We start from the raw sequence: 109046 nt of genomic DNA on the forward strand, positions 1-109046 counted from the left end.
AGCTCATTCAATGGCTCCTGTACAAGGCACCAAAATCAAGTGCAAACCAGATCTTGTCCTGTGTGATGATATAAAGCTGAAGTGGGGCAATATCAGGGCATGTGCTGAGTTGACAGTCAGCCAGTACAAGCCCAGAAAGTGGCTTGCAAGAGCTGCAAACACTCAAGCATATCTTTTGCTGAGCAACCAGCCCTGGAGATGCTTTGCACTCATCCTATCCTTCACCAACAGCTACAATGACCTTTGGGTCTTGTTGTACGACCATTCTGGTGGCATTGTGTCTCCTTGCTACAACATCAGCCACTATCCAAACACATTTTCCCAAATCATTGCTACTGTCATCTTTGGTAGTCTGGAATGTATTGGGTATGATGCTACCATTACTTTCTGGAAAAATATTCTGCTTCCTCTGCCCCCAGGTGCACACATCCCTGGCTGCCATCCATTTAAAAACCATCCTGCTCAAGCCGATACAATTGACATGGTGACCACACTGCCTCTTGATGTGTTACCTGAGGATCCCCAGGAAGGACCTTCTAGTGGTGCTGTTAAGGTCATACTCAAGGGATAACTGGATCTGAAGGGCTTTGGCCTCAGCTTGTGCGCTGTGCCCCTTACCCGAGTATTGCCCCTTATTTCAGGAAGGCAAGACTAACACATCTGGAAGGTTGGACGGAGTATCATAGTGGATCTGGATGACTTCCAGATGCGGGATAGGTATTGTAGGGCTAATCCAGATGAGTCCAGACTAGAAACTAATGGTAATAGACTGTCGGAGACAGAGGCAGATACAGATAGACTATAGGAATCAATCCTAAGTCTCAGAGGGTGATGAGAGTAGAGATACTCAAGTCTGGAGGATGGGAATGAGTAGAACTAAGATGATATTCGAACTGAGGTGCTACAGAGAGTTACAGGAGGTTATATACTATAGGTATCTAACAGAATGATCAATCAGCAGAGTCTGAGGCTATGTATGAAGCATATTGGTAGTCTATTGGTAAGTAGAAACAGATCACAAATCATGAAACAGAAATGAAACATAGGTAACGGATCAGGGAGCAGGATGGATATACAGATAACCGAAATACCGGAGTTAGGGGGTTACTGAAAAGGAGACAAGCACTGGTTGTGGATTCAGATGAGTTGTGGACCAGACTGGACGAGTGGACAGATTGAATGATGAGATGTTGGAGGGGGATAAGATGTTGATAGGATCAGTGATAAAATGTGGATCTGAGATGAGATAAGGGTCAGATCTGAGATCCAGATATGTGGATATGACAGGCATCCTCTAAAACTCGAGAAAGGAAGATCCCGACTCTCCCTCCCCTCCCTCCCCTTTGTCCCTCCCCTCCCTCCCCTTTGTCCCTCCCCTCCCTCCCCTTTGTCCCCCCCCTCCCCCCTTCCACTTCCACCCCTTGAAGCCATTAGTGCTCCCTTGTTGAACCTTGCATTCTGAGCTCCTGTGGGGGGAGATGATTCCAGTTTTAGTGCTACACCTCATCCTTCCCAGTACCCCAGTACCCCTCAATCACCTGCAGACCCCTGTGGCAAGATCCATGTCAAGGACAAGATATGCAACATCCAGAAGATTTTTTTTACGACCAAAGGCCTTGTTGGTTGTGGGACCATTTGTTATCTTGTCAGCTTGGATGAGGAAGAGTATATTATCAAAGACCACTGGGTGCAGGGTGACAGCAAGAAGGTCATGAACAAGATTGATATGTTGGAGGCAATGTGTGGCATTCCTGGTGTTCCCACATTGGTGGATTACTGGATTGTCAAAAGGTCCGATGGAAAGGCTGACAAAATGAAACAATATTGACATCCAGGTGTCGCAGATGCTGCAAGCATTATCAATACAGTGGCTCAAAAAACTGTCCACATGTTTTGACATTTTTCACTATCTATGATATTGTGTAAGAATGAACAAATGGCTCAAGGACATGCTTATACCACATTGTAGTATGGCTTCAGGGCTTTCATTTGAGCCCTACACCGTGGGAATCGGTGGAGATATGGTGGAGATACAAGGCTCACAAAATGGTGACTCATGCGGACAGTTTTTTGAGCACATATTAAAACTATATAAATCATCATTTATGACACCATAACAATCATGCCACCATTAAATAAATTATCAAGTGGTGTCATTATGTCATTTTAAAACCATATCTAACTATACAAACCAAAAATTTCCATATGTCATGGTTATATTCACCATGAAAGCCACCCCCCCTGCTCAAAGGGATAATATCCTCTCTCTTTCCTATTCTGGCCTCTCTGCTTGTCAAATTTCCTCTAGAACTGGAGTATGCAAGTCCACTGTGGCCAAGTTCATCAAAGAAAGTCACACAGACAAGGAAAACTTCTATGAAGGGCATCCATCCAAGCTCACCTCTACTGATAGGAGGGCTATTATTCAACATATCACTACAGGAAAGGCTGATAATGCTGTCCAGGTCACCTATTACATCAATTCCACCATCACATTCCCTGTCTCTTCACACACTGTGAGAAACATTCTCAAGACAGCTCATCTCAGGTCAGTAACAAGGAAGAAAAGGCTCTCCTCTCTATCACACATATGCAGAGAGGACTAGCACCCTTCTTTTTTCACATATATACCTTGCCATCTGACCCAATCCTATTTATTGTGGTCTTATATGATCATATAACATGCTTCCAGTCCATGTAATCCAATTCTGATGGGCTAAGGCAAAGGTTAGTCATCTCTGCATATGTGTGATAGAGAGGAGAGCCTTTTCTTCCTTGTTACTGGCCTGAGATGAGCTGTCTTGAGAATGTTTCTCACAGTGTGTGAAGAGACAGGGAATGTGATGGTGGAATTGATGTAATAGGTGACCTGGACAGCATTATCAGCCTTTCCTGTAGTGATATGTTGAATAATAGCCCTCCTATCAGTAGAGGTGAGCTTGGATGGATGCCCTTCACAGAAGTTTTCCTTGTCTGTGTGACTTTCTTTGATGAACTTGGCCACAGTGGACTTGCATACTCCAGTTCTAGAGGAAATTTGACAAGCAGAGAGGCCAGAATAGGAAAGAGAGAGGATATTATCCCTTTGAGCAGGGGGGGTGGCTTTCATGGTGAATATAACCATGACATATGGAAATTTTTGGTTTGTATAGTTAGATATGGTTTTAAAATGACATAATGACACCACTTGATAATTTATTTAATGGTGGCATGATTGTTATGGTGTCATAAATGATGATTTATATAGTTTTAATATGTGCTCAAAAAACTGTCCACATGAGTCATGATTTTGTAAGCCTTATGTCTCCACCATATCTCCACCGATTCCCACGGTGTAGGGCTCAAATGAAAGCCCTGAAGCCATACTACAATGTGGTATAAGCATGTCCTTGAGCCATTTGTTCATTCTCACACAATATCATAGATAGTGAAAAATGCAAAAACATGTGGACAGTTTGTTGAGCCACTGTAGATCAACCGCTGTCTTGTCATACTTTGAGAATCACACTTTGAAAGAACAACTGCAAATAATTTGGACCATTATATCTCTAACATGGTTGAAAAGCCCCCAGCATCCCTTGTTCATCCTCTGAATCCACCATCTCTATAGTATACCTCTGATTCATACCATGGCAGACTTTACCCCCATAAATGCAAATAGCTGGAGACTTTGTCAGCATTGCAACACACATTTCGAATCAACTGTACCATTTACATATGTGCATGGTAAAGACAGCTCAGGCCATACATGTTGCCCAAGCTGTGCAAAGCATTATGAGGGATGTAAAGCTATAGAACAGGCTCAATGCCAGCAAGCTACAAGCATTGGTGAGTCCAACTTTGATGAGTCTGAGTCCAATACTAACCAAATTCATTATCATTCATATCACAGACTTCACAGCTGCTCAGCCTGCTGTTGAGCCCTCAAGACATGAGCTGGTAAAAGCAATGTCAGCAGTGCAACATGGAGGTTTGTCATATGAGGGCTTCTGGTCTGTGTACAAAGCTCAATGGAATTATCTTCCAACCTATAGACAACATCTTTCCCAGTCAGCGCTTCAGCCATCCAGCCTACACACTGGCAGGTGACCATGGAAAAATGCTTCCTCCTCCAGTTCCTGCACATGTGAGCATGGGATATACACCCAATCATGCCATGCACCACCTGTATCGCAGCAAGATGGCTCAGGCTGCATCATCAGGGTGCTTCCATCAAGTCATGATTTGGGTCGCCTTACATCACCTGAAACCAGAGGGAAAGTCAGGCACTGTGTTAGTTGGTGTAGGTTATATCAATTCTAACTGGTGCTGCTCTTGACTTACGAAATTTACAGAATATTGAATGTGATGTGCATGTTGCGCTCAACATCACCCTAGCTCAGCTTCAGTCCAAGGTAATCAACCAGCTTGAACCATTATGGACAGAGTGGTCACACAGCCATGCTCTGTCCCTCTACAGCCTGGAGATGCACAAATCGCCAAAGATGATTCTTTATGACCCAAGGCAACTGTCCATTGGTGCTAATGAACCAGTTCTACAAGAATTTTTCATGCATGCAATGCCCAAGGATCCCACACCCAAATTTTATGCAAATGCCCATGTCACCATCCTTCTTGTAATGATGAATGTGCAGTTCAAGGATGTGTTACTCTGGCAAGAGCAATGTGTCAATGTAGGTCTTTTCTTCACGTTTTCAGTGATGCATTTCAAACTTAGCTCAATCTCACAGAACATTGTACTGAGTATCAATGTTGATGTACAAAATGCACTAGCATCAGCATCTAGTATCTCCACAAAGAAAAAGGTACTGCAAAGTCAAGGTAGCAGCAATGATTCCAGTCCATCGCCACCACACCACCCTGCACACAAACACTCCAGGAAGGTAAGTTGAGGCACTTGTATATTGGCAGGTCTAACTATATTTGATACCACAGTGCTCACCTTCGGCTGTCTGGTTTCCAATATCTGAAATTAGCAAGGTCCTGGTAGGTGATGACTTGGATGTCTCAAAGCAATTTGATGTCTGTGGTGGCCCTTCAAATCTGGAAGAGTCACAACCTGTCTTGGCTGCAAGCACTCGCATATCAAAACAACTCTTCTTACCCAGTCAATCTCAGCTACAAGCAGCCATGAAAGCTCAGGGAAATGTACGAAAACAAGCCTCCTCTACTATAGGTATGTGCCTTAAACTTTTAGAATCAGTCAACTAGCTCACATTATGTGATGACAGGTGCTGGATGTATCCCTATCACCTTTCATCTCTATGACATCCCTTCTATTGGCTTTGCAGAGCTCATTTCTATGCCATTCAGTACTGCTGACAGCAAGTACACTGTTGCCATACTCACCATCGACACCAGCTCCAAATCTATGATTGGTTTGGCAGGAAGCTTCAAAACATGTCACCTGTTAAGAACCATGCTCAAAGGAGAGAGAGACTGACTCAGAGGGGCTTGGCCTCAGCTCATACGCTGTGCCCCTTACCCAAGTATGTGCCCTTCATTTCAGAGGAAGTCCGATGATGGTCCAACAAAGTCCGGAGGACTTCTGGAGGAGCGTGGGAAACATCCGGAGGAGCGTGGGAGAGTTTCGGAGGAATGCAGGAAATGCTCAGGAGAGTTCCCACTGCAAGGTAATACTTCTACAGGAAAACAGGATGGAAGGATAGGATGTCCGGAGGTCCAGAGTATGGAGGACAGGAGGTCCGGAGGTATGGAGGGCGGAAGGTATGGAGGGTGGAAGGTACAGAGGGCGGAAGGTACAGAGGGCGGAAGGTACAGAGGGCGGAACATCCAAAGGACAGGATGCCCAGAGGTATGAGGGACAGGAGGTCCAGAGGTACAGAAGACAGGAGGTCCGGAGGTCCGGAAGGAATAGGGGCTACATCGGACGAAGTCCAATGCAGAAGCAAACAGAGGTAGACTACCCTAAGGTAGAGTCAGAGGGACAGGAAGTGGACCTAAGTCCAGAAAGAGGGTAAGTGCCAGAAAGGCAAGACTCTAGCCTAGGGAAGCAATCCCTAGACTTGGGATAGAGACATAGGGGACAAATCCGAAGGTCCAGAATTCCGGCCTAGGGAATCCTTCCCTAGGCCTTATGGAAAAGGACAAGACTCAGACAGACTGAAGTCCAGAAGATGATTGGCAAGTGGAACAGGATCTAAGATGATATTCAGACTGAGGACTCTACTGTAGTTGTACAGGGGTTATATACTAGAGGCTATCTGAGAGAATCAGTAAGCAAAGGAGTAAGGCTATGTACAAGCATGTGGAAACACATTGGTAAGTAAGACAGAACATAAGTAAATGAACTCAGAGATGAAACTAGTACAAGGATCAATCAGCAAGACAGAAACAGAGATAACCGAGAACTGGAAAGGCGGAGATGCCTAAATGGGGATAGGTGCAGGATCTCGGATGGAGGGTGGGAATAGGTCCGGAGATCTGGGGATCCTGTCATATCCCATATGCCAGACATAGATCCCATCATATTCCCACGCTTTCCGGACCTATTTCCGGACCCCATATCCGACTCATTCCTGGATCCCCTATCCTGTCCACCCTATGCACATTCCATCCAGCAAGACATCTGGACTTTACCTCTTGGATTCCGGACTACATCCACCACCTCACATATCTCAGTCCTGTTTCTGCCCTGCCTTCCAGATCCCCAGATCTCTGGACCTCCAGATATTAACTGTTACTATCTCTGGACCTATTCCCACCCTCTATCCGAGATCCTGTGCCTATCCCCATTTAGGCATCTCTGCCTTTCCAGTTCTCAGTTATCTCTGTTTCTGTCTTGCTGATTGATCCTTGTACTAGTTTCATCTCCAAGTTCATTTACTTATGTTCCATCTTACTTACCAATGTGTTTCCACATGCTCATACATAGCCTTACTCCTTTGCTTACTGATCCTCTCAGATAGCCTCTAGTATATAACCCCTGTACAACTACAGTAGAGTCCTTAGTCTGAATATCATCTTAGATCCTGTTCATCACCTTAGACTTGCCCAATCTTCTTCTGGACTTCAGTCCATCTGAGTTTGTCCTTTTCCATAAGGCCTAGGGATGGATTCCCTAGGCAGGAATTCTGGACCTTTGGATTTGTCCCCTATGTCTCTGTCCCAAGTCTAGGGATTGCTTCCCTAGGCTGGAGTCTTGCCTTTCTGGCACTTACCCTCTTTCCAGACTTAGGTCCACTTCCTGTCCCTCCAACTCTACCTTAGGGTAGTCTACCTCTGTTTGCTTCTACATCGGACTTTGTCTGATGTAGCCTCTATTCCTTCCAGACCTCCAGACCTCCAGACCCCCTGTCTTCTGTACCTCCGGATGTCCTGTCCCTCATACCTCCGGGCATCCTGTCCTTTGGACGTTCTGCCCTCCATACCTTTGGACATTCCGCCCTCCATACCTTCAGACGTTCTGTCCTCCATACCTCCGGACCTCCTGTCCTCCATACTCTGGACCTCCGGACATCCTGTCCTCCTGTCCTCCAGACCTCCTATCCTTCCATCCTGTTTTCCTGTAGAAGTATTACCTTGCAGCAGGAACTTTCCTGAGCATTTCCTGCATCCCTCTGGAACTCTCCCATGCTCCTCCAGATGTTTCCCACGCTCCTCTGGAAGTCCTCCCGCACTTTCCACCAGAGTAGCCAGCCTCCAGAAGTCCTCCAGACTTCATTGGACCATCATCAGACTTCCTCTGAAATGAAGGGCACATACTTGGGTAAGGGGCACAGCATACGAGCTGAGGCCAAGCCCCTCTGAGTCAGTCTCTCTCTCCTTTGAGCATGGTTCTTAACAGATCCGGAAGGCAGGACAGAAACAGGACTGAGATATGTGAGGTGGTGGATGTAGTCCAGAATCCAAGAGGAGGTAAAGTCTGGATGTCTTGCTGGACAGAATATGCATAGGGTGGACAGGATAGGGGATCCAGGAATGAGTTGGATATGGGGTCCAGAAACAGGTCCGGAAAGCGTGGGAATATGATGGGATCTATGTCTGGCATATGAGATATGACATCACCCTGCCTTAACTTTGAACACAGGCAGAGTCCCATCCACATCTACATCACTACCACTGTCAGTTCTGTCAGTTGAGCAACTTGTGGCTAAATGCATGTTCTTTTGGAAGGGCCAAAGCATGGGACATTGCCACTTTGCAAGGGAGGATGAACTGGAAAAGACCCTTGACGAGGCAAACTGCCTTTACTGGGGCACATCCTTACTCAGTATGGCCTATACCTTTGTTGATGAGATGCTCAAGATGGGCAATGTGAGCCAAGATATTGAGGTTGAGTTACCACATCTAAGGCTGGTTCATGTGGCACTAGCCATTCCTGATGACCCCGACAATGACCTTGGTGCAAACTATCTTGTTGAGGAGCAGATTAGCAGAAAATTTGTCAAGTACATCAACAACAACTCCACCATCCCCACCCATAGTCTAGAGGGCAGAGAAGCAGTCATTGGATTGTTTTTATGCTTCATGCAACATGTCCAGCATCACCTTACTAACAACATGGTTTACCTGTCTGATTTCCAGGGTGAATGCTCAACCCCTCACCTGACTGTCACCCACAGCTAACTGACTGTACTTGGCGTAGGTTCTGGTAACCTCCTTACCAATTGTCAAGTCCTAACAGGGTCGTGAGTTTGTGCTACTACTAAGCCTTGGACCATCACACTAACACAAGTATCCAGGGCTTTCATGAACAATTTTGGTGGAGGAAACTGCACATCTGCTTTTAACAGTTTCAGGTCCACACATAAATGTAATAAGTTCTGTCGCGCCTTTGGCTTGCAACATTTTGATACCTAGAGTTTTAGTACTCAGCACTATCATTCTTACTGTATATCTGTGCCAATGATTATTCTTGTTCCCTCATGCTGAGGTGATTCTCATAGTATGAACCCTATGTTACTTGTTCAATTGAAAATGTCTGATCAATTTGATGACTGAATCCCAAGTCCAAGTGCAAGCTTATGATGACCAAAGTCAATGGTGTCCATTGTTCAGCATCAGGAGTCCTGGAATGGGTTTGGATGGGTACATGGTGAACCCATGGGTGCATATTCAAATTAGACTACTAGACAAAAGGATCATGCATGTGGTCTGAGCAGACTCCACCAAACAGGAGAATAGGGATAAATTATCTAAAACTGCAAGTGTGGTCTAAGCAGAGTCATGACCAAACAACAGTAATAGGAAATGTAAACTCACATGGTGCAAGACAAAGCAAGTGGAGAGTTGATTCGCAAGTTTATTTAATGAGGACAACCAATCTGTGTGACCAACCAGGTGCAAAGCCAGCACTTCCCTGTGAGGTGCAAAGGCCTGATCCAAGCCTTCATCATTGCCTCAGTAGCGAAAGTGAGAGGAGAGTTGAATCACAAGGTGCAGGGATCGGTCAAGGATGTACAACAATCTAGATAGAAAATGAGCAAAAAAAATGGTTGAAATAGGTGGAGGTGGTGGAAGGGGAAGTGGTGCTCCACTACTCAGTCTTGGGGCAAGGATGGGCCATACCGGACTTCATAGGGAGGGGAGTTTAAGCAAACCAAAAAGGACACTCACCAAAAGGAAACACCTTCATATCCAGTGGAGCAGTCAGAAATCAAAGAAACAAGAAGTTTAAAGTCCAACCAGAGTTCAGGGCCATCATCTGCAGGCAGGAGCCTCCAGAAGGGATTAAACTGGATCAAGAGAAAGAGGAAATGAACTAGAATTAGACAACAACCAAGGAGAACATGATCACGTGACCTCAACCTATCACAAAGTCGCTCTACTAGTAGTAGAATATAACTAGGTATACATTAAATAAATTTGAAGAAAGGATAGTACTGAAACCAAATACTGATCGGACATTGAAAATCCGTGCGGCATCCCGGGAAGTCGAAGTGTAACCAAACATCCACCATAAGCGAGGGATTCGGGTTTACTGAGGATGAGACGACTCTGTAACCCATTGTCTGATGCTAACTTCCTAGTTGTCCGTCTTCTGTCGCTTTTCAAGATGTAGGACTGCATGCTCAAGTGAAAGCGGCCCCGCTTGAATCGGGTGACCGTTCACGTTTACAATGGCCTGATGGGAACATTAGTATTGAGCGTCGTCCTGGAACATATTCCTGGGTAGATGAAAGCAGTGCATACCACCGTGGGCAAATCGATCATATGCATCGCGGTACGCATTACCCGAGTGCGTTTTGGACCGTGTGCTACGTTCAGTGTCTGTCTGACCCGAGTCACCTATCCCCCGCTTCTGGCTTTCCCCAAGCCATCGGAACGCCTTTGGCACCATGAGAATCCCAAGTATCACACGAGGGTGAGTCTCTATTTCAATTCCTCAGACTTTTCTGTCTATTCCAGATAAAAACCAAGAACGATCTGAACGATCTGATCCCTGCTCAACTTGGGCCCTGCGTATAAAGTAATAAACGCAGGGCCGAAGTCAAGCAGGGAATGGAGGTGAGATGTGAGACTCGAGCAATGGGAGGTTGGGATAAGGATGTTGATGAACAATCAGTTGTCCATCAGTTTTGCGCGGGAGCCTGAGGAAATCTGTGATGTTAATGCCTTCTTGTCACCTAACCTGTATGTACAGTTCCATCAAGCCACTCATTCTTACATAATATATGTTGGCTGCACGCTCGTTAAATATGATTATCGTCTCCGCCCCAGCGTTGTTCCATTACTCGCAGAGATATGTTATCCCTATCACTCATAATTACACTCATTAACATGGTACTTAGATCTATTCTAGCTTCGTACAAAAAGCAAATATTTTGGCGACATCATGAGTGACATGATCGTAAGTACGTTTGACCAGACTCGGAGGAGTATAGTGACCTTAGAATTGGGACTTTGCCTCCATTCAATAACTGACTTGACATGGTGATGAACGTCTCTCAGTGTCACAGGCTGTATCCAGCAGTAGAAACCAACATTTGTTATCAAAACGCAAATGCCAGTTGTTGCTGACTGACTGACGTGAGTACTACAATCTCACACATGGTATATCATACGATGAAAACATCGATGGAGTCAGCATAAGATGACTCCGGATCCTGATCTCTGGCTAGACGTTTTCCGAGAGCATCTAATAGATGTTAAAACTTAGTTTGAAGTAGGGGACTCTAGACCTTATTACTTAATCGACCGGTGGAGGTGTGAATGAACGAACTTCAAAAATTACAGTACGCAAATCATGTATGAGCAGTGGTAAACAATACAACAAGTAACAGACCCTGGCATGTACGGAAATTAACGATCAACTTGAACAATGGGTAGATTGTAGGAAAGAGATGATATCCAATGCATAATATCCGCCGACGTAGAATCAGAAATATAATCCAAGCTAGAATGTAGCTGTGAAGTTGCGATAAGCCTCCTGCCCAATTACTCCTTCGATTTCACCCCCAGTCTGCGGGGGTGGCATTTTCTCCCTCTTGAACGTCGTGATCTTTTGGAGTCGAGCACGCCAGTTGGTGATGACCTCGACTTCTTTGGTGTCTCGCTCTGTGCGTTCAAACACAGACGCAAAACAATCCGCCAGTAAGCTGAGTTGCCTAACCAGCAAAGGGAGCTGTTCTGCCGATATGAGCTTGAAGTCACCAACAGGCGTAAAGTCACTCATGCCAGAGGCACGTTGGATAGTGACCTTGAAATACTCGTTTTCGTGGATGTTATTGGAAAAGGCAGCAATTGCGCCAAGGGAATGGGGTTCGATGATGATGTTCACGAATTGGAACTGAGTGGCAAGCGTGTCAAACTGATAGGGAATTCCGGAGTCATTCCACACGATTCGGACATAGTCATTTCCAATATGACGTTTTTTGTCGACGCAATACTTGTCGTGAGGTTTGGATGGCATCATCGTAGCGGTGTGGTAAAGGACTTGACCTATATCATCCCACCATGCATAGGCGTATTCGCCATCTTCGTCCGAGCTCAGGCCACCCGCATAAACGTCAACTTGACCTCGAAGATTGATGAGTCTGCCAATGCCCTCGAGGAACCTTGTATACGCAGGTGACCCATGGGCGTTCCGTAAAATATCAAGCTCATGTGTCTGGCCAGGTGCAACGTACATGATACCCACTTTATGGGTATCAATCACGGGAATCTGATCCAACGACCGGAAGAGAGCCGGAAGTAATGCTGCATCGACCATCCGCTGGCTAGCGGATTGGTTCCTATCAGGGTAAGGGGAAAGCTGAAGTGCGAAGAAAGCGGGATCGACGGCAACGTATTTTCGACGTTGAGAGGGAGCAGTATGACTCCACACATAGCCAGTGATTGGATCTGGTGCTGGTGGTACAGTTCCACCATCATCCCTTACGACAATGGTTTTGCTCGTGTCCTAGAATGGATGAGTCCATTAGTTTGTGAACGAGAGTTCCGACTTACACTGCGAGGATTCGTTTCCAGCGATTGATCGACATCCGCGTCGGGGCGTTCAGGGCGCGGAACATCGCGCTCCATCATCATGCCCGCAGCCACGGAAACCATATCGGGATCGACATCACCAGGCCCAACTAAGGGTATATTTTCTAGCTTGCAGAGGAACCTAGTCAACCCAGAAGGGCGACGAGATAGGACTTCAATCCAACCGAGGCGAGCCAAAGAGCGGATGGTGACGACAGAGTTACCCGAAAGCCATGTCTTTTCACTGACAGCAGGTTCCGGGGATGCCAGATTGTTTGGATTCATTACAATCTCACTCAGCGTCGAACGAGCGGGTCGTGGATCGGCGCTGGCGTATGCATATCGCGCCAGCCAGTCGAAGCATACCTCGGTGGGTTCGTCAATGCCATCCTTTCCTTCGTTTGCTAGTAGCAACTGGCGAGTGATATATGAAATATGTCGAGGACGATGCGGAAGCTTGACCGCCAAGAACCAAACGTATACCACGGAGAATGAAATCATCCGAACATACTGAGACATTGCCCACGACATCGCGGGCGTTGCACAAGGACGATTGTGATGCTGAAGGTATTGCAGCGCAACCCCAAACACCATTTTGAAATCTTCTTCTCGCAAATTAGCATGTAGCGCCGGGATGGAGCCGACAATGGAGAGGAAACTGAGGATGTGGACAGCCATGTCTGGGTTGGACATGATCTGCGACAGCTTCTCCAAGATTGATGGTAGGGACCTCTTGAGCGAAGACAGAAGCTCGAAGGCACATAGCGTCAAAGCCTGCAGACAGCAGATGATGGTCGTGGGCTGACTATCCAGCCCTTCTCGAAGCACATCAACAATAGCGTGTCGCAACGGCAAGTCAAAACGCCGCGAGTAGCTGATGAGGACGGTGAGTGTGTGAAATGCTAGCCCATGAGCGTCGCGAGGTTTGAGACCGAGAGGCCAGCGATCAATACTGGATGCTAATCCGCCGCTTGCCAGCTCAGAACAGAGCGACGTCAGCAACCTCGCAATCATCTCACGACACTTGGGGCCGCAAAACAGGTGCTTGTTTGCGAGTTGGACGGGAAGATGACAGAGTACGTAGGAAAGAATTTCCCAATTTCTTTCTTTCTCTAGCACGTCGAAAATGGCAGACAAATAAGAGTCGATGCGTAGGACACCAATAGATTCGGATACTGGATCATATGAAAAGATGCCCTCGCTTGGATTGTCTTGGTCTATCGAAGTGAGCGGGAGAGATTCGGGAAATTGCCAGAGGGTCTCCAACGGTTTTACCTGATTTGTACTGGGCGATGGCGTTGGTAATGATGCTCTCGACTGACTGCGGCTGCCTGCCGACTGATTTGGCCTGATTCCCCTCCCACGAGATGCTCGTCTCCCATCACGCTCTTGAGGACCTCGAGGCTGCGGTTTGCGCACATGAGAGTCATCGTTGTTCAGGTCACTGGAGCTAGTCCTCTCATCTTCTGACTGCTGCACCTGTCCAAAAAATGATGGCCCTTGTATCCGGCCAATCAGCGATGCCAAGGTCATGATATTGCCATCCGGATCATGATGGGCGTCAACGAAGTAGAGGCGGTGGTCCCTATCAGCACGGATTCGCATGGTAAACTGGAGAACAGTGTGACGAGTGCGGGGGGATTTTGCTTGGCTGATGAGCTTCACCAAAGTATCGAATACTTGGCCTGCTAAAATGACGTTACGCTGGAGTAGTGCGTGAGGAGTGAATGCGAGTTGGCTGAATATCGAAACCAACGACACCACTGCTACGGCTGCACGAGGCAATATTGGCTCCGATGCAGGGGAAGCGACCAATGGAGGGCGGGGACTCTCGTGTTCTTGAGAGTGTTGAGACTGAGAGCGAGAACCCGCAAGGGATGACAGAATTGACATGACAGAGGGCATATTCGAATCTCTGTCTCTCACATTTCCGCCGCGGTGCTCTGACTGCTTTCGTGAGAGCATAGGTGTTACAACAGCAGAAGCACTGCTGGAGGGAAATGCAGGTGACGCTGGCGTGCCAGCGTTGGCACACCCAGTGTCATCGTCATCCTCTTGGACTCCTCTTTCGACAGCAACAGCTGTCAAAAGGTCTATCAACTCCCGTACAGGGACGAAGCGAGTCGGGGCCTCGAGCTCTGAAGATGGGGCCACCGATGTTGATGAAGTATGCGCCTCTACTGCACGAAGGACTACTTCATCGCCCAATATCCTCCATGCCACGCTGCTGTCGAATGTCAGGTCTTCCTGCGGGTTGTCTGCCTGCATCCGACAAAAATCGAAGACTAGGTCTGCCAGTGACTTCCTGTAGCTATGCATATCCTTGAGAGAGTCGTAGACAGATCGTAATGCCTTCATGATTTCCAACCGCGTTAGCGCTCGGGTAGGAGCAAATAGAGTGGGATTTGAAAGAATGTCCTGCCAGCTCTTCAACCAATCCGGTGATGCAGGCGACAAATCATGTTGTTCAAACATCATACTTGGGAGTTTGGCAGTGTCTGCATCGGTAAGATGGTCCGCAATAAAGAAGAGCGTGGTGGATAGCAGCGGAATCATGTATGTTGAATGGTCTCGGGCTAACAAGGATGAAAGCGTGCGTAAGAATGGCGTGGGGGCCTCAGCAGGCTGGTCTAGCGGTAGGATCAGGGGCGCCCCATCCGTGGTCCTGTGTAACTAGTCAGGGTGTAAGCGACTGCCCGTAAAACGAGCAACACACCTGATCGGACGAACAAAATTGGCAAGCTGGCGAAGAATTGTTCCTGCAACGCACGCCTCTTCATCGTCCATATCAACACCATCCTCCCTCTCGTCAAACTCCTGAAAGATATCCCTCATAGTGCATGCTGCTTCGTCCATTATTTTGTCCTTCTCCATGTCATAATCCTCCCTGTTATCTGCTGGCATAAAGTTGACCCAAGCTTCAACCGACTTGCCGAGCAATCTTCCGAGCCTCGTATGATCCCATCCAGATATATCATCCTTCGACCATGCCCGCTCCATAAGATCTTTCTCAAGATCCTTGTGTCCGGGAGCGCCTGTAGTGGGGTATGAGACGGACGTCAATCTGCAGATGTATGCGCGAGCCATTTTTGTGCATAGTCCTTGGCGAATAATGTTTCTCAATGTTCTGTGCGCACCAAGAGCGATAATTGGAGCGATATGAAGGTCCTTCCCAACATCGGTAGGAGGAAGAAGATGTCGTTTGAGTATTGCCATGCACGAACTACCGTATGGCCCGGAAAACAATACGTTCAAAGATTTTTGAATTCTGTCCTCTAAGTTAGCTGGCATATGAGTGCGACCTGCCATTATGGATACACGGGGTAAAGGGGAAGCGAAGAAGGCCTGGGCGCGTAGGAGGACAGGAAGAATGAGCGTCAAAAATTTTGGCGCGAGAGCTTTGAGCTGCGAACTGAGGTGGTCTAGATAGATAATGACCATTAACTCTGCTGGGTGTTTTCGAGAAGGCAAATTTGGGAATGAGATGGAACGGATTGATATGGATGATGGATGACGTCTGTGAGCCCCAACAGTCGTTTTTACGCCGACAAGTTGATCGGTGTGAGCGGTGAGAGGCGGTGAGGGTACGGGATCAGCAGCAGAACTCAGAGGAGGTACTGTCAACGCCCGACCAAGAAGACCAGCATAGAACTGAAGGACACTGGCAAGGTCACCTTCAGATACACGAGCCGCGGATTCCGGTTGCTCCAGTACAGAAGATAGGAATGTAGCCAAAAGCTCAACGTGTCGTTCTCGTTCTGCACGGTCAGTAGAATCTGGGGCATCACCCAACATGTAAGCATCAAAGGCGCCTTCTGTCCATGTCCTGAGCAGGCTAATTAATGGGATTTCGATACCAATGACTTCGGTTCCCCCTCTTGTGAGAGCCCGTAGAGCCCGTAGTCGAGGTTCCCCTACATCGGGAGCCCAGACGGTATGCAAGAATAGCGAAAAATACTGAAGGATATCTGCTGTACCCAGATGGCCATCAAATCTCTCCCAGAACGTTGCCATGATTTCATACCCTGCTGCTTGCAGCGAAGAAGGCGAATCGTGACCGCAGAGTGCAGCCCACACTGGGTTCAGCACGGATGGTCGAGGCAGCGGTGATTGTGATGCTATTAGAGTAGCCAAAGAGCGTGCATGTGTGAGACTTGGAACTGCAGGAGGAGTCAGCGCCTCAATGAGGGCATCGAATGTCAACGTCTGTGTCTGAGGTGGGACGGTAGTAGATATGGTGTCGGCTTTGCGCCGCCACGCAAACGGGGTGAAGGTTGTCGTGTTTGACCTTTGTCTGAACCGGAGGTTGGCATCTGCATCCTGTTGCTGACGAGACATGTGCCGTATTGTACAATGATACTTTATGGGCTTCAACTAAGCCGATCTGTAGAATGTATGATGCTTTGACATAACGTACCTTCCACCCCAAAACCGAGCCGAGCCTGGCTAGTTCTAGGCAGTAGATTTCGGAGCGCCCGTCTCTACGAGGACTTGAAATCGATGGTTTTTATCGTAGGCTGCCGATGGAAGTACTGCAAATCTGATAGTGGTGCGCACCGTGGAGACAAATTATCATTGGAAATATTGATATTAATATGGGAATAGATTCCGATATTACCACCGTAACAAACGGTTAATTATTATATTACCGACCAAGTATCACAGAAGACAAAACTCGATAGCAAACGATCCAATCGACTACGAATAGCAATTAAATACAATGTGTTAACACATAATCGCCATGACTTGGTGTTACAAGTTAACTAACTCGCCTCGTACAGCTAGAATAATCAGGTCACATTAGATCCGAACCCCATCCAAGATCAATCGCCCAAGCGGATTGCCTTCTCCCTTGCCGTTGATCGGAGGACAAAAGAACATTGAAACGGCACAGGTCGGCTAAAAAATCAACAGCAGTGAGGATGCTGATGCTCCATTTCTCCAACACACAGAAACGCACCAGACCACTCCAGATGTGAACTCTTCCTTCACTTCAATTTCTTTCCCTGTTTCATCTTTTGCCTTTGTTATCCGGAACGCTGCAAGGAGATGCACCACCGCACTCCATGTCGCAGCTTCGGCAATGAAACGCCCTGGGCACCTAACCAGATTGTGAGAAGAACAATTCCTGGATAAGGTTGACTTGCTACTCACCCTCTCCTTCCAAAACCCCACATAGGTTTAGCCGCTATCGTGTCTGGCAAAAGTGTCCCGTCACTTGCAAAATGCCTCTCTGGTTTGAAAATATCAGGATCATCGTGTCCTTCTCTGGACATATCCCTGAAGAAGCGACTAAGTTACAAGGCGCAAGACTCGTCAGAAAATTAACACGTACCATATATTAGGCAGAATAAGAGAGCCTACGGTGAAACACGTCGCATTAGGACCCACTGACAATCAGAATCGGCCGACTAACCTTTTGGAATGAAATAGCCCCCGAAGACGTCATCACTTGATGTTGCATGAGGAATACCTGTCGGAACAATAAGAATGACATGACTGACACATCAAGTCCCTCACCAAGTGGTGCAACGACGTGCCAACGAATAGCTTCCCGAAAAACTGCCTCCACGTACTTCAAAGATGGTCGGTCGTAAAAATCCGGTAGCCTATCGACGCCAACGACAGAATCAATTTCTTGTTGAGCGAGCCGCTGAGCCTCAGGGTGCAAAACCATCGCTAGTATGAAAGAGGACAACGTAGAAGAGCTCTGTGGAATCCATCAGCCGATCTGTCCGCAGTCTACGTCATAGTGTAGCATGGTGGACCCACCGTATCAAACCCAGCTATGAACGTATGTATGTTGGTTCCTGCAGCGTAATAGAAAGCAGACACACTAACCAACAAAGACAGTCAAGGCAATTTGTTTCACTGCCTGTTCTGGAAAAGCCTCCTTCCCCTCGTCCATTTCAGTCAAAAGATCCGACACCAATGACTTCGGTGCATTTCCGGCGGCCTTAACCTCTATGAGTATTCGCGTCCATGAGATTACTATGTCGCGTGCTCACCATGTTCCTTTTTACGTATTCAAATGGTTCATTCATGGACTCAAGTGCGAGCTTCCGTGTACGCTGGGCAATACGCTGGAATGATGCACCCGGAAACCAGGCAGGTAGTCGCGTAACTGCAACGAGGTAGCGTCAGAAGTTCTATCTTAAATAAATTGCGTACGTATAGGAAATGCCGTGAGTATTGCACTCCTTTCAGGTACAAGGCCAACATTTATTAGTTCCACAAGTTCGGCGACAGATTTAATTGGGGGAGCATCCCAAGAGACTTTATCGTGTCCGTACGTTACCGACATGATAATCGAAGCTGTGTATCTGGTCCCATTTCAGTCATCGTAGGCGTCAGCGGGCGAGGAATGGGGAACTTACAGGAAAAGGTGCTTCTCGAACGCCTCAGGAGAGTTAAGAAGGTTAGATAACAATTGGCGAGCCTTGTCCAAATAGAGATCTCGATAAGAATCTGCTGCGTCAGCTCGCAGTGCTTGGTGAAACAATCGTCGATGAAGCCGGAGTGTATCTCCATACGGAAGAAACTGCGGTGATGAAATCTATGCCAAAACTAACGATTTCTCGCGATCAGAGCGAATAACAAGGGGGAAATGCGACCTCACAGTTTGGGCACAGGACCCGCAGGACGGTCAGAGTATATCGCTGAGCGCTGATCAAGGAGTTGGCGTGCAATTTTCTCAGAGTTGATTATGACGACGGTCTGGCCGATCAGACGACATGATACAATGGGACCTGCTGGAGATGTGAGAGAGGCAAGTATTCAAAATTGTAGTACTGACCGTATTTGTCCTTCCATTCACTATATGTACGCCATGGATGCACTACGTCAATGTCACCAATATTCCCAATGAATGGCAGTGATCGAGGTCCCGGCGGAAGGGGCAGCCCAGCTGACTTCCTTGACCAAGACCAACAATATAGTAGCGACAAGACCGTAACGGTTACGGCGAGGATATAGGGGAACGACATCTTCACGCTGTGTGCTGGATGTGGTGCTGAATCAGAGAACCGACTGTCGCATTCGGGAAGAGGAGCTTATTTGTACTCTCCCAATACAGTTGAAATGGCATGGGGCGTCGTATCAAAGCTTTGAATTTGAAGGCTCGTACCGAACAACTGCAATACATAAAAGTGAGCAGATGACATATTGATTGACATTGTTTTGCAATCTGCCAAATATTTTTATTGCTGCTTGAACGCGCGTCGAACTTTGGCGTAAGGATGCTAACCTTGAAAAGATGGTTTGTAAACCCAATATGCTTAGTGTCAGACTATGGAGTAAAATGAGTTCATGCTTACTTGGTTGTAACTCATGTACAGGTGTTGTACACGTGCACATGTACTACGTAGGTCCACTCAAAACCAGATATGCAGCGCTTGAATGCGGTCCCAGATCGGTGTTGGGTGTTGTATCAAGCAAGTATGGAGATGAGTGACCGAGAAAAGTCCCCGGAAGTTGCAAAACGTCACTTCAAGGTACGAGCATTAATGAATATTGCTCCTTCAAGCCTATACAAGACGTTCCAACAATTACTGGGCAGAACTGTTTTGAGGTAGTTTTACCGGCAGAACTGGCAGGACCACATGATATTCTAACGACCCCGAGTATTAATCCACTCGCGTGAGGGTCACAAATGGTATCCACAAGAATATTTCGTCATTGTAGCGGCGTAATCTCCAGGAAGACAACAGGCTAGACCAAAAAACGGACAAACGTTCAACGTTCAATCAGAAGAATATGACAAAAGATGGCGAAAGGCGCTCGCGCCCCAATTGAGTTGGCAACTCCCGACAGCGCGTTGAATTAATTTCGCTTTGTCTCGTGCGATTTGGGGTCGGTTAGGTACGTAGGTCCAATTCATGCGCCATCCTAGACTACGTTATCTTCATCCCCAATTGGCATATTCCAACAGCTGCTCACTGTTCGCTCAAGTTTTCAGCCGACGGTGAATGTCAAAATCGAGCCGTGGAAACCATTAGCACAGCTCTGCGCATATTTTCGGTGATGGATGTTTGACAGAGTCCTCCCACCAACGTCCATAGCTGTCAGGGAAGGGGTGCTTTGCATAGCACATCACAGTACTTAGTCATCGTGGTCACCCGTGCCAAGTTAACCTTGACAAGAAATTATGTCATTAGTCGACGACACTGACTGTAATAGAAGCGCATGACTTTTGATACAAGAGGGAAAGGGAATATCGTTTCAAGGAAATATATATGCTTAGGCGGCGATTGATTCAGAGACCGGTGATGTAATTGATGCGCGTTCAGGGACTTTGTGTCTATTCGGAATGTTAACAGGGCACTAGGTAGACTCGAGACGAGACCCTGGATTGCGGCAGCTTACCTCGATTGGACATGTTCCTAAACAGATAAGAAGTTGATGGTTAAGAATCGATGCACGATCTGCCATTGAAATATCTCGTGAAAGGACATCGTGTATGTAAACTCTGTCGGCACAATGTTGCCACTCGACAAAATGATGGCCAGAGCTATTTGCATTGTCAAATGATGCGTACACGACACTGGGAATACAATATAAGGCAAGGATACTGAGCGACTCGGTAGTGTATGATTTATCGACCCATGAATGTAAGTTATGTGTGGCTTGATACTAAGCAATGATCGCAATAGGCCCGAGAATACTAATCCGAGAACATGCAGGGTCCCTTATCGCGTGATCGAATGGGGTAAGGACACTCTCTTTGGCTGGCTCCTTCCTTTTGACAACGGCGATGATGTGTGCAGGGCTGGTTGAATTACCGAACGAATATTACAGTCGCGAGGGGCAACTTCTCCGCATTTAACGTGAGCCCTGCAGTTATGACAGTCATGTATCAGACCCACCATGATCAAAAGTCAAGAACCTACCGCAGCCCACAATCGTCACATTCCAAAATAGGTTTCCAACCAATCCTCTTTAAGCATATATCACACTTCTGCACGAGTAATCCACTAGAGAAGATTAGCTCTAGGGGGTTCCATCCTCCGTCGGTATGACGTGTCGGGGATACCGATCTGCTACTACGCTTTGTGCCAGGTCTAAGTAACGTAAAGCGGTGAAGCATAGCAGGAGAACTGATGGAGGAGGGGCCTTTCGTCGCTGTGGTAGAACACTGGATGGACGATTGTGCAGTCTGATAACTCTGCGCCGACATGATGGAGGCGCTGCTCGTTGGAGTATTGCTATTGTCAGTGAAAGAGGCACCTGGGGTAATAGGTTCCGCCGTTCCGTTTGGGTCGAGTGCAGGTCGAATAGTGAGAATGGAAGATAAAGATGTTGGGATGTCATCTGCAGTTGTGGGAACATGGGCCCGGTCGACGACGGGGCTGTATTCTGACAATGTGCTAGAGTTACTGACGAGAAGAGGTTGGGTGCTATCACCCGAGTGTCCTGAATGTCAATAATCGAAGCATGTTACCAGACGTCGTCGAAACTCTAAAGCAATAATCTCACCGTTGGCAGCCGTGCTCCAGTCGCTGTTTGGATCTAGGCTGACAACAAGACCTTGCGCCGCGTCCACAGACTCTTCATCGCTGCTCTCCTCGCCGCTGGACAGGGCCGCAAGCACATCCTCTTTGACTGAGGCCTCATTGTGCCTGATGTCCTTGCCAACATCAGCCCCGAAACTTGGAATGCGGGGAGCAGCACCCCGGCGTCTGCCTCCTGTCATAAGTTTGATGCTCCCAACGTGAAAGTTATCAGTGTCTGGACGTGACAAAACCTCCGTTTCGATTTCGCTTAGCCTGTCTAAAATGACGCGAGTGGTGGGGCGTGCCTTTGGATCCTCGGCAAGACAGTCGAACGCAAGAGCAAGGAACGCCGGCGGACAGCCGGGGCTTGCCCATCGGCGCACCTCCTCGGGGTCGATGCCAAACTTTGGGCCAGTACGTTTGAAATGGCGGTCATCAGCTAACCTCCGCGCCGCGATCTCGCAGAAGATGATACCGAGAGAGAAAATGTCTGTGGGCAAATCGAACTCCTCCCCAAGTAGAATTTCGGGTGACATGTAGGAATCAGTCCCGCAGAAGGTAAGACGCTTGCTTTCCTCTTCGTTGCGAGCGGCAATCCGAGCGAAACCAAAGTCGGTGATCTTCAATCTGCCGTTTGCGGTGACAAGGAGATTTTCGCCTTTCAAATCGCGGTGTATGCACTTACGTGCATGAAGGTATGCGAGAGCACGGGAAATATCTGTAGCAAAAGAAAGCCGGAGACGCCACGGAAAAGGTTTCGTCTTATCGAATATGTACATTCTAAGATTTCCTAAATGAACGATATCAAGAGAAGGAGATAAAGTTCTCAAACCGGACGCACCGTTCTCAATGTACTCTGATATTATGAATATTCGTCCATCTGGGGGCGGGGCACGCGACAGGCCAAGGTAAAGCACAACATTTGGATGACGAGCTTCCCTGAGGCGACGCTCAATGCCAGTCTATAGCTAGTAGCGCAAGCTTACTTCATTAATCTCCATTCCCTCTCAAAATATTTGGCGACATTGTAACTGTTGGATGGCAGGACTTCTTTGATTGCGACATCAATGCCCAGGTATGATCCTGTACATTTGTTAGCTTATATGGGTATCTGATTGAACAAGATACCTTTATAAACATTCCCAAAAGAACCTGATCCTAGCTTCTTCCATTCTCCCTTGATGTCCTTTCGACAAGATCGGTGGGTGGGGGTTACTGATATGAGTAGCACGTACCTCGAATGGTATAACATCGAATGGGTCGGACATGAGTTGATCATACAAAATCTGCTAGTCCACGGCGGTTTAATAAAAGAGGTCTGAAGAGAAATGGTCACAGTGAGAACTACGGTGCAGGAAGCAAGGCCAGCATCATAGGCCAGGCTGACCGTTTGTGACAGAATATATGTTCCACGTGGTACCTTGCAAATGTCCATTCACATTAGTCAGTCAGGTATCCTTTTTTGGCATCATTGCAAACAGTTTTGTTATCACAACTTGTTCTTAAGCACTTGAGTGACTGGCGTCCAATATTGTCTGTGAACTTTTATCCAACTCTTATCTGAACATAAATAAGTACGGAAGTCACCTGCTCACGCGTGTAGAGATATATAATGAAATGTATTGACTTGAAAAGGAACTTGTTTCTTGTTCTTGGCTGCCAACCATGTCGCAAAGCGAGGGTTTGGTCGGTTTCTTTAAGCCCTCTAGATGGGCTCTCGAACGTGAAGAAACGACTTTCGCGAACCATGGATGGAGTAATAAGGACATGGATCCGGTACCTCCGCGTCTGAGAACATGGACGTAAGTACGATAGTTGTTGCACCGTTCAGCTGTTTCGTAACCTCGATGCCATTCCTCGTAGCACCTGGAATTATGTAGGATACACCACGACGATTATCACAGCACAATTTACTAATACCTGTTTATTAGATATCCTATTGGATCTCTGATGCCACTAATCTTGCAGTTTGGGAGTTGGCTAGTTCCATGCTTGCAATCGGTTTATCTTGGTACGACTGCTTGAACCAGTTCTCCGCTGACTGCACATTTTACCTGACATTGCGTCAACTGCTAGGCGTCAGGCTATGCCATGTATTGCGGTTGCCTATGGGATTATCTCCATAGTGATGGTTTTGACCGGCACCATAGGCGCTCGTCTCCATGTCGCCTTCCCTGTATTAAACCGATCGTCATTCGGCTTCTGGTTCAGTTACTTCACCGTGTTCAGTCGCGTCTTACTATCTATGTTCTGGTTCGGTATACAGGTAATGATTGTGGGAATGCGTTCTATGACAGGAGTCCTCATACATGCATTTAGACATACAACGGGTCGCAATGCGTGTATCAGGTGCATTGGGTCGTACTCTATCAATCTTTGGTCATATTGACTTGAAATGCAATTCAGATGCTCAAAGCCATTTGGCCTTCGATTGCAAGAATGCCCAATCGATTACCTGTCTCTGCAAATATTACCAGCTCTGGTGCGTCATTTCCCCTGCTGTCCTTATCATATACTTACCTGACCAATTTGTCAGGATTGATGTGTTACCTTCTCTATTGGCTGATCCAGCTTCCGTTTCTTTTTGTAACTCCTCATAAAATCCGTTGGTTATTCTTCGCAAAGGGCGTGCTTACACCTATAGCATGGCTGGCAATGGTTATATGGGCATTTGTCAAGGTCCCTGCATCACAGGGCTTGTTTTCCCAGCATGCAACTATCGAAGGCAACTACTTTTCATGGGCATGGCTCAGCGCGATGAATAGCGCCTTGGGAATCTATGCCAGTTTGTCGGTCAATATTCCCGATTTCACTGTAAGTCAAATAGATTTGTACATCTTCTGCCCCAATTGATCACTAAAACTTGTAGCGCTACGCCAAGAACGAACGAGCGTACGAATTTCAATTTAAGATTGATGCTGTTGTCTAATGGGCTTTTAGTCAATATGTCCAACCGTTTATCATTCCCATCGCATTTACGCTGTGCAGCTTTGTTGGAATTGCTGTGACTAGTGCTGGAATACAACTCTACGGCGAGGTCCTGTGGGACCCTCTTTTGTTAATTGATCGTTGGGACAATCGGGCCGCAGCCTTTTTCGCTTCCTTCGTATTTGCATTGACAACTATTGGTACCAACATCAGCGCCAATTCGCTCGGGGCAGGGAACGATATGACAGCACTGTGTCCAAAGGTTAGCGTCTACACTATCTCCACAGGCAATCGCTTATTTCAAACAGTATATCAACATCAGGCGCGGACAAATATTGTGTGCGATTATTGGTGGTTGGGCTCTGTGTCCATGGGAGATTCTTGCCAAGTAAGTCTTCCCCAAGTGTCACGTCCGTAGAGCCCTTATCATCCGTCGATAGTGCTACGGGGTTCTTGAGTTTTATGGATGGATACACCATTTTCCTTGGCCCTTTTGCTGGCATCATGGTCACTGATGTGAGTGTAACTTACAGGCATTCCCGCTCGCGCCCAGTTGTCGATTAACAATTTGCGTTACACAGTTTTACCTGGTGCATAAAGGTTGCGTCGACGTTCCCGCTATGTATGACCCTTCAGGACGATATCGCTACACTGGGGGATTTGTAAGCTTTGATGCTACTGGCTATGTTGAACCGCCTCATGATATATTTGACTGCTTACATAGAACTGGCGCGCAGTCCTGGCTATGATAGTAACTGTTGCCCCCACGCTGCCCGGCCTTATCAACTCGATCAATCCAGCTATCAAGATAGGGTACGCAACCCACTTATTCGACATCGCGTGGATGTACGGGGTACGGCACTCCTGATCTCCTTCACACGTGTCTTGCTCACCTTTTGCTAGTTTGTGGTTGCATCCCTGGTGTATTATGTTGCATCGTACTTGTTCCCTGCTCACGATACCCATGTTGATACCCTAATCTCTGCGGACGATGTCATGCCCATAGACAAGCAATATGAAAAGGACAGGCAATCTCCCATAGAAACAATGCAGAGTGGTACTGAAGGCGAGGATAAGAAAAGCGTAAACGTCGAGACCACTGAAGTACAGGTGTAATATATGCATAGCACTTAACACATCGTGTGTCCCCCTATTAATGTTGATGGTCCGTATTTTGACTTGGCCGTCTTTTCGAACTCCTCGTTATCAGCTCACCTGGGGAGCGCAATGTCCGGTTTTCACTGGGACTGAGCGCCAGTGAACTCTACCTATGGCCAGAACGGCTGGAATCGCGTAAAAGATTTGTTTGATTTTGTTTGGGTGAGTTTTGTAGTGGCAACCCCGAAGCTAGAATGTTCGGGGGATCCCATTTCCCTACGTTCTTCTTCCCCACCACCATCTTCTCCCGTAGCTTGACACGAACAGTCAGAGATGCGTGCTTATATATATTGGAGGGCTTTCTCCTCGCCAAATCCCTGATGAATGTGAGGATTTTCTAATGTTCAGGACAGGTATGTATATGTGCATGTTTTCGATGAACAGGCTTTGGAGTCCGTCTTGTACAGGAAGTATGCATAGTTTACACGAAGTTTACTGCGTGATTCCAACATATGAACTGACAAATTGCATCGTTTGATGGATGAACTCCACTGAGACATGAGAGCAGTGCTCAATATCAAATGCATGAGGTCGGATACGATTTTTCAGACGGGACGGACCTTGGGCTACTATATCTCTTTTATCGTTTGTTAGTAGGAACAAATACTATTTAGGTTGTCGTACTTCTGCTAAGCACCCTCGACCTCAGACTGCTGCATGCGCAGAAATATTTCATTCTGCCAACAACACTAAACGCAAGAAGCAACTAGCTATGGTGACTCTTTGCTGGCGGCAGCACCCAGGCTTTCCGGCTTTACAGCAACATAGCTCCTGTGACTTTTTTCAACCCACCAGTCTTGTGCCACAATTACTTATGCCTTCGAGTGACCTTGGTCCTAAAGTGGTAAACAAGGTGATAATCTGGATTATCTAGCCTACGAGAATGCTTCACGAACTCTCTGATGCCATAGAGCGAAGTCTGCTAGCCAAATGAATTGCAAGCGAGTCCTTGACATTCGCACGTCCGTCGGAATGATTGCCTGGGTCATGGTGAAATTTGGAGTATTGTGCAATGTGGTATGACTGTTGAAGTGTTTTCTCTTGATGACAGATATATGAACATTCACGTGCCAGCATTACTTCGTATCTGGGTACAGGTCACACATCGATTGGCAGGGAGTGCTTAAAAAGTCACTCTACACTTGAATGTACCCCGCAGCCGTTTACGATGAGTTCCCCCCAATCCTTCCTTGCGCTCATCCTACTACAACAGCCTGACCTGCGCGTCCCGGACAACACGCAGCTCATCCTCACTTCTGCGACTTGTCTTGCTGCAGCGGGTGTATTTTTTGGGCTTACCGTCCTAAATCAAAGAGTAGCCTTCCTCTTCCACCTTCCCCTCCCACTTGGAGACTTCAAGGGCACGTCTTGCCACCTCACAAATAAGGTGTCCCATTTGACTCACCGAGTCTTGAATGCTGATTGTGTCCTATCTCCGCAAGACCATTCCTCACCATAGCGGGATGGATTAACGAGTATGGTCCTCTCATCACTATTCGATCAAATTTCGAGCGGATCGTTATTATCGGCCGCTATAAAGTCAGTTCCCGTACTCTGCATTGTCATATCCTAGCTCAATAATATTCCGTTGCAGGCCGCCGTGGAAATCATGGAGGGTCAGGGCAAATTTGTAGCTGATCGTCCTCGCATGATTGTTGCTGGAGAAATAGTTAGCGGCGGAATGAGCATTGCCCTTGCACCCTTCGGGGACCGGTTCCGTCGCATGCGTAGGTTAGTAATCTGCGATGCATCCCCTCAGCTATCTTACCTTTCAACGTGATGCAGCGCACTTCATTCTCATCTCCAACCTAAAGCAGCTGAGGCATATCAGCCACTGCAGATGTCACACGTGAAGAACATAGTTCTTGGCGTTCTTGACAATCCGCAAAACCTCCAGCATCATGTGATAACGTAAGTGTTGTCGTCTATGATAAGTAGTATGAGTACTTTGCTTACGGGTACTTTGGAGTTATGCTGCAACGACAATCATGAAAGCTGCATATGGGAAGAATACGCCTACGTCTGCGACCGATCCTGAAGTCATTGAGATGCTTCAAGATGGTTGCTAAAATGCGCCCTGGTGCTTACCTGGTGGACTCGATCCCGTGGCTCAGATACCTTCCTTGGTATGGCCGAGAATTGAAACTGGGGTTTGAGAGGAGAAAGATACTTCACACTAATCATATGGAATGGGTAAAAGAGCAAATGGTATGCAGTTCCCTTTCATTTTCCACTTCATGACTAATATCTTCCACAGCAGAGCGATCAGGATATCGTTCCATCGTTCATGAAACATATGCTAGAAAATAGCCAATCCTATGATTTGACAGAGGCTGAGATGGCCTTTCTTGGTGGTTCCTTTCTTGGAGCTGGTTCGATTTCGGTGAGGTGCTGCTCTATTGCCTCCGAAGATATGCGACTAAAATCAGAGGCGAAAGACTTCTGTGTCGATATGCACGGTGCTCATGGCGGCCGCGTGCTTCCCTGACGAGCGGGCTGGGGTTCGGGCCAAGCTCGATGCAGTCATAGGAAGGCACCGAGGTAGCTTGATTGACTTCCGTATTGCAGCCCTATGGATTCAATAATTTCTGCACTAAAGCGCCGACCTTCATTGACCAAGGGTCTCTTCCTCGCTTGCAAGCATTCATCTCCGAGGCTTTGAGATGGAGACCTGTTCCTTCAGGTGGTGGGCATCTCCATTTTCATTGTGTACCTAGGTGTCATAACATTCACACTGCAGGATTTCCTCACCGAACAACCAATCGCACCTATGATGATTTGTCCCATCAGGAAAACTATTGTATTCCAGCTGGGACTACGGTATTCGGCGACCATTGGTAAGCATTGCGCTTCAAGAAATCAAGGGTCTAACGGTCACTGCCTTAGGTCTATCTCTCGGGATTCAGATGTCTATCCGGAGCCTCACGCGTCCAAGCCTCAACGCTGGATTGATGAGCAAGGTGGCCTGAGAGACGATTTAAATTTTTTTGTCTACGGTTTTGGTCGGCGGTCAGTACCGTCCCCCAGCCACCCGTTTTTGAATGACATTCCTTTCAGTGCATGTCCTGGTCAACATGTCGCGGACAGGTAAAGCTGTGTTGCATGCACGCGGTCTTCCAAACTTATCTCTGTTGGTACAGATCGGTGTTCATAGCTACGCTCCTTGTTCTTTGGGCCTACAAGCTCACTCTGGATCCTACGCAGCCATGGGGTTCACGGTCAGATCGATATTAGAGGTCCTGCCATGCACATTTGAGTTTAAGAAGAGAATTCCAGAAATGGAGCTTAGGAGCATGTTGCAGCATTATCCTAAGGTCGTATGAGACGCTTTGATGCCTGGATAGGTCAGGGGAAAAACAAGTTCCCAATGAATCCTCCCAGACTCACAGTATGTCTTAATTTTGCCTACTAAGCCAATTCTGAATTGTGCATTACCGTGACGTACCTCCTGTCTTCCCTGGTCAAATCCAGCTTGTGGATAACATACTATCATGGAGTTCACATCCAATTGCTGTGATATTCATATTGCCATCTGCGTGCGAACACAGATATCCTACTAAACACCTCATAGTTCAAGTGTTCATACAAATTTGAATGAAAGTACAGGGCATGCCGAAGAATTATGAAACGTTCTGACAAAATCCTTAAAACGGTGGTTCATTTGGGACGGCCCCACCTATTAGTCTAGAACAGCTACAAAAACCTTGTGAAGGAGGAACCAACCTGCTTGATTTCAATGCACAGAATCAAGCAACCACAATGGCGTGGTTGAGTGCATACCTTGAATATATCACCAGCCCATCCAGCATGGGCTTTCGTCGTTAACACAATAATGAATCATGAAACCCGTCGGTTCACAGCTACTGCCCCTTGCGACTTCCCATGGAAAGTGTCACTCCAGATGCAGGCACGCCTCTCCCTCTGCGCACTACCAATGCCTCTTGCGGCCTCTTTGCCTCGAAATCCCACGTAGCGAACATTTGTGCATCGGGTAATGTGAATGTTGGAGGTTCGTTGCTGCGTCCGTTGGTTGTACCCTCGTCTTTACCTTTCCCGCCGGTAGGCGCCCCTGATGCAGATGAGTTCCAAGGGGCGCTGACACCGGCGCCATAGTAGAGTTTCTGGTTGCCCCGCTGTAATACAGGTGGATGTGCGAGACGCGTAGTGCGTGCGAGCACTGAGGGCTACAGCGGTACCATCATGAGACATGAAACGAATGTGCAAAACCACGACTTACAGGTAAGATCTGACGCGCGAGTTCTGGTAGACGCGAAGATTGCTGAGACACAAGAAAAATGGGCTTGTCTGCGGAGAAAACAGGGCGAGGTGGCGCAGAGGGAAATATAGGTTTGTTATTGGACTCTTTGTCGTCTTTTCCTGCGCGTATGTCATCCAGAGTCGACTGCGGGACAGGGTAGGAAGGGCCGATGACTGCGACACGAGGTGGGCAGGGTACAATGTTGGCGTATAGTGTATCTGGAGGGTTCCACCGTGGATTGTTTTGTACTTGAGACAGGAGCGTCGTCGCAACTTTGTGCTTCAAGGGGTTTGGTGGGGCGGGAGGGGGAACGGGATGCGTGAGGATATGGTGGTATGCTTGGAGGAGCGCTTGTGCTGTTTGAGGGGTTGGAAGGTGAGGTGGCTGTTTTTTGGAGAGGGCGCTAGCTGGTGGGCGCGAGGGAAGGTGCCACTCTGGCGTGCAAGCTAGGACAGATTCCGAGTAGTTGACCTGTGTCACGTAGTCAGACACGGTGTTGGAGGTTATGTGTTGTGGGATGAGTGAGGGTGGCTTTTCGAGCTTCACGGTGTGAGGCGTTGGCGCTGGCGACACGCTTCGCGGACGCGATGTGTCATCTGGGAGGGGAGGAAAGAAATCTGGGGTAGTTGAGCGGTCGAACAAGTCATCGTAGTCGTCAAAGTCATCCAACAAAGGTTGCGGGTCGAGAAGAGGGATCTCGTCGTCTTCGTGGCCCTCCTGTAGATAACCTGTGATAACAACTGTGCTTAAAAAACGGTGAATAGGAGAATTTGTGAAAGATACCTCTAAATTCTAAGAGATCGTCGAGTCTCCTGGCACTGCTACTCGCATACCTCCCCAGGTCCTTCCCTTCAGAAACACAATACTCGTCTAATTCTTCCAGGTTCACACCTAGGTCTCCTAACGAGCTCAACACATCCCATACTGATATTCGTGAGCGTCCTGAATGTTCGGCGTAGTTGCCACAGACAGAAGATAGTAGAACAAGATAGCGAGAAACGAGGCTGGCGAGAACGACAGATGCCTGTGACGATGACCTCGAGAAATTGTGAGCGTGTAGGATCTTTAGGATGACTGAGTCGAGGATGGTCGCTGCTGCTGCTTGAGATGCCATGTCCGTGCGTAATGGTGGTTGTATGTAGATATTGACAACTTGGATAACAACTTAGCAATCCCACGCGTATGTCTTGCAACACCTGACGTTCGCCACTCTTGGTACTACTGCTTCTTCATCAGAAGATTTAGGATAGTCTCCCCTAGGCAGAGAGACAGAGGAAGGCCCGCTCCCTCACGCCTTTGTATCTGAACTAGGTACATTAATCCTCTCAGAGTCAAAATTCACCACCGGCTCCAGCGTTCCCCGGTTTCTGCTCATGCACCTCTCCCCCTCTGCGTGAAACGTCGTCTCCGTCTGCTAGCTGCCCTACAAGACAGACAGATGTCGTGCCAGGGGGGTGATGATATCTCGATGTTAGCGCCGCTGGGCAACGCCAATATCTGGGAGACCAGGAACGGTTCGTTGCCAAGCTCAGTGTAGATAAGTTTGATGTATCTCTTCCACACTGCCTCTTCCTGTTCGATGGACTGTCCGATAATGACGTCGTGAAAAGCCTGTTGTCTTGGAACTTGAAAGAACCAAGGGGCCATCGAACATTCTTGTGTTTCGTTATCGCAATAAACGACCAATGTTATTTACGACGGATTGTGTTCAGTCCGCGTACTTCATTAAACATGAGATGAAGATACGCTGTAAGCATCAATGTGCGTGAATTCTAGTTACCTGTTTGTCCTTGTTCATTGATCTTCCGTATTGTGTCAGGTGGTTGCGCTCTGATCTCGCAGTGATAGCATGTACTGATTATCCTCAATTAATCATTGTTGGCAATATCTGGGTCCCCAGTTTCAAGTGCGTGCATATCTTTCCTTTATCATAAATACATGCCTATCCCCGCAAGGCAAATGGCTCTGAGTCGTACGGCGTGTCCATCTCACCCCTACGTACACTCTCTGCCTCTGCCTCCAGATTCATTTTGCAGGCTTTACAAACACCTAAGTATTAGACCGAGCTGGCCTCGGCACTCCACCTCGGTAATTCAGGGTTGTCCTCGATGAGACGATTCACGCAAGGGCGAGTCAGCGCTAGGCCGAGCATGACCTGCAATGTCTGGGTTCCCAGTTTCAAGTACATGGACACCTATCACATTCTTCCTATCCCAAATGCGACTCCGAGTCTAGTGCTCCTTCTGCAAGGCCTTACTAATGTGTTTCAGATGTCAGTAGGGTTTGGTTCGAGACTACTCCCAGGAATTCTGTCGTTTCCTCCATATACGACAACTCTGGTTCCCGATCTCACGGACACAGGAGCGCTTCTTGTCAATGCTGCTCACGTAATTTGTCCGGTTAATCCCTTGCAAAGATATTGACGAGCTACAGCACCACCTAACCACTGTGGCCAGCAGTCGCGGAACCGTAATTAGTGGCGATAACGGCTTGTAGTTCCCTGAGTCTGAGATTCGATATTTATTGAGGGGTAATGGTTTGTGAGCGGTTAATTTTCAATCGAACTCCTTTGATTTTCATCTAATAGCCGGTCTCTAGTACCGCAGCCAAGCCAAACTCATCTATAACAGAACCCGCACAACACACAATAAGCCTGCTCCTGTTGTCTAGTGAATCCTGGTGTAGGTTCATCGGAGTTGCATTGAAGCACGCATTTGCATGTTCTGCGTACTCTTGGATCCACTAAATCATGTCAGGAATACGCCCAGATCAACTCATGGCTCGTGATATTACATCTGGAAGGTTTATGCAAGTATTTCACAACTGATATCAGCAGTATCTATTTAACGTCTTCGGAAAATGCCCGCCGTCGCTGCAACCACTGACCTGGCTACTCTCTGGTTGGTTGCGAAGTCACGCGTGCACCGAGCATCGCTCTATCGAGTGTATGGTGGGTGAGTTCATCTGCGTCATCCCTGCAAATGTGAATCGGATCAATAAATCATCATCATGGACCGATGTTCGCCAAACCGTACCAGAAGAACTCGTGGAGTGCATCCGGCACAAAATTTGAGGCCTTCAAGAAAACTATGTCAGTGTGTGAGCTAACATCTGTTTCGTGGTGCAAGGACATGTAAATTGCTTGGCTGCACCTCATACAATTCGTGTATAAAAGCCAGCGTACTTGACTCAGAAAACACCAACAAGTTTCAGCCATGAAATTCACTTCACTCACCACTGCAATTGTTACTGCCGCAGCAATGGCTGGCGTAGTTGTGGCATCCACCATCCCAATCGCACCAGGCGCCCAAGTGGCCCCAGTTGGCCCACCCCCACCTGGCCCGCCCCCATCCGGCTCGCCCCCCCCAGTTGGGACACCTGAGAAAGGGACCCCCGGGAAAGGGGACCCCAAGGAAGGGACACCTGAGAAAGGTGGACCCAAGAAAGGGACAGAGACACCTGAGAAAGGTGAACCCGAGAAAGGGACAGGGACACCTGATGAGGGACCTGTAAAAGGGACCGCCCCGGTCGGAGCGCCTAGGTGAGCCTGTCTTTTCTTGCTGTCTCCCGAGTCCGAGTTGCTGATAAGTACTTGTTTTCGCTAGTGCATAAAATCATTCATGATCGCACTGTGTTGTTGTCCAAAGAATTAAGATAGATGTATTGCTTTGTAAATGTGATGTCGAATAGAGTAGGCGATTGAAGAGGGTTGCAAATGTTAAAGCTTTTATGACAATCTCGATGTTTGAAACACGAAATTCTAGTTTTCCAACCCGCTAGCTGGAATACCCCCGACACATCAGCTCGCTCATTAATGCGGAGTAAACTACGGGTACGACATTCCTTATGATGACGTTAATGCTGGCCAGATTATCCCCATCCATCATCCTCGCCATATGATAATCAACCACATCAACCTCAAATACTTTTTTTTGGTATTTGACCCGATCCAACCTGCCAAAATCAAAGCATTACCCTCGAGCAATTCAACTTCATCAATGCTCTGAAAATTTTTAGGCTCTTCGAGAGCCACAAATTCGGCAGCAACGCCGTCGGGTGAGATACTCTCTGGACATGCAAGAAGCTCATCTGCATCACGAGGTTTGTCTGAGATCTGAGGCGCCCATACGAAGGATGCTCCAAGATCCTGTACAATCTCGATAGTAATGATACCAACCTCTTCACGAGTGTGTATGGTGAGTAAGCAAATTTCGGAATTTTACTTCAGGGCGTCAACAGTCCTCTTTTGTGCTCGAATTCAAACCATCTGTGTTATCATATCTAAATTATATCTCCACGAGTCTCAGATGTCCTGGAGTTCCGCCAGGTTCTGCCACCTCCCTTCACCTGAGTTTTTCCGTGGACCAGGCACAACTAGTTTTGCCAGACCGGTTGGCAGAACTCCTGAGTTCTACCAACAACACTAGGGGGAGAGCTAGGTAAGCTGGCTCGAGCCTAGATCTGGTCTAATATTTGCCGACCCGTAAAGAATTTGCTGCCTACATCAGATTCAGATCTGACTTGTGTGATCGAAGTGAAGCTGATAATAACTCTGGAAAGTTCAATGACTAGTGCTGAGTCGATGGTTGCCGCTGGTGGTTATTCCCTAAGCTCCTTTGATTTTCATCCAATAACTGGTCTCTAGTACCGCAGCCAAGCCAAGTTCATCTATCGAAGTACATATTTGTACGATCTGCGTACTCACCTAGATCCACTAAATAATACATCTAGTAATGAGTGGAACAATTCATGACTCGTGATATTGGAAAGGTTCTATGCAAGTATTCCGCAACTGATATAACATCTATTTAACGTCTTCAGAGAACGCTCGCCGTCGCAATTTACACCATAACTACTGTCCAGACTACTGGTATGCTCTAGTTGGTGGCAGAGTCATGCTGGTAGCAAGCATCTCTCTACTAAGTGTTTATACGTGTATGGTTGGTGAGTTCGTCTTCTGCATCTCTGCAAATGTGAATTGGATGAATAAATCATTATCATCATGAACCAAAAAACTCGTGGAGTGCGTCCCGCACAAAATTCGAAGCCTTCAAGAAAAATTATGTCACGGTGCGTGAGCTAGCATCTGTTTCGTGATGGCTGCGCCTTATACTATTCGTGTATAAAAGCCAGCGTACTTGACTTGGAAAACACCATCAAGTTTCAGCCATGAAGTTCACTTCACTCACCACTGCATTTGTCACTGCCGCAGCGATGGCTGGTGTAGTTATCGCATCCGGCGTCCCAGCCGTTCCAGTCAGGATCCGTGCGCAAGGGGCACCCGAGAAAGCGACCCCGGACACGACGAAGCTCTGCGACAAACCTGGTGAGCACTTTTACAACCTACGTGCAGATCTTATACCACATGCTTATGGCCATCACAGATAATTCTGGGTGCTCAAAGGGTATTGAAGGCTATAACGATGGGAACGATTTTGGGTATACCTGCGAAAGTGAAGGGCACTTCGAGTTCTTGGCGAAATGCACGTACAAAGATTGCTACCGCTTGATTGAGGATAGGAAGAAACCCTCTTGTCCCGAGAAAATGATCAACTGAAGGGATCCCCCCAGTGCCTAAGTAGAGCTGTCTTTTCCCATTGTCTTCCGAGTTCACGTTGCTGACGTGCTTGCTTTCGCTAGCGCATAAAACAATTAGCATGATACGTGTAGGAGGGAGTGCTATAATTGGGGGTCATGATCACATTGTGTTGTCGTCCCAAGAATGAAGATAGGTACTTTGTAAACGTGATGTCGAATAAACTAGGCGATTGACGAGGGTCACATTGCGGCTATCTCGATGTTATATTTTATTTGAGAGATGTTTGGAACATTTCTAGCTTTCTTAACCCCCTAGGAATCGAAGTGCAGCTGCAGCGTCGGAACCAAAACATTGGAACACAGAACAGTGCATGTAAGACGGCGATTCTAACTGAGGACAGGAAAATGTAAGCGATTCTGTAACACAACATTGGGTTCAGGGAAGATCACAGACACAGGAGGGTCAAAACGACCGCGTGCGGGACAGGACTGCACATGGCGCAGCAGTCGCAAAAATGGTGGGATGAGTACGAGGGTAATACAACGGGTTATAAAACAATGGGGACGTGGGTGTCTCGTGTTCAACATCGTGGGGTGGACAATCATGCAAGCTAAACACTCGCGCACGTGTGCACGGGGACTTGCGCAAGAAAATGGACATCCTGAGACGAATCAACGACGATGAAAGTTACGACGAAACATGTATTCAAAGGTAAGAGAGAGAAGATAAACGAAAATCTGGGTCGAACGCGAGTATCTCGGTCACGAGTCAGCAAGCCGAAACCAAACTGCACAAATGTAATGCGACTGAAGATGAACCACAGTAATCACAGGCGAAGAATTAGCGACTAAGGACGGCAGATTCCAGAACAAGAGGACCAAATTTGAAGGAAGCCACAAGGCAAATGTCTTAATCGAAAAAGGAATTTATTTCACATCAATGAATCCTCCCTATTTCGTACAGTCCAAGAAGATAGCAGCACTAGCACTCTGACTCTTCATCGTTCAACTACCATGTCCCTCGGAAAAGACACAGACTCATTCAAGCGCGTCCTCCATCGTCAAAACTATTCTTCATGGCACTCGCAACCTGCTCCGCTTAACTCTTCTGCCGGCTCTATCTCTACGCCTGCGCCTGCGCCCGCGCCCACGACTGCACCCTACGTCGGAATCGACATCTACACCTAGCGCCAAGAAGAAACGGCCGAAGACTAGTACGTTTGTCTCTAGTTTTTATTCGTTATTAAGCGTTCTGACTTCACTAACCCTCTTTCGTTGTTCTTGTTCTCGTAGATATCGTGTATTCACAGCCAGCGGATACGGGGACGGGGACGAATGTGAATACGCAACTTGTGTATGCTATTGATCATCTAAAGTACGCATTACTTTTCATCGTGCGATGCGCGCGCTGATTGGTTTTTGGTTTGGCTTGCAGTCGACGCATAACCCTATGCGTCTTCAGGACATTGCCATTGTCACGAACACGCCGCTAGAGACTGACATGGTCCTCCTCGAGAAATTCAAGTCGCACGATAGGATTCTTTGGGATCCGAAGACTGATCTTTATTCGTACCGAGTGCGTCTATCTCGCCAGCTCTTCCTCTTCTCGGCCATTGACGCACCGCCAGCACGAATTCAGTTTTCGAAACAAGGCTGCGCTGCTGACGGAGATCCAGCGGCAGACGCGGAAAGGCGGTGGGATACCCGTGCGCGCACTCAAGGAGTCTTGGAAGGAGGCACCGCAGGCTATTGAGGAGCTGGAGAAGGAGGGAGAGGTGCTTGTTACGAGAACTGTGAAGGATGGTCAGTTGCGGATGGTATTTTGGAATGAAATCAAGCCGGATGATGAGAGTGGGGGAAAGCAAGTCGAGAAGGGTAAGTTTGGTGCTGTAGGATGCGCTCTGCTGATTTTTTTGGATAGAGTTTTTTGATCTGTGGCATTCGTTGAAAGTGCCGAATGATGTTGATCTATTGAAAGCGTTGCGTGCTGGTACGCTTCTCCTATTATCTCTTTTGGTTCGGTGTCTGATGGATACGATACAGAGGGGCTGCAGGCTACTGCGGAAGAGATGCCGATCCCGAAAGCACCGTCGAACATGAAGAAGAAGGGAAAGCGCTCGGCACCACGACAGAGACAAGCGAAGATTACGAACACGCATTTGAAGGGAGAGATCGATCTTTCGCGAGATTATGAGAGGAAATGATCCGAGTACATGCGATTTCATGTTTCTAAGGATCTTCATCTGCACGGTGTCGTGGGCGGGCGGGCGTATCTTTCGTTCTATGGCGATTCGAGCCACTTTTGCGTACTTCCGTCCAACCTCACCCCGCAGCTGTCCCTTTCGAGAACCATCCAGGCGGTGGTGTTTCCATCCCGACAGTTTCAGATGAAATATTGTCCTTTGTAGAAGGCGCAGTCTTTTCACTACCGACTTAGTTCATTCATTTGGTGAAACGACAGGTGTAACGTATTGTTATATATAACAAAATAAGACATCATTGTTACAAGACGAGACTGATGTCGTGCTTCCTTCACAAATTAGACAACAGGAGAAGACTGCCTCCACCCAGGACTGCAGTAACGGCAACGATCAAGGCGGTGGAGGCTGTGCCCAGGGAAACTCCGAAAGGACCATCCCAATTGGAAGGAACGGACAAGGTAACAAGGGAAGAAGGGACTGTGAAGCCTGCAGATGAGCACGCGGTGGCGTATGCTGATAGAAGGGGTCAATAAAAGGTAGAGATGGAAAAAGGGAGAAAGGTACCAGTAAGAGCAGCGGTTGAACCAGCGCGGGGGTCGGTGCTAGTTGCGAACTTTGCGATCAAGTCGGTGAACATGCATTGCTCGCAGGAAGTGATAGCGGTGACTGTGTTGGATGCGCAGAGACAAGAATCATTGGCTGCGCATGTCTGACAGAGATTAGATAAAGAAGGGAAGGGAATAAGGGGGACATACAGTGATTTGAGCGTTTGCGTTGGAGCATTGGGTCTGACACTGATAGATGGAGGGTCAGAAGGGGATATGAGGGATTGGGATTGTGTGTCTTACGTCGGTCAAAAGGTATGTATCGGTGACGTTGAGAAATTGGGTCGCATCGATAGTTCCGAGAGAACCACCAACATTGATAGATAAAGAAAGGGCTGTGAAGACGTTATATATATGAGGATAACGGAGAGAGTAACAGGAGACTGACCTTGACCAGCAAGCAAGAGAATAGAAACAAAAGCAATACGCATGATTAGAAAAGTGGGAACGTTATAGTGGGAAAGAAGGAAACGTTGCAAGGGTATTTGAGGACTAGCAAAGCGCTTAACTGAGCACTGGTTCTCTATTTTCGTTTGACATACACAGGGTCACACAGCTGGTCGAGTGAAAGCCTGAAGGAGACTATCTCCGACCCGCGTCCCACGTGATCACTTTGTTGACGCGAATTATTCAAACCATCACACTTCCATCTAACCCTCATGGCCCCAATCTCATTCAGCGGTACAATTCCTTCAAAGAAGAAGGCTGATCTTCAGGCTATCGCAGTAGCTCTGGACATCAGTGATTCTGGAACAAGAGAGGATCTACAAGGCAGAATCAAACGTCATCTCGAACAACACCAATCCAAATATGAAGATGACCCTACGTTCTCTGGTTTATACGGGAAGAGGAAGAAGAGCGCACAACCTCCTATAGGGTTAGTCCCCTCAATATTATAACTCTCATCCTCATATTTTCCTCAGGCGCTTCATCCCCAGTTCACCAGATGAACGGGAAGAGAAACCCCAGAAGAGCCCCCAAAACACCCGCAGTCGTCGTATCGTCCCCCTTGACCCACGTGAGACAACCCCTGTAGACGATATGCGCAACGTATCTATGATGCTCAAGAATCTTCCCATATCCCCTGACGCTGAGTCTACTCCTACCACATCTACTAGACCTTCTCCCCAGAAGGAGCAACGTAAACCAGAAAGCGCGCTACCTGTCGCGTCCGTTCAAAAAACGCGTCCAGCCTCCAAACCTATCGCCGAAGTGGCTCGTGAATCTCTCGCAAAGCTACAAGTCAGCGTGCAGAAACACACCCGAACCACCTTGTTGACAACGCGTGCCGTAAGTCTCAACTTGCTGTAGACAGTCAGACACTAAACACGTGTTCTTTAGGTCCTCTCGGACTCTACCAATATCTGGTTCATCACTGCTCTCCTCGAGCTATTCTACATCCTCTACATGATTATTCCATGGCAGACCTTTGAGGTCAGTGTTTGTGCACTCACCCTCAGTTCACGCGTCTAAGTTCCACTTCAGCTAGCACCAGGCTCGCCTAGTCAATTTTACCTTGCGATCCCCTATCCCCCTGCTCGCACCTTCTTACAACCACCCTTCTGGACCGTTCTAATCCACTGGTCGATACCCACCATCCTCATCCCCCTCATCTTCGGCCTCCTCGTCTCCTTCCACCCCGCTAATTCTACATCCGCCCGGACCCCACGAGTCATCGCACTCGATCCCCTCTCAGCTTCTATTGTTCGTCTGGCAGCCCATGTCGCCTACCCCTTCCGCGCCCTCAATGCGTCCCTCCAAGGCGTAGATGTTATCGGTCAGAAATGGCGCCTCTTGACAGCATCTGTCGTAGTGGCATTTGCGTTCGCAGAAGCCATTTTCAACGCGCCCGGTGCGTTTGCAGAGTCAAGGGTACGTTTACGCGCAGCCACCCCTAGGCGTACTGTCCCATCTGAAGATACGCCCGTCTCTATCACCGTCACCGGTGAATCATGAGTTTTGCTCGTTGTGTACATTCTACTATGTTATGTGACGACTCGTTCATGATCGATTTATCTCTTTCCTTTTTTTTCGTTGTGCCTTATCGAGTTGCTGTTTTGTTAGCGCCGAGACTGTATTTATTCTTTACCTATTGGCATTCTATGACCTGGAGTATTACTACTACTACTGTTTCTGTCGCAGCATTGATATGCGCGAGTTCTTTTATGTCGTGTTTAGTACCATCCCCTGTCCAATATATCAATATCGATATTACTATGGCGTGTATCATCTTGGATGTTTCCGTACCCTCATCTTGGACCTTGGTAAATGATTATTTGGTTTAGTGGCTGCCCGAGTCAGTTCTGCGATTGACTTGCGAGTACTTAGGTCAAGTCCGATTAAGACCAGCGAAGATCTTGGATAAAAGTAGGACAGAATACATTTGGATATGAATCGTCCATGAGAAGCCCGGGTGGATGATCCGCAGTGACTAGTCTCATTAACTGCGTCGATGAGTCCAAAAGACGATGTTGAATGGACGATGAAACTGTCCTCTCAACTGCTACAGCCGCTGTGCATGCAGATTTCGGCGATGAACATAATCCCTGACAGTACAAAATCTGAACATTGAAATCGCTCTTCACGTCAGTCAATATCAAATTCATTCGTATCGAGCGTTCAAGATCATTTCTATCAATCTGAAGGTGCTGCCTCCACTGCCTGTGAGGCACATAAATGTGCAATTGTCAAGACGACCACATCGACCAAGTCAGCAACGTCAACGAATGGTGCCATCAGCCACAGCACTAATTGTGCGAAAGCAGTAACACGATTCACCGTGACTATCCAGTAGAGTCCTCATTGGTGAGCAGACTAATTGGAGATATTGCCACCATAAATCTATCGATATTGTAAGGTGCAAGGGAGTCGAATATTAATCCTGGATGCAAAAAGTAGACCACTCACCGTGTCACTTGGAACACAATGATTGGTATTAACGCAGCAATGACTGTCCGCATTGCAAAGACCGTAACGGAGAACGCATGCTGCTAAAGCAGTAGTAACGACGACGGGGGAGGGGGAGTGCGTGATTTACACGAGCTTTGAAAACTGAGGGGACTCTGCACAGAGACTTGCTTTAATATCCAGGAAATGATATCAATGTTGTGGGAAAAACTAAACTTGGAAGCATTATTGGTCTGGCAAATTGGTTGCGCCTGGATGGGAGAACTTCATGGCGGATGATTTGGTGGAGCTCTAGAGTCGGCGGATTAACAAGCCAGAATTCGAACACATACTCGTTGAACTTGAAAAACACGGCCCGAGTGATGGAATTGAATAGGCAGGGCTCTTTCGTGGCTTCTACGAAGTCTTGGTTATGGATAGGGAGGTCACCTTAACAGCCATCAAAGATAACAGCAAGGTTGAACGTGTAGCAACGGAATGAAGGTATTCCAAGTAAATGTCCGGTCTAATCGAGAGGCGTACATGAATAATTCCATGTGTTTGCCAACCGTATCAAGTACCGATCCCTTGGTGTAAAATTCGATGATATGCAGCCAATGATGTCATGAGTTGGTTTATGGAACGGACACTGAATGTGCTTACGTGACACTTTTTGAGAGGGTATGCAACGCCGCGACTTGACCGCGCAGCACGACTCAACCTGAGAACGCGAGAGAACAAAGGACCATTTCGTGTAGAAGGAGCGACTCGGACTAGCTTGCTTCTTCCACAGGTCTGGCAAGAACTAATTTCAAGAACGATCTAGCTGTGAATCAATTGGATCGTGCTCGAATTACAGTCTTCCATGGAGTGCCCGAATGTGACCCTTGAAGAAGACAAAGTGCAGCGAAAGAGATCGCTCGCGCAATATACCAGTACACATGCTATAGTCTGCACGTGAAGTCCGAGTTGTTGTAGACCAAGATTAGGTGGGAATTTTGTATGCATATTATTGATCCCAACTCTAGTAGGACTGCTCAATTCTCAAAGGTCAAGTTCATCCGGGATCCGAGCACCGCTTGATAGGACCTAGAACGAGACGAGTCTAGGTACATGAATGAGCAAGAGAGCACTAAGAGTGTGAACTAGTATAAGATGCTCACCTTAGCGTGATATTTAGGACAAGGCTGAGGTGAGACGACACGACGGCGCTGCTGATAAATGAATATGCGGATCTGTGGCTGAGTGTCGAAGGTGAAACTGTACAGCACGCAGCACATGGTGCAAGATGATAACAAGGGGTATGGCATATATGTTGCCAAGATAAGAAACAACTAGATGAGGACGTACGATTGCCAACACCGCCGCGAGTATCGCATCACTCTCATGCAACTTCAGAAGTAGTAGTTACAGTAGACTATCTGCTCCGCGCATGTGAGATCAATTGGACGATCATGGATTTACAGATGGCGACGACAGTGGACACACCTTTCCGATTGCTGTCTGCGCTGAGTCTTGAGACTATTATTAGATTCAAGCCTAGTAACTGCATTTCACCTGGCCAGAAGGATTCAAGCTTAAGGAAACCTTGGAACGTCGAGTCCGAATTTGCATTTCTTCCCACGTGGTTGACCGTTGCGTTTCGGGTCTCCTTGCCGCTTACGAGATTCGGCCTCAGGTGCCGCGTTGCTCATACTTTTTCATCTCATCCGCTCATCACCTCACTCGCAATCTCAGCCTACCCAACACCTTGTCTCTTAGTGCCTATATCAATTCCTCCTCAGCAATCCTGACAAGCCCAAATGCCTGCAGTTAGGCGTGTTCCCGCATATACCAACACCAACATCGTTTGCTCCTCCGTCCAAAGTACTCTAATACTTGGGACCTGCTCAGTCGTTAGCACAAACACGAGTTCAGTCGGACCTTCTGCGCCCGCACGGGTTTCGCTATTCGCACTCATCATCCCAATTCGATGTGGTCGATGGCACTGCAGCACTGGATCCACATCATACATGAGCTCGGCCCTCAATGAAGCAGCCTGATCAACTAGCCAAACTCCTGGTAGAGGTATTCAGTGTGGTAACCATGGAGCAGCTAGGATGAACGGGGGTGCTGAAGGGGTCTACAGGTGCCACTTGAGTACTTGAGTGGTCAAGTACTTCTCTGAGATCCTGGAAACAGCCATCTTTCAGCGATGGCACCAGGAACGAACAGACTTCTACTAACTGCTACGATCTTGATAGCACTACTGAGATCGAGTGCGTGAACCTCAGCATGAGGGGGAGTTCTCTACCTGTAATTCACTAAAAGTTCTTATATGACCCATATCTACTTCGCAACTTGCATAAATAAGTACCACAACAAAACCTAGAATAAATAAAAACAAATTCTCCCCCTCCCTACAGACTATCCGCCCATCGAAAATCAATCGTATCGAGCATATCCTGGGCTACACCCTACTGCTAGTTGATACATAGACGCGCTCCTGGACAGCAATTGAAGTCATAGCGGTTGCTGTATCAGAGTTGGCCACGAGCTCAGCGTGGTATTCTCGAACACCAAGGATCAGGCGTGGTCCCAGCACAAACATCTGCATGACCAGGAAGATCTGAGCGAGACCAATATAAATTTGAGTGTCCAGGGAATGTGTCCTATAGAAATAATAAATCATGGTCGTATGTAGAGGTCGGTAACAGCTCGACATACCGCTGAGAGCATTGAAGAGAAGAAACCGATCTGGAAGCAAGAGATAGCCAGAAAACTAGCACGTGCAAACTTCAGCGGAACAAGAGAACCACATTCACATTATGAGCTCACCTCGCAAAGTAACTCACGTGAGTTTTCAGTAACATCGTGAAACAGTCCCCAATAATACCGCTTGTTGAGTGTTGTCGTAGTTCACGGAAGTGCTTCACAGCAATCCAAACCGCGAGACACAAAACAAGAACCTCCCATACAGTGGTAAGTATCCAAGTCATGAAACCCAGAAATACGGAATCTCCCGCGTAACTTATCATGCACTGATAGGTGCCAGAAAGAACGAGTTCCTCTGGTATTTTTCAATGAGCCTGATGTGCTTAAACATTTCATACATAATTAAAGCTTACCCCCTGAAATATACATCACCTGTATTGCGAGCATCACTACGTTGGCGAGTCTGATGGCCAGAAAGATGACAACGAGAAATATCAGCACCTTTCTGGATCGCTGATACATGGCATATAACCGAGCGATTATGATGACTTGGATGATGTTTCAGTCAAGTCAACGTCATGGAGGTGTATAGCTCACCGCCCAGTATTATATTTACAATGTCATCCGTCCAATCAATTGCGTTGTACATGATGAGACCTGACAAATCCAGCAACATTAGTTATCAGCTTCGGAAGATCAAAGGCTCGAAACAAACTGACAGCTAGGGAGTCGCTGTGATGAATCAACGAGTTGTTCGAGAATCTCACTCACCCCTGCATGGTAGTTCAGTGTTTGCACGAGAATGGAAGGCACCAGTGCGGAATACTCACTGCATCTGTCATCGAAATGGTTGGAACACTGGCTGCATGCCGCCCGTCACAAGAAAGAAACAGAGTCTATGCGATACATACCCAGCATGTATACCCTGATCATGAAAGATGGTTAATGAGTAACACCAATGGCTTAAACTTCCAAACGCACACAGCATATGCTATTCCAGCATAGCGCACCTAGGATATTTTGAAGTCAACAAAACTTGTACTCGCTAAGCGTCAATATTGAAATACAAAGTACATACAGTGAGATATAGAAAGGTCATCAGGGACCAGCGTTGACTCTGAAGTTGTATGGTCACGTCGTTCTTTTGAGGTAGGAATCCACTCACCCAAATCAGTTCAACCTATAACACAATTCTAAGCGAGTTGGTTGCCCCAGTAATGGGTCGACGTACCTCTTGTCCGAACGTAAGTCCTAGAAACACTATAATGTCAGTCGTCTTTTCGTACTTAGTCTTGCTCACCCCAATCGTACATTACCCCGACAGAGGCGGCAACTACGAAGGTCAGTCACTGTCGTCATGCGGTTGACTCCCTACGGACCTGCGAAATAGCTGAAAATAAAACTCGCATTGATGAGTGGCCACCAACTGAGATCGTTCGAGACTAGGGTCATACTATTAGAGGATGGGAGTGACCGAGTGGGGGAACTTGGCAGACGTATAACCATCGCATTCGTGCTTGATATACCACCGTCCGGCGCTTACATTGCCAAAGTGAGATTTGAGGGGTGATATCTGATTGATCGAAGTAAGGGTTTCAGCATGAATCTCAGTAGAAAAGCGATATGCATCCAGAGATACCGATAGGATCAAGGTAAAAGTTGTTGATGAAATTACAAAGCAGTGACTCGCGCGGAATGTTTGAACGCCGCAAAAAACCGGAGAACTATGATTTCGGCAACTTGCCAGTGGCCTAGAGGAGACAACAATTAATTGGATCATTTTTGTATAAAATATCTACATGTCTAGGGTTTGGCGTTGCCGATTGTGACCTTGCTCTGTCGTACGTGGTGTTTTTTGTTAATTTTTTGTTGCAGTTGCAAAAATACAAGAAGATGTCAAGTTACATGTCATGAGTCAAACCGTCAACCATTTTGGTGACCAGTCATACTGAAGCTGTACAGTCCGTTGATATGCAGCTAGGGATATGTCAATGATGCCATGAGTTAGTTTATGGAACGGTTGACATAGACACTGATGTGCTTACATGGCACTTTGAGAGAGTATGTGCCGCCGCGGCTTGACCACACAGCACAAGTCAACCCTGAGAACCGAAGGACCATCAAAAGTGGCATTAGCTGGCGCGAGGAAGGCACTTGCAAACAGCTCTTTTTTGTGTAGGGGTGACTAGCTTGCTTCTTCCATAGGTCTGGCAAACTAGGAAATCATGGTCTTTCATGGCGTTGGTTCATGATGCATGAGTGCCCAAATGTGACCAAGAGGACAGTGCAGCGAAACTTCAGCTTGCAAAGAGATCGCTCGCACGATGCACCGCGTACATATGTGCGTGAAGTTGTGGAATTTATGCATATGAGCCCCAATGAGAAATGGTTGTGGCCAGATAGGGCTTGAGACGTGTACGAATGGCGGGAAGTGCAATATGCATGGATGAATTTAAATACGTGACTCACGTGAGTGCGCTTCTTCGAACCTCACTATTATTGTCAGTTGTATAATAGCTATTAATGTTTCAACTGCTCCGCTGCATGTACGACATTGCCAGTGTACCAAACGTCGAAGGCAATAATCAAGAGTTCTTCCACGAGAATTGCATATGGTACAGTAGGGTACACGTCTCACCATCCTTTGACAGTTTGATCCATGTTCTCTACCTGGACGCAACAACTGCGCTGCTACCACCACTCGCCACGCCGAAGGGTCCGGAATGAAGAATATGAAGAATATCAATAGTCTCTTTTCTCGCTCCTCTACTCCCCAGGGCCATACTCGCCTACGCAGGATTCTCCTTGTGGATATCTTTGCGATACGAGGCAAATATGTAACTTTTCCTAATGTTTCGACATCCATATCGAGTCGTGATACTGATATTGTCTCGTAGTGCACCCGGGCTGCTAATGCTCACAGTGGAAAAGGGCATGAGTTGACGCAGCCACCACGTCCTCCTCTCCAGTAAGCACATGCTACCAGCAGGGACATCTAATGCGATCGACCGAGCCACCCCAATAACGTTGCAGACCGGGAAGTACAAGTGCAGCTACTAGTAACAAACCTTTGCCCCGTTGGCATTGAACATGTTCCGGACTCATCGGCTGCTTTGGGGTTCTCATAAGATGGTTCTCGCGTCTTTCACGCATTGGACAAACAAGTTCGTCTGCTTCCAGCTCCCGCTAGGCTTTCTGTCCTTTCTGAACTTTAGGTTAGAGTAGATATCACCACATTACTGAGTATTTGAAGACACATGCAATTCGATTTTGCTCTCAATAATTAATACATAAATGACTGCCATTGTACTACATATGATACACAACTTCAGGTCATAGGGAAAAAATATTGTCGACAGGTCCCGAACCCGCACCACCTAGGAAAAGCTTAGGCCTTAAGGGTCCATGTAAGTAATTTACGAGAGGACAGCCATATAGGGTCAAGTCGACATTGATGTTTTAGAATTGAGCAGCCCTGTAATACGGGTAGGCATGAACTCGACCGACGTGCGCGCGACTCGCCCCTGCCATTTCCGATCGCCGGGATTCCTATGTATACCCATTTTTATGTGGGTGCCTTACCTTCCCTTGAAAGCATTGCGGCATTTACCAAACAAAGCGGGTGCTTCACGTTTGTGCATAGCTATAGAACTACAATGTGATCATCATCATCGTATCGACATATGAAGTCTGTTGAATGGTGTTACTTGAAATTAAGCTTCTCCAGACTACAGGTGAGTGTAACGATTTAAAATTGCTGTAACTAGCAGCCTTGTAGCTGCTAGCCCTGCTCAATTCTAAAAAATTTCAAGTCCTACAGTCATCCTCTCGTAAATTAATATATACGCGGACCCTAATGACTATAACAGTTAAGTGCTGCCAGTGACTGCTTAGCAGTTACTCTAGTAGTCCTGCTCAATTCTAAAATTTTAGAATGGAGTGGCCCTGAGCTCGTGCTGCAATTCAGTTTTTCCCAATTACAGGACTGGTCAGTTGCTTCCGAGTCGTTGTTCCATTATAAATCAAGTTCGAATTGTCGATAAAATGTCTCAGTCCTTCCACTGCTGTTGCCAGATTATACGATTAAGCTTCAGAATATGAAGCGTGCAGCCGATATGCTTCCCAAGTTATTGGCGCTGTTGTGTATGTTTCCCTTTGGTCTAGTTGCGGGTTTGTCCTCTGCCACTCCCAATTCCACAACGCCGTTTTCATTTTCTCCTCCTACCATCATCTCGAGCGGTGTCATCACCGTTCCGCTCTCTAGCTATTCATTCACTCCTTACCCTACACCTACTCTCACCCCTAGCCAGCTGGGTTTCCCCGCCGCCGACCCTTTGAATCCTCCCAATGTCAGCAGCGATCGACAGGTTGTACTCGACTTTGCGCCTGCGTGGACTACTGCGTACCAAAAGGCCAGGAACCTCGTCAGTGCATCCGTTTTAACGCTCAATCATTAATATTTTGATTGTCTTCTTTTGTCGATTTCAAACTGAATCTTCAAACACCTTCCCATAATCACCTAATTTATGTTGACCTGTGCTGAGTATACCTCGTGCTTTCCCAGATATCAAATTATACTATCGAAGAAAAAGTCAATATCACCACTGGAGTCGGTTTTGGGGTTGGCTTGTGCAGTGCGAATATCGCGCCTAATAAGAACTTCCCTGGTTTGTGTCTTCAGGTGCGTGGCCTAAGCTTGAATTTTCTTTTCTTGATATTTATCTGACGATTAACCATGTAGGACTCGCCTCTCGCCGTCCGTGGTGCAGATTTTACGACTGTGTTTCCAGCTGGTATTCAGGTAGCGTCCACGTAAGTCATCATCACATTTTCTAATGTCATTTCTGATCATGTATGTTATGCATTATGACAGCTGGAATCGTGCTCTAATGCGTGCTCGTGGCCTGGCTTTGGGTCAGGAGTTCAAAGGCAAAGGAGTCAATATTGCCCTTGCCCCCATGATGAACATGGGTCGTGTCGCTCAGGGCGGCCGCAATTGGGAGGGTTTCGGTGCTGACCCTTTCCTGGTTGGCGAATCTGCGTATGAGACGGTTTTAGGCCTGCAACATGGTGGAGTACAATCCTGCGCCAAGCACTTCATAAACAAGTTCGTTCATCTTTTGTTCCATTTGCACAGGTTCTTATCTTATCTGTTCCTATAGTGAGCAGGAGCAGTTTCGCGCGGTGGAATCCTCGAATGTTGATGATAGGACTCAACATGAGATTTACGCGCACCCGTTCTTGCGCAGTGTCATGGCTGGCCTTTCGTCCGTCATGTGCAGCTTCAGTAAGCCGTCATACTTTATGCCATTACCATTCGCGTTATTTGAGGTCTGAATCGCAGACCTTATCAACGATACTTACGCATGCAACAACGACAAGATGCTTAATGACATCTTGAAGCGGGAGTACGGTTTCCAAGGTTTCGTTATGTCTGACTCTTTTGCAACGACGACGACCCTCTCTGCTGTTGCAGGGCTTGACATGACTATACCTGGGAATCTCTATGACTCCAACGCATCCTACTTCGGGGGTAACCTCACGGACTATGTGAACGAAGGGTACATCAGTATGGCTCGCCTGGACGATATGGCGACGCGTATCATCGCCGCTTGGTACTTTCTGCACCAGGACGAGGAGTACCCTGCGACGAACTTCAACTCGTATGATCAGAATGATGAAGTGAATAACAAGCATGTGAATGTGCAGGCTGACCATTATAGGATTGTAAGGGAGATTGGCGCAGCTGGGACGGTCCTCTTAAAAAATACAAATGGCGCGCTACCATTGAACAAACCCAAGAACATGGTACTGATCGGGAGTGATGCGGGTCCAGGCAAATCTGGTCCGAACGAGTTTTTATTCGGGGGTGGTGTTGATGGCATTCTAGCGGAGGGGTGGGGATCTGGGTATGTTGGCTCTCAGAATACTCGGTATTGTTCCTGAGCATTAGTACTGATGGATGCTCCATAGAACTGGCACTTTTTCCTACGTTATTTCGCCTCTCGAGGGTATCCAGGAGCGTGCTCGCCAGGATGGCAGCAGTGTGTCCTGGGACTTTGACGACTGGAACACTGATCTGGCTGGTACCATGGCGATTGGCCAGGCTGTTGCTTTGGTTTTCACCGTTTCCGACTCTGGCGAGGGTATCATGACTGTCGATGGCAATCCCGGCGATCGGTACGTTCTCCACATCTTTAGTAGGGAAAATGATGTTCATTCCTAGCTAGCAATAACCTCACCGCCTGGAACAATGGTGATGACCTCGTCCTTGCTGTCGCCGCGCAAAACAACAATACCATAGTCGTCGTAAACAGCGTCGGCCCGCTTATTGTGGAGCCCTGGATCGAACATCCTAACATTACCGCCGTCGTCTGGGCCGGCATTCAAGGACAGGAAGCAGGTAGTGCTATTGCTGATGTGCTCTATGGCGCATACAACCCTTCTGGAAGACTTCCGTATACGATCGCCAAGGATCCCGCAGATTATCCCGCACAACTCGTCACTAATGGTTCGGGAAGCGAGGTTATGACAATTAATTACACGGAGGGGTACGTACACCTGACCAAGGCCGCTTTAAGCTGAAGCCAATTTCACGATCTTCTTAGGTTGTTCATTGATTATCGCCACTTTGATCAAGTGAGAATTCCGAGGCTGCTTTATGCTTTCACGTTTTTGAATGAGGGGAACTGCAGGCGAATATCACGCCGCGTTTCGAGTTTGGCTTCGGCTTGAGCTACACCACGTTCTCGTACTCCAACCTCGGCGTGGCTGCTATTCAGTCGTCGAACACTGATCAAGAGGATTTGATTATCGCGTGGGAGGGCGGGGAGGCATCGCCCATTGCCGAAGGGTCTTCTGTTGCGCTTTGGTGAGATTTTCACGACAAGTGATGGATCCGCGGGTTGATATTGCTCCCAGGCTCCACGAGCCTGCATTCCAGGTCACTTTCATGGTCACTAACACTGGAAGTGTGTCTGGGACTGAGGTTCGTGAAACTTGCCGATTTAGTCGCTCTTATCCTTGCGCTCAATTTCGAATAGATTCCTCAACTCTACATCCACCACCCGTCTTCCGCCTGCGGACCTCCTTCAGTTTTGAAGGGATTTACAAATGTTGAAATTGGACCGTATGACACGAAACCTGTCTCGATCATACTCTCGCGCTATGACCTGTCTATCTGGGACGCCGTTGCTCAAGGCTGGCGCAAACCTGACGGCCAGATCTCGTTTTCTGTTGGCGCAAGCAGTAGAGATTTTAGGTTGTGGGGCGTCATCCCGGCTTGATGTCGTGATATATATTCGGGATGCTTTCGACTTGGCGCATTGAATTGATTCTAGGGTATTTATGTGGTATAATACATTATGACGCAGTATGGGTCAAATTATCATTCGCGCAAGCGCCCAGAAATTCAAATACATCGACACAAAGGTTGCAGGGGAAGCCACGTAGGTACTGCATTGCAGCAAATTGGGGGGAAGCACTGACCCTACAGGCGTCACAATTTGCTTCACTGATAAGTTATACCGCGGCTTGTGATAACAATGTCATACCCATGATTATTGAATTGTCGATGTCGAATAGGACTCCTGAGTGTAGGCGGCAGTGGTTTGTCTTACAGCGCCCTTGCTCCCAAAGTCAAAGTCGGTCATCTAGATCGGCCCAACAGGCCTCGAAACTCATTGATTTGATGTTATCCGGACCAGCTGAAGATGCCTCGCGAGCGGTCAATTTTGTGTGCACGAGCTTCTCGGGAGTGTCAGAACTACAGGGATACAGTGAATTGGTATTACAAGTGACAATTATTCCTATTCTTCTTCTCCCCTTTCCGCCTTGCAGCTTTGATGCATGAATCAGCCACATCCAGAAGCAAACTGCGATAGCGGTAAGAGTAACATTGTTAGGCCATTCATTCCGAACTGCTTCGAAGTCCATTTCCGTCGGGATAATTGCGCATCAAGAACCTAAGTTCCGTTGCCGGGATCCTTGCCTCAAACTTGATAGTACACGGATTGTCTGATTTCTCCCCGATCATCAGCCCCATGTCATCCAATGGCTTCGTAGGATCCAACGTGAGCCGGAAAGCCCAAAAAATAAGGAGCGAGTTGATGAATACCGATCTGGTTTGATCAGAGTGAGCTCGGAAGATGATGTGCATGGAAGAGTGGCTTTATTTACCTTTGTGCGACATGTTGACCGGGACATACGCTGGAAGGAAATGTTATTCAAAGAAGGAATGCCGAAAGATGGTACTTACCGCCGACCAAAGCCGTAGGGAAAGAATATTAAATCAACTCGCAGGTGACCTTGCTCGTCAATCCAGCGCTGAGGCTTGAACGCGTCAGGCTCCGGGTAGGCGTCTGGATCTCGAGAGATGGCCCTAGGGTAGTGACCATTAGATCCTTGGTGAGTTTCCTTGGAGCATGATGCTTACCAATGATTATTGAATATCGAGGTCCCGGCTGGAATACAATAGTTTTCCTGAGAGGCCAGATCATCATTCGCGCATTAAGTTGACCCAGCATCACTTGCCCAAATTATGTCCTGAGTTGCTCGGTGAGCCAGCGCTGCAGCGTGAATGTTGTGAAATTAAGGAACAAAATCGAAACAAGATACACACCACCGGTAGGCAAGGGTGGTCTCCATCTCAAAGACTCAGAGATGAATGCTTGCAGGCGAGGAAGAGATTGTTGGTCAGCGAAGGTGGGCGCTTTAACACAAAAATTATTGAATCATAGCGCTGCAATAGGCAATCAAGGTACCTCGACGCCTTCTGATGACCGCATCGAGCTCAGCCTGAACTTGAGCTTGCTCCTCAGGGAAACATGCAGCTGCCATAAGTACTGTACAGATTGCCGTAGAGGTCTTTCGCCTGATTTCAGTCGTGTACTATCTTCGGAGGCTACAAAACAACACCTCACCGTCTCGGATCCAGCTGCAAAAAAAGAACCACCAAGAAAGGCCATCTCGGTGTCTGACAAACCATAGAGATGGCGATTTTCTAGAATATATCTCACGAATGAAGGGCCGATGTCCATGTCGCTCTGCTGTGGAACGACTCAGACATGAAGTCAAGATTCAAAAGGAAATGCATGCCATTTGGTCCCTCACGCAGTTTAGCTGACCAAGGTTGAGTTTCTTGGTCTTTCCGAACCCCCGTCTTAAGTCTCGCCTATACCAAGGAATGTGTTTGAGCCACGGAATTGAATCCACCAAGTAAGCACCAGGACGCACGACCGCACTAATTGTCTTGACGAAATGTCGAATTTCAACGACTGAAGAATCAGTCGCAGATGTGGACGTAGTCTTCCCATAAGCAATCTTCATGATTGTCGTCGCAGCATAACTTAGAATCACCTGTAAGCAAAGTATAATATAACCGAAAACTCTTACGTTATCACATGCTTCTGGAAGTCGCCGTGAGGATCATCAAGAATGCCAAGGACTGTATCCTTCGCGTGTGACATCTGCAGGGGCTGATATGCCGCAGCCGCTTTAGGCTGGAGATGCGTGTGAAGTGCTCTGCACCACATTGAAAAGTAAGACAGACGAGAGGAAGTGTTGCGGACTACTAACCTACGCATACGACGGAACCTGTCCCCCCAATATGCAAATCCGATGCCCATCCCGCCGCCAAACATTTCTCCAGCTGCAATCATGCGAGGACGGTCAGCTGTCAATTTTCCCTGATTCTCCATAATATCCACGGCGGCCTGCAACAGAATGCTGAGCCAAGATAATACAACCCAGCATATAGAGACCGACTTTGTAACGGCCGATGATAATAATCCTCTCAAATTTTGACCGAATGGTGATCAGAGGACCGTACTCGTCAATCCATCCCGCTATGGTAAGGGATGAACTATCAGCGATGAAAATAGTTAGTATTTAAAATCAAGAAGTTGAATACGAAAATTTACTGGTGACGCGGCAGGAAGTACCCCCCAAGTCTCCAAGTGGGAGGGGAAGGTGGGAGAGGAAGGTCGCTCTCTGGTTTACGACGGCGAGCCCAAGCAATTACTCCTACTACAATAAGACAAGCCCTAACACTGAGGACGAGTGGTGCATTGTCAGACATGCACAGGTCAGGTAATTGTAGTATGGTCTGCGACATGAGCACAAAGAAAAATTGGAAAGAATTCATTGTTGTAAGTTACAATCACCCATCCAAGTTACGAATGGCTTTTTAATCCCCCCATGCCAATGAAAGAGTGGCCCATACCATGACCTGGGAGTGCGAAAATGATCCTGAATATGGTCACCATTGTATGCGGATATGAAGCACTGCTGGCATGCGGCAGTTTGTATACCGTCTGGCATTACCTGACCAGCACCTCGGATGATCACGCACATGCCCCATCATTGTACAGTAGCTGCAGTGTACACCCTACGACCAGCATCAATAGGACTCCATAACCCGGATTTTCAGTGTAACAACGTTGGATGTCATTCGCGCTTCGACTTTCGTCTCTGAAATTCTCGGTGATCGTTCTATCACTGTCAGTATTAAATGCTTGAGAAGTCCGACTAATCAACCTGTATCCCCGACTCGCTAGAGGAAGGTTAAGTACGTACCATCTTGTATGCCACGCAACGCTGTATTTCTACTGCCGAAAAAGCGTGGATTATCCACACGTGTACATATGGCGAGGGAATAAAATGCGGAGTGAAAATCCAGTCGGGGATGAGTGCTTGCACTGTTACCGATAGTAGTATACAGTTTGGAACGTCGCGGCAAATACCGTGCCCTGTTTGTTTTTGGTCAAGTCTGTGTTAGATTCTTTGCTTTCGGCTCTCTTCGTGATCGATGTTAGTGACAATGCGCCCAGCAATGTTTAACGCGTCGAGGCACTTGTTTCTATCATATCCTCAACGCATCCCTCCATCCATTGTCGCGCTGAGACGCACACTCCCAGTCCTTGCTCGCCGTACTAATAGTTCTATCGCCGATGAACGGACACTCAACCAAAGTGCAGCGTTACTTGACTCTCTAATGGGGTCTTCATCAAGTCTCGACTTAAAGACTTCATCGCTATCAGATATATTATCTCCCCCCACGCCCCCAATTCAGAGTTCAGCTCCGGACGTTTCACAAATGTTCATTCCACCAGCATCCGACCCCCTTCTTCATTTCCTCGCGTCTTCCCTGCTTAACCATGGAAAGCGTGCAAGGGCCGAGCGCATCGTCTCCCGTACCCTCCTTTATATTCATGCTCTTACCCGCGCGCCGCCGTTACCTATCCTCCGCCATGCTCTCATCACCGCTTCCCCTGCTGTCAAGTGCATTTCACAGAAGCGCTCAGGAAAGAACGTCGTGAGACCTGCCGCGCTTACAGAAAAACAGCGCATAAGGGCAGGTGTTCATGCTGTACTAGCCGCCAGCAAAAACAAGAGTGGGAAGACGGTGGAGGAGCGTTTAGCACGAGAGATTATTGCTGTTGTTAATGGAGACAGCAAAGCTATTACTGACAAAGAGTTGATGCACAAACAAGCTATGGTCAATAGGTACGTGCAACATTGACTTGACTTTGGTAATTCTTATTGACACATCTCGCAGGGGCAATGCGCTCGTGAAGTGAGGATCTTGCTACTTTTTGGATATGCAGACAACCATGTGCAAATACTTCGTCTGTGGTCTGTCTGAGAGACTAGACTAAGATATGCGGCTCCTCGAAGATATTATTCATCGAAGAGCTCGCGCGCTCCTTGCTCATGTTCAACTTATTATCTATTTCCGCGCGATCCTGAGGAGCAATTTCAAGCTGCAGCGCGCGGATTTGGGACGGGGTTGGTCAACTTTTTGGGAGGTGATTTCTTTGCAAAGGAATCTGGCTTCATCTCCTTGCGGAGAGAGATAATGGATGCTTCGCAGTCTTCTATGTTGCATCCGAGACGAGAGGGAGCGTTCCCGTGAATACGTACCCGTTGGTTCGTTGATGCGGGACTCGCGCTTATAGGATATATTTGGTTCAGATGAAAGAAAGACGGAGGGCAGACTCTTTGATGAGGTTACATTGAGATAGTATAAGACTTGGGTAAGACCGATCGGGAGAAGTGAGCGCCATCTGCACTTCACATCTGCGTGATATTCACTGACCGATAGTAACGTCCGAAGCCCACGCATCGTGTTTTGATTTCCCCCAGGATGTTACATTGAGTTGTGTGTACTATTGACTTGCCATTAGTATTGATACAGTTTTCATTGGTTTAACTAAATGTTGATGAGAGGGGATGTGGGGATGTACGTTGTATGTACGTTGTATGTACCGTCATGAAGCCATCACTTAAAGAAACAAGACTACAGCACCTTCAATTAAAAAGTCCTTTCATTCTGCCCCGCGCCGTCAGCCCATCAAGTTCGAGTGAGCCAATACCTGATCTCTTCCCAAAGCGCCATGCCTCCACAAGAGCCTTCGCTTCAAAAGGGGGTACCTGAGGATCGTTTGTTCCAACCGTAATGTGTAAAGAATTTCGGACTGCCTCCGACAGTTTCGACACAAACTCACTCCCTTCCTGACTTGCGGAAGAGTTATTGTCTGGCGAACCGTCGAACTCGAAGTCATCCACGGTGATGGCCATGACCCGTTTATTCCAGACCAAATGACCGAGAGTGAAGGTGAACGAGGGAGGAAGTGCCATTCTATGGAGCTGTGAACACCGCTCCCAAAGTTCAATGGCATCGGGGAGGGATTTGCTGTGCACTACAGTGATGTGGGGGCGCAAAGTAACGCGATGTTCGGCAACGAGAGCATTCCAGAACGCTTTTCCATTTTCTGGTACGTCCGATGCATCTTCCATTTGTTTCCCAATGACATCAATGAGATCGACCTCGGGGAGGAGCCCGAAGTAACGCGGCGTAGGTTGCTCATCTTTCTTTTTCTTCTTTTCTTCATGAAACTTTTTTGACTGAGGCACATAGTCACGGGCCTTGCGCACGGCCTCGTCGATCTCTTCTGCACTTGGCTGTCGAAGATCGAGCATACTGACGCACGCAGCGACTGCACGGCCTACAGCTTGCTCAAGGGTATCTTCGATGTCCATTTCTATGCTCACGTCTACCTCTTGGTCGGCAAGCTCCTCCGAAGTACGGATAAACTGCCATATGACATCTTCATGCGCCTTGGCCAGGGTATCAGCGCGGAGAGTCTGGTGCTTGTCGCCACGCGCAAAAACTCTATCACTACATATCCGATGGATTGTCGCTTGAGGTCGATCAAGCGACCAATTCAATGCGAGGAGACGAACAGGGGGGTCCATTTTGACAACAGCTTCGCGTAGGGAGTCACGATGTTGCTTGAGGTGGTTGTTCCTGCAGCGGGTTAGCACGAGGGCACTCATGAGATCAAGTATGATCCATACTTGTCGGCTATAACAACATCGTGGTGCTTCAAGAGGTTGACAACATTCCTAATGAACGCGGAGGCGGATTTTTTTGCTTGTATATCGTCACTCTGGGTGTGTCCGAAATTGAATAGAGAAGCAAGCGCAACGGAAACAGCAGTCTTGCCTGTGAAGCAGGAACCGTGAAGAAAGGCACGAGACTAAATTTGAGTGCTTACCACACCCGGGAATGGCAACAGGTAAGATTATCGTCTTCCAAAACTCCATGGTGGTTGGCGGCGCCTCATTCTCCACAACTAACCCCTTCTTCCCTTCGTCGGTATCCATCCATTTCAAGAATCTCTCGCGAGTAGCAATGATGCCTTTGCCTTTCGAATACTCCGAAAACGCATTGGGATTATGCCTTATTTCCTTCTTTACCCATTCGATATAAAGGCGCGTCTCCTTCCGCTTCAACTTCGACTTTGGCAGTTTGACGTCATTAAGTGATCCTTTTGTCGACAACAGAATTTTAGTGACTTCCCGCCAGTCGCGATACATCATGTACGGTTCATCGAACTTTACTTTGAAAAAGAAAGAGGATCCTGTTGGGTAAGGAGGGCGCGCTTTGCGAGTGGTAGACCCCTGCTTTGGATCGATGATGTGCGTACGGACTACAAATCCTTCGAGTGCTTCCCCATTCCATTTCCCGGTTTTCGCGATATCGTCAGTGAAAGATTTTACTTCGGTTATCGAGTTCAGGGTGATGGCAGGCGTCTTGATAAGTCCCCATTCTTCTGCGAATGCGTCAACCGTCTCTGTAGGCATGGTATGAAATTCCCTCGAAGTTTCGTTTATTCCGTGGAGGTGTAGACCTGACTTCTCGATAGGATAAGGAAGTACATGCTCCTCAAAGCTGTCGTCGCAAAGCTGTGGGATAACAGTTGACTCTAGAACTTTTGATCGTATTGTATGGATTGCATACCTCGGCAATTGCTGTCCAGTTCTTCTCCCACAATCTCGATGCCAGCTGTTCCTCAGTTTTTCCCTTTTCTTCCAAGTGCTTCTTGAGCCACCGATGGCCGACCTCGGAATGCGTTTCTGAGACCCCTTGCATCGGACCCAGTGCATGTTTGGACGTGACGATCAGCTTCGAAGGAGAAATGGGGGCAACAAATATGATACATCCATTAGATTTGAGTGACAGCGTATACGTGGGTCCTGTATGTAAGGAGAGTGTTGACCACTGCGAACGAATTCACATGAGGCGATGTCGGGCAGTTTGACATAAAGACAACTCACATCGGTCCACGGGACCTCGCCGATGTTGAAAAACTTATCATACCCCCGAGCTACGATTTGGTACTTTTGCTCTCCCTTAGAGTCATCTCCACATGGAAGTTCTCGGCTGAATAGACCTCTCGCTAGTGTTGGAAAGGGCGATGGAATGTCATAGTACTTGAACTCGTTCATCTTCCAGCTTCGAACAGAGATGGAGGGATCTGAAGGCGCGTTGTACACCGTTGATCGTACCAGCTTTGGCGACTTCTTTGAGAGCCGGTGCAGATCATTGATGAGTTGAGAATCCTCCGGGCGCAAGTGAGTTGACATATTAGATGTATGCCTGCAAAATGCAGAAGGTGATGATGGACAGGGACTAGGGGGTCGTCGTGTCCGGCATATGTAGGAAAGGAGATGCTGTGCAGAATGATTCAGAATTTTGAATATGAGTCACCTGGTACAGTGACTTGAGTTTGAGTCAAAGTTGAGTCAGATTTTGAATCGGCAGTAGTAAGTAGCAGTAACTTACATTCCGAAGCCAATAGCTTTAGATCCTAACACAGACAAACAACTTTGTGTGGTGCCAAAACTCATGTTGTAATTAGACCTGGAGTACTGAGTGTGATCTGAACGTGGCTTTATTACTAAGTACAGCAGGCAGGCTCGTAGCAAAATTTGGTGCGCTTTGAGTCCAAACAATGAGGTAAAGGCCTGGCTTATTATGTTCGGGGCTTACGCGGGTGGCTATAAGTACTAAGCAGTACCACATAGAAGAACTCTCCTTCGTCTTCCAATGTCCGTAACTCAACTTTTTCCTACTTCTGCCTCCAGCCTGACATCTGAGTCTATCACCTATAATGCTATATCAGGTACTGCGATTTCCGACGATCTCATGAAATCGTGCGCGCAACTTTTCAGTACCAACTACGGAATTTGGGGCGAAAAAGCAAGAAGTGTCTCGAAGTACATCAAGCCTGGTCAGCTCTCACCCGTATTGAACACTCTGTTACTTTGCTTAATTCATTTTCTCAGGTCAACCAGTCAAGATGACTGATAGCAAGTTGCGAAGTTAATCTGTATCCATTCCAGATCATACTGTCCTTGTGACGTGTTTTCAGCATGAGAAACTTGTCGGCCATGCCTTCGCTAGTGTCTGGTCTTTTGAAGGAGGTACATCCATATGTGCATTATTATGATGTCTCGAAAGTTCAAATCGTTACAGGTGTGGTCGGGTGGATCACTCAGCTCGTTGTTGACAGGAATCTTCGTAGGCGATATATTGCAACTCAGCTGTTGCAAACCCTCAAGCTTCACCCCTTGTTTCAAAGAGTTACAGCCGTCGGCCTTGTTTCGTCTCATCCCGCTGCGTGCACTGCTTTAGCAAAGTATGCCAGTATGTCGAAGTCCGAGTCTGTCTACATCGAGTCAGTTATCATAACTAACACTGACTCAAGATGTTGACGTGTGTGCAGTCGACTTGTCTTTCATTCGTGAACATGCAGTGAATGTTCTGGAGGCCTCCCCCGTTGACTACATCAAGGGCGCGCAACTTCGTGGTGACCTCTTCCAGGAGAACTCACACACTGGGGCTGTTTCATCCGCATTCACGGAGTTTTATGTTGATCACGCGGAACCATCCAAGGCGTTGGAACAGTTCAAGGCGAAAGGTAAATGGTGCTTGGGTGAACTTCTCGAAGGACATGAATATCTTGCTCTCTTTCCCGTGTCGCCTGGCCGGGCCTTGAAGTAGGGCCTATTGGGGCTTATGCGCATGAGCTGGGGAACTGAGCTGCGGCCATGCTTATGGGTACTACAGGGCTTAAGCTGAAACAACGAGGCATGTCATCATCTAATACTCTCGAAGCTGTAATGTGAACTAGGTTGGTGATAACCATGGCCTTATCGCGTGAAATGACAAGTCGACGGACGTCAAACAGCTCAGGGTCCGAGACATGATGCATGATGCATATCAAGTAATCATATGGAGCAAAGCCATTCCAAAATTAATATTTAGTAATCAGCCTCCAACAGGTGCAGCGGAGCGGTGGGCTTGAAGTTTGTGCCCTGGCACGCGAGAACCACACGAGACACGCGGATGGACGGCGCTCCAACTTGAAGGTCATCATAAGATTATATGTGTTATAAATTTGCTGCAGCATGGGGATTATTTCCCTGCACGTCGCTCATCACAAGCCCGAAGTCAAGTTCCATGCATTCTGTGCTGGATCATACGCAACCATGATGAGCACTCTCGGGTTATTCGCCTTGAGCCAGAGACATTTTACTCCATTTACGCATTTGATTGATAGATTGCACATGGGTGCAAACCACAAAGATAATTCTCGAGCAAAGATGGTCAACAATTATCCAAAGATCAAGTCGGATGAATTTTAAACAACATTCTCGTGATACAGTAATAGGTATGGCTTGGAGAGTGAGTGGCTGTCCTATCATTCAAACTTAACATAGGCTAGGTACTGATACGACACGATGTCATCTGTAAAGATAGGATATCACGATATTCGAGATGATTTTGTATCCGCAGGTCAGAGTCCGTATTGGGACTCGATTTCCCCCTAACAAGTTGGATGATAGCCACTGGTGGCTGCATAGGTGAGATAATTCGCTAGGTTTGCATACGGGATAGCGCGTGTATCGCAAAAACCGGTCCATGCGCTGATGATACCCCAGAACTCAACGACATAATCAACACTTGAAAACGAAATCATATTCTGAATCATTCTCTGGAGATCTCGGGGCAACTCACGCGGTAGGATAAGGCCCATTGTTGTTGGTTTTCTGGGACGTCTCTGCGCCAAAAGGTCCACCGAGGGATTTCCATGTGCCTGTCTGTTGATGTGAAAGCTCGTCAGATTGACACTACAGCTCAGAGAAAACATACCAAGCCTGCATAGTATGCATCGACCGCGTTCTGTTCAGTCATCAACGCTGCTCCACCTGTCATATTATAGAATACTGCTTCGGAAAGCGTCGCCTCTTGACTAGTCTTGGGCGTTGGGGAGATATAGGACGGGTATTCATTTTGCAACAGAACATCAGTGTCGCTCCACGCATAGCAGAAACTCGCGAGGACGCAGTATTCATTTTGGAAGAGGCCCTGGGTCACCCAAAGTTGACATTGGGCAACCATTTCAGCGCATGAACCATTGTCTGCTGCCGGTTGAGGGACACATGGGATGGATGACGCCGCTATGGTAGCGTTGCACGATGCCACTGAGGGGCATACTCCAGGGACAGATGAATACTCAAGCCAGTCCTGGAAGACGTGTAAGGAGAGAGATTATTGTCCAAAAGCAATGAGTACAAACAGCAAGGCTTGTGTAAGGAATGTTTCCGGTGGCGCAGAAACCGGTCCAAGCAGCGATGGCCATCCATTGATCAATAATATAAGTGACACTACAAATAAAATCGTTAAGAATTCGAACCCCGATATATCGTAGGAAGACTTACTCGTCAGGGTAGGAGCCGCCGGGAGTGATGGAAATTTGATTATAATACGCATCAATGTAGTTTTGTTGCGTCATGTATGAATTCCCTTTTGACATGGCATAGAAAACCTATTGTAACACCAAATCAGCAAAGAACACGAATCATAATTTTTTTCTAACGGTGTCAGTCAGCCGGGGTTGGGTCGCAGGCGCGCCAGATGCATCGAGGACTTGCGCAGGGTTCTCAACGTCTGATGAACATGCAGTTAAGAGGAAACATGACGTGTAGTTGTAAAAGTTGCTGAAATCAACCGTGGTTGCGTTACAGCTGTTTCGGAGGGAGAGGCAAGAGACAGAAGTTGGTCCATCCTGCCTTGCAATGAGTGACGGACGGAGGGCAGTTACGAGGCCTATGACACCAAAGTAGTAAAGGACAGATATTAGTGTGTTCATGTTTACTAGGCAGAGACACCGAAAGAAGGAGAGACAGGATCACAAAGATGCCAGACAACTGGGCGAACTTCGAGATACTTATAGGTAAGAGATTGGGCGAAATGAAGTCCACATATCTCTGTGCGTAGGGCGAGTTGTCGACCTGACTACCCATATTTCACTCGAATAAACGTCATCACGAGCGGAAGCGGGAGTGACTGGACACACGACGGCCATGTGACCCGCGTTGAGATGCATTTGCAGGACACCCGTTAGCTAGCGTTGCAATGCAACACCTAACTCCTTGTGAAAATCGGACGTGTGTGGACGGTCTTGAGGGATGCGTGATACAATCAATGTGTCACATCACGACCCGTGTCCTAGTTTTGCATAGAAACAGTTCGCATGACGTCTCATGAAGAGTTTTAGCGCTGGCAGCGAGGAGTGACAAGTCCGTTGGGACAGCCCGAGATGTTCTTGAAGTAGGAACTCGTGCTTGTCAAGTTCATCAAACGTTCGGCATTCATCATGTGGAGCAAGGACAACCGTGACTCAGTAAGTCTTTGAACTCAGGCTTCACACAATATTAGTACAGTTCAAATAAGAGCTTCAATTTGAACTCGGCTATACGGTGTAACGGAAAAACATTAGTTTTGCGCTGTAACTGTACATCCTCCCAAGTAGCTGTAGCCAGCCTCGTTCGAACGAAAAGATAGTCACGGTTGTTTCTTTGCGTGTTACGAGCAAAGAAAATCACAAATCTCTCCAAATCATCGATGCATAGATATATCAACTACAAAGCACACACAACTAACCAGCCAGGCAAAAAGAGGCACAGCATACAGCATACAGATCACCATAAATCAGAGAACGAGATGGAAAATAAAAGTACGAGAGGGAAATAATGGTATGAAAGGAAAATAGATAAAAATATGAGAGATAGGAGGCTGGGGCATACAAAAGATTCGATGCAATAATGCTACGGTACCATGGCCATAAAACAGTGCAGATGCGTGAGGGAGGGGTATCGTCTTCGACTTTGAGATTTGAAATATGACTGCAACGTTATACGTCGGATCAGTACTGTGTATCAAGAAAATATGCATAATGCAGGAGTGTCCGAGAGCGAGCGAGCAATTGAGGGGGATGAATATATGCGGGCGGGGATTAGTGATATGCCAGGACGGGGTGGGGCGAGGTCTAAATTAGTACAACCCTCCGCGGGGTCTGCATCGATGTCGCGTCGAAACTTGAAGCGGTACGATGGCGATGCTGGGTCGGTGCACAACGAGTCTAAGCAGGCACAACCCTTCTCGGCGTCTTCACCCCTCTAGCGCTCACAGTCACAGTCACATTCTCTTTCTCCTTCTCATCAATCTCACTCGGCACACTCGAACTAGCACTGACCCTCCTCGCACCAGACGCAACAGGCGTCTTCAAGTTACTCTCTACAGAACTCGTCGACACTCTCCGTGGCGCACCCGTCCCAAGACCACTGGGTCTCGGAGTCGTGTTTGATTTGCCGAGAGACGAAGGTGCGCGGGATGTAGTAGATGAAGCCAAGGATGTTCGGGTGGGAGGTGTGGTGGTAGCAAGTGATGAACGGGATTTAGGAGCTGGAGGACCCATTTTACCAGGGGGGTTGGTGGTGGCGTTAATACGCACGCTGCGGGTGAGAGCACTGAAACTCGCGCGAGGCGCTAAAGATGTAGAAGGCGTGTCCGATTTCCCATCTTTCGATGCGTCTGACATAGACGAAGGAGGTCGGGATGAAGAAGGCGTTCCAATCATCGATTCACGCCTTATAACCCTGCTTGGAACTGGCGTACTTGACACCGCGACACTCTTCAATGATATCTTCCTCTTGATCTAATATTACATGAGACGAAGACAAACCAAAGGTATTGAAGAAGGACTCACGAGTTCAAGTTCTTGCTGCTTCGAATCCAAAGCAATATTAAGCCCATTAACATCCTCCCGATCCCGCTCCCGCTCCTTGCGCAACTGCAGAATAGTCACGTCACGCGCAGCACTCGTCTGCTGCATCTCATGCACCGTCCTCCTCAGTTTCGCAACTTCATCCATCAACGACCCCACGCGCTCTTTACTCATGCCCAACATGATATCACTCTCTGCCTTTTCCCGTACTGCGACTTCAAGCTGCGTGCGCAGGTCTTTTTCTTGGGTTTGGAGATCTTGGAGGGCACGGGTTTGGGAGGAGAAAGCACGGGAATGCTCAACTTTAATGGTGGTGAGTTCTTCCCGGAGGGATTCGGCTTCATCTGTGCGTGTGAGGAGGGTGGTAGTAAGGGTTGAGATGGCGGCGTCGCGTTCTTTGATGTTGGATTCGAGACGGAAGACGTTTTCGTTGGCGAAGGTGAGCTCGGCGGTTAGACATGTGATGCGGGTTTCGTGCTGTGATATATTAGCAAGTGAGATCAATTGGAGAGAGAGAGGGACGGCGTACCTCTTCAGTGGCTCGCTGGAGCTCTGATTCGAGCTCGACGCGTTGGTTCTCCCCTTCACTCCATTCTTCTTCCATGTTAAGGAGCTTGGTTTCGAGAGCTTCGAGTTCGGATTTAAGGGCTTCGTTGTCATTCTGGAGGTCTTCGATGGTGTTGTGGAGTTCTGCGGATTCTTGGTGGGCTGCGTCAAGGTCCTTGTGGACGGTTTCGATGGCGGTGGTGTGTTCTGAATTGATACGCTCTAACTCTGAAGAAATACGCTGGACAGCGTCAGCGAGGGCGTTCTTGTCCGTCTGGAGAGCATCGTGAGCATCAACCATTCGCATTCGTTCCTCTGCCCATGCGTGTTCAATGGTCGAATGCCTCTCTCGTTCCTCCTCGTTTGATAAGATGAGAGCTTCCTCAGCCATCGAAGACCGCACAGAATTTGTTGTGAGGTAATCCATTTGTTCTCTAGCCTCCTGAATCCCATCGCGCAACACACGTTCTGCATCATCCCGACTCTTGATCTCCTCGCGCAGTTTGTCGAGTTCTGCGTCTTTCTCGCGGAGTTGATCGCGTAGGTGAGCGGTATCCGCATGGTCTTGCAACGCCTCCTTTTCGCGCTCGAGCTGTGATATTTGGCGATGGAGCATACGAAGGGCTTCACCGCTTGCCTCGTCCATGACGCTGCGCTCGAGGCTTTCTTGTCGGGAGGTGTCGACTTCTTCTTCGAGGGTGCGACACATGCGCTCGAGTTCACCTGCCTTCTTCTTCCAGCTGCGTAAAACATTCCTGCTCTTTTCTTTTTCCTTTTCGGCGACATCTGCGCGGTGGGTGAGAGCTTGGACGAGTTCATCTCTAGCTCCCAAGTCGATCTCGTACTGCGCGCAGAGTTCTTGTGAGAGGGCTAGTTGGGTACGAAGGTTCCAGATGATGTCTTCCTCTTTGGAAGCTGCGCGGGAGTGTGTTGGTTGAGGAGGAGTAGGGGGGATCATTGTTCCTGGTGTGTAGTAGGTTGTTGCATTTGCGCGGAATGGGTCTGGTGGCTCTGCAACGAGTACGAGTGAAGCATTTGAGGTGTCATTGATGTCTGCCTCTGGTGCGTGTTTCCTTAGCATTGTTTGGAATACCGTGTCGCTGAGTGCGCGGGAGCGACGGGTTCGTGGGGGAGGGGAAGTAGGTGGGATGCTTATTTCGGCTGAAAAGGTAGAGCTTGTGGGAGACAAAGCGAAGGAAGGGTCTACGGGTACTTCTAGGAGGCCTCTGAAGGGAGTTGAAGTTTCTTGAGGGGAACCTACTGGGATTTCGATGGCCGTGTCTAGCATTGGCGTTTTGAGCCCTTGTGGCATTTCATTTCCAGGGCTCAAGTTGAATAAATTGGAAGTGTCTGCTTCTGCGAAAACGTCCATTGCAGAAGGACGAGCGACTCGTGCTAGACGGTCTACAAATGAGATTGGAGATGGTTCGGATGAGGAAGCTGAAGCGTCTGGACTGATGACTTTGTAGGCATCTCGAGAAAAGAAACGGACGTTTTGGCCAGTTCCTGGTGTCTTTGGATCACGGAGAATTGACCTGACGCTGCCTTCGAGTGAGGGACGAGATGAATCTCGAACTGTGTCAGATGAACTTCCTCGAGCGAGAGACACTTGCGAACCTGTTCAAATGGTCAGAATACAAACCAATGCAATGAAAAAGCACGGACTGTTTGATCTCAAATGAAGATGTGATCTAACTTTCTTGGGTAGGCCGAGTTTCTTCGTAGTTTCGTGGAATACGGATAGGTTTGGATGTTGCTCATAGACTCTTGATAGAACGTCTGTTGTTTGATCTTGGTCAATGTCCTTGGTTGGCTTGAGCGCGTTGCTTATTTTCGACCACATGGTCGACGACGACGAGAACTTCTTGCACAATGGTTCAATTCGAACAATACTTGGTTCATTTTGAACGCGTGATCACATGACTTCCGCGTAACGTATCACGTGAATTGTGGACAGTGGACTTAATACCGGGTCACCGGCAACGACGACGAGCTCGACAACAACCGACATTGAGCTCGACGACGACAACAGTGATGGGATCACCTAAACTTCCAGTTCTATTGCTTCCTCATCCATTAATTCTACTACCAACTGCTCGAGTCACGCTTCCTATCAGTCGTTCACTTGCTGATGCCATTCTCTCGCTCTTGGATGATTCAGATGCAGTTCTCGCTGCAATTCCACTTCCAGCTCCAGACTCGCCTTCCGAAGTTACATACGGAACTGCTGCAAGAATAGCCCGTCTTGTAAGACCAAGGAATCAATCTTCTCCCACTCAGCCCTATCTACTTTCCCTCCATGGCATCCAAAGAATTCGTTTTCCTACTCCAACTCAGATAGACCAATCAGAAACTCTTCCTGTTCATAATATTGTCTATCCTTCTTCTGAGGGAATACCGTCAAGAGATACAGTTGAAGCATTCAAACATGCTGCTCTCGTGCTCCTCGACCGTCTTGCAAAGGACTCTCCTCAGCCACAACGCAAAGACGACTGGGTAAGAGTATCTGCAATAGTAGAGGATATCTCAGAACAACGCGCTGCTTGGATGGCAGACGTCCTCGTCGCTGCTGTGTCATCTCAATACCCAGACAAACTCGGTCAGTATCTTTCATTTCTTATATCCATTTATTAATTCTTTTGTTCAGCATTCCTCGCTGCTACAGACGTAGAAGACCGTCTCCGCTGTGCTACAGAACTCTTCATCAAACAGTCTTCCATTCAGGAAGTATCAAAGAAGATCGCATCAGCCGTAGACGAGTCCCTCTCCCGTCAACAGAAGGAATACTTTCTCCGTCAGCAATTAGCAGCAATTCAACGCGAGCTTCAAAGTTTACAAAGCTCTCCTGCTAGTGTTGGTACTGGGTTCGGTACAGGAGGATCTACAAGCGAATTGGATGATGACGATCAGGCAGATGCAGATGACCTTGCTGATTTACGCCGCAAGATTGAAGCTCTAGACGTTGGTTCAGAGGAACGCAAAGTTGGCATTCGCGAGTGGCGCAGATTGAAGAGGATTCCTCAGGGAAGCGTCGAGAATGGCGTTATTCGCTCATACGTGAGTACACTTGAGATATCAAGGATCTATACTCAGCATTGTACAGCTTGAATGGCTCACATCCGTGCCATGGCCATCAAACAAAACGACTACCCCTCTCGACGTTCTAAAGGACCGCAGTTTCCTCACCAGAGCACGGTAAGTTCCTCTCTCATCTCCCGTTCTCTGCTCACTCTCTGTTAGCGCACAACTGGACGCAGACCATTACGGCCTCGACCAGATAAAACGTAGACTCATGGAATATCTCGCAGTCGTGCGTTTGCGCGCCATTGCAGATGCAGCTCAAACTCAAGCTCAAGGGAACACTCCCTCAACGGATACTTCCCCAGGTGCTACCCCCACCCCGCCAACGAAGAGCAAGGGCGTAAAGGGACCAATACTCTTGTGCGTGCATCTTGTATATCATGCACACAACTGTTGAACAGTATACAGGTTCGTCGGTCCCCCTGGGACAGGAAAGACCTCTCTCGGACAATCTATTGCAAAGGCCTTGGGGAGACCGTTTCAGCGCATATCACTAGGTGGCGTTCGGGACGAAGCAGAGATCCGGTCTGTATCCCCTTATCTCACCTTACTCAGCAATTGAGTTTAATAACAGGGGACACCGGAGAACATATGTGGCATCTGGCCCAGGCTCCATCGTTCAAGCTCTCCGGAAAGCCGGCAGAAATGATCCCGTGATCTTATTGTAGGCTTCTCTGGAATTTACAGTGAGGGATGGTTGTAATGTCGAAATTGAACAGGGACGAAGTGGATAAAGTAGGACATAGTAATTTCCATGGTGATCCGGCTGCTGCTCTCCTCGAAGTTCTCGATCCTGAACAGAATCATTCGTTTAACGTGCGTCCCTTCGCATCAGTATTGCCTGTGGTGAATTTGACTGACTATTGGGATGATTGGCATAGGATCATTATATCAATGTACCTATCGACCTCAGTCAGGTGCTTTTCATATGCACATCCAATACCCTAGACACGATATCTGCGCCTTTGCTAGATCGATGTGAGGTGGTGGAGTTATCAGGTGAGCTTTCCCACATCGCCATCATATCAAAACCAACGCACTCCAAGGATACACCTACGATGAGAAAATGCACATCGCGAAACGCTTCCTCCTCCCAAAGCAAATTTGCGCCAATGGGCTTTCGGATTCTCAGTTAACGCTGACCGATGACGCGTTGTTGCATGTGGCTACGATGTATACGCGGGAAGCGGGCGTTAGGAGTTTGGAGCGGGCAATTGGGGCTGTTGTTAGGTTTAAGGCTGTGGAGTGGGCTGAGTGGCTTGATAAGGGGAATGGTGCGGTGGGAGGGGAAGGGAACGCGAATGAGAATGCGATTGCGAAGCAGAACGCGAACGAGAAACAGGACGGGAATGCAAGTGAGAATGGTGTCGGGAAAGAATGGCGAGCAACCGTAGAACCCCACGAACTCGAAAAGATCCTCGGTATACCCCGGTGGGATGGCGAAGAACGCGACCGGGAAGAAAAACGGGGCGTCGTATACGGGCTCGTAGTCACCGGTATGGGCGAGGGGGGTATCTTACCCGTCGAAAGCACCGCTCTTCCGGGGACGGGGAGGTTGAAACTTACGGGAAGCTTAGGCGATGTGATAAAGGAGAGTGGGGAGATCGCGTTGAGTTGGGTGAAGACCCATGCTTTTGAGTTGGGGATTACGGCTGGGAGGGGGGTTGATCCGCTCAAGGTTCCGGATGTGATTGATGTACATTTGCATTTGCCTGCTGGGGCGCAGAAGAAGGATGGGCCGAGTGCGGGAATTGCTATGGTGCGTTTTTCGTAGTATTTTTTGGGGGGAGGGAATTGATGGGTGACTAGATATGCGCGTTTGTATCTCTCTTGAGCGGGGCGTGTGTTCCGAAGGATATTGCTATGACAGGAGAGGTGCGTGCCCTGAGATACTACATACGAAGCCCGTCCTGATTTCTGTCTAGATCACTCTTCGCGGGCGCGTGACGCCCGTAGGCGGAATTCGAATGAAAGTGCTCGGTGCGCACCGCGCACAGATCCGCAAGGTGATCCTACCGTGGGCGAACCGTAAAGATGTGGAACATGACGTGGCTCTGGAAGTCCGTCGGGAAATGCAATTTTTCTTTGTCAGGACTATCGATGAGGCTCTTGAAGCTGCGTTTGGGCGTGGTGCGTTAGGATGGAGGAAAGAGACTGTTTTGTTGGAAAGCAGACTTTGATTTAATTTCTCTCTGGGTCGCTTTAGATTTGCTTTGTGTACCATTTATCGTCGTCACTTTTTTTCGATCTTATCGCTATGTATGTACTCCTTGTATTCAATCTTGTATTACACAAAGATTCATGAACGATGCCCCTGATTCTGATTACTCGAAGGAACGATAACTAACTAAGTGTGGAATAGGAAGAGAATTCGATAAAGGATACAAAGGCGAGGGTACGAAACCGCTTATGTAGACAGACTCTTGCCTGTGACACCTCCAGCAACAAGAGCTTTTGAGTTCGTTGGAGAGAAAAAAGAACAAAAACACTAGTAAGACCGTCTTCTATTACATGCAGATGCAAAAATGATATCCATGTGCCTCCTTCAGATGGCGATTGAACTGACGGATGAGGAAAAAAAGTGAGAACGAGAATGAGAGATAGATCGCGTGCAAGGGATGAGATGTATTAACGTGGGAGGGGTGTCTATGCGGTCGCGCGTTTGATCATCTGGGCGGAAGGTCAGTGTTCTTGGAGACGAAGAGCAGGTAAGAGTACTCACTTCACGGGCCCACCGCAGTGTCTTCTTTGTCTCTTGCTGCATACCACGCTTACTACGGAATTCATGTGCGATCCATTCCTCCAGCAGGTGTTCTTTGATCTGGCCGTTGGGGAAACAGTCTGCGAGGTCACCGATGAGGCCAAAAGAGAGTTTTACGACGGAGTCAGATCTCTCCTCGTCTGCTAGACATTGGTGGACGAGCTCGAGGATGCTAGGCACGTGTGGGAGTAGTGCGGGTGCTAGGGACGACGGTGAACGGTAAGATAAGTCCACAAGGAAAATGCAAACCTTTCTCGGTGTTCTTGAACCCAGTGACGACGCCAGTGTATGCCTCTAGAATTCCTTCCCGTAGTTGAGCAACATAGTCCATGAGATCAAAGTCAAGCTAACGAGTACCAGTCAGGACTGAACGCACTCAGAAATCCAAAACCTAACTCACAGGGTTAGGTTGCACAGAGCCTGCTTGTCTCAGCACGTCCATAGTCGTATTCAAATAAGGATCAAAAGCAGGTCCAATAGCAAGCGCGATATCGCCAAAGCACGATAGTATTGATATCTTAACATTGCGGTTAAGAACGTTGCTCTGCAGGTTCTCGAGTAAAACGTTCATGAACGCGCCTGCGTACTGGGCGCTCTGATCGCCAAGTGCACGTGAGATGTCCCCGATGATGCCGACGGCGACCATGCACAATTGGGTATCTTCGTGTGCTTTGAGGGCGGGATACAGGAATGGCAGGAAGGCTTGAATGTATGGTGCGAATCCGGCCTCCAGTGCTGACGAAGAACCTCGATATTAGGATGGACGCGATTAGAGAGAAAACGTACCGGCAGCTAGCGATCCAACAACCAGGAAAGTGTCTTCGAGCACTGTTGACGTCTTTCCTGCTCCTTGGATAAGCTGGAGAATGAGGGTCATGATTCGATCTGCCATCGGTTGAATGCCTCCGCCGAGCCTCCGAATGACGCTCTGTAGATGTGTGAGATAGAATGCGACTTGACGAACACCGTGACTTACGATGACAACGCTGCAGAGATTACTCTGCAGCTCATTCCAGTTATTGCGGTCGTCAACGCCGACGATTTGGTTCTAAAAACGGACGTGAGATGCAAGCAAAATTTAAACAGTGAGGAGACACGCCTGCATGTTCAGAAGTTGCTCCATTCTCTGCAAAATCGCAATGACGGTGTTTTGTACAACAGGAATACAGTCTGTAGTTGAGTGGGAGACATAAGACGTGATGGCTTCATATGCAGAAGTTCGGAAGTTGGATTCGTTTGCGGTTCTATGAAGAAAGATCAGGCTGGAGGTCACGTGAACCAAAAAAGTAAAAGTACTGACGTCTCCGTAACCCGCAGAAGGGCGCTTACTATCCCCTCAAAATATGGTGAGAGCGGGCTCTCGGAAGCGGAGGTGATATATTCGTCTAGATAAATCCCGATCTGATCGGCGAGGTTCATGAGCGCCCAACAACAGTTGGTCACGATGCGCGGGCGATCCGAAAGACCGTTGACGAGCGCCGAAATCAGAGGGTGAAGATGCACGTCGGGCTTGATCGTTACAATTAGAAGATCGCAGATTCGTCCGAGTGTCCACGCTGTTGTATCTTTCACATGGAGATTCTCATCGTTCATCATGCCGATCAGGAGGGGAAGTGCTTGGTTGACGAGAGGGGTGAGAACTTGGGGATCAGGACCGTCCAGAATAGAGCCAAACGTCATTACGGCTGCTTCCCGATGGTGCCAGTCTTGAGCCTTGATATGTGCCTCAATGAAGGGAATGACAGCAGGAACAATCGCATCTGCGACGGCTTGAGCCATGTAGTTGAGGCAAGTGCCAGCGCTCATGGCAAGGTTCCATTCGCCCTCGTCGGCGTCTTCTTCTTGTTGCGTTAAAAGGTTAAGAAGAACCGGAATTACCTCCGGTAGGGCAACCTTGGCAAAATGCTTGGACTCCAGTTCGGGCGGCTCGTCGTATTCGGCAGCCTACGGAATATCGTGATTGGTCCGAATAGTAGATGTGCATGCCGCGTACCTCTCGTGCCTCGTGGGCAAGCTCAATTTCTTCCTCACATACAGTGGTCCAGAACTCCACGGCTTGCAGTGCGACCCGTTCATCAGAATGCTTCATGCCCATCACAGTAAGCTGAAAAGTATGTTCTGTCAGGAGAACTCGGGGCAGGATAAACAAGCGGTCGTACGCCAAACAAGGCCTGTTCCATATAAAATGCCATCTTGTCATAGTACAATGCCATAATCTTGACTAAACACTCGAAAGCACCGACTTGGACTGACACTGACGGGTTCTGGGTAGCTTCGCAGACAACTTGCATGATGTAGTTTCGCTCTCCCTGATAGCGCGTCAGTAAAGCAAACGCCAAAAAAATGAAAATTTTGTACTTCTCGGTCGAAATTGTCCCGTACGAACTCCAGGGAGTTAAATAACGCATGGACCGCAGCAAGCTGTACTTCCGACGATGGCTCCTCCTTGCGAGCGCCATGAATTACAGCTGTCAAAATCTCGTTCGACCTCAATGCTAAGACCTCCGGTTTCTGTGGCGCGAAATGAGGACAAAGAAGTTGAGTGGCACAAGGTAAACGTACTATAGTTTCACAGATATAACCAATAGCTTGCAAGGTGGCGATCTTCAAGTTCGTGTCATCAGACGTGTTGATAAACCCAAGGAGGATTTCAACGAGATCCGGCCATTGGCCGACGGGCAACTCTACGGCCGCGATCGCAGAAACAACTTGGGCAGCCACTGCACCTGCTCTTGGTTGTGGAGATGCAAGAGTTAAAAGGGATCCCTCCTTGATCTTCTGTCTAGCATCGACATCGAGGGTCATCCATCTTGCAGAGTACTCGTCTTGCCTCGTTGAATCCTATACACGATGTTTAAAGATAATGACAGGTCACGAAGAACGCGTTTTACGTACACGAGCGGAGAGAGCATTTTTGAGTGCAAGACCAGCAGCATTGCGGGTATGGATTTGAGAATTCTCGTTGCGTAGCTCATCTGATAACATCAACATATACACCGGCTGTAAGAAGTCTGAGCATGCTAAAGGCTAATGAACAAAAGGGTGGTTGAACACACGTAGTTCTCCCTAGAAGCGCTCTCAAGTTGCTGAGTAGCAGTTTGACGCGTTGTAGCATCTTTCAAAAGCAGATATTAGCTTAGAATGAAGTCTTGAAAATTGAAAACTGGCCTACGGCCGCCTACCTGGAGATAGGGTATTAGCAAGGAGTGCGCTGGCGTTCATGATTGAAGAATCGTTGCAGCAACGTGACAGTCGTTGATATTTAAAAGAGAGATAGTTTGCGATTTTGCAAGAAGAGAGATCAGTTAAAGCGTCGTTGGTGCTAGGAGAAGCAGCAATGATTTGGATCAAGAGCAGAGTCGAAACGATGAAGAAACCCTTCAACTCAACAAACAAGCGGCTTTTCAATTTTTGCGTTCTCTTGTCTTGCTGCCAACAGCCTGCAACAGCCTTGCAAGCAAGTAACCTGTGCTCTTGCACACAAGTCACTCAATTAATGGCAGATCGCGTACGATTCAATGTCTTGTTGATTTCATCTACTAAAAATCTAATTCAATCGCAGGGTCGTGCTCCAGCTAGAGGTGGTCGTGGAGGTCCTCCACCTCGAGGTAGACCAATTCCAGCTTCATCCGATGTCAAGTGAGTCACCCCAGAACCCTTATTTGAGTAGCTCCTCATGTTGGAAAGACTCAAGTAAAGGCAAGCGGGAAGCCATCCTCGACCTGTCCAAGTACGTCAATGAGAGAATAAGGGTCAAATTCACTGGCGGTAGAGAAGGTAGCCAGTCGATTAACATAATCGATCATCGTCTGATCAGATTTTTTATTCAGTGACCGGGATCCTGAAGGGTTACGATCAATTGCTCAATCTCGTCCTTGACGGGGTTGAGGAACAAATTAATGGTGCTGCCATCAGAACTCCTCTTTCAGAGAACACACCGCTGACAGTCGACCCAGAGCCAGAACCTCAAACCCGCTTGCTGAACCTTGTAGTCCTTCGGGGACCCACCATCACCCTCCTCAGTCCCGTCGACGGCTCAGAGGAGATTGCAAACCCTTTCGTGGCTCAGGAGTAGAACGGTACCATTCCTCTTTGGTAGTCCATGTATCCATCTCCTATTTGTACAAATAAACGTGACCGCTTGTTGCCTGACTACATTCCAAGAGCAGATAGGAGATGGTCTTAGATTGTGGTAAGGTCAAAACGAGGTCTATATAAGCACTCGTGTAAGTAATTTCCCTCCCGATCGATGCGAGCCTGGCGCTATCGCAAAGCAACATCAGGTGTCAGGTCCACCGTCGCTGTATCCGCATGAATGCGTCTCAGGCGAGGAGCAACCATATTGAACGTGTTATATCGTGAAAAGTCATTGGCCGCATGCTGCTGGTGCAGCAGAGTCGGCGAAGGAGACGGCGAGCAACTTCCAGATGTCGGCGAAGAGGAGTCACTTCCAGGCCCGCATACCATGCCCATGCGTCCATGCATGCTATTGCGCAGTGGCGAATGTGGTGGCGAGCCCGAAAGATGTTGGGGTATGAGTTGAACACGGGAGGTGATTGTAGCAGTGGAGGGAGTATGTGAATGTGAATGGGTGAACGACGCCTGGGGGATCAATGAGGGTGAACCATCTCTGGAGATATCGATTGTAGCGGTATTGTTAACAGTTTTATCAAGATAGTTTCGCATGTAAAATGGCACATTAGATGACAGGTGAGATGCTGCAGGTGCGGGTAAGGGATACGTGGGAAAGCGCGGCTGTGTGCCCGTGGTTTCATAAAATACAGTGTTTGTCGAAGCAGACGTGTCTGGAACATGCAAGCGGGGGGATTGTGACGTAGATATCGATGGTCCGAATGTAGGAGTATATGCAATGGATGTGGCGGAGGGCCAGGAAAAACGATTAGACTTGCCATTTGGAGGGCCAGAGTGTGAACGACGAATGAGCTCAGCTTTGTAAGCAATTAGGGTGGCCTCGTTCGTGGTCAGCGGAACCGCATTGTTGTCACTGGGACGCGAGGATCTCGAGGGCACTCTGCCTCGGATGCTGGGTCCAACAGCCGATGTTGCGGGTTCGGTAAAGGACGTGGATGCTAAGGGGATTGCACGCGATCCTTCGGTAAAGGACTGAACGGATTGGACTTCATCAGACTCAGTAACATCTAATCGACGCTCTTCATCGCCGAGGAGATCAAAATGTTCAGGAGATAACGTTGGTTTCCCAGCCTCCCGCGCCATTGTCGAAGACGTTGCCAATGCCAGGCCTTGGTCAAGCTGATCTTCAAATATGGCGTGGTGGGCGGGAGGAGCTTCTGGTGGGGGCGGACTAGTCCACTGGGTCCTTTTCGGTGCCATATGCTCGGGTGGGGTACGAGATGGAACAAAATTATCGCCCGAATGTCTATTTTCAGGCTCAAAGAACTCAGGTTGGGGTGAAAGCCGCTCAGCGGATGCCCCCTTGGGTCTCATGGAGTTACTACCAACAGTGTATGGCGTCTGGGGAGGAATAGAAAGGCGAGGCGGGACAAAGACGGAGGGAGGTGACGTTGTTTGCGGGTCTTCACCCTTTTCTTCACACAGTTGAGCAAGTGCGACAAGAGCGCGAGGGCGCATCGCAAGGATCCTAGATGCGCGCATGAATTCTCCACGAATCTAGCGCCATCGATAAGTAAGGTTACATTAGACTGAAAGGCTAGCATACCTGGTAAAGTCCTTCTTTTGTTACACATCGGGCGACGTTGAAGTCGATCTCAAACGGATCCTATTATTCGGAGAACTTGAGATCAATCGTAGGAGAAGGATTCCTGTTCGCGTACCTCTATACAAAATCGATTTCGCTCTCTGGAGTCATTATATCGGCTGGTTGTCAGCTGCATGGTCCATCAACACGTAAAAGTACGCAAGGATACTGAGTGACCTGCCTCGTTTTGCCATCCCTTGCTGTCCTTCTTCAATAGACCTCCTCGAATGGAAGCAACGCCTGTATTGTATGTAAAATCACGAGAATAATATCGGAAAAAGTCAATCAACCTATTTACAGATCAATTCAAACTCTAAACCACGAGGCGACCGAATAGTGACTCACAATTCAGCCACACTATCGGTATTAGATGATTGCCATCGCTGGCGTAGAAGTTCTATATCGTCAAAAAACCTGCAGCGTGAAATTAGGGACGCCTCGCTGGTGATGATAGCCAAGAAAACCGACCAAGTATTATGCCCTCCAATGTGGGTGTCCTCCTGAAACCGATCGATATCAGGAGGAATATACAAGAATGAATCTCCATACCTGAGAAATTGGTCGTAGAGGAGGCATTTGCTGTAAATTTGGTAGCACAGGCGGATTCTTCACATGTATGAGGAAATATATGACAAGTAAAACGTAGCCGTAGGATGATAGTGTTCCCTGGTACGGAGAATTGATGTTTCTGTTCGATATGATGAGAAGATGCGAAAGCGTCAGATAACTGGATATCCCTACCTCCGCTTGCTCCATATTTTGACTATCACAGAGTCGTTGAATCATCGAGAAATGATAATCCGCGATTAAACTCACGGAAGAGAACTAGTGTCCGCACACGAGTGGGATCGATCATAGCGTAGCACATCAGCAGCCTTGTATTCTCCAGGGCGAGTCTATTCTCAAAACCGATATCACAGGCGATACCATGTGGTAGCCCAGGAGATGGATCCAAGGAGAGCTTGACGATCGGTATACGTGCATGAGGTAGAGGTTTGACATGAAACTTGGTTTCTGGTAGCATGGTAAATGAATGTCGACACGTATTTCCAATGCCAACTAACCGCGTTCTAGGAGGTCGCCAAGCATCGTAACCATGTCGGATGCAGACAGACGTTCTGCGGAATCGATGAGGCAGCACAGATCCATATCTATGGCAAACTGTAGCCTGTACGAGCAGGAGACAAGTTATTGCAAGCTCACCTGAGTTGCGAAGGCTAAAGCCGTTTGCCGTGCTTCCGAATGATAGCAGTCGGCTGTCAGGTTCGATTGTGCGAATCAGCCTCTCAAGGAGTTTCCTGACATCTTCCTTCACAGCCATCTCTTCTTGGGCTGGAAGAAGTCGAATTACGAAGTCGAAAAGAGCTTGTGACAGTTCAACTACGAAGAAACGATGTTTGGAAGCATGTCTCCGCTGTGAACTATAGGGACTAGACTGGACATTGGATGAACTCTGTGCCATGCTAGAAACCGAAAGCTATAAGCTTGGGGGAACGCTCTGGTAGGCGACAGAGACAAGGCCTTGTGTGCCTAGGGAGATGGGAATTGCTTCCACAACAATTAACCTTGTAACTTGAGGAACGTGTGGTCAGCAACTTTCCAAAGGGTCTGCCCAAATGAGGAAGCCAACTTCAATTCTCAGCATCCGGCCTTGGAACTTATACACCAAAATTATTATAATGGCTATGACACTAGCTGTGGGCCTCAATATTTACTGCATATAATAAGTCTTATATAGTGGAATAGACGGCAACGATCAAGTGAGCACAGCCTGCTGAAGTAGACGGGGACCATCTTCATGTCATGCAGTTTCTTCGACCCTCAAGAGTACTTTCTTCCCATACATTCCCTGGCCTAAGCGCGCTAGGAGGTTACAAATTTTTTCAGATGCACTGACGTCGCTCTCCGTCCCGCCAATTGTAAAAACTTCATGGTCAGGGTCCCGAAGCTGGATGGCCGAGATGAGATGGGGTACAAGCATCATCCAAGTTCCGTACCTTCCCATCTCGCATGAGAGCAGCCAGCGTCTTGAGCAGTTCCTGGCGTTGTTCTAAGGATTTGTTGCTATACCAACGGGTTTGCCAAAACCCATGGCAAGCAAGGTTCTTGAAAATAAAGAGCGACGTTGGAAGTGATAGAGGTTCCTTGGACATCGCACCGTATGAAACAAGATGTGCATTATTCCCAAGTAGTCGAGCCATCAGGGTGGTCGTTTTGCCGCTTACACAGTTGAGACCAAGGCGGATATCCTACACAATACTACTCAGTTTGTTGAATGGGAAGACGAGGAAGTTGATACCTTGCCTCCAGTCCACGTTTTGACCTTCGCTCTCAAGGACTTGTCGGAGAGTTCGTCATATGTTACAACGTGCGTTGCACCCAGTAATTCCAGATGTTGTTTCAGCAGTTCAACATCATCTCTTTGGTTTAATGAGGCAAGACCATAAGTTTGGTAAATATAACACACCGATCACGAATGAAGTTGATAGTCTTGTATCCTTTAGCGGCTGCGATTTGGATCACAGCTTGACCAACCTGAGAAATACTGATTTAAGGGTTGCTGCCAGCGCACGAATGAAACTCCATACATACGGCACCGTTCGCACCGTTCTGCACAATCCAGTCTCCTTCGGCAAGCTGGGCAAAATCATGTAGCATGTTGTAAGCTGTTGGGGGGTTGACCTTCACCAACGTCGGAACTGAAATAAGCAAAGTACCCGAGTGACAATGAAGAGACGTACGGTAATCGTAGCAGCCTGTGCCTCAGACAGACCCTTGGGAACCTTCAGGACATCCGACAAGGCAACATTCTTCGCCGACGACCATGTCCCGCTCTGAGCTTTGGTCATAACAACCCAATCGTCCTTCTGCAGGTCGACAACACCCTCGCCAATATCCATTACTTTGCCCAGGCCCTCATTCCCCCCCACGAATATTGGGTGATCCTTTGCTTGGCAGAGGGAGACATCAGGCTCTGGTTTCGCGGGGTAGACACCTTCAATAACGTTTATATCTGCGGGATTGATGGGTGCAAGCAGAAACCTTATGTTTGCGGTGTTCGGAGGCGGAGGCGGCAGTTCGGGGAAGGAGAAGGCAGATAGGACTCGAGCTGGGTCACCATTGGTATTGTAGACGATAGCTCGATTACCTGCTAGCACCGGCGACGTTGAGAAAGTATTGTTACTTGGTAGTCGCCATGCGTGTTGCAACTGCCCAGGCCGCTGCGGCCAGCGTGCGAGTGCTCTGGCACATGAGTGAACTGAACTCATTGTAACTGCAACCGTGATTTTCCTTCAGTTAGTTGGAGTTCGGAGTTGTGGTGACAGCACAGCAAACCAAAGTGCTTATCATCGTCGGGATCAGACAGATGAACTATCAACGCAGTAAAGTACTATGATGTACCAAATTAAAATCATAAATTTTTGTATTTTTCGCGTCTTTTTCAGATTCTACCTATTTTTGCGTGTTAGAGATCGATGATCATCGCGATGCCCGAGCTAGATCACTGAATGGTGTTAAGCACATGAGAACGAGACAAGACAATAAGGTCCTACCCGAAAGCAGCATCGATGCAAGCCTTTACATCTTTGTAGCTCACAACGAGACAGCTCTGTTCATCGCGGGAAACGAGCATAATACGTTCGTCTGTGCCAGCGTCAAGCTAGGAAGAGCATGAGAAGTTTTTCCAAGCAAATAAGTGAGGAGCACCTTATTCAAACAAGCTAAGACATGCGAAAGATTGATGACTGGATTGCTGTTCTCGTCCACTTGGTGAAAGACGTAGTCTCGGAATAGCTTGATGATGTATCTGTCGCCCGTTTCAGACCAACGAGGCTCACGGGCGAACCTAAAACCAAGCTTGAGATGCTCTGTTCAGATTGAGCAGTGGTAAACGCACACGGGTCGCTCATTAATAAAACCAAATTTGCAAAGAAGGCGAACCAAACGCCCGTTTTCGAGCTCACTCATGAGTTCAGCTTCAAGCCTGTTGACGGAACTAAGTTGTCGTATGAGCATCGGCACAAGCGTAAATTTCTTTCATTTACCTATGCATATCGTCCATTTCATGGAGTAATCGATTCGTTCCGATCATGTCGATTACTTGTGTGATATTCTGAGAAACGATGAGACGCAGGCTATACCGATAATGGGAAAGACAAACCTTGTGTGGACCTGGTTTAGAGATCAAATAAAGAGCAAGAGCCTTCACGTCACCAGAGTATTGGCGACTCAGCATGTCAAGTGCTTTAGGGAGTGTGTTCATGGCTGCGATATTATTACAGCAGAGAGCAAACACAAGACGGCCAAACATTGTGAGGTCCTCTTGTTGGGCGATCGCGGTGTCCTGGCGGGGATCGTACATCAGAACGTCTGCGATACCGCACGAGCCAATGCGAATTCTGCGCGCAGATATAAGATGAATCAGATACGAGGTCAGAGAGCACACCTGTCATTGCCAGTGACCATTATTTTGGTTGCGTCAACCATGCGTACTGCGAGGCCCGCTTCGTGCACTACTTTGATGGCGCTGGCAATTTGAATCATATACGACCATAAAGTCGCCTCAGGTAATGCTGCTGAGAAGGTTGAGAGACGGCCATGCTGAAATACCGGCGGCTTCTGTTTGATGTGCATTTCAAAGAGAGTTTGAGCATTCGGATAGTATTCATACGCGACCACCAAAGCTGATTTACGTCTGTCAGCGCGAGAGAAGTAAAATAGGAGTTCGGCGTACAATTATCGTTGAATGCACGAGTAGTGAATGCTTCGCGGACACGAACAATACTTGGATGCTCGACACGCGACCACATTTCAATAGCTCCAAATGCAGCTTGGTGCATCAATCTGAAATCTGCACAAGTCAACGATGCGGAGTAAATATCCTCGGTATAACAAACTTTCGACACGACGAAGAGCATATGATACACCATCGTTGGAACTAGTTGCGCGATAGACGGTAGAGTACCAACTGAAGAACTTGCGCCGCTCTGTGACTGAAGGTTCAAGAAGAGCTAGAGAATGATACCCCTGGAGTTCATCAGGTAGGTTGTGTCCAGGTAATGGGACCAGTTGTGAGGCTTCTGAGCGTTTGTGCAGCTCCTCGCGAATTACATCGGAGACAAAATGCGTCGAGGGAAAGGCATTTGGAGTAGGGTGCGAGTAGAGATGATAATCCAACTATACACAATAAAAGTAACACATCCTTCCACGCAGACTGGCAGGGGAAGCTTACAGGTTGCCTGACAAACGTAGCCTGTTGAGATTGATAGAAATTGCCCATTGGTGAGGCATGGTCGTCATAATCCACCTACAGTAGTTATAAGTCTAGTGAAAAGATATATAAGGACAGATTCGCACCTGCTGATACTGATTGACTAACTGATGCTCCAATGTTTGAGGTGTTTGATTGGAGACAGAGTTTCCATAATCATCGTATTCGTCATGATTTGGATAAAAGGTTGAAGGCGAGAGACTACACAGATGTCAGTAGTCGTAGCGTAATGTATAGGGGACGTACGAAGGAGTGAATGGAGACGCCGAGGTCGGGGATGGAGTTGCAATGGCATGAAAAGGTGCCTTTGGCACAAACACTGGAGCGTTGACGGCCTGCGCAGAAAGTGAAGCAGGAAGAGGTGATTCTGGACGTGGCCTAGAGACATTATGAGCGCTCAAGGCAGTCAAAGATCGAAAACCCTCCGCACGAATTGTTTGAACCTTCAACCTGAAGAACCTTGAGAAAAGGTATATACTATGAGACTAGGACTGCACATACCGGTGGGTGATAATAGATACAACCTTTGTCTTGATAACGACAAGATCTGCATGGCACATTCAAATACTACTTCGCGGCTGAAGAGTTGATTTTACCCATAAATCAATATATTCCTACACTGACGCTGGGGAGAATCTGATGAACCGGGTCAAATTGTGTGTGGATATTGCATCAATCGAAGGTACTACCTCTCTTGGCCTGTAATTTAGCCTTGTCATCATGTTCTGCCGGATTGACAATCTTGATGGCAGAACTTGAGGACTGTGGCCTTGGGCTTGAGAAATAGGCCATAGGAACCTCCAGGTTGCTGCCGCCAGGTGATGTTTGCCGATCAACGGAATCCGAGCGCTGGCAAGCAGTGCCAAGCAACCTTTGCCTCATGAATCAGGGTTAGGGTTATGACATACTGTAGATATGCAACTGTGCGCCACAAATACTGTGATAATACGGCGTGGTATGCCTGCAACAAATTATTCAACTTTAAGCTTCTTGCACTCTGTCTTATGACTCTCATCCCTCTCCCCGGCTGGTTCAGAATGCACTGATGATATGACTGGAGATGGACTGCGCTTGCGCTTGATGCCCTCCTTATTTCCCCCTTGTTTGGTGCTTTGCTTTGCAAACATAGCCTCAATACCGTCTTTGCGCATCGCAACGGGCTGGATAAAGGTGGGAGACTCGGCACCAACTTTTCCGACTTCCTTTGGAACTTGATAGCTGCATATAACTATCAGTGCTCGAGATACAATCAAGGGAGAAAAGAGCACACCATATTAGGCCCCCAGCCGGTCGTAACAGATTGCCGAGTTCGGCGGCCCAAGCATTTGAACTTGTATCGAGCCACTTAGTGACATCGGCGTCAGATGTAAGAATAACAGGTTGGCGGTCGTGCAGCCAACTAAGTGATGTGCTGGCGCTCGTTGTAATTATAGCAAAAACATAATTTGGAATGGTTTCGTCTTCGAGCCGTCAGTGTTGAGGGCGGGTAGTGTCCGGTGGTCAGCGATGATGCGCACCTGAGACGTGATAAAGTCCAGCCATAAGCATCACCTTCCCATCAGCATATTTCGTGAAGTGAGGAAGCTTGGCCTTGCCCTTTGTCTGCCACTCGTAGTACCTAATGGAGGATTAGTTCCAGGACCATTTCGAATTGCAAACGCGTACCCCTGGCTAACAACAACACAGCGATTACTGCTTCGGTATTTGTTCCACATCCCTGCGCCTTCCATGATGCTTTCCGAGCGTGCATTGATGGCTTGTTGACTTTTCGCATGAACTTTACCATAAGGGATGCCCCATCGCATGGTCTGCATTTGAAGGTCGGGTGAAGAAGCGTTACACCTGCGAATAACAGGCGCCAGAGAGTTTGGTGCAATGTTGTAGTGGGGCTGTAATTCAGGATGCATCTCATGGTTTGCCTTCGGTGGCGTTGAACACAGAACTCACCACGAAATCGTCTTCGTTCACCCATTCACCAATTTCAAGATTGGGATATCCGGGTAAAGCGCGTATTTCAGTACGCTAGTTACGTTAAAACAGCTGAAGCAAGGTACGATAGAAACTGACCTGCAGACCTAGGGCATATCGTCCACACATGGTTGGTTGACTTGCAATAGGAGGTGGGCTTGGTCAGCAGAAGCAAACTCATGATCGGTGCTTGCCGTAGTACCTACAGTTAGGTCGCAGTTAAGACTGTTGCACCTGCCAGGTTGCCATGGACCGACTAGCGTCACAGTCAGATCCACCAAGCTCATCGACATTCCCGACCGCTGGGTTTCAGGGTAGAGCTACGGAGTCGTCAGACAAGTCAATACAACCTCCTGCCAATTGTAACTCGATACACAAATTCTCTGCGTTCAATAAGTTCATTTTATACGAGAACAAACTACGCTTCTATATCGTCGCATCTAACGCCTCTGATTCGCGTCACCGGATTGTCAAGATTGACCGCACCTCACAAACTGACGTTGCTATTATCGAAGACGACACCGACTACAGCGGCAAGCAAATGAGCAACATGCTCAAGATGCTGGAGGATGGTAACAAGGGATCTGGTGGGCTTGGCAAGGCACGCATAATATTTGGAATTGCAGGTACGCTACACCAGCGCGTTTATCATAAGTCGCTGACCAGACCAAGGATTCGTGAAGTTCACGGCTGGGTGGTACATGATCGTCATATCAAAGCGTTCTGTTGTGGCACTTCTTGGTGGCCACTATTTGTACCATTGCGAGAACACAGAGATGATACCTGTTCCATCCAATCACAAGATTGAGCGCCCTGCCGAGGAGCAGCGCCTTGTGAGTATGTTTAAGCAAGTTGATATGTCGAAGAACTTTTACTTCAGGTGGGCAATATCCAAGCGCCCGAGCTCTCCTAATTAGTACCATCATGCCTCAATCTAGTTACTCATACGATATCACTTCTACGCTTCAAAATAACCTCACCAAGCCCGAGCGTTTCAACGGTACCAGATGGTCCTTCAATGATCGATATGTTTGGAATTTTCACATGATCGCTGCACCTCTCAAGGATTCTCCCGCCACTAGCGTCCGGCGTCCATGGCTACTGTCACTCATACATGGACATGTAGACCAAGCTAGTAAGTGCATTGGCCTTTTACGCTACCTGTATCGCGATGCTCAGTACGGCACCAGAACTTACTGTACTTGGGCGTGTAGTCTTTGTAACGCTTATTGCTCGTCGATCGCGCCATTATGCTGGAGCTCGATATTTGACACGCGGTGTCAATGAAGAGGTACGGACCCAGTATATTAAATAATCCTTTTCCCTCAAGTATTTGCCTAGGGAAATGTTGCAAACGAGGTTGAGACCGAGCAAATTGTATCAGAAGCACTAACGACACCATTTTACTTCCCCCCTGCCGGTCCCTCAACAGGCGAATATCAACGTCGGCCAAGCCCTCAGTATACCAGTTACGTTCAGGTACGGGCCAACGCATCATGCGATCTGTCATGGTTCTTACATCAGTCGCACATTCTTAGTACAGGGGCAGCATTCCCATATACTGGACGCAGGAAACTACTAGCATGACTCCCCGACCGCCCATTGAAAGTATGTCCGCTGTGACAATCAACTTACCTTTATCTTGACCCATCCCAAGTCAGCGTTGTAGATCCCTTCTATGTCGCTGCATCCCGTCATTTCGACGACCTTTTTGCACGATATGGCGCGCCAATCACAGTCCTCAACCTCATCAAGCGGCGAGAGCCGCAGCCACGCGAATCGAAGTTGTTAGATGAGTATACTCAATGCGTCAAATATTTGAACCAATTTCTGCCGGATGAGTACAAGATGGTTTATCGGGCTTGGGACATGTCACGGGCATACAAAGAGTACGACTTTCATGCAATTTTGGAGCTGCGCTGTCTCAATATGACTGTAGGAAGACACAAGATGTTATAAGCTACCTCGAGGACATAGCGGAGGTATCTATTCAGATGACTGGTTTCTTTCATTCCGGTGTGGAACCACTCGCTCATTGTCTCGATAATGGCAACTTGTGTGTATTACACTCGTCTTTTTCAAATGTCATATTGACCTTGTCATTCCCAGTGAAGAGAACGAACATTACCGTCGTTCCATCTTGCTGCAGAATGGTGTATGCCGCACAAACTGTGTTGACTGCCTGGATCGTACGAATGCAGCACAATTTGTTTTCGGGAAGCGTGCTCTGGGTCACCAGTTGTATGCCCTCGGTGTTGTTGCCAGCCCAAACCTCCCATTCGATTCAGATGCGGTGAACATGTTGACTGAAATGTATCATGACCATGGAGATAGTTCAGTGTACCATGTAACTTGTGTTAGGCATCACTGATATTTGGTTTAGCCATCGCGCTGCAGTATACCGGCAGTGCACTTGTGAATCGGGTAGAGACATATCGCAGGATGCCTCACTGGAATAGTCACTCAAGGGACATCATCGAAAACATCCGCCGTTTTTATGCCAACTCTCTTCTTGGTACCTACTTGTCTTGAACTCACCCACCCATAACTGACAAGTTCCTCTAGACGCAGACAAACAAGCAGCAATTAATCTCTTTCTTGGCGTGGCAGCTGAACGCAGCTTGGTGCTTCCTCCGAAGCGTGGTCAGTACCAGAAATGGTTCCAGAAGCGGCATCTCCAAGTGTTGTACGATGTGATGGAGTGCTCGTCAGCGTTGTGTGACTTTGTCAACGTCGGCGGAGAGTTTTGGGCGGAGTACTACCGACCGCTCTTATTTACTTCACTAGGAAAGCACTTTGCGTACTCCATGAATAGCACATTGAAGCTACCAGGGTGAGCAGTGCTGTACAGTGGCGGAATTGTTGCTAATTTGCCTGTCATCAACCACAGGAAGACTCTGAAGGATATTGCTTACAGTCCATTTCTCCCTCACAGTACTCGTCCAACACACCATCCACGGTGCGTATTCGACTTAGTCTATGGTATTTCATGCAAACTGTTTTCCAGGCTCATGGCTGGAGTTCGTCGTTGGATCGGCACGTATCCTTCGTCTCAGCACGGGTTTTCCAAGAAGGCATTGAGCTCCAAACAAGAGGTGCTGAAATCAGACCTACCTTCCACTGATGACCCTCGTTCATCAGCTGCGCTTGTCAAGAGGTTGTTGCATCCAGACGTGCCAGTTGAAGAGCAAACAGAGTATCTGAAGTAAGTTTGTCTGGATTATGATAGAGACAGTAGCTAAGCTTATTTTCAGATATGTTGATCAGTGCTTTGCTTTGCTAGAGGCATGTAATGATGAAGCAGAGCCTGAAGACAAAGAAATATATGAAAGGTTTGTCAGAAAGTCAAAAGGTTTTGTAGAGGAGGGTAATTCACTTGACACTTATGTTACTTACATTAGAAGTATGGAGGTGGAGGATGCAGGTACTTATGGAGAGGACTTAGTGGCCACTTATGAACAATGGCTGGGATAGACAATGTTGATTGTTGTAATCTGGAAAATTGGGGTTGCTATATAGCACTACATAGTGTGCATCAGGGAATGTTTTAACTGCTAGGGCTGTTCACTGTATGGTATTGGTATACTGTAGGCTTTAGGCAATAGCATGTGCAATTTATGGGTATTCCATGTTGTACCTGCACCCACACCTAGCAAAACCATACCTGTGTGGTTGGGTATGGGTTTGAGTATGGACCCATGGGTATTGGGGTGTAGGGTCTAAGATTATATTTGTCACAGTTGACTCTATTATCCCTTGATTGCTGTGATGTGACTCATACCTTTTCTTTGATCATATGACTCAATATTGTATCATTCTATCTTCTTTTCTCATTGGAAAAATATCATTGTATTCTGTACAGACCTGCCCTAAAGCAATATCTGTTGTGTTGGAATCTGAGAGTTCTGAGACAAGGAAGACTGATGGATCTGACCAAGGTATGGACAATGAGTGAGAGGTATGAGCACAAGCTGAAAAGGGACAAAGGGCAAGTGATGCAGTGACATTGGCTTGCATCCTACTTTATTTTCTGTTTTTTTTTAATACATCATTGTTGTCAACATACTTACCTTTAAAACACCAGTAGTAGCATCCTAGCATCTCAGTTCTTTCCAAGATACTGAGATGTGAGTAGGAATTTGTCACTTATACCATACAATGTCTAATGTGATGTAGTGTACTTGTTTCATAGGTAGACAAACCCTTAACAGAGTTCTTTCCAAGACACTGAGATTGTACTTGTTTCATAGACTCCTGATCCCTTCTGCTCTTCTTATCACTGCATGTTGTACCTATATACAGTGGTTCAAAAAAGTGTCTGAATGTTTATGCATTTTCAAGTAATTGGATAATAGCAAGCCAGCACCTGAGTATAATATAAAGGCATAGGGACATGTCTGAAAGTCTTACATCATGGTTAGAATCTGAGACATATGGTGTGGGAACTAGACCATCTATGGGCAAGATATGTTAATTCATTTGGACACTTTTTTGACTTTATATTCAAATCATAAAATCAGATCATTCACACATAATATTAATGGAAGTGGTGCCATAATAACAATTTGGTCTGATTTTAATATTATTTGAATATATAAACTCACAAAACATCAAGAACTTAAACATAATCATCATAAACCCATTGCCTCTGCTCAAAAGGATAATATCCTTATTCTCTGCTCCTCTGGTTTATCTATAAGGCAAATTGCTTCCAAAATTGGTCCTAGCCAGTCTACTATTGCTACAGTCATACAGCAGAGCTGTCATATCCCATATACCAGACATAGATCCCATCATATTCCCACGCTTTCTGGACCTATTTCCAGACCCCATATCAGACTCATTCCTAGATCCCCTATCCTATCCACCCTATGCACATTCCATCTAGCAAGACATCTGGACTTTACCTCCTCTCAGATTCCGGACTACATCCACCACCTCACACATCTCAGTCCTGTTTCTGCCCTGCCTTCCAGATCCTCAGATCTCTGGACCTATTCCCACCCTCCATCCGAGATCCTGCACCTATCCCCATTTAGGCATCTCCACCTTCCCAGTTCTTGGTTATCTCTGTTTCTGTCTTGCTAATTGATCCTTGTATGAGTCTTCATCTCTGAGTTCATTTACTTATGTTCCATCTTACTTACCAATGTGTTTCCACATGCTCATACATAGCCTTACTCTGTTGCTTACTGATCCCCTCAGATATTCTCCAGTATACAGTGACTCAAAAAAGTATCTCAATGTTTGTGACTTTTTGTGTAATTGCTATATTATGAGCTAGAGTGTGAGAATATGACTAAGCCATAGGGATGTGTGGGAAAGCTCTGCTTCCAAGTTTTATGTTTGATCCCTCTAGCATGAGAAAATTATGTCATGAAGTGAAGATATGGTTGATTTAATTTGGTGACTCATTGAGACACTTTTTTGACTTTCAGTTTGACCAACACAATCTCTATAATTCTGGTACTTGGTGTTTCCTCCTGTTGCTCTAATTACTTCTGCCACTCTTCTATGCATACTATCTATCAATTTGCGGCATTCCTCATCAACAATATTGCCCCACCCTGCTGCAACTCTCTCCCACAGCTGAAATAGCCCCTATTGTTATTATCATCAGCTTTTCTAATCTGTATACCAGGCAGATTGCTACTAAAACTGGTCTGAGCAGGGTTGCTATCATTAGGATCATAAAAAAGTCATTCCAGATAAGAAAAATATCAAATTAAATTGTCCTTTCAAGCTTACATCATATATCAAAAAATCTCTTGTTCATAATATTCCAACTAGGCAGGCTGCCAATGCTACTCAAGCCACCAAATTCATTAATTACATCATCTACACTGCTCTCTCCACTTAAATAGTCAGGGGTACTCTTAAGGCAGCCAATCTTAAAGCTGTAAACAGGCAGAAAAGCCTTTCCTGTCTTCAGCCTATATAGGAAGGAGATTAGCCTTTGCTTTAAAGCCTCAATATTGGACTGTTGAGGACTGGAATAGGGCTACCTGGTCAGATGAGACAAAAATCAATAGGATGGGGCCAGATAGCTAGGACTATATGTAATGAAATGCAGAAGAACTACTAGAAGCAAGAAAGGTCAAGAAAATACCAAAGTATGGAGTAGTGTCATATCCCACAATCAGGACCCACGTTCCATCATATTCCCATGCCTTCTGAGCCTACATCTGGACCACACTTCATATCCAACTCATTCCCAGATCCCCTTCTGCTGTGTGCTCCACACCTCAGCAGGATTGACTATGCTCTGGATTTACCCCTGAGCTCTGGACCATTGGATCTCCACTGCTAGCCTGAACCATAACCCCCTGTCCCATCCACCCTATGTACACTCCATCCAGCAAGACATCCAGACTTCACCTCATCTTGGATTCTGGACTCTATCCACCTTCTCATATCCTGGTCCTGTATCCACCTTGTCTTCCGGATCCCCAGATCTCTGGACCTCCAGATATTAACTCCGGACCTATTCCCACCCTCTGTCCAATATCCTGCGCCTATCCCCATTTGGGCATTCTCTGCCTTCTGGCTTTCAGATACCTCTTCTTCTGTCTTGCTTATTGATCCTTGTACAAGTCTTCATCTCTGAGTTCATTTAGTTATGTTCTGTCTTACTTACTAATGTGTTTCCACATGCTCATACATAGCCTTGCTCCTTTGCTTATTGATCCCCTCAGATAGTCTCCAGTATATAACCCCTGTAGATACTCCTGTAGTTTCCTTAGTTTGAATATCAACTTAGACTTGCCCAATCCTCTCTTGGACTTTGGTCCGCCTAAGTCTGTCCTACCCATCAGGCCTAGGGATTGATTCCCTAGGCCGGAGCTCCACCTTTCTGGCACTTACCCTCTTTCTGGACTTAGGTCCAATCCCTGTCTCTCCAACTCTACCTTAGGGTAGTCTACCTCTGTTTGTTTCTACATTGGACAAAGTCCAATGTAGCCCCTATTCCTTCTGGACCTCCAGACCTCCTGTCCTTCAGATGTTCTGCCCTCCATACCTCCAGACATCCTGTCCTCCTGTCCTCCTGTCCTCCTGACCTTCGGACCTCCTATCCTTCCATCCTGTTTCCTGTAGAAGTATTACCTTGCAGTGGGAACTCTCCTGAGCACTTCCTGTGTTCCTCCAGAACTCTCCTGTGCTCCTCTGGACATTTCCTGCACTCCTTTGGAAGTCCTCTAGCGCTCTCCAGCAGAGTAGCCAGCCTCCGGAAGTCCTCTGGACTTCATTGGACCATCATCAGACCTTATACAAAATGAAGGGCACATACTTGGGTAAGGGGCACAGTGTATGAGCTGAGGCCAAGCCCCTCTGAGTCAGTCTCTCTCCCCCTTGAGCAACATGGTTCTTAACAAGTAGGAAACTTGATGGTATGGTGTTGTATGAGGTGGAATGGAGTAGGAATTCTCTGTGAGGTGCGGGGGAGGATGAATGCAAAGCAGCACGTTTCAATTTTGGAAAAGTATCTACTCAGAAGCATGCAAGAATCAAGAATTAATGAAGAAAACATTACCTTCTAACAAGACAATGACCCTAAGCATACTTCAAGTTGACCATAAAATGGTTTGAAAACTATGGTATCAGTGTTCTATCATGGCAAGTCCAGTTCTCAGACCTCAACCCCATTAAACAGCCCTGGTAATTACTCAAGATATCACTTGCAGTCTATCAAGATCCTCAATAGGGGTTATTTCAGCTGTGGGAGAGAGTTGCAGCAGAGTGGGGCAATATTGTTGATGAGGAATGCCTCAAATTGATAGATAGTATGCATAGAAGAGTGGCAGAAGTAATTAGAGCAACAGGAGGAAACTACCAAGTACCAGAATTATAGAGATTGTGTTGGTCAAACTGAAAGTCAAAAAAGTGTCTCAATGAGTCACCAAATTAAATCAACCATATCTTCACTTCATGACATAATTTTCTCATGCTAGAGGGATCAAACATAAAACTTGGAAGCAGAGCTTTCCCACACATCCCTATGGCTTAGTCATATTCTCACACTCTAGCTCATAATATAGCAATTACACAAAAAGTCACAAACATTGAGATACTTTTTTGAGCCACTGTATACTGGAGAATATCTGAGGGGATCAGTAAGCAACAGAGTAAGACTATGTATGAGCATGTGGAAACACATTGGTAAGTAAGATGGAACATAAGTAAATGAACTCGGAGATGAAGACTCATACAAGGATCAATCAGCAAGACAGAAACAGAGATAACCAAGAACTGGGAAGGTGGAGATGCCTAAATGGGGATAGGTGCAGGATCTTGGATGGAGGGTGGGAATAGGTCCAGAGATAGTACAGTTAATATCTGGAGGTCCAGAGATCTGGGGATCTGGAAGCCAGGGCAGAAACGGGACTGAGATATGTGAGGCAGTAGATGTAGTCCAGAATCCAAGAGGAGGTAAAGTCCGGATGTCTTGCTGGATGGAATGTGCATAGGGTGGACAGGATAGGGGTGTATGGATCAGGCTAGTAGTAAAGATCCAGAGGTCCAGAGCTCAGGGGTAATTCCATAGCAGATCTAATCCTGCTTAGATATGCAGCACACAGCAGAAGGGGATCTGGGAATGAGTCAGATATGGGGTCTGGAAATAGGTCCAGAAAGTGTGGGAATATGATGGGATCTATGTCTGGCATACAGGATATGACATCTAGGTACTGACTGGACAAGTGGATATGGCTAATCTGGATGAAGTCTGAACTAGAACCTGACACAGGATAGACTACCCCAAGGTAGAGCTAGAGATATACAGTAAGCAACAAAACTGTTGCAATGTTTGTATGAGATTGATTACTCTGGCTATATTATTACAGGGATGGCAGCTATGAAAATGTGGATCAGAGCAATATTGTAGCCCTACATCCAGGCTACAATAGTTGTACTACATTGAGGATGTGAAAACATTTCCTTAAAAGGATATAAGCAATTTACTACATGGTATGCATTGTAATGGTTTTGTTGCTGATATTTGTAAATATTGAAATCTTATCAATAGACATCAGTTATGTTATTTAGTATGTCTTATAATGTTATGTGACATGTAAAAGGGTCAATATGATATAAACAAAGCCAAATGTTGAACTTTCTCAACATTCATCATCATGAAAGCCCTCTCTGCTGACCAAACCAACCAAATCCTTGATTTTAACCAATCTACAAGGGAGATCTCACATGTGACTAGTGTACACCATAGTACCATTATCAGAATTCACTCTGAACTTCATTCTGACCTTCAAAAGTCCTCTGGTGGTTGTCCTTTGGTCCTTTCCTCCCCCAATATTCAGCATGCTATTTGGTTAATCAGTACAGACAGGGCTGAAAATGTCACTTAAGTCACAAGAGCACTTCAGGATATCAAGAACCAGCCTATGTCCTCTCAGACAACCCATCATTACTTGAGGAAATCTGGTATGAAGCTTGTAGTGAAGCAAAAACACCCTCTTGTCTCCTGCTAGCCTGATACTCAGGCCCTCTCCTGTCCTTTTCCAAGCCTATTTCCTTTCATCTGGCCCCAAATAATTAATTTTGGTTTCATATGAACATATGACTCTTTTCAAGTTATCCACTATCCAGTGCTGGTGACTGATAGCAAAGTATAGTCTCATGCTCATCCAGACATTTCCCACGCTCTTGTCATATGCCATTCCAGACCCTCAACTCTAAATCTGCTTCTCTGGATATCTGGATCCAAGATCCAGATCTCCAATGATCTGATCTATCTTTATCTTCCTTCCAGAATCCAAACCCTATATCAGTGCCCAACCCCATTTAGACTTCCCCTGTCTCTGGACCCTGGTTAACTATGTTTCCCTTCTGATTATTGATCCATTACATACATTTCATTTCCAATATGCATTATTGGTGATCCATCCTACTTACTAATAGACTTTGCATATGCTTCATACATAGCCTTTGTGTTTGCTGACTGATTCCTATATGATACCTACAGTATATAAACCTCCTGTAACTCTTAGAAATACTTCAGTTTGAATATCATCTTAGTTCCTGCTCATTCCTGTGTCCTCCAGACTCGAGCCAAGTCTCTTGTCATATTCCAAGTCTTAGGATTGTATCCTAGACTACATCTCCAGCTCTACCTTAGGGTAGTCTATCCCCTGTTAGTTTCTAGTCTGGACTTTGTCTGGATTAGCCTTATCCGCTTGTCCAAGTAACATCTGGACATCCATCAGATTTATCTCACATTTCAGATCCAGATGTCTGTTGTCCGCCCTAGTCAAATCCTGGAAACTCTGGATGACTATTCTAGTCCCCAGAAATTAAGGGCACATACTCAGGAAAGGGGCACAGCATATGAGCTGAGGCCAAGCCCTTGTGATCCAACCCCCTTGAGCATGTGACCTTAACACCTCCTGTCCTCTGTACCTTCAGACTTTCAGTCCTCCTTACCTCCAGACCTCCTGGCCTTCTGTACCTTTGGACCTCCTGTTCTTCTATCCTCTGGATCCCTCCTTTATCCCATTTCCTCTAGAGGTATTGTCTTGGGGTCTCTTCACTTCCTATGCAGTAGGAACTCTCCTACACTTTTCTGGATATTCCCCATGCTTCTCTGGAAATCCTTCAGACTTCATCAGACTATTATTGTGTTAGAAGTGGTGACTGGTCACACTTGAGTCCAGAGTTAGTTGCACAAAGTGAACTGACCAGTGGACTCACTACCTAAGTCAAAGTTTTTATGTAAATAATAGTAAATAAACTATATATGGTCACTTCAGTGACTTGTCTTAGAAGTCTGACAAGTCCTTGAAGTATTAGCTAAGATACCTAAATGGGAAACTTCCAAGACACTTCAGTGACATGATGCCTAATTACCATAATCAACACTCCCCCCCCATTGTGCACCTCTGCATATCATTAACTCTCCTCTCACTAACCTAGTCCCATCATCTGGCAGAACAACTCCACTTTATTTTGAGGCAATGACTTGGTCAGGATGTTAGCAGGCTAATCAGCAGTAGGCACAAAGGTGGGTGCTATGATCTGTTTGTGGATCACATTTCTAAGGCAAAACCAGCTTAAGTCAAGCTGCTCCATCCTGCCATGATGCTCTGGGTTTTTGGCAACAGAGATGACACCCTAGTTGTCTATTTGAAGCACAGAGAGTTCAGAGATAGGAAAACCCATCTCAAACAAAAGGTTACACATCCAGCAGATCTCCTTGCCTGCAGACACTGCAGCAATGTACTTTGCCTCAGCAGTGGACAATGCAACAATGCTTTGAAGCTTGAAGCACCAAGAGACAGTACCAGAGCCAATCTTCACTGCGTAACCATCAGTAGAGTGACCAGTGTCCTTGCAGCCTCCATGATCAGCATCAGTGCTTAACAGCTTGTCAGTAGACAATGCCAGGATTAGAATTGAATCTAGCAAGATAGCCAATAGCATAGGCAATTTCTGGGTGAGTGGAAGTGACCAAGTATATCAAAGTACCAACTGCAGCTAGATAGGGAATGGTCTTTATGAAGTTGACCTCTTCTTGAGTCTGTGAGCACTGAGAGCAGCTGAGTCAAAGATTAGGCTGCATGGGAGTGGATATGAGCTTGCAAACAGTCATGCCAAATTAATCTAGGATGTCCAGACAGTACTGGTACTGGGTGATGGTGATGGAGTGCTTGGAACAGTCTCTGTCTATCTTGATGCCAAGTAGCTGGGTGGTAAAAGGTCTCTAAGCTTGAAGTACTGAGAAAAGTCAGTGATGATCTGATCAATTGCAAAAGCAGATTTTGATGTAAAGGTCATATTATTAACAAACACAGGCAGGATGATTCTGACTTTACCCTTGGTATAGACATAGATGCTGGTATCAGAATAGGACTGCTTGAAGCCAATAGACTCAAGTACAGAGCGCATCTTCTTGTTCCAGCGGTTATCTCCTTGCTTAGTGCCATAGATGCTCTTCTGAAGAAGACAAACCATCTTCTTAGGATCACCCTCAGGAAATCCCTCAGGCTGTTTCATGTAAATATCATAGTCCATCTCCCTATTTAGGTAGGCATAAGAGATGTCAATAGAGTGAAAGTGGAGGTCATGGAGCACAGCAATGGCAAGGACAACTCAAATAGTAGGCATCCTAACTGTTGGAGCAAAAATCTCAACATAGTCAAAGCCAGGGTGCTGGTTGTAGCCTTTGGTACCAAATCTATCCTTGTAGCACTCTATGGTGCCATCTACATTACACTTAACCTTAAAGACTCACTTGTAGCCTATTACCTTCTGGTTAATTAATCTAGGGACCAGTTTCCAAGTCTCATTGCTCTTGTGAGCATTAAGCTCCTTAACCACTGCTTGCCTCCACTGCTTAGCATCTAGATGCTTCAATGCCCCCCATAAAACAGAGGTTCAGTAGAGCTAGTGGAGCAAGTAATCTCATATTCCTTAGCAAAGTCAGCATCCTTAATCTCATCATCAATAGCATCAATTAGTTGAGCTGGAGAGAGCTTCCACCATTCTCCAGGGGCCTGTCTAGTACATCAAGGTAGTCTGGCACTAATGCCAATAGGTGAGGGTGGTCTAGGGGCAGACTTAGGTTGAGTAGGTTGAGGAATAAGTGGTAGAGGAGCTGGATCAGGAATAGGAACTACAGGAGTGATTGCTAGAGCTGCTGGAGGCATGTCCACCCCCTATGATTCAGATTCTCATCAGGATTAGACTTATCATCAGAATCAGTGTCAGAGTCTGGTGGAATATATTGTAACAAGTCAGGATGTTTGTGAGGTGAGATATACTTTGGAGATGGTACAGGTGTTCTAGGGCATTGAGGAACTTGTGCAGGGGCTACTAGATCAACAGGAGTCACATCAGGATGTCCTGAAGGTGAAATAGTGAGAGAAGTAGGGCACTTGGAGAGGGGGAAGTATCTTTCATTAAAGTCTGCTCTTTCTGAAATGATGATCTTCTTGGTAGTGGGGTTGTAGAATTTCCAGCCCTTGTATCCCTCAGGGTACCCAATAAACATATACTTCTCCATATGTGATCCTAGGGTTTCTCTCTTATTCCTCTGAATGTGCACATAAGTAGTGCAGCCCCAAACTTAAAGGTGAGACACATCTGGCTTCCTCTGGTACCACAGCTTGTAGGGTATGACACCCTCAACAGCATCTGTGGGGCATCTGTTCCATATATGGACCAGGGTAGCAAGGCATTTGCCCCAGAAAGCTTTGGGGAGTTGTTAAGGTCATACTCAAGGGATAACTGGATCCAAAGGGCTTCAGCCTTAGCTCATGCGCTGTGCCCCTTACCCGAGTATTGCCCCTTATTTCAGGAAGGCAAGACTAACATGTCCAGAAGGTCAGACAAGTATTGCAATGGATCTGGATGACTTCCGGATGTGGGATAGGTATCATAGGGCTAATCCGGATGAGTCCAGACTAGAAACTAACAGTAATAGACTGTCGGAGACAGAGGCAGATATGGATAGACTATAGGAATCAATCCTAAGTCTCAGAGGGTGACAAGAGTAGAGATGCTCAAGTCCGGAGGATGGGAATGAGTAGAACTAAGATGATATTTGAACTGAGGTGCTACAGAGAGTTACAGGAGGTTATATACTATAGGTATCTAACAGAATGATCAATCAGCAGAGTCTGAGGCTATGTATGAAGCATATGGGTAGTCTATTGGTAAGTAGAAACAGATCACAAATCATGAAATGGAAATGAAACATAGGTAATGGATCAGAGAGCAGTTGTCATATCCGCATATCTGGATCTCAGATCTGACCCTTATCTCTTCTCAGATCCACATCTTATCTCTGATCCTATCTGCATCTTATCTCCCTCCAACATCTCGTCATTCAACCTGTCCACTCATCTGGTCCAGTCCACAACTCATCCAAATCCACAACCAGCACTCGTCCCCTTTCGGTAACCCCCTAACTCCAGTATTCCGGTTATCTGTATATCTGTCCTGCTCCCTTATCTGCTACCTATGTTTCATTTCCGTTTCATGATTTGTGATCCATTTCTACTTACCAATAGACTATCCACATGCTTCATACATAGCCTCGGACTCTGCTGATTGATCATTCCATTAGATACCTATAGTATATAACCTCCTGTAACTTTCTGTAGTACCTCAGTTCGAATATCATCTTAGTTCTGCTCATTCCTGTCCTCCGGACTTGAGTACCTCTACTCTCATCACCCTCCAAGACTTAGGATTGATTCCTATAGTCTATCCATATCCGCCTCTGTCCCCGACAGTCCATTACCATTAGTTTCTAGTCTGGACTCATCTGGATTAGCCCTACAATACTTATCCCTCATCTGGAAGTCATCCGGATCTGTTACACTACTCATCTGACCTTCCGGACACGCTAGTCTTGCCTTCCTGAAATAAGGGGCAATACTCGGGTAAGGGGCACAGTGCACAAGCTGAGGCCAAAGCCCTTCAGATCCAGTTACCCTTTGAGTATGACCTTAACAGTATATTTGAACTCACACCTTACCAAGTATACTTACACTTCCTATGGCTCCAACCAAAACTGCAAACACTCTCCGAGTGGCCAGATTAGTATCTGCCCGCCGTGATTCTACTCCTATCGTCGACACCTTCAATAGCTTCTCACAGTGTTGTGTTAGTCAGCGTGCTACTGCCGGAAGCATTTTGGAGCTTCTGAGTCGTCAACATCCAGAGACCCCTACATGGACTCCAGCCCTAGCCCCTCTGGGCCAAAGGGATCCAGATGATGATGAAGTTGATCATGATACCCCTGGCAGAAACCCGCCGGATGGTAACAGTGGAAATCTGGATGATGATCCAGATGATGAAGACGATGATGATAGAGACGATGGCCTGGGCCCACAGGATCGCATTATGGTACTCCTATCCAGAGCTATCAACAATCTCGCCCAAAACAATCGTCACACTACCCTCCCCGAAGATCCTAAAGTCAAGGTCTGGGAACCGGATGTCTTTGATGGCACTGAGCCCAGAAACTTTGTGCATTCTTTGTCCAGTGCGAGCTTAACTTCCAGAGCAAACCCAATGCTTTCTGTACTGGAAGGTCTAAAGTCAATTTCGCCCAATCCTACCTCAAAGGAATGGCCCTTGAGTGGTTCGAACCTGACCTCCTTTCCGACGAACATACCAATCGTCTGGACTGGATGGATGACTATTCTGAGTTCATGCTTGAACTCCAGACCAATTTCTGACCTCACAACCCTTCTGGAGATGTGGAAATGCAGCTTGAACAACTCAACATGCGCGATGGACAGCGCATCAACAAGTACATTGTAGAATTCCAATGACTTGCCTCTCAGGTCCGCAGATGGGGTGACGGAGCCCTACGCCAACAATTCTATAACAGACTTCCTGCTTGTATCAAGGATGAAATCAGTCGCATGGGGAAACCAGGCACACTCTCGGAATACAAAACCCTTGTGCAGACCATTGATGCCCGCTATTGGGAACACAAGGGAGAGATCTCCCACAAAACCAAATCCTCCGCACCCAATCCTCCTGCCAAGTCTTCTGAATGGACCAATGCCAATGCGTCCGGATCTGGAAGCACTTCCTCCGGAAACAACAAATCTGGAAAGACAACTTCGTCCACTACCTCCACTTCTAAAGCTCCGGACCTTAACAACAAGTTGGGTAAGGACGGAAAGCTTACATCCGAAGAACGTCAGAGAAGGCTGGACAGGAAGCTCTGTCTGTTCTGTGGTGGACCTGGGCATACTGCTTGGGACTGCACCAAGTCAACTTCACACGCTACCAAAGGTCACGCAGCTACAGTTGATCCAGAAACCAAACTGGATGCCTCGGACGAGGTGAAAAATAATCCGCGACCCTCCTGACTCTGCACAGGATGAGGGTTGCATTGACTCAACCTGTGCAACGGAGCTATGACTCAATGCTGTTTCCTTGTCTGATCTGAACTCTCTCTGTCCATATGTTTCCATCCCTACGTATTCTGATATTTCTGACTTCCCAGCTCTTGTAGATTGTGGTTCCTCCCATTGCTTCATAGAATCCGACTTCGTCTGTAAATATAATCTACCTACCTATGCAATTCCTCTGATTCTACTCCGTTTGTTTGATGGTACTTGTAATGCAACCATTTCCGAAGCTATAGATCTGCCCATCCATTTCTCATCTGGTGTAGTCACCTCCAATATGTTCTACATAACTCCTTTGGATTCATCCTGTCTTATTGTCCTTGGATATAGCTGGCTTAACTGACACAATCTGTTGATTGACTGGGTTTCGCACAGCATTGAGTTCTGGACTTCATCTCATGGAATGCCATTGACCCCTCCAATATCGCCTCCGCCACCTCCAGTGGAAACTACCCCTCCGACTACTCCAGACACCTCCGCTGATACCTCTGAGCCTAACATTTCTCTAATCAACGCAGTTGCCTTTTGCCAGGCCTGCAAGTTAGAAGGCTCCAAGCAGTTCAGCATCTTCCTACATCCTTCCAGTGCCAAGATCTGCTCCGTATCCACTTCATCTGATGCTCCGAATCTATCTGCGATCCCTCTGGAGTATCATGAATATGCAGATGTCTTTGACAAGGGAAAAGCTAGCCAACTTCCTCCTCATAGGCCTTATGACCTAAAGATTGACTTAGAGGAAGGTGCTGCTCCGCCCCTAGGCACCATATATTCCCTTTCCCCAGTTGAGCTTGAAGCTCTCCGGAAGTTCCTGGATGAAAATATCTCGTCTGGACTCCTCCGCTCCTCCTCCTCTCCACACGGAGCCCCTGTCCTGTTTGTCAAGAAGAAGGATGGCTCCCTGTGTCTTTGTGTGGATTTTCGTGGCCTGAACAAGATCACCAAGAAAGACCGCTATCCATTGCCCCTCATTACCGACCTCTTAGACTCTCTGAGCCACACCAAAGTTTACACTAAGATTGACCTCCGGTCCGCTTACCATCTCGTCCGGATATCTTCCGGAGACAAGTGGAAGACAGCGTTCTGGACGCACTATGGCTCCTATGAGTGGTTAGTTATGCCCAAGGGTCTCACCAATGCTCCAGTGGCTTTCCAGCATTTTGTCAATAGCATCTTCGCTGACATGCTTGACATATGCGTTGTGGTGTATCTGGACGACATCCTCATCTATTCCCATGACCTTGCATCCCATAAGCAACACGTCTGAGAAGTACTTCGACGACTCCGAAAGCATCGACTCTATGCCAAACCAGAGAAATGCGAGTTCCACTCCAATTCCATAGAATACCTTGGTTACCTCCTGTCTCTGGAAGGCCTTACTATGTCATCCAATAAAGTCAAAGCTATCGTTGACTGGCCGGAGTGATGGAAGGTCAAGGATGTTCAATCCTTCCTCAGATTTGCAAATTTCTATTGTCGTTTCATCTTCAACTACTTGGACATCATCACCCCACTCACCTGGCTTACACACAAGAATGTTAACTGGGATTTTTCAGAGGATTGCCAGAAATCATTTGCTGCACTCAAGAAAGCCTTCACTTCTGCTCCAGTGCTTACACACTGGATTCCAAACGTTCCTATTGTCATTGAAACCGATGCCTCTGATTATGCTATCGCTGGAATACTGTCCATCATATATCCGGACTCAGAGCTTCGTCTGGTAGTGTTCTATTCTAGAACCCTGTCCACTCCAGAACTCAACTATGATACCCATGACAAGGAACTCCTAGCCATATATGAAGCTTTCCGGACCTGGCGACACTACCTAGAAGGCTCATCCGAGCCTATTGATGTTGTCACGGACCACAAGAATCTTGAGTACTTTGCAACCACCAAACTCCTCTCTCGCTGTCAGGCACATTGGTCGGAGTTCCTCCACCAATTCAATCTCATCATCCATTTCTGTCCTGGAAAACTTAGAGCAAAACCAGATTCCCTCACTAGACACTGGGACATCTATCCCAAAGAGGGGATAAGGACTACACTCAAGTTAACCCTCATAACTTCCATCTGGTGTTCATGTCTGAACAGTTAGCTTCGTCCCTACAAGCATCAACCCTAGCATATCCAGTGCTCCAAGCAGCTGTACTCATGGATGTTGACCAACTCTGAAACAATATCCTATCCGCTCTCCCTAATGACCCTATCGCATCCGCTCGAATGTCTGGTCCTCCGGATCCCAGATGGACCACGGACGATAGTGGTTTCCTCCATTGCGACAATCGTATATATGTCCCTGATTCCAATGACCTCCGACTTCGCATCCTCTGGAACACCCATGACCATCCCTTGTCTGGACACTTTGGCCAGAACCGGATGCTAGAACTCATCCAACGCGAATATACCTGGCCCGGAATACGCACCTATGTCAAAGACTATGTTAAATTGTGCACCACCTGCGCCCGAGCCAAGGTTCCAAGACATAAGCCATACAGATTGCTCAAGCAACTTCCTGTTCTGGAAAAGCCTTGGAACTCCATCTCCGTGGATTTCATTGAGCAACTTCTGGACTCCTCCAGCTTCACAGCCATCCTTGTCATCATAGATCGTCTATCCAAGCAAGCAATATTCGTTCCGACCCACAACACTATCACCTCTCCAGACCTTGCTTGCTTGTTCCTACTCCATGTGTTCTCCAAGCATGGTGTTCTGTCCCATGTAACCTCGGACTGGGGAACAGAGTTTGTATCCCACTTCTTCTGGTCCTTAGGAAAAGCACCAGATATGATCCTCCACTTCACGTCTGGATATCATCTGGAAGGGGACGGACAAACCAAGCATGCTAACCAAACCCTAGAACAATACCTCCGGATCTACTGTAACTATCAGCAGGATAACTGGTCGGAACTGCTCCCCTTGGCTGAATTTGCATACAACAATGCTCCGAGTGCTACCACTGGAGTCTTGCCCTTCTTCACCAACAAGGGATACCATCCGAATATATCCATCCGCCCAGAACGTGACCTTTCCTCCATCCATGCACAGGAATATGCCATAGACCTCAATGAGCTTCACCAATTCCTCCAAGAAGAAATGACCCACACACAAGAACATTATCAAGGACCTGCGGATGCAAGGCAGATACCAGCCCCAGACTTCAAGGTTGGAGATCAAGTCTTTGTCAAAGCAAAGTACTTCTGTTCCACTCACCCTTCCAAGAAGCTCTTGGAAAAGAACTTAGGTCCTTTTGACATTATATCCAGTCCTGGATCGCATTCCTTCACCATCCGACTCCTGGATTCCATGCATTCAGTACATCCAGTCTTCCATGTCTCCCAACTGGAACCCACAGTTCCAAACACCATCCCTAATCATATCCAACCACCCCCACCTCCAATAGAAGTTGATGGAGAACCAGAATATGAGATATCCGAAATCCTAGACTCTAAGTTGGACTGCCGGAGACAACAATGTCAGCTTCTCTACCTTGTCCGGTGGTCTGGATATGAAGGGATGGACAAAGAGATGTCCTGGTTACTAGCCATGGAACTTGGAAACACATTGGACCTAGTTTCAGTATTTCACTCTTCGTATCCAGACAAACCCAGTCCAATTGTGTTACAATGAGTACAAAAATCAGATACAAGTACATTAGGGGCAGAAGCAGAAATCCAGAGCTCCTCACCCATCAGTCTCCATGTCCCCTCCAGATCCTCCAGCCTCCTCCTCAACATCCTTGTCAGCATCATCCAGAGTGGAGGTGTCCACAATCCGGAATCCGTTCCGGATCCCCTCCAGGAGGATGGACTGGAAGTCCCTCTGCTGCTGGATGAAGTCCTCCATGTTAGTATTCATCCACTCCATCACCAACCTACTCCCTTCCACAGCTCCAATACTCTCCTGGAGAAGCCCATTGGTCTGGGCCAGTTCCACTACTATGCTGTTGGCAGCAGCAACCCAGGCCTGGTCATCATACTCCACACTCCTCTCATCCATCTCTATTCCGGTCCACAGATTGGAAGCTTCCTCCACTTCCAGTTCCTCAGGGGTAGGGCTCCTCTGACGTCTCTTACCCTTGGATTTCGGAGACAGAGTCACCACAGCGCGCTGCCTCTTCCGCCTCGGTTCCCTGGGCTTGTCCGCACTTCCAGGACAAGAGACCCTATCAGTCCTGCAGATGTCGCAAGACTTGATCTATCCAGATATCAGTACACCCAGTTCTGGACGTCTGAGGCAAGGATTATCTCACCAGTGCATTAGACTTGGCATCCTCCCAGGAGCATGTCTTCTTCTTACTGGCGCAACAAGTGCAGGGAGCATCCTGAGCTCTGGACATAGAAGCGGACTGGGACTAGCATACCCCTCAGTTCCGGATCTGATAAAGTTAGTATCACTCACCCTCCTGGCCACCTCAGCCCTCCACCTCTCCTCTTCCTGCGCTACCCAGAGCTCAGACTGCTCAATCCGCTTCCTCTCCTCCTCATGTTTCTGTTCTGCTTCCTGACGCATCTGCTCTGCTTCCTGATGTTTCCGCTCCTCTTCCTCTTCCTCTCTCTGAGCTGCAGCCTCCGCGAGTGCCATCTGGCACTGAAGCTCCACAAGGGTCTCCCTAGTGGATTTCTGACCACTGGATTTGTTGCCAGACATGATATTCAAAAGCTAGTATGAGTGGGTAAAGTGAGGGAAGGAAGGAAGACCTAGGATGCTTTGACATCCGTATATCTGTGGAAACTAGAACTTACAAACTCCATCCATCAGCTTCTCCATTGATTCTCGCCCTCATATCGTCTGGTCCGGATCATCAGATCTTGTGCCTCTAGGGATTGGCCCTAAAGGGGGGATACTGTCATATCCGCATATCTGGATCTCAGATCCGACCCTTATTTCTTCTCAGATCCACATCTTACCTCCGATCCTATCCACATCTTATCTCCCTCCAACATCTCATCATTCAACCTGTCCACTCGTCCGGTCTGGTCCACAACTCATCCAAATCCACAACCAGCACTCATCCCCTTTTGGTAACCCCCCAACTCCAGTATTTCAGTTATCTGTATCTGTCCTGCTCCCTTATCCGCTACCTATGTTTCATTTCCGTTTCATGATTTGTGATCTGTTTCTACTTACCAATAGACTATCCACATGCTTCATACATAGCCTCGGACTCTGCTGATTGATCATTCCATTAGATACCTATAGTATATAACCTCCTGTAACTTTCTGTAGTACCTCAGTTCGAATATCATCTTAGTTCTGCTCATTCCTGTCCTCCGGACTTGAGTACCTCTACTCTCGTCACCCTCCAAGACTTAGGATTGATTCCTATAGTCTATCCATATCCACCTCTGTCCCCGACAGTCCATTACCATTAGTTTCTAGTCTGGACTCATCCAGATTAGCCCTACGATACTCATCCCTCATCTGGAAGTCATCCAGATCTGTTATGCTACTCATCCAACCTTCTGGACACACTAGTCTTGCCTTCCTGAAATAAGGGGCAATACTCGGGTAAGGGGCACAGTGCACGAGCTGAGGCCAAAGCCCTTCAGATCCAGTTACCCTTTGAGTACGACCTTAACAGCAGTATGGATATACAGATAACCAAAGTACCAGAGTTAGGGGGTTACCAAAAGGAGATGAGCACTGGTTGTGGATTCGGATGAGTTGTGGACTGGACCAGATGAGTGGACAGATTGAATGATGAGATGTTGGAGGGAGATAAGATGTGGATAGGATCGGAGATAAGATGTGGATCTGAGATGAGATAAGGGTTGGATCTGAGATCCAGATATGTGGATATGACAGGAGTCCAGACTCATCCAGCATGGCTATGATGCACTCAGATAGCAGTCTATTGGCCCTCTCAGCAACTCCATTCTGTTGGAGGCAATTCCTGACTGTGTGCTGCCTCTTTATCCCACAGGAGTTGGTATACTCTAGGAATATATTGCTTATGTACTCTCCTCTCTTGTTGTCTCTCAAAGTCTTTAGCTTTCTCTCTGACTGGTTCTCGGCATAGGCCTTGAAGATCTTGAATGTATTGAAAACATTGGACTTGATTTTAATGGGCAGCACAAGTCAATATCTGGTGTAATCATCTATAAAAGTGACCCAATAGCAATAGCCAGAGAAGTTGAGGTAAGGGACTTGGTATACATCAGTGTGGACAAGCTCTAGAGGCCTGGTAGCATACCATTTAGAGGATAGAAAGAGGTTGGAGTGTATCTTGCCAGCCAAGCATGGCTCATAGATAGGATCAGGCTGAATTCTGGATTCTAGCTTTATTCCTGTGACTAGTTTTTGCTCTAGAAATATCCTAACACCTGCTAAGTGGTAGTGGGCCAGTCTCCTATACCACAGGTCAGTGTCCAGAGGTATTGTGGTTGCTGCTGAGGCATATTCTGTCAAGGGGACTATGTAGCTATCCAGGAATGCAGCATTGCTAGTATTGATGCTAGCTATGAATATGGGGGTGCCTGGGGAGTATTCAAATGACATTTGGGTGGCATTAATATGGACAGTGAAGCCAGAGTTATGAGCAAGGGATAGGATGGAGAGTAGATTATTTCTGAGGTCCAGGGCATGAAGAACCTTGCTAAACTCAGCCTGCCTGACTTTCTTTCCATCTACGATAGGCTAAAAGAGCACAGTGCTTATCCCAGCTGAATAGACAACTTTATTGTCAGCTAGCTTGATTAGGATGCATTTGAGAGTATAGTCATGCATCCAGTAGTAATGAGGGGTCATGTGGGAGGTGTCACCTGTGTCTGTATTCTAATCAGAGTCTACATCAAGTTGAAGAGGACATAGAGAATGGGTAGGATCAAAAGAGTGAAGGCTAGCATTAAGAGCACATTCTGAGATGGTCTAAGGGTGTTGGATCAAGTGGTTGGAGTCTGGAGTCATGGTGTCATATCCCATATGCCAGACATAGATCCCGTCATATTCCCACGCCTTCTGGACCTATTTCCGGACCCCATATCCAACTCATTCCTGGATCCCCTATCCTGTCCACCCTACACACATTCCATCCAGCAAGACATCCGGACTTTACCTCCTCTCAGATTCCGGACTACATCCACCACCTCACATATCTTAGTCCTGTTTCCACCCTGCCTTCCGGATCCCCAGATCTCCGGACCTCTGGATATTAACTGTTACTATCTCTGGACCTATTCCCGCCCTCTATCCGAGATCCTGTGCCTATCCCCATTTAGGCATCTCCCCCTTTCTGGTTCTCAGTTATCTCTGTTTCTGTCTTGCTGATTGATCTTTGTACAAGTCTTCATCTCTGAGTTCATTTACTTATGTTCCATTGTCTTAATAACCGAGGGTCTTATATAAATGCATGTAAAATGTAATGACACCACAATTACACTAGGATAAGACTTCTTGCCAGTCCTCAATTAACATGGTCTACGACTTTTCTTCTTTCGTGGTAGATAATGTGTGAGTTCTTGGGAGGCTCGCTAAACCAATCTACGTGATTAACTTAGCTGGGGCTTTTGTGTTTTATCCCAACTTATAAACTTGTCTAGGATAAACCGTCTAGACACTGGAACATGGTTCCTCATTAAGATAATTCTCTGTAGAGACAATGGTCTCAAATACAAATATGTTGACCAAAAACTGGTTGGTCAAATAGGCACAAAGTGGTGAGAAACTGGTCTCACAAATGAACAGATTGACCAAAGCTTGTGTTGGTCAATATCAGAAAACTAGGTGAGAAGCTGGTCTCAAATAAACTAAGTTTCTATCATAAGAAACTTATGTAATCTCAAGGGAATGTCTTTTTCCTGCACTTGGTACTTCAAAGGGGCTTTCTTTGTAAGCAACAATCTTCACAGTGAGTAGCTCAGACTGAGATTCAAATGATTGCAAGTGGGATATCCTATTTTTTTGGGGGGGGAGAATGGGCCCTCCTTATATACATTTTGTGTGGGAATATTATGTAAGTAAAAAAGCGGAGCAATGACATCAGAAGTGGAGCAGAATGTTCCAGAATATTCCATAGGTGGAGTAATGACATCAGAGGTGAGTCATTGTGGAGCAGAACATTCCAGAACAAATGACATCATCATGACATCATAACTTTCAACAGAATACTTGCAGGAGTATCTGTGGAGCTATATGACATCATTATGACATCATACCCTGTAGGTACAATTTTGTGAAGTATCTGATGGGTCAGAGCATCCCAATAGACAAATAAATCAAGGAAATACTAGAGAAAACAACTCAGAAATAATAATACAATGACAAGACACAAAACACAGGCTTTTTAGATAGGTTTTTGTTAGGCTTTGAACTTTTCTCTATGGTTTTCTCTAGCCAAAGTGAATAAGCCAAAGGCAAGGCAATACCTTAACCTTCTTGCTTCACAATATCAACTAGGTCATTTTGTGATTCCCATCTCACAAATGACTTTTCTTCAAGATATAATAAATTCATGAATCACAGAGGGAAAAGTGAACTATTTGACCAAGGTTTGAAACCAAGGTATGGGTTGATGTCATATGCAATTCCAGACCCTCAACTCTAAATCCACTTCTCCAGACATCTGGATCCTAGATCCAAATCTCCAATGATCTGATCTATCTTTATCTCCCTTCTGGAATCCAAACCCTATATCAGTGCCCAACCCCATTTAGACTTCCCCTGTTTCTGGACTCCAGTTAACTATGTTTCCCTTCTGATTATTGATCCATTACATACATTTCATTTCCAATATGCATTATTGGTGATCCATCCTACTTACTAATAGACTTTGCATATGCTTCATACATAGCCTTTGTGTTTGCTGACTGATTCCTATATGATACCTACAGTATATAAACCTCCTGTAACTCTTAGAAATACTTCAGTTTGAATATCATCTTAGTTCCTGCTCATTCCTGTGTCCTCTGGACTCGAGCCAAGTCTCTTGTCATATTCTGAAGTCTTAGGATTGCATCCTAGACTACATTTCTGACTCTACCTTAAGGTAGTCTATCCTCTGTTAGTTTCTAGTCTGGACTTTGTCTGGATTAGCCTTATCCGCTTGTCCAAGTAACATCCGGATGTCCTGTTGGATTTATCTCACATTTCAGATCCAGATGTCCATTGTCCACCCTAGTCAAATCCTGGAAACTCTGGATGACTGTTCTAGCCCCCAGAAATTAAGGGCACATACTCAGGAAAGGGGCACAGCAT

General features: G+C 47.2%; 27 protein-coding genes across 27 annotated transcripts; 13 read left to right on the forward strand and 14 right to left on the reverse strand.

Annotated features, from left to right (window-relative positions):
• Positions 1 to 3340: 3340 nt before the first annotated feature.
• Positions 3341 to 5134, forward strand: BJ212DRAFT_1535061 (uncharacterized protein; the record flags this gene model as incomplete). Its single annotated transcript, XM_041341806.1, has 7 exons — positions 3341 to 3828; positions 3893 to 3970; positions 4035 to 4282; positions 4335 to 4673; positions 4731 to 4883; positions 4936 to 4986; positions 5051 to 5134. Exons 1-7 carry the CDS (start codon positions 3630 to 3632, stop codon positions 5132 to 5134), a joined length of 1152 nt encoding a protein of 383 aa, XP_041188228.1. The 5' UTR covers positions 3341 to 3629.
• Positions 5135 to 8145: 3011 nt separating this feature from the next.
• On the forward strand, positions 8146 to 8823 carry BJ212DRAFT_1449176 (uncharacterized protein; the record flags this gene model as incomplete). Its single annotated transcript, XM_041338657.1, has 4 exons — positions 8146 to 8277; positions 8302 to 8548; positions 8609 to 8651; positions 8706 to 8823. 4 exons carry the CDS (start codon positions 8146 to 8148, stop codon positions 8821 to 8823), a joined length of 540 nt encoding a protein of 179 aa, XP_041188229.1.
• Positions 8824 to 11121: 2298 nt separating this feature from the next.
• BJ212DRAFT_1436787 (uncharacterized protein) lies at positions 11122 to 16999 on the reverse strand. The gene is made up of 4 exons (XM_041337733.1): positions 16847 to 16999; positions 15146 to 16788; positions 12412 to 15094; positions 11122 to 12364 (listed from the first exon to the last, which is right to left on the reverse strand). Exons 2-4 carry the CDS (start codon positions 16765 to 16767, stop codon positions 11360 to 11362), a joined length of 5310 nt encoding a protein of 1769 aa, XP_041188230.1. The 5' UTR covers positions 16768 to 16788; positions 16847 to 16999; the 3' UTR covers positions 11122 to 11359.
• Positions 17000 to 17252: 253 nt separating this feature from the next.
• BJ212DRAFT_1535089 (CyP450 monooxygenase) lies at positions 17253 to 19516 on the reverse strand (the record flags this gene model as incomplete). Its single annotated transcript, XM_041341807.1, has 13 exons — positions 17253 to 17328; positions 17390 to 17530; positions 17584 to 17697; positions 17759 to 17789; positions 17846 to 17902; positions 17950 to 18137; positions 18267 to 18385; positions 18438 to 18553; positions 18601 to 18752; positions 18807 to 18970; positions 19060 to 19178; positions 19226 to 19344; positions 19422 to 19516. The coding sequence occupies 13 exons, from the start codon at positions 19514 to 19516 to the stop codon at positions 17253 to 17255; spliced, it is 1491 nt and encodes a 496-aa protein (XP_041188231.1).
• A 1516-nt stretch (positions 19517 to 21032) lies between these two features.
• BJ212DRAFT_1385397 (kinase-like protein) lies at positions 21033 to 23423 on the reverse strand. Its single transcript, XM_041336798.1, has 7 exons — positions 23156 to 23423; positions 23049 to 23106; positions 22907 to 23003; positions 22762 to 22859; positions 21904 to 22710; positions 21318 to 21840; positions 21033 to 21261 (listed from the first exon to the last, which is right to left on the reverse strand). Exons 1-7 carry the CDS (start codon positions 23186 to 23188, stop codon positions 21117 to 21119), a joined length of 1761 nt encoding a protein of 586 aa, XP_041188232.1. The 5' UTR covers positions 23189 to 23423; the 3' UTR covers positions 21033 to 21116.
• Positions 23424 to 23585: 162 nt separating this feature from the next.
• Positions 23586 to 25964, forward strand: BJ212DRAFT_1281475 (permease for cytosine/purines, uracil, thiamine, allantoin-domain-containing protein; the record flags this gene model as incomplete). The annotated part of the gene is made up of 14 exons (XM_041331620.1): positions 23586 to 23722; positions 23784 to 23796; positions 23852 to 23931; positions 23997 to 24186; positions 24240 to 24269; positions 24327 to 24402; positions 24457 to 24734; positions 24790 to 24812; positions 24861 to 25110; positions 25157 to 25236; positions 25289 to 25364; positions 25430 to 25510; positions 25573 to 25701; positions 25752 to 25964. The coding sequence occupies 14 exons, from the start codon at positions 23586 to 23588 to the stop codon at positions 25962 to 25964; spliced, it is 1656 nt and encodes a 551-aa protein (XP_041188233.1).
• Positions 25965 to 27174: 1210 nt separating this feature from the next.
• On the forward strand, positions 27175 to 29329 carry BJ212DRAFT_1449182 (cytochrome P450; the record flags this gene model as incomplete). Its single annotated transcript, XM_041338658.1, is given in 14 exon segments — positions 27175 to 27371; positions 27449 to 27545; positions 27601 to 27737; positions 27792 to 27917; positions 27976 to 28045; positions 28065 to 28214; positions 28264 to 28389; positions 28436 to 28547; positions 28606 to 28692; positions 28747 to 28843; positions 28893 to 29015; positions 29064 to 29093; positions 29147 to 29217; positions 29241 to 29329. The coding sequence occupies 14 exon segments, from the start codon at positions 27175 to 27177 to the stop codon at positions 29327 to 29329; spliced, it is 1512 nt and encodes a 503-aa protein (XP_041188234.1).
• Positions 29330 to 29502: 173 nt separating this feature from the next.
• Positions 29503 to 31441, reverse strand: BJ212DRAFT_1385415 (uncharacterized protein). Its single transcript, XM_041336799.1, has 3 exons — positions 31048 to 31441; positions 30244 to 30992; positions 29503 to 30190 (listed from the first exon to the last, which is right to left on the reverse strand). Exons 1-3 carry the CDS (start codon positions 31376 to 31378, stop codon positions 29867 to 29869), a joined length of 1404 nt encoding a protein of 467 aa, XP_041188235.1. The 5' UTR covers positions 31379 to 31441; the 3' UTR covers positions 29503 to 29866.
• Positions 31442 to 33266: 1825 nt separating this feature from the next.
• BJ212DRAFT_1535142 (uncharacterized protein) lies at positions 33267 to 34836 on the forward strand (the record flags this gene model as incomplete). The annotated part of the gene is made up of 7 exons (XM_041341808.1): positions 33267 to 33805; positions 33912 to 33934; positions 34029 to 34096; positions 34282 to 34365; positions 34409 to 34464; positions 34572 to 34703; positions 34773 to 34836. The coding sequence occupies exons 1-7, from the start codon at positions 33480 to 33482 to the stop codon at positions 34834 to 34836; spliced, it is 753 nt and encodes a 250-aa protein (XP_041188236.1). The 5' UTR covers positions 33267 to 33479.
• A 1950-nt stretch (positions 34837 to 36786) lies between these two features.
• Positions 36787 to 38236, forward strand: BJ212DRAFT_1385426 (uncharacterized protein). Its single transcript, XM_041336800.1, has 7 exons — positions 36787 to 36966; positions 36998 to 37016; positions 37096 to 37196; positions 37238 to 37378; positions 37431 to 37677; positions 37724 to 37792; positions 37846 to 38236. Exons 1-7 carry the CDS (start codon positions 36817 to 36819, stop codon positions 38004 to 38006), a joined length of 888 nt encoding a protein of 295 aa, XP_041188237.1. The 5' UTR covers positions 36787 to 36816; the 3' UTR covers positions 38007 to 38236.
• A 1-nt stretch (position 38237) lies between these two features.
• On the reverse strand, positions 38238 to 39201 carry BJ212DRAFT_1467786 (uncharacterized protein). Its single transcript, XM_041338988.1, has 5 exons — positions 38997 to 39201; positions 38852 to 38943; positions 38759 to 38797; positions 38568 to 38712; positions 38238 to 38516 (listed from the first exon to the last, which is right to left on the reverse strand). Exons 1-5 carry the CDS (start codon positions 39037 to 39039, stop codon positions 38335 to 38337), a joined length of 501 nt encoding a protein of 166 aa, XP_041188238.1. The 5' UTR covers positions 39040 to 39201; the 3' UTR covers positions 38238 to 38334.
• On the forward strand, positions 39193 to 40905 carry BJ212DRAFT_1385429 (uncharacterized protein). The gene is made up of 4 exons (XM_041336801.1): positions 39193 to 39485; positions 39547 to 39898; positions 39950 to 40042; positions 40094 to 40905. The coding sequence occupies exons 1-4, from the start codon at positions 39268 to 39270 to the stop codon at positions 40562 to 40564; spliced, it is 1134 nt and encodes a 377-aa protein (XP_041188239.1). The 5' UTR covers positions 39193 to 39267; the 3' UTR covers positions 40565 to 40905.
• A 7428-nt stretch (positions 40906 to 48333) lies between these two features.
• BJ212DRAFT_1281438 (glycoside hydrolase family 3 protein) lies at positions 48334 to 51474 on the forward strand (the record flags this gene model as incomplete). Its single annotated transcript, XM_041331618.1, has 12 exons — positions 48334 to 48612; positions 48753 to 48869; positions 48930 to 49000; positions 49062 to 49295; positions 49351 to 49475; positions 49533 to 50097; positions 50162 to 50368; positions 50419 to 50739; positions 50797 to 50827; positions 50884 to 51059; positions 51110 to 51176; positions 51232 to 51474. 12 exons carry the CDS (start codon positions 48334 to 48336, stop codon positions 51472 to 51474), a joined length of 2436 nt encoding a protein of 811 aa, XP_041188240.1.
• A 395-nt stretch (positions 51475 to 51869) lies between these two features.
• Positions 51870 to 54302, reverse strand: BJ212DRAFT_1535162 (cytochrome P450; the record flags this gene model as incomplete). The annotated part of the gene is made up of 13 exons (XM_041341809.1): positions 51870 to 52308; positions 52367 to 52396; positions 52446 to 52568; positions 52623 to 52669; positions 52721 to 52755; positions 52809 to 52898; positions 52951 to 53053; positions 53110 to 53235; positions 53300 to 53534; positions 53582 to 53710; positions 53765 to 53901; positions 53954 to 54050; positions 54109 to 54302. The coding sequence occupies 13 exons, from the start codon at positions 54300 to 54302 to the stop codon at positions 52098 to 52100; spliced, it is 1557 nt and encodes a 518-aa protein (XP_041188241.1). The 3' UTR covers positions 51870 to 52097.
• Positions 54303 to 55283: 981 nt separating this feature from the next.
• Positions 55284 to 55767, forward strand: BJ212DRAFT_1449188 (ribosomal protein S7 domain-containing protein; the record flags this gene model as incomplete). The annotated part of the gene is made up of 2 exons (XM_041338659.1): positions 55284 to 55693; positions 55746 to 55767. The coding sequence occupies 2 exons, from the start codon at positions 55284 to 55286 to the stop codon at positions 55765 to 55767; spliced, it is 432 nt and encodes a 143-aa protein (XP_041188242.1).
• A 730-nt stretch (positions 55768 to 56497) lies between these two features.
• On the reverse strand, positions 56498 to 59119 carry BJ212DRAFT_1485362 (RNA ligase-domain-containing protein; the record flags this gene model as incomplete). The annotated part of the gene is made up of 5 exons (XM_041340967.1): positions 56498 to 57497; positions 57548 to 57695; positions 57748 to 58438; positions 58494 to 58754; positions 58811 to 59119. 5 exons carry the CDS (start codon positions 59117 to 59119, stop codon positions 56498 to 56500), a joined length of 2409 nt encoding a protein of 802 aa, XP_041188243.1.
• Positions 59120 to 59401: 282 nt separating this feature from the next.
• On the forward strand, positions 59402 to 60720 carry BJ212DRAFT_1570528 (uncharacterized protein). The gene is made up of 6 exons (XM_041342045.1): positions 59402 to 59584; positions 59659 to 59766; positions 59822 to 59857; positions 59879 to 59959; positions 60012 to 60182; positions 60244 to 60720. The coding sequence occupies exons 2-6, from the start codon at positions 59682 to 59684 to the stop codon at positions 60537 to 60539; spliced, it is 669 nt and encodes a 222-aa protein (XP_041188244.1). The 5' UTR covers positions 59402 to 59584; positions 59659 to 59681; the 3' UTR covers positions 60540 to 60720.
• Positions 60721 to 61309: 589 nt separating this feature from the next.
• BJ212DRAFT_725855 (uncharacterized protein) lies at positions 61310 to 63112 on the reverse strand. Its single transcript, XM_041343920.1, has 6 exons — positions 62419 to 63112; positions 62261 to 62367; positions 62119 to 62206; positions 61692 to 62066; positions 61557 to 61639; positions 61310 to 61501 (listed from the first exon to the last, which is right to left on the reverse strand). Exons 1-6 carry the CDS (start codon positions 62689 to 62691, stop codon positions 61366 to 61368), a joined length of 1062 nt encoding a protein of 353 aa, XP_041188245.1. The 5' UTR covers positions 62692 to 63112; the 3' UTR covers positions 61310 to 61365.
• Positions 63113 to 63963: 851 nt separating this feature from the next.
• On the reverse strand, positions 63964 to 66997 carry BJ212DRAFT_1485365 (uncharacterized protein; the record flags this gene model as incomplete). The annotated part of the gene is made up of 4 exons (XM_041340968.1): positions 63964 to 64539; positions 64591 to 65085; positions 65138 to 66771; positions 66820 to 66997. The coding sequence occupies 4 exons, from the start codon at positions 66995 to 66997 to the stop codon at positions 63964 to 63966; spliced, it is 2883 nt and encodes a 960-aa protein (XP_041188246.1).
• Positions 66998 to 67130: 133 nt separating this feature from the next.
• On the forward strand, positions 67131 to 70544 carry BJ212DRAFT_1385493 (Lon protease C-terminal proteolytic domain-containing protein). The gene is made up of 11 exons (XM_041336802.1): positions 67131 to 67753; positions 67802 to 68211; positions 68258 to 68349; positions 68395 to 68595; positions 68644 to 68760; positions 68810 to 68899; positions 68955 to 69051; positions 69117 to 69234; positions 69282 to 69994; positions 70045 to 70110; positions 70161 to 70544. The coding sequence occupies exons 1-11, from the start codon at positions 67189 to 67191 to the stop codon at positions 70413 to 70415; spliced, it is 2724 nt and encodes a 907-aa protein (XP_041188247.1). The 5' UTR covers positions 67131 to 67188; the 3' UTR covers positions 70416 to 70544.
• On the reverse strand, positions 70545 to 74380 carry BJ212DRAFT_1385497 (armadillo-type protein). The gene is made up of 15 exons (XM_041336803.1): positions 74179 to 74380; positions 74053 to 74111; positions 73892 to 73996; positions 73559 to 73837; positions 73355 to 73507; positions 73156 to 73305; positions 72990 to 73100; positions 72297 to 72940; positions 72096 to 72240; positions 71973 to 72044; positions 71783 to 71924; positions 71397 to 71731; positions 71246 to 71342; positions 70958 to 71196; positions 70545 to 70905 (listed from the first exon to the last, which is right to left on the reverse strand). The coding sequence occupies exons 1-15, from the start codon at positions 74216 to 74218 to the stop codon at positions 70882 to 70884; spliced, it is 2595 nt and encodes an 864-aa protein (XP_041188248.1). The 5' UTR covers positions 74219 to 74380; the 3' UTR covers positions 70545 to 70881.
• A 248-nt stretch (positions 74381 to 74628) lies between these two features.
• Positions 74629 to 75071, forward strand: BJ212DRAFT_1281585 (uncharacterized protein; the record flags this gene model as incomplete). Its single annotated transcript, XM_041331627.1, has 3 exons — positions 74629 to 74773; positions 74827 to 74898; positions 74953 to 75071. 3 exons carry the CDS (start codon positions 74629 to 74631, stop codon positions 75069 to 75071), a joined length of 336 nt encoding a protein of 111 aa, XP_041188249.1.
• BJ212DRAFT_725947 (uncharacterized protein) lies at positions 74950 to 78358 on the reverse strand. The gene is made up of 11 exons (XM_041343921.1): positions 77937 to 78358; positions 77798 to 77884; positions 77550 to 77747; positions 77475 to 77496; positions 77283 to 77421; positions 77202 to 77233; positions 77079 to 77147; positions 76915 to 77023; positions 76810 to 76863; positions 76695 to 76754; positions 74950 to 76645 (listed from the first exon to the last, which is right to left on the reverse strand). The coding sequence occupies exons 1-11, from the start codon at positions 78193 to 78195 to the stop codon at positions 75260 to 75262; spliced, it is 2415 nt and encodes an 804-aa protein (XP_041188250.1). The 5' UTR covers positions 78196 to 78358; the 3' UTR covers positions 74950 to 75259.
• A 176-nt stretch (positions 78359 to 78534) lies between these two features.
• Positions 78535 to 80002, reverse strand: BJ212DRAFT_1281490 (uncharacterized protein; the record flags this gene model as incomplete). The annotated part of the gene is made up of 6 exons (XM_041331621.1): positions 78535 to 78681; positions 78731 to 78982; positions 79033 to 79153; positions 79201 to 79268; positions 79326 to 79415; positions 79475 to 80002. 6 exons carry the CDS (start codon positions 80000 to 80002, stop codon positions 78535 to 78537), a joined length of 1206 nt encoding a protein of 401 aa, XP_041188251.1.
• Positions 80003 to 80203: 201 nt separating this feature from the next.
• Positions 80204 to 83011, reverse strand: BJ212DRAFT_726510 (uncharacterized protein). Its single transcript, XM_041343922.1, has 15 exons — positions 82695 to 83011; positions 82602 to 82641; positions 82507 to 82552; positions 82436 to 82455; positions 82252 to 82383; positions 82092 to 82206; positions 81967 to 82041; positions 81632 to 81911; positions 81469 to 81585; positions 81181 to 81418; positions 80896 to 81133; positions 80780 to 80847; positions 80632 to 80718; positions 80442 to 80580; positions 80204 to 80394 (listed from the first exon to the last, which is right to left on the reverse strand). The coding sequence occupies exons 1-15, from the start codon at positions 82885 to 82887 to the stop codon at positions 80284 to 80286; spliced, it is 1899 nt and encodes a 632-aa protein (XP_041188252.1). The 5' UTR covers positions 82888 to 83011; the 3' UTR covers positions 80204 to 80283.
• Positions 82844 to 84163, reverse strand: BJ212DRAFT_1436834 (uncharacterized protein). The gene is made up of 6 exons (XM_041337734.1): positions 84073 to 84163; positions 83953 to 84027; positions 83671 to 83894; positions 83523 to 83623; positions 83276 to 83465; positions 82844 to 83223 (listed from the first exon to the last, which is right to left on the reverse strand). The coding sequence occupies exons 1-6, from the start codon at positions 84100 to 84102 to the stop codon at positions 82977 to 82979; spliced, it is 867 nt and encodes a 288-aa protein (XP_041188253.1). The 5' UTR covers positions 84103 to 84163; the 3' UTR covers positions 82844 to 82976.
• BJ212DRAFT_1385561 (SacI homology domain-containing protein) lies at positions 84164 to 87639 on the forward strand. The gene is made up of 13 exons (XM_041336804.1): positions 84164 to 84599; positions 84646 to 84853; positions 84912 to 85108; positions 85164 to 85264; positions 85315 to 85452; positions 85512 to 85581; positions 85631 to 85862; positions 85913 to 86029; positions 86083 to 86306; positions 86357 to 86488; positions 86539 to 86806; positions 86864 to 87178; positions 87228 to 87639. The coding sequence occupies exons 1-13, from the start codon at positions 84221 to 84223 to the stop codon at positions 87445 to 87447; spliced, it is 2601 nt and encodes an 866-aa protein (XP_041188254.1). The 5' UTR covers positions 84164 to 84220; the 3' UTR covers positions 87448 to 87639.
• Positions 87640 to 109046: the final 21407 nt, after the last annotated feature.

The sequence above is a fragment of the Suillus subaureus genome, assembly GCF_016647635.1.
Source record: "Suillus subaureus strain MN1 chromosome Unknown BJ212scaffold_41, whole genome shotgun sequence".
In the NCBI taxonomy this organism is placed as follows: domain Eukaryota; kingdom Fungi; phylum Basidiomycota; class Agaricomycetes; order Boletales; family Suillaceae; genus Suillus; species Suillus subaureus.

Bases quoted from the DNA above. Each gene is read 5' to 3' on its own strand.
- BJ212DRAFT_1436787 (XM_041337733.1), bottom strand. From the start codon at position 16,767: ATGTCTCGTCAGCAACAGGATGCAGATGCCAACCTCCGGTTCAGACAA. The intron at 15,095-15,145 runs GTGTGTTGCTCG...CTAGTTACACAG, and splicing joins AATTTTGTTCGTCCGATCAG to GACCACGGATGGGGCGCCCC. The intron at 12,365-12,411 runs GTAAGTCGGAAC...CATCCATTCTAG, and splicing joins TGGAAACGAATCCTCGCAGT to GACACGAGCAAAACCATTGT.
- BJ212DRAFT_1385397 (XM_041336798.1), bottom strand. From the start codon at position 23,188: ATGTCCGACCCATTCGATGTTATACCATTCGAG. The intron at 22,711-22,761 runs GTGCGTCCGGTT...TCGTTCATTTAG, and splicing joins ATCAGAGTACATTGAGAACG to GAAATCTTAGAATGTACATA. The intron at 21,841-21,903 runs GTGAGATTATTG...ATTGACATTCAG, and splicing joins CTGGAGCACGGCTGCCAACG to GACACTCGGGTGATAGCACC.
- BJ212DRAFT_1385415 (XM_041336799.1), bottom strand. From the start codon at position 31,378: ATGGCATCTCAAGCAGCAGCAGCGACCATCCTCGACTCAGTCATCCTA. The intron at 30,993-31,047 runs GTATCTTTCACA...TTGTTATCACAG, and splicing joins CGATCTCTTAGAATTTAGAG to GTTATCTACAGGAGGGCCAC. The intron at 30,191-30,243 runs GTAAGTCGTGGT...GTACCGCTGTAG, and splicing joins TCGCGCGTCAGATCTTACCT to CCCTCAGTGCTCGCACGCAC.
- BJ212DRAFT_1385426 (XM_041336800.1), top strand. From the start codon at position 36,817: ATGTCCCTCGGAAAAGACACAGACTCATTCAAGCGCGTCCTCCATCGT. The intron at 37,379-37,430 runs GTGCGTCTATCT...ACGCACCGCCAG, and splicing joins CTGATCTTTATTCGTACCGA to CACGAATTCAGTTTTCGAAA. The intron at 37,678-37,723 runs GTAAGTTTGGTG...TTTTTTGGATAG, and splicing joins GGGAAAGCAAGTCGAGAAGG to AGTTTTTTGATCTGTGGCAT.
- BJ212DRAFT_1467786 (XM_041338988.1), bottom strand. From the start codon at position 39,039: ATGCGTATTGCTTTTGTTTCTATTCTCTTGCTTGCTGGTCAAG. The intron at 38,944-38,996 runs GTCAGTCTCCTG...ACGTCTTCACAG, and splicing joins TCTCTTGCTTGCTGGTCAAG to CCCTTTCTTTATCTATCAAT. The intron at 38,798-38,851 runs GTAAGACACACA...TCCATCTATCAG, and splicing joins ATACATACCTTTTGACCGAC to TGTCAGACCCAATGCTCCAA.
- BJ212DRAFT_1385429 (XM_041336801.1), top strand. From the start codon at position 39,268: ATGGCCCCAATCTCATTCAGCGGTACAATTCCTTCAAAGAAGAAGGCT. The intron at 39,486-39,546 runs GTTAGTCCCCTC...CTTCATCCCCAG, and splicing joins AGCGCACAACCTCCTATAGG to TTCACCAGATGAACGGGAAG. The intron at 40,043-40,093 runs GTCAGTGTTTGT...GTTCCACTTCAG, and splicing joins TTCCATGGCAGACCTTTGAG to CTAGCACCAGGCTCGCCTAG.
- BJ212DRAFT_1570528 (XM_041342045.1), top strand. From the start codon at position 59,682: ATGAAATCGTGCGCGCAACTTTTCAGTACCAACTACGGAATTTGGGGC. The intron at 59,767-59,821 runs GTCAGCTCTCAC...TCATTTTCTCAG, and splicing joins CTCGAAGTACATCAAGCCTG to GTCAACCAGTCAAGATGACT. The intron at 60,183-60,243 runs GTATGTCGAAGT...CACTGACTCAAG, and splicing joins TGCTTTAGCAAAGTATGCCA to ATGTTGACGTGTGTGCAGTC.
- BJ212DRAFT_725855 (XM_041343920.1), bottom strand. From the start codon at position 62,691: ATGAACACACTAATATCTGTCCTTTACTACTTTGGTGTCATAGGCCTC. The intron at 62,368-62,418 runs GTTAGAAAAAAA...GTGTTACAATAG, and splicing joins AACCCCGGCTGACTGACACC to GTTTTCTATGCCATGTCAAA. The intron at 61,502-61,556 runs GTGAGTTGCCCC...TTCGTTTTCAAG, and splicing joins AATGGGCCTTATCCTACCGC to TGTTGATTATGTCGTTGAGT.
- BJ212DRAFT_1385493 (XM_041336802.1), top strand. From the start codon at position 67,189: ATGGGATCACCTAAACTTCCAGTTCTATTGCTTCCTCATCCATTAATT. The intron at 67,754-67,801 runs GTCAGTATCTTT...TCTTTTGTTCAG, and splicing joins TCAATACCCAGACAAACTCG to CATTCCTCGCTGCTACAGAC. The intron at 68,596-68,643 runs GTGCGTGCATCT...AACAGTATACAG, and splicing joins GTAAAGGGACCAATACTCTT to GTTCGTCGGTCCCCCTGGGA.
- BJ212DRAFT_1385497 (XM_041336803.1), bottom strand. From the start codon at position 74,218: ATGAACGCCAGCGCACTCCTTGCTAATACCCTATCTCCAG. The intron at 73,997-74,052 runs GTGTGTTCAACC...GACTTCTTACAG, and splicing joins GCGCTTCTAGGGAGAACTAC to CCGGTGTATATGTTGATGTT. The intron at 73,306-73,354 runs GTACAAAATTTT...ACGCGCTATCAG, and splicing joins GGGACAATTTCGACCGAGAA to GGAGAGCGAAACTACATCAT.
- BJ212DRAFT_725947 (XM_041343921.1), bottom strand. From the start codon at position 78,195: ATGGCACAGAGTTCATCCAATGTCCAGTCTAGTCCCTATAGTTCACAG. The intron at 77,748-77,797 runs GTTAGTTGGCAT...CCATGCTACCAG, and splicing joins TGGCGACCTCCTAGAACGCG to AAACCAAGTTTCATGTCAAA. The intron at 77,148-77,201 runs GTCGGTTTTCTT...TTCACGCTGCAG, and splicing joins ATTGGAGGGCATAATACTTG to GTTTTTTGACGATATAGAAC.
- BJ212DRAFT_726510 (XM_041343922.1), bottom strand. From the start codon at position 82,887: ATGAGGCAAAGGTTGCTTGGCACTGCTTGCCAGCGCTCGGATTCCGTT. The intron at 82,553-82,601 runs GTAAAATCAACT...TGTGCCATGCAG, and splicing joins AGGAATATATTGATTTATGG to ATCTTGTCGTTATCAAGACA. The intron at 82,384-82,435 runs GTGCGGAGGGTT...TAATGTCTCTAG, and splicing joins GTTGAAGGTTCAAACAATTC to GCCACGTCCAGAATCACCTC.
- BJ212DRAFT_1436834 (XM_041337734.1), bottom strand. From the start codon at position 84,102: ATGTGTGGACGATATGCCCTAGGTCTGCAG. The intron at 83,624-83,670 runs GTACGCGTTTGC...ATCCTCCATTAG, and splicing joins TGTGTTGTTGTTAGCCAGGG to GTACTACGAGTGGCAGACAA. The intron at 83,466-83,522 runs GTGCGCATCATC...GACGGCTCGAAG, and splicing joins TGGACTTTATCACGTCTCAG to ACGAAACCATTCCAAATTAT.
- BJ212DRAFT_1385561 (XM_041336804.1), top strand. From the start codon at position 84,221: ATGGACCGACTAGCGTCACAGTCAGATCCACCAAGCTCATCGACATTC. The intron at 84,600-84,645 runs GTACGCTACACC...GACCAGACCAAG, and splicing joins CATAATATTTGGAATTGCAG to GATTCGTGAAGTTCACGGCT. The intron at 85,863-85,912 runs GTACGACTTTCA...ATATGACTGTAG, and splicing joins ATGTCACGGGCATACAAAGA to GAAGACACAAGATGTTATAA.